This window comes from Urtica dioica, chromosome 7, assembly GCF_054948205.1.
Source record: "Urtica dioica subsp. dioica isolate 48M chromosome 7, U.dioica_male_clone48M_v1_H2, whole genome shotgun sequence".
Lineage (NCBI taxonomy): Eukaryota > Viridiplantae > Streptophyta > Magnoliopsida > Rosales > Urticaceae > Urtica > Urtica dioica.
Genome location: NC_142762.1, coordinates 14,650,269 through 14,794,447, shown reverse-complemented (window position 1 = coordinate 14,794,447; position 144,179 = coordinate 14,650,269). Strand labels below are relative to the sequence as shown.

The 144,179-nt window shown below is 47.2% G+C and overlaps 1 protein-coding gene across 2 annotated transcripts; it reads left to right on the top strand.

The window, feature by feature from the left end:
- Positions 1-44,331: 44,331 nt before the first annotated feature.
- LOC149390273 (uncharacterized) lies at positions 44,332-46,710 on the top strand. Of its 2 annotated transcripts, XM_089621428.1 has the most exons (2): positions 44,332-45,709; positions 45,749-46,710. In XM_089621428.1, the coding sequence occupies exons 1-2, from the start codon at positions 44,518-44,520 to the stop codon at positions 46,708-46,710; spliced, it is 2,154 nt and encodes a 717-aa protein (XP_089477554.1). In that variant the 5' UTR covers positions 44,332-44,517. The 2 variants fall into 2 exon arrangements, with proteins under 2 accessions (XP_089477554.1, XP_089477553.1); XM_089621427.1 differs by having other exon boundaries at positions 44,332-46,710.
- Positions 46,711-144,179: the final 97,469 nt, after the last annotated feature.

Sequence of the window (144,179 nt, the reverse complement as noted above, 5' to 3'; positions counted from 1 at the left end):
GGTGCGAAAAAGAATCAAGTCTAACGGAACGTTTTAAGATGTTGTTTAAAGCTTTTATTTGTGTTTTATTAGCAGGGTAATAACATAGAATAAAAGAAATAACAACAAGCATAAAACGATTCAAGTAAAAATAAGAAACTAGCAAGATATCAAAACTAGTCACAAAATTTTACTCGAAATTTCTCAAACCTTTAAAACACGTTTTTCAATATAAAAAATTAAAAACTTTTAGAACTGATTCTAATGTGTTTTAAAACCATCCCAAACTCATAGAAAATCAACATGCTTTTTAATTTAAAGACAAGAGCATTAAATTAAAAAAAATCTAAGATTACAATTCTAACTTGTCACAAAATTAGTAAACTTTTGAAAACGATTTTCAAGCTCATAATTTTAAAAACATGTACATGCTAATCTTTGACCATAGCTCTGATACCATTTGTTGGAATCGATCTAGGGTTTAAGAAAATAATTAACGCTTCGGTAAGCGGCGGAATTTTAAAAATTTTCTTTTACAAGTAAAAACGGTTTTTTACTAACCTAGACAAAAGAGCAAGTACACGTAATTAAAAACTATTATGAGCTAAGAAGTTTACTAACCTTTCTTGAAGCTTGATCTTTGAGAAGCTCTTAGAAAGTTGCAACGCTCGTCTCCCCTCGCAGCACGTCCCTCTTTCTTTCCTCGGCACCTCGAGCAACCACGAAAGTTTCTATCACTAAATCACTCGAGAGAAAAGGAATTAGTGAGTGGGCACTTTTAAACACTACGACTTAAGAACGAGTCTTGAAGTCGCAGAGCTAAACTCTAGGTCAAATGAGGACCTAGGTGCCAAAACAAAATCGGATCCACTGAATATTATCTATGTTTACCCTTGATGAATGTCATCAGCTAGTCGGGGTTTACTAAATTACCATTTTACCCTTCTAGCTGTTATTTCCTCAACTCCTTTGTCGCTTGTGAATAAGTTAGAAACAATGTATTGACGAGGAGCTAACAAGTCACATTGTTTCATCCAAAAGAGTCAGGACTCAATTTGGACACTGGCCAGTTCATTTATTCACACTCCAAGGAACAAAGCATGAGGTGACATACATTGCATTTCAGCAATCTTGTACATGAATTCCATATCTATGAGAACTTCACAAAGTTACTCATGACAGACTCGCAACTTAGTACTTCACCAATAGGCCTTGTTCGGAATCACATAGTGAGTCCGAACTTTGACTTTCTCAAATGAGAATACTAAGGTGTGAAATGGCATGTCTCATTTCAGGATTAAGGTAAGCATGATGGAATTCATACATAGTGACTTCGAGACATAAGAGGTTAAATGGTTTGTTCTTATAATGTCTCTAGAAGTGCACTGGTCAATTCAGTACCTTCGGAAGATACCTAGAAGAACTATAGAGTCCCCAACTCTCAATGCCTCATAACCAGACATCATAGATTCTTCTAACAATCATACTGAGGTCAATAGTCCTTTGACCCTAAGATTGCGAATATATCGTTTTAAGCAAACTACGAAGAGTTTGTTCATGCAAATCTACATTTGTCTCTTCGTAAGTTGTTAAGTTTGTTTATGGACTAAAAGACTATGGTTTTATCATAAAGCTTCAGACAAGGAAGATTGAATGAACGTTTCAACTTTTTATTAATGAATAAGCAATTACAAGCAAGAGTCTTCGTAAGACTATATTACATCAAATGTACAAAAATAGACACTACTACTCTTCTTGTGGGCACCATTGAAAACACATGTAGGCATCTTACGTGCGCCATATAGGCATCTTAAGTGCGCCATTTAGGCGTCTTAGTTGCGCCATGTAGACGTCTTAGGTGCGTCGCGAGGGACGGCTTAGTTGCGCCATGTAGGTGTCTTAGGTACGTCATGATAGATGACTAGGTTGCGCCATGTAGGCGTCTTACGTGAGCGATCTAGGCGTCTTAGTTGCGCCATGCAGGCATCTTAAGTGCACCGTGTAGGCGACATCGTTACGCCATATAGGCGTCTTACGTGCGCCATGTAGGCGTCTTACTTGCGCCATGAAGACTTACTTAGGTGCGTCGAGAGGGACAGCTTATTTGCGCCATGTTGGCATCTTAAGTGTGCCATGTAGGCGTCTTAAGTATGCCATGTAGGCGACTTAGGTGTGTCCCGAGGGACGACTTGGTTACGCCATGTAGGCGTCTTATGTGTGGCATGTAGGCGTCTTAGTTGGGCCATGCAGGCATCTTAAGTGCGCCGTGTAGGTGACTTGGTTGCGCCATGTAGGCGTCTTAGGTGTGTCCCGAGGGACGACTTGGGTGCGCCATGTAGGCGTCTTACGTGTGCCATGTAGGCGTCTTAGTTGCGCCATGCATGCATCTTAATTGCGCCGTGTAGGCGACTTTGGTTGCGCCATGTAGGCTTCTTACGTGCGCCATATAGGTATCTTACGTGCGCCATTTAGGCGTCTTAGTTGCGCCATGTCGACGTCTTAAGTGCGTCGCGAGGGACGGCTTAGTTGCGCCATGTACGCGTCTTAAGTGCGCCATGTAGGCATCTTAAGTGCGCCATGTAGGCGTCTTAGGTACATCCCGATAGACGACTTGGTTGCGCCATGTAGGCGTCTTACGTGCGCCATGTACGCGTCTTAGTTGCGCCATGCAGGCATCTTAAGTGGGCCATGTAGGCGACTTGGTTGCACCATATAAGCGTCTTATTTGCGCCACGTAGGCGTCTTACGTGTGCCATGTAGGTGTCTTAAGTGCACCATATAGACGTCTTAGGTGTGTCCCGAGGGACGACTTGGTTGCGCCATGTAGGCGTCTTACGTGCGCCATGTAGGCGTCTTAGTTGCGCCATGCAGGCATCTTAAGTGCGCCGTGTAGGCGACTTGGTTGCGCCATGTAGGCTTCTTACGTGCGCCATGTAGGCGTCTTAGTTGTGCCATCCAGGCGTCTGAAGTGCGCCGTGTAGGTGACTTGGTTGCGCCATGTAGGTGTCTTAGTTGCACCATGTAGGCGTCTTCAGGTGCGCCATGTAGGCGTCTTAGGTGTATCCCGAGGGACGACTTGGTTGCGCCATGTAGGTGTCTTAGTTGTGCCATGTAGGCGTCTTAAGTGCGCCATGTAGGCGTCTTAGGTGTATCCCAAGGAACGACTTGGTTGCGCCATGTAGGCGTCTTAAGTGTGCCATGTAGGCGTCTTAATTGCGCCATGTAGGCGTCTTAGGTGTGTCCCGAGGGACGACTTGGTTGCGCCATGTAGGCGTCTTACTTGGGCCATGCAGGCGTCTTAGTTGCGCCATGCATGCGTCTTAAGTGCAACGTCTAGGCGACTTGGTTGCGCCATGTAGGCGTCTTACGTGCGCCATGTAGGCATCTTAGTTGCCCCATGCAGGCGTCGTAAGTGCGCCGTGTAGGCGACTTGGTTGCGCCATTTAGGCGTCTTATGTGCGCCATGTAGGCGTCTTACGTGCGCCATGTAGGCGTCTAAGTTGCGCCACGCAGGCATCTTAAGTGCGCCGTGTAGATGTCTTAGGTGCGTCGAGAGGGATGGCTTATTTGCGCCATGTAGGCGTGTTAAGTGTGCCATGTAGGCGCCTTAAGTGCGCCATGTAGGCGTCTTAGGTGTGTCCCGAGGGACGACTTGGTTGCGCCATGTAGGCGTCTTACGTGCGCCATATAGCCGTCTTAGTTACGCCATGCAGGCATCTTAAGTGCGCCGAGTAGGCGACTTGGTTGCGCCATGTGGCGTCTTACGTGTGCCATGTAGGTGTCTTACTTGCGCCATCGAGGCGTCTTAAGTGCGCCGTGTAGTCGACTTGGTTGCGCCATGTAGGCGTCTTAGTTGCGCCATGTAGGCGTCTTAAGTGTGCGATGTAGGTGTCTTTTTTGCGCCATGTAGGCGTCTTAGGTGCGTCGAGAGGGACGGCTTATTTGCGCCATGTAGGCGTCTTAAGTGTGCCATGTAGGCGTCTTAAGTGAACCATGTAGGCGTCTTAGTTGCGCCATGTAGGCGTCTTACGTGCGCTATGTAGGCGTCTTAGTTGCGTCATCCAGGCGTCTCAAGTGCGCCGTGTAGGCGACTTGGGTGCGCCATGTAGGCGTCTTAGTTACGCCATGCAGGCTTTTTAAGTGAGACATGTAGGTGTCTTAGTTGCGCCATGTAGGCGTGTTAGTTGCGCCATGTAGGCGTCTTAAGTGCGCCGTATAGGCGACTTGGTTGCGCCATGTAGGCGTCTTACGTGCGCCATGTAGGCGTCTTACGTGCGCCATGTAGGCGTCTAAGTTGCGCCATGCAGGCATCTTAAGTGCCCCGTGTAGACGTCGTAGGTGCGTCGAGAGGGACGTCTTATTTGCGCCATGTAGACGTGTTAAGTGTGCCATGTAGGCGTCTTAAGTGCGCCATGTAGGCGTCTTAGGTGTGTCCCGAGGGACGACTTGGTTGCGCCATGTAGGCGTCTTACGTGTGCCATGTAGGCGTCTTAGTTGCGCCATGCATGCGTCTTAAGTGCGCCGTCTAGGCGATTTGGTTGCGCCATGTAGGCGTCTTACGTGCGCCATGTAGGAGTCTTAGTTGCGCCATGCAGGCGTCTTAAGTAAGCCGTGTAGGCGACTTGGTTGCGCCATGTAGGCGTTTAGTTGCGCCATGTAGGCATCTTAAGTGCGATATGTAGGTGTCTTTTTTGCGCCATGTAGGCGTCTTAAGTGCGCCATGTAGGCGTGTTACTTGCCCAGTGTAGGCGTCTTAAGTGCACCATATAGGTGTCTTAGCTTGCGCAACGTAGGCGTCTTAAGTGCACCATGTAGGCGTCTTTCGTGCGCCATGTAGGCGTCTTAGTTGCGCCATGCAAGCATCTTAAGTGCGCCGTGTAGGCGACTTAGTTGCGCCATGTAGGCGTCTTACGTGCGCCATTTAGGCGTCTTAGTTGCTTCATCCAGGCGTCTCAAGTGCGCCGTGTAGGCGACTTGGGTGCGATATGTAGGCGTCTTAATTACGCCATGCAGGCTTCTTAAGTGAGACATGTAGGTGTCTTAGTTGCGCCATGTAGGCGTCTTAGTTGCGCCATGTAGGTGTCTTAAGTGCGCCGTATAGGTTACTTGGTTGCGCCATGTACGCGTCTTACGTGCGCCATGTAGGCATCTTAGGTGCGCCATCTAGGCGTCTTAGTTCCACCGTGTAGGCATCTTAAGTGCGCCATGTAGGCGTCTTAGTTGCGCCAAGTGCGCCATGTAGGCGTCTTAGGTTCCTCCAGATGGACGACTTGGTTGCGCCATGTAGGCATCTTACGTGAGCCATGTAGGCGTCTTAGTTGCGCCATGTAGACGTTTTAGGACAGTCGCGAGATACGGCTTAGTTGCGCCATGTAGGCATCATAAGTGCACCATGTAGGCGTGTTAGGTGCGTCCCAAGGGACGACTTGGTTGCGCAAAGTAGGTGTCTTACGTGCGCCATGTAGGCGTCTTAGTTACCCCATGCATGCGTCTTAAGTTCGCCGTGTAGGCGAGTTATTTGCGCCATGTAGGCGTCTTAGTTGCGCCATGTAGACGTTGTTGTCAATGGTGCCCACAAGAAGAGTTGTAGTCTTTATTTTGTACATTTGATGTAATAAAGTCTCATGAAGACTCTTGCTTGTAATTGCCTATCTATTCATTAATAAAGTTGAAACGTTCATTCATTCTTTCTTTGTTTGAAGCTTTATGATAAAACCTTAGTCTTTTAGTCCATAAACAAACTTAACAACTTACGAAGAGACAAATGTAGATTTGCATGAACAAACTCTTCGTAGTTTGCTTAAAACGATATATTCGCAATCTTAGGGTCAAAGGACTATTGACCTCAGTATGATTGTTGGAAGAATCTATGATGTCTGGTTATGAGGCATTGAGAGTTGGGGACTCTATATTTCTTCTAGGTATCTTCCGAAGGTACTGAATTGACCAGTGCACTTCTAGAGACAATATAAGAACAAACCATTTAACCTCTTATGTCTCGAAGTCACTATGTATGAATTGCATCATGCTTACCTTAATCCTGAAATGAGACATGCCATTTCACACCTTAGTATTCTCATTTGAGAAAGTCGAAGTTCGGACTCACTATGTGATTCCGAACAAGGCCTATTGGTGAAGTACTAAGTTGTGAGTCTGTCATGAGTAACTTTGTGAAGTTCTCATAGATATGGAATTCATGTACAAGATTGCTGAAATGCAATGTATGTCACCTCATGCTTTGTTCCTTGGAGTGTGAATAAATGAACTGGCCAGTGTCCAAATTGAGTCCTGACTCTTTCGGATGAAACAATGTGACTTGTTAGCTCCTCGTCAATACATTGTTTCTAACTTATTCACAAGCGACAAAGGAGTTGAGGAAATAACAGCTAGAAGGGTAAAATGGTAATTTAGTAAATCCCGACTAGCTGATGACATTCATGAAGGGTAAACATAGATAATATTCAGTGGATCCGCTCATCATAATTAGGTCGAATTCTTGAGTAGAAAACAAATTCATTTGAACCGAGAGATTTTCAGTGTCAGCTCTTTAGTGGAGTCAGTTGGCATTAAGCTAAACTTGGAAAAGGTTTGTGAACTTTTGAGTCCAAGTGTTTAGCTCAAGCTTTGTTCATTTGGGTCCATGAGGTCACTGCACGAATCACATCGATAGGAATAGTTAAACTGGAAGCTAAGTCAAAACAAGAACGAAAATAGTCAAAAGGGTATTTTTGTCTTTTGAGACATAGGATGAAATGAATGTCAATAAATTTTTTTGACAAGTTCATTTGATGACTTAATGTCACTCGGCCATGACTTGATCATTGGGCCTTGTGAATTAATTTCATTTCATAAGAATTTTATTGAAAATTCTAAATGGGCCTTTTCTTATGTTGTCATGAACTAGTGAAGAAAATTCTAGAAGCCTTTTCTAGAAGATTATGGGCGCCTACCCTATAGAGAAATAGGAGAGTTTATTTTGCGCATAAATGTATTTAGATACTTGCCAAAAGAAAAAGAGGAAACAAATTTCCCACACATGCATGGGGAATTTCGGCCAAGTGAGAAAAGGGCAAGCCAAGGAACAAAAAAGGAAACAAAATCCAAGCCTCTAGGAGGCAGCCTTGGGCGCCCAAGATGGAATGGGAAATAAAGGATTTTTGCTCATGAATATGTGATATTCTATAGAAGAGGAAACTACCTTATTGAAGGTAAAACCTCTCCTATAAATAGGAGCCCAATTCCTCATATTTCATTCATCCAAGTTTAAGAGATTTGATAGACTCTCTCTCTAGAACTTGTCGCCGAAAATCCTCTCTCTCTCTCTCTAGTTTATTTTCGATTTTTTCTTGTCTTGGCACCTAGGTCCTCACTCGACCTAGTGTTTAGCTCTGCGACTTCAAGACTTGTTCTTAAGTCGTAGTGTTTAAAAGTGCCCACTCACTGATTCCTTCTTTTCGAGTGATTTAGTGATAGAAACTTTCGTGGTTGCTCGAGGTGCCGAGGAAAGAAAGAGAGACGTGCTGCGAGGGGAGACGAGCGTTGCAAACTTTCCAAAAGCTTCTTCAAGGTTCAAGCTTCAATTCATGCGTCTTAATTGCGCCATGCATGCGTCTTAATTGCGCCGTCTCGTCGACTTGGTTGCGCCATGTCGGCGTCTTAGGTGCGCCATGTAGGCATCTTAGTTGCGCCATGCAGGCGTCTTAAGTAAGCCGTGTAGGCGACTTGGTTGCGCCATGTAGGCGTCTTAGTTGCGCCATGTAGGCATCTTAAGTGCGCCATGTAGGTGTCTTTTTTGTGCCATGTAGGCGTCTTAAGTGCACCATGTAGGCGTGTTACTTGCGCCGTGTAGGCGTCTTAATTGCACAATGTAGGCGTCTTAGCTTGCGCCATGTAAGCGTCTTAAGTGCACCATGTATACGTCTTAGGTGCGCCCCGATGGACGACTTGGTTACGCCATGTAGGCATCTTACGTGCGCCATGTAGGCGTCTTAGTTGCGCCATGTAGACGTCTTAGGTACGTCGCGAGGGACGGTTTAGTTGCGCCATGTAGGCGTCTTAAGTAGGCGTGTTACTTGCGTAGTATAGACGTCTTAGCTTGTGCCATGTAGGCATCCTAAGTGCGCCATGTAGGCGTCTTAGGTGCATCCCAATGGACGACTTGGTTGTGCCACGTAGGCGTCTTACGTGCGCCATGTAGGCGTCTTAGTTTCGCCATGCAGGCATCTTAAGTGCGTCGTGTAAGCGACTTGGTTGCGCCATGTAGGCATCTTACGTGCGCCATGTAGGCAACCTACGTGCGCCATATAGGCGTCTTAGTTTCGCCATGTAGACGTCTTAGGTGAGTCGAGAGGGACGGCTTATTTGCACCATGTAGGCATCTTAAGTGTGCCATATAGGCGTCTTAAGTGCGCCATGTAGGCGTCTTAGGTGTGTCCCGAGGGACGACTTGGTTGAGCCATGTAGGAGTCTTACGTGCGCCATGTAGGCGTCTTAGTTGCGCCATGTAGTCGTCTTACGTTTGCCATGTAGGCGTCTTAGTTGCGCCATCCAGTCGTCTTACGTGCGCCATGTAGACGTCTTAGGTGCGTCGAGAGGGACGGCCTATTTGCGCCATGTCGGCGTCTTAAGTGTGCCATGTAGGCATCTTAGGTGTGTCCCGAGGGACGACTTGGTTGCGCCATGTAGGCGTCTTAGTTTCGCCATGCATGCGTCTTAAGTGCGCCATCTAGTCGACTTGGTTGCACGATGTAGGCGTCTTACGTGCGCCATGTAGGCGTCTTAGTTGCGCCATGCAGGCGAATTAAGTAAGCCGTGTAGGCGACTTGGGTGCGCCATGTAGGCGTCTTAGTTGCGCCATGTAGGCATCTTAAGTGCGCCATGTAGGTGTTTTTTTTGCGCCATGTAGGCGTCTTAAGTGCGCCATGTAGGCGTGTTACTTGCGCAGTGTAGGCGTCTTTAGTGCACCATGTAAGCGTCTTAGCTTGCACCATGTAGCCGTCTTAAGTGCGCCATGTATGCGTCTTAGGTACGTCCCGATGGACGACTTGGTTGCGCCATGTAGGCATTTTACGTCTGCCATGTCGGCGTCTTAGTTGCGCCATGTAGACGTCTTAGGTACGTCGCGAGGGACAGCTTAGTCCGCCATGTATGCGTCTGAAGTGCGCCACGTAGGCGTCTTAAGTGCACCATGTAGGCGTGTTTTGTGCGTCCTGAGGGACGACTAGGTTGTGCCATGTAGGCGTCTTACATGCGCCATGTAGGCGTCTTAGTTGCGCCATGCAGGCATCTTAAGTGCGCCGTGTACACGACTTGGTTGTGCCGTGTACGCCTCTTACGTGCGCCATGTAGGCATCTTTGTTGCACCATGCAGGCATCTTAAGTGTGCCGTGTAGACGTCTTTTGTGCGTTGAGAAGGACGGCTTATTTGCGCCATGTAGGCGTCTTACGTGTATCCAGAGGGACGACTTGGTTGTGCCTTCTAGGCGTCTTACGTGCGTCATGTAGGCATCTTAGTTTCGCCATGCAGGCATCTTAAGTGCGTCGTGTAGGCGACTTGGTTGCGCCATGTAGGCGTCTTACGTGCGCCATGTAGGCGTCTTAGTTGCGCCATGCACGTATCTTAAGTAAGCCGTGTAGGCGACTTGGTTGCGCCATGTAGGCGTCTTAGTTGCGCCATGTAGGCATCTTAAGTGCGCCATGTAGGTGTCTTTTTTGCGCCATGTAGGCGTCTTAAGTGCGCAATGTAGGCGTGTTACTTACGCAGTGTAGGCGTCTTAAGTGCACGATGTAGGCGTCTTAGCTTGCGCCATGTAGACGTCTTAAGTGCGCCATGTATGCCTCTTAGGTGCGTCCCGATGGACGACATGGTTGCGCCATGTAGGCATTTTACGTGCGCCATGTATGCGTCTTAGTTGCGCCATGTAGACGTCTTAGGTACGTCGCGAGGAACGGCTTAGTTGCGCCATGTAGGCGTCTGAAGTGTGCCACGTAGGCATCTTAAGTGCACCATGTAGGCGTGTTTTGTGCGTCCCCAGGGACGACTAGGTTGCGCGATGTAGGCGTCTTACGTGCGCCATGTAGGCGTCTTAGTTGCGCCATGCAGGCATCTTAAGTGCGCCGTGGACACGACTTGGTTGCACCATGTAGGCGTCTTACGTGCGCAATGTAGGCGTCTTATTTGCGCCATACAAACATCTTAAGTGCGCCGTGTAGAGGTCTTAGCTGTGTCGAGAGGGACGGCTTATTTGCGCCATGTAGGTGTCTTTAGTGTGCCATGTAGGCGTCTTAGGTGTGTCCCGAGGGACGAGTTGGTTGCGCCATGTAGGGGTCTTACGTGCGCCATGTACGAGTCTTAGTTGCGCCATGCAGGCATCTTAAGTGCGCCGTGTAGGCGACTTGGTTGCGCCATGTCGGCGTCTTACGTGCGCCATGTAGGCGTCTTACGTGCGCCATGTAAGAGTCTTAGTTGCGCCATGCAGGCATCTTAAGTGCGCCGTGTAGACGTCTTAGGTGCGTCGAGAGGGACGGCTGATTTGCGCCATGTAGGCGTCTTAAGTGTGCCATGTAGGCGTCTTAGGTGTGTCCAGAGGGACGACTTGGTTGCGCCTTGTATGCGTCTTACGTGCGCCATGTAGGCGTCTTAGTTTCGCCATGCAGACATCTTAAGTGCGTTGTATAGGCGACTTGGTTGCGCCATGTAGGCATCTTACGTGCGCCATGTAGGCATCTTACATGCGCCATATAGGCCTCTTAGTTGCGCCATGTAGACGTCTTAGGTGCGTCGAGAGGGACGGCTTATTTGCGCCATGTAGGCGTCTTACGTGTGCCATGTAGGCATCTTAAGTATGCCATGTAGGCGTCTTAGGTGTGTCCTGAGGGACGACTTGGTTGTGCCATGTAGGCGTCGTACGTGCGCCATGTAGGCGTCTTAGTTGCGCCATGCATGCGTCTTAAGTGCGCTGTCTAGTCGACTTGGTTGCGCCATGTAGGCGTCTTACGTGCGCCATGTAGGCGTCTTAGTTGCGCCATGCAGGTATCTTAAGTAAGCCATGTAGGCGACTTGGTTGCGCCATGTAGGCGTCTTAAGTGCGCCATGTATGCGTCTTAGGTGCGTCCCGATGGACGACATGGTTGCGCCATGTATGCATTTTACGTGCGCCATGTAGGCGTCTTAGTTGCGCCATGTAGACGTCTTAGCTACGTCGCGAGGGACGGCTTAGTTACGCCATGTAGACGTCTGAAGTGCGCCATGTAGGCATCTTAAGTGCACCATGTAGGCGTGTTTTGTGCGTCCCGAGGGACGACTAGGTTGCGCCATGTAGGCGTCTTACGTGCGCCATGTAGGCGTCTTAGTTGCGCCATGCAGGTATCTTAAGTGTGCCGTGTACGCGACTTGGTTGCGCCATGTAGGCGTCTTACGTGCGCCATGTAGGCGTCTTATTTTCGCCATGCCGGCATCTTAAGTGCGCCGTGTAGACGTCTTAGCTGCGTCGAGAGGAACGGCTTATTTGCGCCATGTATGCGTCTTAAGTGTGCCATGTAGGCGTCTTAAGTGCGCCATGTAGGCGTCTTAGGTGTGTCACGAGGGATGACTTGCTTGCGCCATGTAGGCGTCTTACGTGCGCCATGTAGGCGTCTTAGTTTCTCCATGCAGGCATCTTAATTGCGCCGTGTAGGCGACTTGGTTGCGCCAAGTACGCGTCTTACGTGCACCATGTAGACGTCTTAGTTGCGCCATCCAGGCGTCTTACGTGCGCAATGTAGACGTCTTAGGTGCGTCGAGAGGGAAGGCTTATTTGCGCCATGTAGACGTCTTAAGTGTGCCATGTAGGCGTCTTAAGTGCGCCATGTAGGTGTCTTAGGTGTGTCCCGAGGGACGACTTGGTTGCGCCATGTAGGCGTCTTACGTGCGCCATGTAGGCGTCTTAGTTGCGCCATGCATGCCTCTTAAGTGCACCGTCTAGTCGACTTGGTTGCGCCATGTAGGCGTCTTACGTGCGCCATGTAGGCGTCTTAGTTGCGCCATGCAGGTATCTTAAGTAACGCCGTGTAGGCGACTTGGTTGCGCCATGTAGGCGTCTTAGTTGCGCCATGTAGGCATCTTAAGTGCGCCATGTAGGTGTCTTTTTTGTGCCATGTAGGCGTCTTAAGTGCTGCATGTAGGCGTGTTACTTACGCATTGTAGGCGTCTTAAGTGCACCATGTAGGCGTCTTAGCTTGCGCCATGTAGACGTCTTAAGTGCGCCATGTATGCGTCTTAGGTGCGTCCCGATGGACGACATGGTTGCGCCATGTAGACGTCTTAGGTACGTCACGAGGGACGGCTTAGTTGCGTCATGTAGACGTCTTAGGTACGTCGCGAGGGACGGTTTAGTTGCGCCATGTAGGCGTCTTAGTTGCGCCATGCAGGTATCTTAAGTAACGCCGTGTAGGCGACTTGGTTGCGCCATGTAGGCGTCTTAGTTGCGCCATGTAGGCATCTTAAGTGCGCCATGTAGGTGTCTTTTTTGTGCCATGTAGGCGTCTTAAGTGCTCCATGTAGGCGTGTTACTTACGCATTGTAGGCGTCTTAAGTGCACCATGTAGGAGTCTTAGCTTGCGCCATGTAGACGTCTTAAGTGCGCCATGTATGCGTCTTAGGTGCGTCCCGATGGACGACATGGTTGCGCCATGTAGACGTCTTAGGTACGTCACGAGGGACGGCTTAGTTGCGCCATGTAGGCGTCTGAAGTGCGCCACGTAGGCATCTTAAGTGCACCATGTAGGCGTGTTTTGTGCGTCCCGAGGGACGACTAGGTTGCGCCATGTAGGCGTCTTACATGCGCCATGTAGGCGTCTTAGTTGCGCCATGCAGGCATCTTAAGTGCGCCGTGTACGCGACTTGGTTGCGCCATGTAGGCGTCTTAGTTGCGCCATGTAGACGTCTTAGGTACGTCGCGAGGGACGGCTTAGTTGCGCCATGTAGGCGTCTGAAGTGCGCCACATAGGCATCTTAAGTGCACCATGTAGGCGTGTTTTGTGCGTCCCGAAGGACGACTGGGTTGCGCCATGTAGGCGTCTTACGTGCGCCATGTAGGCGTCTTAGTTGCGCCATGCAGGCATCTTAAGTGCGCCGTGTACGCGACTTGGTTGCGCCATGTAGGCGTCTTACGTGCGCCATGTAGGCGTCTTATTTGCGCCATGCAGGCATCTTAAGTGCACCGTGTAGACGTCTTAGCTGCGTCGAGAGGGACGGCTTATTTGCCCCATGTAGGCGTCTTAAGTGTGCCATGTAGGCGTCTTACGTGTGTCCAGAGGGACGACTTGGTTGCGCCTTGTAGGCGTCTTACGTGCGCCATGTAGGCGTCTTAGTTTCGCCATGCAGGCATCTTAAGTGCGTCGTGTAGGCGACTTGGATGCGCCATGTAGGCGTCTTACGTGCGCCATGTAGGTGTCTTAGTTGCGCCATGCAGGTATCTTAAGTAAGCCATGTAGGCGACTTGGTTGCGCCATGTAGGCGTCTTAGTTGCGCCATGTAGGCATCTTAAGTGCGCCATGTAGGTGTCTTTTTTGCGCCATGTAGACGTCTTAAGTGCACCATGTAAGCGTCTTAGCTTGCACCATGTAGGCGTCTTAAGTGCGCCATGTATGCGTCTTAGGTACGTACCGATGGACGACTTGGTTGCGCCATGTAGGCATTTTACGTCCGCCATGTAGGTGTCTTAGTTTCGCCATGTAGACGTCTTAGGTACGTCGCGAGGGACAGCTTAGTTCCGCCATGTATGCGTCTGAAGTGCGCCACGTAGGCGTCTTAAGTGCATCATGTAGGCGTGTTTTGTGCGTCCCGAGGGACGACTAGGTTGCGCCATGTAGACGTCTTACGTGCGCCATGTAGGCGTCTTAGTTGCGCCATGCAGGCATCTTAAGTGCGCCATGTACACGACTTGGTTGTGCCATGTAGGCCTCTTACGTGCGCCATGTAGGCATCTTAGTTGCACCATGCAGGCATCTTAAGTGCGCCGTGTAGACGTCTTTGGTGCGTCGAGAAGGACGGCTTATTTGCGCCATGTAGGCGTCTTAAGTGTGCCATGTAGGCGTCTTACGTGTGTCCAGAGGGACGACTTGGTTGCGCCTTGTAGGCATCTTACGTGCGCCATGTAGGCGTCTTAGTTTCGCCATGCAGGCATCTTAAGTGCGTCGTGTAGGCGACTTGGTTGCGCCATGTAGGCGTCTTACGTGCGCCATGTAGGCGTCTTAGTTGCGCCGTGCAGGTATCTTAAGTAAGCCGTGTAGGCGACTTGGTTGCTCCATGTAGGCGTCTTAGTTGCGCCATGTAGGCATCTTAAGTGCGCCATGTAGGTGTCTTTTTTGCGCCATGTAGGCGTCTTAAGTGCGCCATGTAGGCGTGTTACTTACGCAGTGTAGGCGTCTAAAGTGCACCATGTAGGCGTCTTAGCTTGCGCCATGTAGACGTCTTAAGTGCGCCATGTATGCGTATTAGGTGCGTCCCGATGGACGACATGGTTGCGCCATGTAGGCATTTTACGTGCGCCATGTAGGCGTCTTAGTTGCGCCACGTAGACGTCTTAGGTACGTCGCGAGGAACGACTTAGTCGCGCCATGTAGGCGTCTGAAGTGTGTCACGTAGGCATCTTAAGTGCACCATGTAGGCGTGTTTTGTGCGTCCCCATGAATGACTAGGTTGCGCCATGTAGGCGACTTACGTGCGCCATTTAGGCGTCTTAGTTGCGCCATGCAGGCATCTTAAGTGCGTCGTGGACGTGACTTGGTTGCGCCATGTAGGCGTCTTACGTGCGCCATGTAGGCGTCTTATTTGCGCCATACAAATATCTTAAGTGCGCCGTGTAGAGGTCTTAGCTGCGTCGAGAGGGACGGCTTATTTGCGCCATGTAGGCGTCTTAAGTGTGCCATGTAGGCGTCTTAAGTGCGCCATGTAGGCGTCTTAGGTGTGTCCCGAGGGACGACTTGGTTGCGCCATGTAGGGGTCTTACGTGCGCCATGTACGAGTCTTTGTTGCGCCATGCAGGCATCTTAAGTGCGCCGTGTAGGCGACTTGGTTGCGCCATGTCGGCGTCTTACGTGCGCCATGTAGGCGTCTTACGTGCGCCATGCACGCATCTTAAGTGCACCATGTAGACATCTTAGGTGCGTCGAGAGGGACGGCTTATTTGCGCCATGTAGGCGTCTTAAGTGTGCCATGTAGGCGTCTCAGGTGTGTCCAGAGGGACGACTTGGTTGCGCCATGTATGCGTATTACGTGCGCCATGTAGGCGTCTTACGTGCGCCATGTAGGCATCTTACGTGCGCCATATAGGCCTCTTAGTTGCGCCATGTAGACGTGTTAGGTGCGTCGAGAGGGACGGCTTATTTGCGCCATGTAGGCGTCTTAAGTGTGCCATGTAGTCATCTTAAGTACGCCATGTAGGCGTCTTAGGTGTGTCCCGAGGGACGACTTGGTTGTGCCATGTAGGCGTCTTACGTGTGCCATGTAGGCGTCTTAGTTGCGCCATCCATGCGTCTTAAGTGCGCCGTCTAGTCGACTTGGTTGCGCCATGTAGGCGTCTTACGTGCGCCATGTAGGCGTCTTAGTTGCGCCATGCAGGTATCTTAAGTAAGCCGTGTAGGCGTCTTAAGTGCACCATGTATGCGTCTTAGCTTGCGCCATGTAGACGTCTTAAGTGCGCCATGTATGCGTCTTAGGTGCGTCCCGATGGACGACATGGTTGCGCCATGTAGGCATTTTACGTGCGCCATGGAGGCGTCTTAGTTGCGCCATGTAGACGTCTTAGGTACGTGGCGAGGGACGGCTTAGTTGCGCCATGTAGACGTCTGAAGTGCGCCATGTAGGCATCTTAAGTGCACCATGTAGGCGTGTTTTGTGCGTCCCGAGGGACGACTAGGTTGCGCCATGTAGACGTCTTACGTGCGCCATGTTGGCGTCTTAGTTGCGCCATGCAGGCATCTTAAGTGCGCCGTGTACGCGACTTGGTTGCGCCATGTAGGCGTCTTACGTGCGCCATGTAGGTGTCTTATTTGCGCCATGCAGGCATCTTAAGTGCGCCGTGTAGACGTCTTAGCTGCGTCGAGAGCGACGGCTTATTTGCGCCATGTAGGCGTCTTAAGTGTGCCATGTAGGCGTCTTAAGTGCGCCATGTAGGCGTCTTAGGTGTGTCTCGAGGGACGACTTGCTTGCGCCATGTAGGCGTCTTACGTGCGCCATGTAGGCGACTTAGTTTCGCTATGCAGGCATCTTAATTGCGCCGTGTAGGCGACTTGGTTGCGCCATGTACGCGTCTTACGTGCGCCATGTAGGCGTCTTAGTTGCGCCATCCAGGCGTCTTACGTGCGCCATGTAGACGTCTTAGGTGCGTCGAGAGTGAAGGCTTATTTGCGCCATGTAGACGTCTTAAGTCTGCCATGTAGGCGTCTTAAGTGCGCCATGTAGGTGTCTTAGGTGTGTCTCGAGGGACGACTTGGTTGCGCCATGTAGGCGTCTTACGTGCGCCAAGTAGGCGTCTTAGTTGCGCCATGCATGCGTCTTAAATGCACCGTCTAGTCGACTTGGTTGCGCCATGTAGGCGTCTTACGCGCGCTATGTAGGCGTCTTAGTTGCGCCATGCAGGTATCTTAAGTAAGCCGTGTAGGCGACTTGGTTGCGCCATGTAGGCGTCTTAGTTGCGCCATGTAGGCATCTTAAGTGCGCCATGTAGGTGTCTTTTTTGCGTCATGTAGGCGTCTTAAGTGCTCCATGTAGGCGTGTTACTTACGCAGTGTAGGCGTCTTAAGTGCACCATGTAGGCATCTTAGCTTGCGCCATGTAGACGTCTTAAGTGCGCCATGTATGCGTCTTAGGTGCGTCCCGATGGACGACATGGTTGCGCCATGTAGGCATTTTACGTGCGCCATGTAGGCGTCTTAGTTGCGCCATGTAGACGTCTTAGGTACGTCGCGAGGGACGGCTTAGTTGCGCCATGTAGGCGTCTGAAGTGCGCCACGTAGGCATCTTAAGTGCACCATGTAGGCCTGTTTTGTTCGTCTTGAGGGACGACTAGGGTGCGCCATGTAGGCGTCTTACGTGCGCCATATAGGCGTCTTAGTTGCGCCATGCTGGCATCTTAAGTGCGCCGTGTACGCGACTTGGTTGCGCCATGTAGGCGTCTTACGTGCGCCATGTAGACGTCTTATTTGCGCCATGCAGGCATCTTAAGTGCGCCGTGTAGACGTCTTAGCTGCGTCGAGAGGGTCAGTTTATTTGCGCCTTGTAGGCGTCTTACGTGCGCCATGTAGGCGTCTTAATTTCGCCATGCGGGCATCTTAAGTGCGTCGTGTAGGCGACTTGGTTGCGCCATGTAGGCGTCTTACGTGCGCCATGTAGGTGTCTTAGTTGCGCCATGCAGGTATCTTAAGTAAGGCATGTAGGCGACTTGGTTGCGCCATGTAGGCGTATTAGTTGCGCCATGTAGGCATCTTAAGTGCGCCATGTAGGTGTCTTTTTTGCGCCATGTAGGCGTCTTAAGTGCGCCATGTAGGCGTGTTACTTACGCAGTGTAGGCATCTTAAGTGCACCATGTAGGCGTCTTAGCTTGCGCCATGTAGACGTCTTAAGTACGCCATGTATGCGTCTTAGGTGCGACCCGATGGACGACATGGTTGCACCATGTAGGCACTTTACGTGCGCCATGTAGGCGTCTTAGTTGTGCCATGTAGACGTCTTAGGTACGTCGTGAGGAACGGCTTAGTTGCGCCATGTAGGCGTCTGAAGTCTACCACGTAGGCATCTTAAGTGCACCATGTAGGCGTGTTTTGTGCGTCCCCAGGGACGACTAGGTTGCGCCATGTAGGCGTCTTACGTGCGCCATGTAGGCGTCTTAGTTGCGCCATGCAGGCATCTTAAGTGCGCCGTGTACGCGACTTGGTTGCGCCATGTAGGCGTCTTACGTGCGCCATGTAGGCGTCTTATTTGCGCCATACAAACATCTTAAGTGCGCCGTGTAGACGTCTTAGCTGCGTCGAGAGGGACGGCTTATTTGCGCCATGTAGGCGTCTTAAGTGTGCCATGTAGGCGTCTTAGGTGTGTCCCGAGGGACGACTTGCTTGCGCCATGTAGGCATCTTACGTGCGCCATGTAGGCGTCTTAGTTTCGCCATGCAGGCATCTTAATTGCGCCGTGTAGGCGACTTGGTTGCGCCATGTACTCGTCTTACGTGCGCCATGTAGGCGTCTTAGTTGCGCCTTCCAGGCGTCTTACGTGCGCCATGTAGACGTCTTAGTTGCGTCGAGAGGGAAGGCTTATTTGCGCCATGTAGACGACTTAATTGTGCCATGTAGGCGTCTTAAGTGCGCCATGTAGGTGTCTTAGGTGTGTCCCGAGGGACGACTTGGTTGCTGTTGTCAATGGTGCCCACAAGAAGAGTTGTAATCTTTATTTTGTACATTTGATGTAATAAAGTCTCATGAAGACTCTTGCTTGTAATTGGCTATTCATTCATTAATAAAGTTGAAACGTTCATTCATTCTTTCCTCGTTTGAAGCTTTATGATAAAACCTTAGTCTTTTAGTCCATAAACAAACTTAACAACTTACGAAGAGACAAATGTAGATTTGCCTGAACAAACTCCTCGTAGTTTGCTTAAAACGATATATTCGCAATCTAAGGGTCAAAGGACTATTGACCTCAGTATGATTGTTAGAAGAATCTATGATGTCTGGTTATGAGGCATTGAGAGTTGGAGACTCTATAGTTCTTCTAGGTATCTTCCGAAGGTACTGAATTGACCAGTGCACTTCTAGAGACAAGATAAGAACAAACCATTTAACCTCTTATGTCTCGAAGTCACTATGTATGAATTGCATCATGCTTACCTTAATCCTGAAATGAGACATGCCATTTCACACCTTAGTATTCTCATTTGAGAAAGTCAAAGTTCGGACTCACTATGTGATTCCGAACAAGGCCTATTGGTGAAGTACTAAGTTATGAGTCTGTCATGAGTAACTTTGTGAAGTTCTCATAGATATGGAATTCATGTACAAGATTGCTGAAATGCAATGTATGTCACCTCATGCTTTGTTCCTTGGAGTGTGAATAAATGAACTGGCCACTGTCCAAATTGAGTCCTGACTCTTTTGGATGAAACAATGTGACTTGTTAGCTCCTCGTCAATACATTGTTTCTAACTTATTCACAAGCGACAAAGGAGTTGAGGAAATAACAGCTAGAAGGGTAAAATGGTAATTTAATAAATCCCGACTAGCTGATGACATTCATGAAGGGTAAACATAGATAATATTCAGTTGATCCGCTCATCATAATTAGGTCGAATTCTTGAGTAGAAAATAAATTCATTTGAACCGAGAGATTTTCAGTGTCAGCTCTTTAGTGGAGTCAGTTGGCATTAAACTAAACTTGGAAAAGGTTTGTGAACTTTTGAGTCCAAGTGTTTAGCTCAAGCTTTGTTCATTTGGGTCCATGAGGTCACTGTCACGAATCACATCGATATGAATTGTTAAACTTGAAGCTAAGTCAAAACAAGAACGAAAATTGTCGAAAGGGTAGTTTTGTCTTTTGACACAAAGGATGAAATGAATGTCAATAAATTTTTGACAAGGTCATTTTATGACATGTTTCACTCGGCCATGACTTGATCATTGGGCCTTGTGAATTAATTTCATTTCATAAGAATTTTATTGAAAATTCTTATTGGGCTTTTTTCATGTTGTCATGAACAAATGGAAACGCTTCTAGAAGCCCCATTCTAGAAGGACATAGGCGCCCAACATACCCGACCAAGAGAGAATATTTTGTGCATAAATGTATCAAGATACTTGCCAAAAGAAAAAGAGGAAACAAATTTGCATGAGGATGCTTTAGGGTAATCGGCCAAGAGAGAGACAAGGCAAGGCAAGGAACAAAAATGGAAACAAATCCAAGCCTTCTAGAAGGCATCCTTGGCCGAGCATCTCAAGTGGGAAAAGAGGTAATTGGCTCATGAATATGTGATATTCTATAGAAGAGGAAACTACCTTATAGAAGGTGAGACCTCTCCTATAAATAGGAGCCCTTTTTCCTCACAATTAATTAATCCAAAGTTTTAGAGATTGAGAGCTTCTCTCTCTAGACTTGGCCGCCCCTTCCTCTCTCTCTCTCTAGTTTATATTTTCGATTTTTCTTGTCTTGGCACCTAGGTCCTCACTCGACCTAGTCTTTAGCTCTGCGACTTTGAGACTCGTTCTTAAGTCGTAGTGTTTAAAAGTGCCCACTCACTGATTCCTTCTTTTCGAGTGATTTAGTGATAGAAACTTTCGTGGTTGCTCGAGGTGCCGAGGAAAGAAAGAGAGACGTGCTGCGAGGGGAGACGAGCATTGCAAACTTTCCACAAGCTTCTTCAAAGTTCAAGCTTCAAGAAAGGTTAGTAAACTTCTAGCTCATATTGGTTTTTAATTACATGTACTTGCACTTGTCTAGGTTAGTAAAAACTGTTTTACTTGTAAAAGAAAATTTTTAAAATTCCGCCGCTTCCCGAAGCGTTAATTATTTTCTCAAACCCTAGATCGATTCCAACAAATGGTATCAGAGCTATGGTCAAAGATTAGCATGTACATGTTTTTAAAATTATGAGCTTGAAAATCGTTTTCGAAAGTTTACTAATTTTGTGACAAGTTAGAATAGTAATCTTAGATTTTTTTTAATTTAACGCTCTTGTCTTTAAATTAAAAAGCATGTTGATTTTCTATGAGTTTGGGATGGTTTTAAAACACATTAGAATCAGTTCTAAAAGTTTTTAATTATTTATATTGAAAAACGTGTTTTAAAGGTTTGAGAAATTTCGGTAAATTTTGTGACTAGTTACTTTGTCTTTCTAGTTTATTTTATTTACCGTATTCGTTTTATGTTTGTTGTTTTTTCTTTTATTCTATGTTATTACCCTGCTAATAAAACACAAATAAAAGCTTTAAACAACATCTTAAAACGTTCCGTTACACTCGATTCTTTTTCGCACTTAAAAAGGACCAAGCTTTAATTTATTTCTTTTTCTTCGAGTTGGAGTAAACCCGCATTAAAAGTGGCATAACTCTCTGCTCAGAAATCTAAATTTAATGACTATTGAATCAAATTAAAGCTCTGTCTGTCCTCTGTCCAATGCCACCGGTTTCGGCTCAAAAGGACATCGGAACCGCCAGATATGGCGATTTTACTCCGAGGTGCGCGGCTGACTGAAACTCCAGTTTTTTAGAAATCCGGATTTTCAAACCCCACTACCATGAGTTATAGAACTCTAATGAGAAAATTTTCTTGAGCAAAAATGTTTTTCATATGATTATAAACATGATGTGTAAGATTAAAATGTTTTGATTTTTGAAAGTTTAATTGAAATTGAATTTTTACAAAACTAGTTTGAATTTTGAAAAACCGTTTTCACTTTCAAACTTGAACATATTTTGTCATCCAAATCAAATAAATTTTCAAAATGTTTTCAAAACTATATCTATATCACATATGTTCAAAATCTATATGCTCTTGAAAATTTGAGTGGGAGGTCTCCTTGTAGACAAGCCGAAAAATAAAAAGATGTGTAATCTCAAACTTTCAAGTGTTCGAGTGAGTTGAAGTTCACACTTCCCTCACGCACTTTCCCGAAATAGAAAATAGGAAAAGATCGAGTATGTACCTTGTGCCTTTATGCACTAATACTGCTCTGAACATGTCGATCTAGGATTCTCTTCTAGTTGTCCGCTCTGTCGCTCTCTAAATAGGAAATTTGTTTCCGAACTTATAAGAGTCGATGAACCATCTCCAAAAACTAAGTGGGAGGGTTATATTCGTTGTTTGTAACCCGCGATCCCCAACACTAGTGAAAGATGCAATAACGTGGGACTAAGAGCCGCTCTTGCGACCCTCACTTAAATGTGAGTACTCCAAGGCGTTATTGCTTCGATCATTGCTCAATGAGCTACGTCCGAGAGTGATGCAATGATGACAAGGCCTCCCCTTGGGGGATTGTTTTTCAAAGCTGATCTTTTGGACTAAGTGGTTGATTGCACACTTAGGCTCAATCCCTAGTATCCTCCCTTGAGGCTCGGCGAAAGGATGTGAGTGATCAAACCAATTTAAAAGGTGGCTAGTCAAAATAGATGTATTGACATCTTGGCTTAGCATTAATGATGTGTCATTTACTTATAAATGGAGATTTTTTGCGGCCTTCTCTTGAGGGAGTAAATTATCGTTTGGTTTATAACACCTTTGGATTTTACAAAAGTCTTAATAAAACTTAAATCCTAAACCAAAGACTAATCATAAACTTGTTTCAACTTTTATAGGCAATATGTCTCTCAACCCTCTCTCTACAATTCTTTCCTCGAATAAACTCGAAGGCGACAATTACGTCGACTGGAAACGTAACCTCGACATAGTCCTTACTGTCGACAAGCACAAATGGGTTCTCACCACCCCCTGTCCTCAAACGAATGAAGATTCGACGCAAGAGGAGAAAGACGCCCTGGCGGCCTGGCTTCGATCCGATGAGATTGCGAGATGCTATATTTTGGCATCGATGAACAATGTGTTGCAACAACAACATCGTGATTATGAAACTGCCACCGATATGCTCTACAATCTCCATGAGATGTTTGGAGGGTAAGGACGTCAAGCTAGGCAACAAGCGGTCCGACAATTCATGAACTGTCGTATGAAGGCTGGAACTCCCGTTAGAGATCATATGATGCTGATCATTAGCTATCTAAACGAAATGAAGATTCTTGGATCTGAGATTGATGGGGAGACTAAAATAGATATGATCTTGGAAACTCTCCCCAAAACCTTTGATACCTTCAAGTTGAATTATTCCATGAACAAGCTGGAGTACACTGCTACTGAGCTCATGAAGGAACTTCAAACCGCTGAGGCACTCACTAAGAAAAAGAGGGCTCAAGGAGAAGTACATGCTACTGCCTCCACCTCTGGATCTAAGAAGAGACCTCGCAACGCCGAGAAGAAGAACCAACCTAAGGTTCACACGAAGAAGAAGGCGCCAAAGGCTCCGAAGGTGGACAAGTGCCACCACTGCAACGAGCCTGGTCACTGGCGTAGGAACTGTCCTGCCTACCTCAAAACCAAAGCAAAAGGTATTGTACTTGTTACTGAATCCTGTTTAGTAGCTGATAATGTATCATCGTGGATTATTGACTCCGCTGCTACTAACCATATTTGCTGCTCCTTGACTGGTTTTAGGAAAAGCAAAAGCTTAGAGGATGGCGACTTCTGCTTCAAGTGGGGTGATGAGAGCGTGGTGTCTGCGAAGGCTGTGGGATCCGTGACGCTATCTTTTGAAGATCGAACTTTAAATTTGAATAATGTTTATTATGTTCCTTCCTTTGGGAAAAACCTAGTATATGTTGCTCAACTTTTCGAGCAAGATTATTATTTAAAGTTCATAAAGAATGGAATTCGTATTTCTTTTTCTAATTCTTTCGTCACTGATGCATGTATGAAGAATGGTCTTTTTTACATCTATCCCACTCAACCTTCTCTTTTAGACACCGAAATAGATAACGATCTAATTAGGGAGCCAAAGAGGATCAAACTTTCTGAATCCTCCGATCTAACAAAATCAACATACCTCTGGCACTTAAGACTTGGTCATATCAGTCTAGATAGGATTAAGAGACTTGTGAGGGATGGTCCACTCCAAGCCTCTGCAATAGGTTCACTACCTACTTGTGAATCCTGTATAGAAGGAAAAATGACTAAGCGACCTTTCTCCGATAAGGGTCGAAGAGCCACTGAGTTGCTGGAACTAATACATTCTGATGTATGTGGTCCGCTCAACCAACAGGCACGTGGAGGATACGAATACTTCGTTACCTTCACTGATGATTACTCAAGATATGGGTTTGTCTATTTGCTCAAACACAAATCCGAGACCTTTAACGTATTTAAGGTCTTTAGGGCTTTAGTGGAAAAGGAAATTGGCAAAGTGATCAAAACCCTTCGATCCGATCGAGGTGGTGAGTATATGTCTGGAGAGTTCGATGACTTTCTTAAAGAAGAAGGTATCGCTTCTCAGCTTACCGCACCTGGCACACCTCAACAAAACGGAGTGTCAGAGAGAAGGAACCGAACTCTAATGGAGATGTTTAGATCAATGATGAGTTACTCATCACTCCCTCCTTCCTTTTGGGGATATGCCCTCGAAACAGCCGCCTACATTCTGAACCAAGTTCCGTCCAAAACGGTTCCTGGTACTCCTTATGAACGATGGACTGGCCGTAAAGTGAATCTTGGCCGCATCCGAATTTGGGGTTGCCCTGCACACGTGCTGAGGCAAAAGACTAGCAAGTTGGCTAGTAGGTCAGAATTGTGCCTGTTTGTAGGATATCCGAAGGAAACCAAAGGTTTTACTTTCTATAGTCCCGAGGACGATAAGACTTTCGTTAGCACGAATGCTCGTTTCCTCGAAGAGGACTTTATGAAAGATGCAAAACCTAGAAGCAAAATTGTTCTTGAAGAAAAGTTGGGTGAGGAAGCTTCTACCTCATCTGTAAGAACTGTTCTTACCCCAACTGAAACACAACCTAACTCATCAGAATCTCGTCAAGTAGTACTTAGACGTAGTGGGAGGGCTACTCAAAAGCCTGACAGGTACATGTGTTATGGAGACTCTCTTGTAGCCGTCTCCGGCATGGATGACCCTGTTTCCTATAGCCAAGCGATGGCTTGTTCTTAATCAAACCTTTGGCTTGACGCCATGAAAGTTGAAATGCACTCGATGTATGTCAACAAAGTCTGGAAACTTGTAGACCTTCCTGAAGGGATTAAACCCGTAGGATGTAAGTGGATATACAAGAAGAAAAGGGGTCCTGATGGGAACGTCGAGACGTTCAAAGCACGACTTGTGGCGAAGGGTTATACCCAACAAGAAGGGATTGACTATGAAGAAACCTTCTCGCCAGTCGCGATGCTTAAATCTATCCGCATACTCCTATCCATAGCTGCAGCTCTCGACTATGAGATCTGGCAAATAGATGTCAAGACAGCCTTTCTGAATGGCAATCTTGACGAGCGCATTTACATGGCTCAACCAGACGGTTTCGTGGATAGAGGTCAAGAGACCAAGGTTTGTGAGTTGCTTAAATCTATTTATGGACTAAAGCAAGCATCTAGGTCATGGAATATTAGATTCGATGAAACTGTAAAGAGCTTCGGCTTTGAACAGTCAATAGATGAGCCTTGTGTTTACAAGTTAATACACGAAGGCAAAGTTGTGTTTCTGGTACTATATGTCGATGATATACTACTCATTGGTAATGACGTGGGTAAGTTATCTGAGGTTAAGGTCTGGCTGGCAAAGCAATTCGATATGAAGGATCTAGGAGAAGCCGCATACATTCTGGGAATCCAAATCTTTCGAGATAGGAAAAACCGGACCCTGTCGCTCTCTCAAGCATCTTATATTGATAAGGTGATGGATCGCTTCTCGATGCAAGACTGCAAGAGGGGTCAAACACCCTTTAGGCATGGAGTTTCACTCTCTAAGGACCAGTCTCCCAAGACTGGACAAGAGATTGAAGACATGAGGAAGATTCCTTACGCCTCTGCCGTAGGAAGCCTCATGTATGCTATGCTTTGCACTAGACCTAACATCTGTTTCGCCGTTGGCGTAGTTAGTCGTTTCCAATCCAACCCTGGACCCGAGCACTGGATTGCTGTTAAGCATGTTCTTAAGTATCTTCGAAGAACTAGGAACTTGATGCTTATATACTCAGGTACTGACCTGACTATGACGGGATATACCGACTCCGATTTTCAAGCGGATAAGGATTCCAGGAAATCCACTTCGGGATCTGTGTTCATCCTTAATGGTGGAGCTGTTGTGTGGAGAAGTATTAAGCAGTCTTGCATTGCTGACTCCACAATGGAAGCAGAATATGTGGCTGCTTGTGAAGCATCCAAAGAGGCTGTATGGCTTAGAAAGTTCCTTAAGTATTTGGAAGTTGTTCCAAACGTCGACGAGCCCATGACCATTTATTGTGATAATAATGGGGCTGTCGCTAACTCAAAGGAACCTAGAAGCCATAAGCGCTCTAAGCATATTGAGAGGAAATACCATTTGATTCGAGAGATCGTGCAGCGCAGAGACGTGGAAGTGAAGAAGATCTCAACGGTGGACAACCTAGCAGATCCATTCACCAAGGCCCTAGCGAACAAGGTCTTCGACCAACATCGTAAGGGATTAGGCATGAAGGACTACACACATCTTCTTTGAGTCAAGTGGGAGTTTGTTGTCAATGGTGCCCACAAGAAGAGTTGTAATCTTTATTTTGTACATTTGATGTAATAAAGTCTCATGAAGACTCTTGCTTGTAATTGCCTATTCATTCATTAATAAAGTTGAAACGTTCATTCATTCTTTCCTTGTTTGAAGCTTTATGATAAAACCTTAGTCTTTTAGTCCATAAGCAAACTTAACAACTTACGAAGAGACAAATGTAGATTTGCATGAACAAACTCTTCGTAGTTTGCTTAAAACGATATATTCGCAATCTAAGGGTCAAAGGACTATTGACCTCAGTATGATTGTTAGAAGAATCTATGATGTCTGGTTATGAGGCATTGAGAGTTGGAGACTCTATAGTTCTTCTAGGTATCTTCCGAAGGTACTGAATTGACCAGTGCACTTCTAGAGACAAGATAAGAACAAACCATTTAACCTCTTATGTCTCGAAGTCACTATGTATGAATTGCATCATGCTTACCTTAATCCTTAAATGAGACATGCCATTTCACACCTTAGTATTCTCATTTGAGAAAGTCAAAGTTCGGACTCACTATGTGATTCGGAACAAGGCCTATTGGTGAAATACTAAGTTGTGAGTCTGTCATGAGTAACTTTGTGAAGTTCTCATAGATATGGAATTCATGTACAAGATTGCTGAAATGCAATGTATGTCACCTCATGCTTTGTTCCTTGGAGTGTGAATAAATGAACTGGCCAGTGTCCAAATTGAGTCCTGACTCTTTTGGATGAAACAATGTGACTTGTTAGATCCTCGCCAATACATTGTTTCTAACTTATTCACAAGCGACAAAGGAGTTGAGGAAATAACAGCTAGAAGGGTAAAATGGTAATTTAATAAATCCCGACTAGCTGATGACGTTCATGAAGGGTAAACATAGATAATATTCAGTGGATCCGCTCATCATAATTAGGTCGAATTCTTGAGTAGAAAATAAATTCATTTGAACCGAGAGATTTTCAGTGTCAGCTCTTTAGTGGAGTCAGTTGGCATTAAACTAAACTTGGAAAAGGTTTGTGAACTTTTGAGTCCAAGTGTTTAGCTCAAGCTTTGTTCATTTGGGTCCATGAGGTCACTGTCACGAATCACATCGATAGGAATTGTTAAACTGGAAGCTAAGTCAAAACAAGAACGAAAATTGTCGAAAGGGTATTTTTGTCTTTTGAGACAACGGATGAAATGAATGTCAATAAATTTTTGACAAGGTCATTTTATGACATGTTTCACTCGGCCATGACTTGATCATTGGGCCTTGTGAATTAATTTCATTTCATAAGAATTTTATTGAAAATTCTTATTGGGCTTTTTTCATGTTGTCATGAACAAATGGAAAAGCTTCTAGAAGCCCATTCTAGAAGGACATAGGCGCCCAACATACCCAACCAAGAGAGAATATTTTGTGCATAAATGTATCAAGATACTTGCCAAAAGAAAAAGAGGAAACAAATTTGCATGAGGATGCTTTAGGGTAATCGGCCAAGAGAGAGACAAGGCGAGGCAAGGAACAAAAATGGAAACAAATCAAAGCCTTCTAGAAGGCATCCTTGGCCGAGCATCTCAAGTGGGAAAAGAGGTAATTGGCTCATGAATATGTGATATTCTATAGAAGAGGAAACTACCTTATAGAAGGTGAGACCTCTCCTATAAATAGGAGCCCTTTTTCCTCACAATTAATTAATCCAAAGTTTTAGAGATTGAGAGCTTCTCTCTCTAGACTTGGCCGCCCCTTCCTCTCTCTCTCTTGTTTATATTTTCGATTTTTCTTGTCTTGGCACCTAGGTCCTCACTCGACCTAGTCTTTAGCTCTGCGACTTTGAGACTCGTTCTTAAGTCGTAGTGTTTAAAAGTGCCCACTCACTGATTCCTTCTTTTCGAGTGATTTAGTGATAGAAACTTTCGTGGTTGCTCGGGGTGCCGAGGAAAGAAAGTGAGACGTGCTGCGAGGGGAGACGAGCGTTGCAAACTTTCCACAAGCTTCTTCAAAGTTCAAGCTTCAAGAAAGGTTAGTAAACTTCTAGCTCATATTGGTTTTTAATTACATGTACTTTCACTTGTCTAGGTTAGTAAAAACAGTTTTACTTGTAAAAGACAATTTTTAAAATTCCCCCGCTTACCGAAGCGTTAATTGTTTTCTCAAACCCTAGATCGATTCCAACAGTTGCGCAATGTAGGCGTCTTACGTGCGCCATGTAGGCGTCTTAGTTGCGCCATGCATGCGTCTTAACTGCGCCGTCTAGTCGACTTGGTTACGCCATGTAGGCGTCTTACGTGCGCCATGTAGGCGTCTTAGTTGCGCCATGCAGGTAGCTTAAGTAAGCCGTGTAGGCGACTTGGTTGCGCCATGTAGGCATCTTAAGTGCGCCATGTAGGTGTCTTTTTTGCGTCATGTAGGCGTCTTAAGTGCGCCATGTAGGCGTGTTACTTACGCAGTGTAGGCGTCTTAAGTGCACCATGTAGGCGTCTTAGCTTGCGCCATGTAGACGTCTTAAGTGCGCCATGTATGCGTCTTAGATGCGTCCCGATCGACGACATGGTTGCGCCATGTAGGCATTTTACGTGCGCCATGTAGGCGTCTTAGTTGCGCCATGTAGACGTCATAGGTACGTCGCGAGGAACGGCTTAGTTGCGCCATGTAGGCGTCTGAAGTGTGCCACGTAGGCATCTTAAGTGCACCATGTAGGCGTGTTTTGTGCGTCCCCAGGGACGACTAGGTTGCGCCATGTAGGCGTCTTACGTGCGCCATGTAGGCGTCTTAGTTGCGCCATGCAGGCATCTTAAGTGCGCCGTGTACACGATTTGGTTGCGCCATGTAGGCGTCTTACGTGCGCCATGTAGGCGTCTTATTTGCGCCATACAAACATCTTAAGTGCGCCGTGTAGACGTCTTAGCTGCGTCGAGAGGGACGGCTTATTTGCGCCATGTAGGCGTCTTAAGTGTGCCATGTAGGCGTCTTAAGTGCGCCATGTAGGCGTCTTAAGTGCGCCATGTAGGCGTCTTAGGTGTGTCCCGAGGGACGACTTGCTTGCGCCATGTAGGCGTCTTACGTGCGCCATGTAGGCGTCTTAGTTTCGCCATGCAGGCATCTTAATTGCGCCATGTAGGCGACTTGGTTGTGCCATGTACGCATCTTACGTGCGCCATGTACGCGTCTTAGTTGCGCCATCCAGGCGTCTTACGTGCGCCATGTAGACGTCTTAGGTGCGTCGAGAGGGAAGGCTTATTTGCGGCATGTAGACGTCTTAAGTGTGCCATGTAGGCGTCTTAAGTGCGCCATGTAGGTGTCTTAGGTGTGTCCCGATGGACGACTTGGTTGCGCCATGTAGGCGTCTTACGTGCGCCATGTAGGCGTCTTAGTTGCGCCATGTAGGCGTCTTACGTTCGCCATGTAGGCGTCTTAGTTGCGCCATGCAGGTATCTTAAGTAAGCCGTGTAGGCATCTTAAGTGCACCATGTAGGCGTCTTAGCTTGCGCCATGTAGACGTCTTAAGTGCGCCATGTATGCGTCTTAGGTGCGTCCCGATGGACGACATGGTTGCGCCATGTAGGCATTTTACTTGCACCATGTAGGTGTCTTAGTTGCGCCATGTAGACGTCTTAGGTACGTCGCGAGGGACGGCTTAGTTGCGCCATGTAGACGTCTAAAGTGCGCCATGTAGGCGTCTTAAGTGCACCATGTAGGCGTGCTTTGTGTGTCCCGAGGGACGACTAGGTTGCGCCATGTAGGCGTCTTACGTGCGCCATGTAGGCGTCTTAGTTGCGCCATGCAGGCATCTTAAGTGCGCCGTGTACGTGACTTGGTTGCGCCATGTAGACGTCTAAAGTGCGCCATGTAGGCGTCTTAAGTGCACCATGTAGGCGTGTTTTGTGTGTCCCGAGGGACGACTAGGTTGCGCCATGTAGGCGTCTTACGTGCGCCATGTAGGCGTCTTAGTTGCGCCATGCAGGCATCTTAAGTGCGCCGTGTACGTGACTTGGTTGCGCCATGTAGGCGTCTTACGTGCGCCATGTAGGCGTCTTATTTGCACCATGCATGCATCTTAAGTGCGCCGTGTAGACGTCTTAGCTGCGTCGAGAGGGACGGCTTATTTGCGCCATGTAGGCGTCTTAAGTGTGCCATGTAGGCGTCTTAAGTGCGCCATGTAGGCGTCTTAGGTGTGTCCCGAGGGATGACTTGCTTGCGCCATGTAGGCGTCTTACGTCCGCCATGTAGGCGTCTTAGTTTCGCCATGCAGGCATCTTAATTGCGCCGTGTAGGCGACTTGGTTGCGCCATGTACGCGTCTTACGTGTGCCATGTAGGCGTCTTAATTGTGCCATCCAAGCGTTTTACGTGCGCCATGTAGATGTCTTAGGTGCGTCGAGAGGGAAGGCTTATTTGCGCCATGTAGACGTCTTAAGTGTGCCATGTAGGCGTCTTAAGTGCGCCATGTAGGTGTCTTAGGTGTGTCCCGATGGACGACTTGGTTGCGCCATGTAGGCGTCTTACGTGCGCCATGTAGGCGTCTTAGTTGCGCCATGCATGCGTCTTAAATGCGCCGTCTAGTCGACTTGGTTGCGCCATGTAGGCGTCTTACGTGCGCCATGTAGGCGTCTTAGTTGCGTCATGCAGGTATCTTAAGTAAGCCGTGTAGGCGACTTCGTTGCGCCATCTAGGCGTCTTAGTTGCGCCATGTAGGCATCTTAAGTGCACCATGTAGGTGTCTTTTTTGCGTCATGTAGGCGTCTTAAGTTCTCCATGTAGGCGTGTTACTTACGCAGTGTAGGCGTCTTAAGTGCACCATGTAGGCGTCTTAGCTTGCGCCATGTAGACGTCTTAAGTGCGCCATGCATGCGTCTTAGGTGCGTCCCGATGGACGACATGGTTGCGCCATCTAGACGTCTTAGGTACGTCGCGAGGGACGGCTTAGTTGCGCCATGTAGGCGTCTGAAGTGCGCCACATAGGCATGTTAAGTGCACCAAGTAGGCGTGTTTTGTGCGTCCCGAGGGACGACTAGGTTGCACCATGTAGGCGTCTTACGTGCGCCATGTAGGCGTCTTAGTTGCGCCATGCAGGCATCTTAAGTGCGCCGTGTACGCGACTTGGTTGCGCCATGTAGGCGTCTTACGTGCGCCATGTAGGCGTCTTACGTGCGCCATGCAGGCATCTTAAGTGCGCCATGTAGGTGTCTTAGGTGTGTCCCGAGGGACGACTTGGTTGCGCCATGTAGGCGTCTTACGTGCGCCATGTAGGCGTCTTAGTTGTGCCATGCATGCATCTTAAATGCGCCGTCTAGTCGACTTGGTTGCGCCATGTAGGCGTCTTACGTGCGCCATGTAGGCGTCTTAGTTGCGTCATGCAGGTATCTTATGTAAGCCGTGTAGGCGACTTGGTTGCGCCATGTAGGCGTCTTAGTTGCGCCATGTAGGCATCTTAAGTGCGCCATGTAGGTGTCTTTTTTGCGTCATGTAGGCGTCTTAAGTGCTCCATGTAGGCGTGTTACTTACGCAGTGTAGGCGTCTTAAGTGCACCATGTAGGCGTCTTAGCCTGCGCCATGTAGATGTCTTAAGTGCGCCATGTATTCGTCTTAGGTGCGTCCCGATGGACGACATGGTTGCGCCATGTAGGCATTTTACGTGCGCCATGTAGGCGTCTTAGTTGCGCCATGTAGACGTCTTAGGTACGTCGCGAGGGACGGCTTAGTTGCGCCATGTAGACGTCTGAAGTGCGCCATGTAGGCATCTTTAGTGCACCATGTAGGCATGTTTTGTGCGTCCCGAGGGACGGCTAGGTTGCGCCATGTAGGCGTCTTACGTGCGCCATGTAGGCGTCTTAGTTGCGCCATGCAGGCATCTTAAGTGCGCCGTGTACGCGACTTGGTTGCTTCATGTAGGCGTCTTACGTGCGCCATGTAGGCGTCTTATTTGCAACATGCAGGCATCTTAAGTGCGCCGTGTAGACGTCTTAGCTGCGTCGAGAGGGACAGCTTATTTGCGCCATTTAGGCGTCTTAAGTGTGCCATGTAGGCGTCTTAGGTGTGTCCCGAGGGACGACTTGCTTGCACCATGTAGGCGTCTTACGTGCGCCATGTAGGCGTCTTAGTTTCGCCATGCAGGCATCTTAAGTGCGTCGTGTAGGAGACTTGGTTGCGCCATGTAGGCGTCTTAGTTGCGCCATGCAGGTATCTTAAGTAAGCCATGTAGGCGACTTGGTTGCGCCATGTAGGCGTCTTAGTTGCGCCATGTAGGCATCTTAAGTGCGCCATGTAGGTGTCTTTTTTGCGCCATGTAGGCGTCTTAAGTGCGCCATGTAGGCGTGTTACTTACGCAGTGTAGGCGTCTTAAGTGCACCATGTAGGCATCTTAGCTTGCGCCATGTAGACGTCTTAAGTGCGCCATGTATGCGTCTTAGGTGCGTCCCGATGGACGACATGGTTGCGCCATGTAGGCATTTTACGTGCGCCATGTAGGGGTCTTAGTTGCGCCATGTAGACGTCTTAGGTACGTCGCGAGGAACGGCTTAGTTGCACCATGTAGGCGTCTGAAGTGTGCCACGTAGGCGTCTTAAGTGCACCATGTAGGCGTGTTTTGTGCATCCCCAGGGACGACTAGGTTGCGCCATGTAGGCGTCTTAAGTGCGCCATGTAGGCGTCTTAGTTGCGCCATGCAGGCATCTTAAGTGCGCCGTGTACGCGACATGGTTGCGCCATGTAGGCGTCTTACGTGCGCCATGTACGCGTCTTATTTGCGCCATACAAACATCTTAAGTGCGCCGTGTAGACGTCTTAGCTGCGTCGAGAGGGACGGCTTATTTGCGCCATGTAGGCGTCTTAAGTGTGCCATGTAGGCGTCTTAAGTGCGCAATGTAGGCGTCTTAAGTGCGCCATGTAGGCGTCTTAGGTGTGTCCCGAGGGACGACTTGCTTGCGCCATGTAGGCGTCTTACGTGCGCCATGTAGGCGTCTTAGTTTCGCCATGCAGGCATCTTAATTTCGCCGTGTAGGCGACTTGGTTGCGCCATGTACGCGTCTTACGTGCGCCATGTAGGCGTCTTAGTTGCGCCATCCAGGCGTCTTACGTGCGCCATGTAGACGTCTTAGGTGCGTCGAGAGGGAAGGCTTATTTGCGCCATGTAGACATCTTAAGTGTGCCATGTAGGCGTCTTACGTGCGCCATGTAGGCGTCTTAGTTGCGCCATGCATGCGTCTTAAGTGCGCCGTCTAGTCGACTTGGTTGCGCCATGTAGGCGTCTTACGTGCGCCATGTAGGCGTCTTAGTTGCGCCATGCAGGTATCTTAAGTAAGCCGTGTGGGCGTCTTAAGTGCACCATGTAGGCGTCTTAGCTTGCGCCATGTAGACGTCTTAAGTGCGCCATGTATGCGTCTTAGGTGCGTCCCGATGGAGGACATGGTTGCGCCATGTAGGCATTTTACGTGCGCCATGTAGGCGTCTTAGTTACGCCATGTAGACGTCTTAGGTACGTCGCGAGGGACGGCTTAGTTGCGCCATGTAGACGTCTGAAGTGCGCCATGTAGGCATCTTAAGTGCACCATGTAGGCATGTTTTGTGCGTCCCGAGGAACGACTAGGTTGCGCCATGTAGGCGTCTTACGTGCGCCATGTAGGCGTCTTAGTTGCGCCATGCAGGCATCTTAAGTGCGCCGTGTACGCGACTTGGTTGCTCCATGTAGGCGTCTTACGTACGCCATGTAGGCGTCTTATTTGCACCATGCAGGCATCTTAAGTGCGCCGTGTAGACGTCTTAGCTGCGTCGAGAGGGACGGCTTATTTGCGCCATGTAGGCGTCTTAAGTGTGCCATGTAGGCGTCTTAAGTGCGCCATGTAGGCGTCTTAGGTGTGTCCCGAGGGACGACTTGCTTGCCCCATGTAGGCGTCTTACGTGCGCCATGTAGGCGTCTTAGTTTCGCCATGCAGGCATCTTAAGTGCGTCGTGTAGGAGACTTGGTTGCGCCATGTAGGCGTCTTAGTTGCGCCATGCAGGTATCTTAAGTAAGCCATGTAGGCGACTTGGTTGCAACATCTAGGCGTCTTAGTTGCGCCATGTAGGCATCTTAAGTGCGCCATGTAGGTGTCTTTTTTGCGCCATGTAGGCGTCTTAAGTGCGCCATGTAGGCGTGTTACTTACGCAGTGTAGGCGTCTTAAGTGCACCATGTAGGCGTCTTAGCTTGCGCCATGTAGACGTCTTAAGTGCGCCATGTATGCATCTTAGGTGCGTCCCGATGGACGACATGGTTGCGCCATGTAGGCATTTTACGTGCGCCATGTAGGGGTCTTAGTTGCGCCATGTAGACGTCTTAGGTACGTCGCGAGGAACGGCTTAGTTGCGCCATGTAGGCGTCTGAAGTGTGCCACGTAGGCATCTTAAGTGCACCATGTAGGCGTGTTTTGTGCATTCCCAGGGACGACTAGGTTGCGCCATGTAGGCGTTTTACGTGCGCCATGTAGGCGTCTTAGTTGCGCCATGCAGGCATCTTAAGTGCGCCGTGTACGCGACTTGGTTGCGCCATGTAGGCGTCTTACGTGCGCCATGTACGCGTCTTATTTGCGCCATACAAACATCTTAAGCGCGCCGTGTAGACGTGTTAGCTGCGTCGAGAGGGACGGCTTATTTGCGCCATGTAGGCGTCTTAAGTGTGCCATGTAGGCGTCTTAAGTGTGCCATGTAGGCATCTTAGGTGTGTCCCGAGGGACGACTTGCTTGCGCAATGTAGGCGTCTTACGCGCGCCATGTAGGCGTCTTAGTTTCGCCATGCAGGCATCTTAATTTCGCCGTGTAGGCGATTTGGTTGCGCCATGTACGCGTCTTACGTGCGCCATGTAGGCGTCTTAGTTGCGCCATCCAGGCGTCTTACGTGCGCCATGTAGACGTCTTAGGTGCGTCGAGAGGGAAGGCTTATTTGCGCCATGTAGACATCTTAAGTGTGCCATGTAGGCGTCTTACGTGCGCCATGTAGGCGTCTTAGTTGCGCCATGCATGCGTCTTAAGTGCGCCGTCTAGTCGACTTGGTTGCGCCATGTAGGCGTCTTACGTGCGCCATGTAGGCGTCTTAGTTGCGCCATGCAGGTATCTTAAGTAAGCCGTGTGGGCGTCTTAAGTGCACCATGTAGGCGTCTTAGCTTGCGCCATGTAGACGTCTTAAGTGCGTCATGTATGCATCTTAGGTGCGTCCCGATGGAGGACATGGTTGCGCCATGTACGCATTTTACGTGCGCCATGTAGGCGTCTTAGTTGCGCCATGTAGACGTCTTAGGTACGTCGCGAGGGACGGCTTAGTTGCGCCATGTAGACGTCTGAAGTGCGCCATGTAGGCATCTTAAGTGCACCATGTAGGCATGTTTTGTGCGTCCCGAGGGACGACTAGGTTGCGCCATGTAGGCGTCTTACGTGCGCCATGTAGGCGTCTTAGTTGCGCCATGCAGGCATCTTAAGTGCGCCGTGTACGCGACTTGGTTGCTCCATGTAGGCGTCTTACGTGCGCCATGTAGGCGTCTTATTTGCACCATGCAGGCATCTTATTTGCGCCATGCAGGCATCTTAAGTGCGCCGTGTAGACGTCTTAGCTGCGTCGAGAGGGACGGCTTTTTTGCGCCATGTAGGCGTCTTAAGTGTGGCATGTAGGCGTCTTAAGTGCGCCATGTAGGTGTCTTAGGTGTTTCCCGAGGGACGACTTGGTTGCGCCATGTAGGGGTCTTACGTGCGCCATGTACGAGTCTTAGTTGCGCCATGCAGGCATCTTAAGTGCGCCGTGTAGGCGACTTGGTTGCGCCATGTAGGCGTCTTACGTGCGCCATGTAGGCGTCTTAGTTTCGGCATGCAGGCATCTTAATTGCGTCGTGTAGGCGACATGGTTGCGCCATGTTGGCATCTTACGTGCGCCATGTAGGCGTCTTACGTGCGCCATGTAGGCGTCTTAGTTCTGCCATGTAGACGTCTTAGGTGCGTCGAAAGGGACGGCTTATTTGTGCCACGAAGGCGTCTTAAGTGTGCCATGTAGGCGTCTTAAGTGCGCCATGTAGGCGTCTTAGGTGTGTCCCGAGGGACGACTTGCTTGCCCCATGTAGGCGTCTTACGTGCGCCATGTAGGCGTCTTAGTTTCGCCATGCAGGCATCTTAAGTGCGTCGTGTAGGAGACTTGGTTGCGCCATGTAGGCGTCTTAGTTGCGCCATGCAGGTATCTTAAGTAAGCCATGTAGGCGACTTGGTTGCAACATCTAGGCGTCTTAGTTGCGCCATGTAGGCATCTTAAGTGCGCCATGTAGGTGTCTTTTTTGCGCCATGTAGGCGTCTTAAGTGCGCCATGTAGGCGTGTTACTTACGCAGTGTAGGCGTCTTAAGTGCACCATGTAGGCGTCTTAGCTTGCGCCATGTAGACGTCTTAAGTGCGCCATGTATGCATCTTAGGTGCGTCCCGATGGGCGACATGGTTGCGCCATGTAGGCATTTTACGTGCGCCATGTAGGGGTCTTAGTTGCGCCATGTAGACGTCTTAGGTACGTCGCGAGGAACGGCTTAGTTGCGCCATGTAGGTGTCTGAAGTGTGCCACGTAGGCATCTTAAGTGCACCATGTAGGCGTGTTTTGTGCATTCCCAGGGACGACTAGGTTGCGCCATGTAGGCGTTTTACGTGCGCCATGTAGGCGTCTTAGTTGCGCCATGCAGGCATCTTAAGTGCGCCGTGTACGCGACTTGGTTGCGCCATGTAGGCGTCTTACGTGCGCCATGTACGCGTCTTATTTGCGCCATACAAACATCTTAAGCGCGCCGTGTAGACGTGTTAGCTGCGTCGAGAGGGACGGCTTATTTGCGCCATGTAGGCGTCTTAAGTGTGCCATGTAGGCGTCTTAAGTGTGCCATGTAGGCATCTTAGGTGTGTCCCGAGGGACGACTTGCTTGCGCAATGTAGGCGTCTTACGCGCGCCATGTAGGCGTCTTAGTTTCGCCATGCAGGCATCTTAATTTCGCCGTGTAGGCGATTTGGTTGCGCCATGTACGCGTCTTACGTGCGCCATGTAGGCGTCTTAGTTGCGCCATCCAGGCGTCTTACGTGCGCCATGTAGACGTCTTAGGTGCGTCGAGAGGGAAGGCTTATTTGCGCCATGTAGACATCTTAAGTGTGCCATGTAGGCGTCTTACGTGCGCCATGTAGGCGTCTTAGTTGCGCCATGCATGCGTCTTAAGTGCGCCGTCTAGTCGACTTGGTTGCGCCATGTAGGCGTCTTACGTGCGCCATGTAGGCGTCTTAGTTGCGCCATGCAGGTATCTTAAGTAAGCCGTGTGGGCGTCTTAAGTGCACCATGTAGGCGTCTTAGCTTGCGCCATGTAGACGTCTTAAGTGCGTCATGTATGCATCTTAGGTGCGTCCCGATGGAGGACATGGTTGCGCCATGTACGCATTTTACGTGCGCCATGTAGGCGTCTTAGTTGCGCCATGTAGACGTCTTAGGTACGTCGCGAGGGACGGCTTAGTTGCGCCATGTAGACGTCTGAAGTGCGCCATGTAGGCATCTTAAGTGCACCATGTAGGCATGTTTTGTGCGTCCCGAGGGACGACTAGGTTGCGCCATGTAGGCGTCTTACGTGCGCCATGTAGGCGTCTTAGTTGCGCCATGCAGGCATCTTAAGTGCGCCGTGTACGCGACTTGGTTGCTCCATGTAGGCGTCTTACGTGCGCCATGTAGGCGTCTTATTTGCACCATGCAGGCATCTTATTTGCGCCATGCAGGCATCTTAAGTGCGCCGTGTAGACGTCTTAGCTGCGTCGAGAGGGACGGCTTTTTTGCGCCATGTAGGCGTCTTAAGTGTGGCATGTAGGCGTCTTAAGTGCGCCATGTAGGTGTCTTAGGTGTTTCCCGAGGGACGACTTGGTTGCGCCATGTAGGGGTCTTACGTGCGCCATGTACGAGTCTTAGTTGCGCCATGCAGGCATCTTAAGTGCGCCGTGTAGGCGACTTGGTTGCGCCATGTAGGCGTCTTACGTGCGCCATGTAGGCGTCTTAGTTTCGGCATGCAGGCATCTTAATTGCGTCGTGTAGGCGACATGGTTGCGCCATGTTGGCGTCTTACGTGCGCCATGTAGGCGTCTTACGTGCGCCATGTAGGCGTCTTAGTTCTGCCATGTAGACGTCTTAGGTGCGTCGAAAGGGACGGCTTATTTGTGCCACGAAGGCGTCTTAAGTGTGCCATGTAGGCGTCTTAAGTGCGCCATGTAGGTGTCTTAGGTGTGTCCCGAGGGACGACTTGGTTGCGCCATGTAGGCGTCTTACGTGCGCCATGTAGGCGTCTTAGTTGCGCCATGCAGGCATCTTAAGTGCGCCGTGTAGGAGACTTGGTTGCGCTATGTAGGCGTCTTACGTGCGCCATGTAGGCGTCTTAGTTTCGCCATGCAGGCATCTTAAGTTCGTCGTGTAGGCGACTTGGTTGCGCCATGTAGGCGTCTTACGTGCGCCATGTAGGCATCTTACGTGCGCCATATAGGCGTCTTAGTTGCGCCATGTAGACGTCTTAGGTGCGTCGAGAGGAACGGCTTATTTGCGCCATGTAGGCGTCTTAAGTGTGCCATGTAGGCATCTTAAGTACGCCATGTAGGCGTCTTAGGTGTGTCCCGAAGGACGACTTGGTTGCGCCATGTAGGCGTCTTACGTGCGCCATGTAGGCGTCTTAGTTGCGACATGCATGCGTCTTAAGTGCGCCGTCTGGTCGACTTGGTTGCGCCATGTAGGCGTCTTACGTGCGCCATGTAGGCGTCTTAGTTGCGCAATGCAGGTATCTTAAGTAAGCCGTGTAGGCGTCTTAAGTGCACCATGTAGGCGTCTTAGGTTGCGCCATGTAGACGTCTTAAGTGCGCCATGTATGCGTCTTAGGTGCGTCCCGATGGACGACATGGTTGCGCCATGTAGGCATTTTACGGGCGCCATGTAGGCGTCTTAGTTGCGCCATGTAGACGTCTTAGGTTCGTCGCGAGGGACGGCTTAGTTGCGCCATGTAGACGTCTGAAGTGCGCCATGTAGGCATATTAAGTGCACCATGTAGGCATTTTTTGTGCGTCCCGAGGGACGACTAGGTTGCTCCATGTAGGCGTCTAACGTGCGCCATGTAGGCGTCTTAGTTGCGCGATGCAGGCATCTTAAGTGCGCCGTGTACGCGACTTGGTTGCGCCATGTAGGCGTCTTACGTGCGCCATGTAGGAGTCTTATTTGCGCCATGCAGGCATCTTAAGTGCGCCGTGTAAACGTCTTAGCTGCGTCGAGAGGGACGGCTTATTTACGCCATGTAGGCGTTTTAAGTGTGCCATGTAGGCGTCTTAAGTGCGCCATGTAGGCGTCTTAGGTGTGTCCCGAGGGTTGACTACGTTGCGCCATGTAGGCGTCTTACGTGCGCCATGTAGGCGTCTTAGTATCGCCATGCAGGCATCTTAATTGTGCCGTGTAGGCGACTTGGTTGCGCCATGTAGGCGTCTTAGTTGCGCCATGTAGGCATCTTAAGTGCGCCATGTAGGTGTCGTTTTTGCGCCATGTAGGCGTCTTAAGTGCGCCATGTAGACGTGTTACTTACGCAGTGTAGGCGTCTTAAGTGCACCATGTAGGCGTCTTAGCTTGCGCCATGTAGACGTCTTAAGTGCGCCATGTATGCGTCTTACGTGCGTCCCGATGGACGACATAGTTGCGCCATGTAGGCATTTTATGTGCGCCATGTAGGCGTCTTAGTTGCGCCATGTAGACGACTTAGGTACGTCGCGAGGGACGGCTTAGTTGCGCCATGTAGACGTCTGAAGTGCGCCATGTAGGCATATCAAGTGCACCATGTAGGCATTTTTTGTGCGTCCCGAGGGACGACTAGGTTGCTCCATGTAGGCGTCTAACGTGCGCCATGTAGGCGTCGTAGTTGCGCCATGCAGGCATCTTAAGTGCGCCGTGTACGCGACTTCGTTGCGCCATGTAGGCGTCTTACGTGCGCCATGTAGGAGTCTTATTTGCGCCATGCAGGCATCTTAAGTGCGCCATGTAGACGTCTTAGCTGCGTCGAGAGGGACGGCTTATTTATTCCATGTAGGCGTCTTAAGTGTGCCATGTAGGCGGCTTAAGTGCGCCATGTAGGCGTCTTAGGTGTGTCCCGAGGGTTGACTATGTTGCACCATGTAGGCGTCTTACGTGCGCCATGTAGGCGTCTTAGTTCTGCCATGTAGACGTCTTAGGTGCGTCGAAAGGGACGGCTTATTTGTGCCACGAAGGCGTCTTAAGTGTGCCATGTAGGCGTCTTAAGTGCGCCATGTAGGTGTCTTAGGTGTGTCCCGAGGGACGACTTGGTTGCGCCATGTAGGCGTCTTACGTGCGCCATGTAGGCGTCTTAGTTGCGCCATGCAGGCATCTTAAGTGCGCCGTGTAGGAGACTTGGTTGCGCTATGTAGGCGTCTTACGTGCGCCATGTAGGCGTCTTAGTTTCGCCATGCAGGCATCTTAAGTGCGTCGTGTAGGCGACTTGGTTGCGCCATGTAGGCGTCTTACGTGCGCCATGTAGGCATCTTACGTGCGCCATATAGGCGTCTTAGTTGCGCCATGTAGACGTCTTAGGTGCGTCGAGAGGAACGGCTTATTTGCGCCATGTAGGCGTCTTAAGTGTGCCATGTAGGCATCTTAAGTACGCCATGTAGGCGTCTTAGGTGTGTCCCGAAGGACGACTTGGTTGCGCCATGTAGGCGTCTTACGTGCGCCATGTAGGCGTCTTAGTTGCGACATGCATGCGTCTTAAGTGCGCCGTCTGGTCGACTTGGTTGCGCCATGTAGGCGTCTTACGTGCGCCATGTAGGCTTCTTAGTTGCGCAATGCAGGTATCTTAAGTAAGCCGTGTAGGCGTCTTAAGTGCACCATGTAGGCGTCTTAGGTTGCGCCATGTAGACGTCTTAAGTGCGCCATGTATGCGTCTTATGTGCATCCCGATGGACGACATGGTTGCGCCATGTAGGCATTTTACGGGCGCCATGTAGGCGTCTTAGTTGCGCCATGTAGACGTCTTAGGTTCGTCGCGAGGGACGGCTTAGTTGTGCCATGTAGACGTCTGAAGTGCGCCATGTAGGCATATTAAGTGCACCATGTAGGCATTTTTTGTGCGTCCCGAGGGACGACTAGGTTGCTCCATGTAGGCGTCTAACGTGCGCCATGTAGGCGTCTTAGTTGCGCGATGCAGGCATCTTAAGTGCGCCGTGTACGCGACTTGGTTGCGCCATGTAGGCGTCTTACGTGCGCCATGTAGGAGTCTTATTTGCGCCATGCAGGCATCTTAAGTGCGCCGTGTAAACGTCTTAGCTGCGTCGAGAGGGACGGCTTATTTACGCCATGTAGGCGTTTTAAGTGTGCCATGTAGGCGTCTTAAGTGCGCCATGTAGGCGTCTTAGGTGTGTCCCGAGGGTTGACTACGTTGCGCCATGTAGGCGTCTTACGTGCGCCATGTAGGCGTCTTAGTATCGCCATGCAGGCATCTTAATTGTGCCGTGTAGGCGACTTGGTTGCGCCATGTAGGCGTCTTAGTTGCGCCATGTAGGCATCTTAAGTGCGCCATGTAGGTGTCGTTTTTGCGCCATGTAGGCGTCTTAAGTGCGCCATGTAGACGTGTTACTTCCGCAGTGTAGGCGTCTTAAGTGCACCATGTAGGCGTCTTAGCTTGCGCCATGTAGACGTCTTAAGTGCGCCATGTATGCGTCATACGTGCGTCCCGATGGACGACATAGTTGCGCCATGTAGGCATTTTATGTGCGCCATGTAGGCGTCTTAGTTGCGCCATGTAGACGACTTAGGTACGTCGCGAGGGACGGCTTAGTTGCGCCATGTAGACGTCTGAAGTGCGCCATGTAGGCATATCAAGTGCACCATGTAGGCATTTTTTGTGCGTCCCGAGGGACGACTAGGTTGCTCCATGTAGGCGTCTAACGTGCGCCATGTAGGCGTCGTAGTTGCGCCATGCAGGCATCTTAAGTGCGCCGTGTACGCGACTTCGTTGCGCCATGTAGGCGTCTTACGTGCGCCATGTAGGAGTCTTATTTGCGCCATGCAGGCATCTTAAGTGCGCCATGTAGACGTCTTAGCTGCGTCGAGAGGGACGGCTTATTTATTCCATGTAGGCGTCTTAAGTGTGCCATGTAGGCGGCTTAAGTGCGCCATGTAGGCGTCTTAGGTGTGTCCCGAGGGTTGACTATGTTGCACCATGTAGGCGTCTTACGTGCGCCATGTAGGCGTCTTAGTTTCGCCATGCAGGCATCTTAATTGTGCCGTGTAGGCGACTTGGTTGCGCCATGTACGCGTCTTACGTGCGCCATGTAGGTGTCTTAGTTACGCCATGCAGGTATCATAAGTAAGCCATGTAGGCGACTTGGTTGCGCCATGTAGGCGTCTTAGTTGCGCCATGTAGGCATCTTAAGTGCGCCATGTAGGTGTCTTTTTTGCGCCATGTAGGCGTCTTAAGTGCGCCATGTAGGCGTGTTACTTACGCAGTGTAGGCGTCTTAAGTGCACCATGTAGGCGTCTTAGCTTGCGCCATGTAGACGTCTTAAGTGCGCCATGTATGCGTCTTAGGTGCGTCCCGATGGACGACATGGTTGCGCCATGTAGGCATTTTACGTGCGCCATGTAGGCGTCTTAGTTGCGCCATGTAGACGTCTTAGGTACGTCGCGAGGAACAGCTTAGTTGCGCCATGTAGGCGTCTGAAGTGTGCCACCACTACTACAAAATACCTATTAGAAGTCGCTATATTTGCGTCGGGTACATGTTTGAGCGACGCATAACATAATTTTTTGGGGCTCGATTGACGTGGAAATGATTAAAATTAAGCCATTTTAATTTGATTGGGCCACGTGGCCCGGCGTCGCTCAATAAATAAGCGACGTGGGGCGTCGCTCGTTTTTTGAGCAAGCCAGGCCACGTGGCAGGGGCGTCGCTCGCTTTTTGAGCGACACCCCTGCCACGTGGCCTGGTGTCGCTCAAAAAACGAGCGACGCCCCCCTTTTAAAAAAAAAATATGCAATAGTACATTTCGCACACAGTTATTTCTCACTTCTTCTTCCTCATTCGACATTTTCTCTCCAAAACCCCAAATACCTCCATTGAAACCCACCTCCACCACCATTACACATCTCCACCGACCACCTCCACCACCATTACACATTTCTAGCACTCTACTCCGGCCGGCGTCGTGATTTTGGTGAACGTTTTCGGTCGTGACGCACGGGTAAGAGGTTAGTTTTAGGGTTTTTTTAGGTTTTTTTTGTTTATCTTTTTTTTTCATGATATTAAGATTCTTAGGTTATTTTTTATTGATTTCGGTGTGAAAGATGTGCATTTGTTGTTATTTACCGCCGTCCCCGCGCCCATAGTCGCCGCCGGTCCCTCCGCCCCTCTTTCGTCCGGTCGCCGTCGTCGGGTCGAGCTTAGGTAGAGTTTTTTTTTTTTTTTAATAAACATTTTATTAAATTTGTTTTACATATTTTCAGCCTCTCATTAGTTTGTGGACGCCTTTATTCCGGTTTTCACTCGCCGTCGCCGCCGCCTCCCGTATTAGCATCCAAGTAAGTTTTTTATTTTATTTTATAAAATGTCAATTTTTTTTTGTACATATTATATTGGGCGTCGCTTGAAAATTGTGTGTCACTAGATAATATAAAATGATTATTTTTTGTGATTTTGATATATGTATCGATATGTTATGTTTACTAGTAGTTTATAGAGTTTAGACGTCGTTTTTTCTTTGTTGGACATGAATTGTGTGTGAATTGTGTGCGAATTTTGTTGTTTTGTAATGATTAAATAAGTTATGTTTCCTAGTAGGTTAGACTTTAGATGTCGCTTTTTTTTTTGCACGTGAATTGTGTGTGATTTTGTTGTGTTGAGATGATCATATATGTTATGTAGTTTAGATGTCTTTTTTTTAATTGGGTTTAATTTTTGTGTATAGCTTTATTATGGATAAGTTATGGATGTCGGCTCGTAGAGATTCAAACCAATATGTGGATGGTGTGAGAAAGTTCTTGGACCATTGTCTTAGTGTATGTGAAAACATAGAGAGAATTCCATGTCCGTGTGTCAAATGTGGGAATTTAAGCTTTGGTAACATTACTACCCTAAAAGAACATTTGATATGTAAGGGTATCGATCAAAGCTATAAGATATGGATACACCATGGGGAAAATTATGTGGCAGAACATAATGTTGTCGTTCAAGATAATTCTGATGAAGAAGACGTTGATGCCCCTTACATTGCTGAGATGGTTAATGATTTGCAAGATGAACTTCAAGACAATCCCGACGAGCTTTATTCTCTTTTAAGTGACGCCGAAACTCCTCTATATCCTGGTTGTGTCAAGTTCACCAAACTTTCAACCTTAATAAGGTTATTCAACTTAAAAGCCAAATACGGATCGAGCGATGTTATGTTCTCAGAACTTCTTGGCTTGCTAAGAGATATATTGCCAGGAAATAATCAGATACCCTCGTCTGTATATGTGGCCAAAAAAACTCTAGCGGCTATTGGTTTGGGATATAAGAAAATTCATGCATGTCCAAATGATTGCATCCTTTACCGTAATGAGTATGAAACTCTTGAGCAGTGTCCCATGTGTGAAGCTTCTAGGTGGAAGCAGCAAAAGGATACAGAAAAGCAATCTAAAATCCCTGTAAAACTATTGTGGCACCTACCAATCATTCCGCGTTTTCGTCGATTATTACGAAATCCTAAGCACGCTCAAAGTTTGACTTGGCATGCTAACCAAAGGATCGATGATGGAAAGCTTCGACACCCCGCAGATTCACCTGCCTGGAAACATGTTGACTCAAAGTGGCCGACGTTCGGCAAAGAGTCTAGAAATCTTCGTCTCGCTCTCTCATCCGATGGTATTAATCCACATAGTCTACAAAGCAGTAGATACAGCTGTTGGCCCGTGGTTCTTGTGACGTATAATCTCCCGCCTTGGTTGTGCATGAAACGCAAATTCATGATGTTATCTCTACTTATCTCTGGTCCCAAACAACCAGGTAATGAAATTGATGTGTATTTGGCTCCATTGATAGACGAACTGAAGTTGTTGTGGGAAAATGGTGTCCAAGCTTTTGATGGACATCTTAAAGAGGAATTCACACTTCGGGCTGTTCTGTTATGGACCATAAATGATTTCCCGGCTTATGGAAATTTATCTGGTTATTCTGTCAAAGGCTTTAAGGGATGTCCGATTTGTGCAGACGATACTGAAGGTGAATACCTGAAATATGGGCAAAAAGTTGTGTATATGAATCATAGACGCTTTTTACCATTAAATCATCGTTTTCGCAGATGTCAAGCGGCGTTTAATGGAAAAAAAGAGTTTCGTACAGTTAAAAAGCCATTGTCAGGAGTTGAAACCTTTAATATGTTGTCGAAGATGAAACTTAGGCCTCTGGGAAAAATTGTGAAAAAGCCGAAGAGTGATACGTCTGTAAAGAGGAAAAGAGGGGAGAAAGTAGTCTACGACGAAGGAAGTTGGAAGAAGAAATCGATATTCTTCGAGTTAGAGTATTGGAAGCATTTACTTGTGCGTCATAATCTTGATGTCATGCATATTGAAAAGAATGTGTGCGATAGTGTCATTTCTACACTGCTTAACATTCCGGGAAAAACAAAATATGGTATATCGTCACGGCGAGACTTGGTTCATATGGGAATTAGAACTGAATTAGCTCCGAAGGAGAATGGAAATCGTACATATCTACCACCATGTTCTTTTACTCTAACGAGAGAGGAGAAAAAGAAGTTTTGTCAAACATTGTTTGATATTAAGGTGCCCGAGGGATATGCAGCTAACATCCGAAGTTATGTTTCTTTGGAGGAGTTGAAAGTCTTTGGACTCAAGTCTCATGATTATCATGTTTTGATGCAACATCTTTTGCCCGTGGCCATTGAGTCGATGCTCCCAGACGGATTGAGAGATGCTGTTATACGACTCTGTGCATTTTTTAACATTCTTTGTTCCAAGGTTGTTGATACATCGATACTTGACGAGCTTCAATCTGACATTGTGACCACGTTGTGTAAATTGGAGCAATATTTTCCGCCATCATTCTTTGACGTAATGATTCATCTTACAGTGCATTTGGTGAGAGAACTGCAATTGTGCGGACCTGTGTATCTTCGATGGATGTATCCTTTTGAGAGATTCATGCAAGTGTTAAAAGGATATGTAAGAAATCGAAATCGGACTGAAGGATGTATCGTTGAAGGGTACTTGGCTGAAGAATCTGTGGAATGTTGTTCTGAATACTTGCACGATTTGGAAGCTGTTGGACTTCGCACTGATGTTGTTCGAGATAGTGTTACAAGTAAAGGCTTAAACAATGGGGTTGTTTGTTCGGTTTCCTATACACAGCTTTTGCAAGCGCATCATATGATCTTAGAGAACTCTGATTTAGTTCAGCCATTTATCGAGTAAGTTATCATACTTTATATTTTCCTATATTTTTAGTCTTCTATATATATATATATTAACTTCTTATCTTAAAATGCAGAGAACACATGAATTTATTGCAACATACGTCGACAAATAAAACTCCGAAATGGATACAAAACGAGCACGTGCGCAGATTTTCAAAATGGTTAGAAGAGAGAGTTTTGACAAAGAACGATGCTATTTGTACACTTCGTTGTTTATCAAAAATACCGAGTACAGAAGTTATCAAGCATTCAGGTTACATCATTAATGGTGTACGGTTCAGCACAGAGGAACGTGATCGTAAGAGAGTCACGCAGAATAGCGGAGTGAGTTTGGTTGCGAAGACTATGCAGATATCGAGTGCAAAAGACACAATTCCCATATATTAAGACATGATATACTACGGAATTATCAAAGAGATATGGGAAATCGATTACGTGTCCTTTCGTCAGCCGGTTTTTTTGTGTGATTGGGTTGAGAGTAATAATGGTGTTAAAGTGAACAAGAATGGATTTACAGTGGTAGATCTAAATAGAATCGGTCATCGTAAAGAACCGTTCGTGATGGCGACACACGTATAACAAGTGTTCTATGTTCATAGTCAGAGCAAGTCAAGATGGTCATACGTATTCGCTACGCAGAGTAAAGATTACGCAAATGAACTTCAGGATGAAGGGCATGATGATGATATTTTAGCTAAAACGTTAACTCCTATCAACGGTCTATGTTCTGATATCCTGGTTGACAACGAGGAGTTATTGTATTTACGTGAGAATGGAGAGGGCATTTATGTAGATTAAAAATATGATGAAGTAAGTTAATTTGTTTAAGAGAATCGTGAACAGTATGATGTTATTATAGAATTATTATCGATTAATAATTATTTGATTGTTTGTGCAGGTTTAAAATGTCTGACAATGAAGCTTCCGGATCCGATGATGCTATGCCTAATGAGAGAGCAAAAAGAGGTCCAACAAAACTCCCGGCAATAGTACATGCGAGGAGTCAAGGAACTAGACTCGAAGTTGACGTGGATGAGTATGGAGCGCCTATCGGTGATAAGGCAAGAAGCTTTACAACCTTTTTGGGTGTTCAAGCTAGAAGAGTGTCCATTCTTTACGATGATTGGCGCGAAGTTCCTCTCCACCTTAAGAACATAATGTGGACCGATATTCATGTAAGTTTTTCTTTTAGTATAAAACTATTTGTATGATGTTTACATAATTGTTTAGTATCTAACACTCATTTTTCAGACAACCTTTGAAATCGAGGATATTTACCGACATGAGGCAATGAAAAAAATTGGAAAAATGTGGCGTAATTTCAAGAATAGGTTGACACGCGAGATCTACGATAACGTTCAAGAAGACATTAATCCGGAAAGTTTTGCAGAGTCTCACGAAGATGAGTACGGTATTCCAAAATATGATTGGATCAAATATGTGAAGAAGCGGCTAAGTTCGGAATTTGCGGTAAGTTATTATGTAACCATTTTTCTTAAATACAATCTAGTTCTAAAAATTTACATTTTGACTTAGGAACTTCGAAAAGTGCAACAAGTGAGAAAGAAGACAGACAGTACTCCACATCGACTAGGGCAAACATCATACGCGGAGTTACGAGAGAAAATGGTATCTTATTTCTCATTAAAAGTATATGTATCGTCCCATTTTTTTATATATTTACTATAATTCATGTTCTTAACATAGAGGAAGAAGCATCTAGAGGGAACTATACCGGATCGTGCCTTGGTTTGGATAGAGTCACACAGAAATGACAAAGGAGAGCTTGTAGATGATGCACTAGCCGTTCAAAAAGAAATTGTGAGTAAACTGTGAACTTTGTTCGAATGATTTATTGAAATGATAATATGTAGGCGTGTTTTGTGCGTCCCTAGGGACGACTAGGTTGCGCCATGTAGGCAACTTACGTGCGCGATGTAGGCGTCTTAGTTGCGCCACGCAGGAATCTTAAGTGCGCCGTGTACGCGACTTGGTTGCGCCATGTAGGCGTCTTACGTGCGCCATGTAGACGTCTTATTTGCGCCATACAAACATCTTAAGTGTGCCGTGTAGACGTCTTAGCTGCGTCGAGAGGGACGGCTTATTTGCGCCATGTAGGCGTCTTAAGTGTGCCATGTAGGCATCTTAAGTGCGCCATATAGGTGTCTTAGGTGTGTCCCGAGGGACGACTTGGTTGCGCCATGTAGGGGTCTTACGTGCGCCATGTAGGCGTCTTATTTCCGCCATACAAACATCTTAAGTGTGCCGTGTAGACGTCTTAGCTGCGTCGAGAGGGACGGCTTATTTGCACCATGTAGGCGTCTTAAGTGCACCGTGTAGGCGACTTGGTTGCGCCATGTAGGCGTCTTACATGCGCCATGTAGGCGTCTTACGTGCGCCATGTACGAGTCTTAGTTGCGCCATGCAGGCATCTTAAGTGCGCCGTGTAGGCGACTTGGTTGCGCCATGTAGGCGTCTTACGTGCGCAATGTAGGCGTCTTACGTGCGCCATGTACGAGTCTTAGTTGCGCCATGCAGGCATCTTAAGTGCGCCGTGTAGGCGACTTGGTTGTGCCATGTAGGCCTCTTACGTGCGCCATGTAGGCGTCTTAGTTGCACCATGCAGGCATGTTAAGTGCGCCGTGTAGACGTCTTAGGTGCGTTGAGAGGGACGGCTTATTGGCGCCATATAGGCGTCTTAAGTGTGCCATGTAGGCGTCTTAGGTGTGTCCAGAGGGACGACTTGGTTGCGCCATGTATGCGTCTTATGTACGCCATGTAGGCGTCTTAGTTTCGCCATACAGGCATCTTAAGTGCGTCGTGTAGGAGACTTGGTTGCGCCATGTAGGCGTCTTACGTGCGCCATGTAGGCATCTTACGTGCGCCATGTAGGCGTCTTAGTTGCGCCATGTAGACGTCTTAGGTGCGTCGAGAGGGACGGCTTATTTGCGCCATGTAGGCGACTTAAGGGTGCCATGTAGGCATCTTAAGTACGGCATGTAGGCGTCTTAGGTGTGTCCCGAAGGACGACTTGGTTGCGCCATGTAGGCGTCTTACGTGCGCCATGTAGGCGTCTTAGTTGCGCCATGCATGCGTCTTAAGTGCGCCGTCTAGTCGACTTGGTTGCACCATGTAGGCGTCTTACGTGCGCCATGTAGGCGTCTTAGTTGCGCCATGCAGGTATTTTAAGTAAGCTGTGTAGGCGTCTTAAGTGCACCATGTAGGCGTCTTAGCTTGCGCCGTGTAGACGTCTTAAGTGTGCCATGTATGCGTCTTAGGTGCGTCCCGATGGACGACATGGTTGCGCCATGTAGGCATTTTACGGGCGCCATGTAGGCGTCTTAGTTGCGCCATGTAGACGTCTTAGGTACGTCGCGAGGGACGGCTTAGTTGCGCCATGTAGACGTCTGAAGTGCGCCACTTAGGCATCTTAAGTGCACCATGTAGGCGTGTTTTGTGCGTCCCGAGGGACGACTAGGTTGCGCCATGTAGGCGTCTTACGTGCGCCATGTAGGCGTCTTAGTTGCGCCATGCAGGCATCTTAAGTACGCCGTGTACGCGACTTGGTTGCGCCATGTAGGCGTCTTACGTGCGCCATGTAGGCATCTTATTTGCACCATGTAGGCGTCTTAAGTAAGCCGTGTAGGCGACTTGGTTTCGCCATGTAGGCGTCTTAGTTGCGCCATGTAGGCATCTTAGTTGCGCCATGTAGGCATCTTATGTGCGCCATGTAGGCGTCTTAGTTGCGCCATGTAGGCGTCTTACGTGCGCCATGTAGGCGTCTTAGTTGCGCCATGCAGGCATCTTAAGTACGCCGTGTACGCGACTTGGTTGCGCCATGTAGGCGTCTTACGTGCGCCATGTAGGCATCTTATTTGCACCATGCAGGCATCTTAAGTGCGCCGTGTAGACGTCTTAGCTGCGTCGAGAGGGACGGCTTATTTGCGCCATGTAGGCGTCTTAAGTGTGCCATGTAGGCGTCTTAAGTGCGCCATGTAGGCGTCTTAGGTGTCTCCCGAGGGACGACTATGTTGCGCCATGTAGGCATCTTACGTGCGCCATGTAAGCGTCTTAGTTTCGCCATGCAGGCATCTTAATTGCGCCGTGTAGGCGACTAGGTTGCGCCATGTACGCGTTTTACGTGCGCCGTGTAGGCGTCTTAGTTGCGCCATCCAGGCGTCTTACGTGCGCCATGTAGACGTCTTAGGTGCATCGAGAGGGAAGGCTTATTTGCGCCATGTAGACGTCTTAAGTGTGCCATGTAGGCGTCTTAAGTGTGCCATGTAGGTGTCTTAGGTGTGTCCCGAGGGACGACTAGGTTGCGCCATGTAGGCGTCTTACGTGCGCCATGTAGGCGTCTTAGTTGCGCCATGCAGGCATCTTAAGTGCGCCGTGTAGCGACTTGGTTGCGCCATGTAGGCGTCTTACGTGCGCCATGTAGGCGCCTTATTTGCGCCATGCAGGCATCTTAAGTGCGCCGTGTAGACGTCTTAGCTGCGTCGAGAGGTACGGCTTTTTTGCGCCATGTAGGCCTCTTAAGTGTGCCATGAAGGCGTCTTAAGTGCGCCATGTAGGTGTCTTAGGTGTTTCCCGAGGGACGACTTGGTTGCGCCATGTAGGGGTCTTACTTGCGCCATGTACGAGTCTTAGTTGCGCCATGCAGGCATCTTAAGTGCGCCGTGTAGGCGACTTGGTTGCGCCATGTAGGCGTCTTACGTGCGCCATGTAGGCGTCTTGGTTTCGCCATGCAGGCATCTTAATTGCGTCGTGTAGGCGACTTGGTTGCGCCATGTAGGTGTCTTACGTGCGCCATGTAGGCATCTTACATGCGCCATATAGGCGTCTTAGTTGCGCCATGTAGACGTCTTAGGTGCGTCGAAAGGGACGGCTTATTTGTGCCATGTAGGCGTCTTAAGTGTGCCATGTAGGCATCTTAAGTGCGCCATGTAGGCGTCTTAGGTGTGTCCCGAGGGACGACTTAGTTGCGCCATGTAGGCGTCTTACGTGCGCCATGTAGGCGTCTTAGTTGCGCCATGCAGGCATCTTAAGTGCGCCGTGTAAGCGACTTGGTTGCGCCATGTAGGCGTCTTACGTGCGCCATGTAGGCGTCTTAGTTTCGCCATGCAGGCATCTTAAGTGCGTCGTGTAGGCGACTTGGTTGCGCCATGTAGGCGTCTTACGTGCGCCATGTAGGCATCTTACGTGCGCCATATAGGCGTCTTTGTTGCGCCATGTAGACGTCTTAGGTGCGTCGAGAGGGACGGCTTATTTGCGCCATGTAGGCGTCTTAAGTGTGCCATGTAGGCATCTTAAGTACGCCATGTAGGCGTCTTAGGTGTGTCCCGAAGGACGACTTGGTTGCGCCATGTAGGCGTCTTACGTGCGCCATGTAGGCGTCTTAGTTGCACCATGCATGCGTCTTAAGTGTGCCGTCTAGTCGACTTGGTTGCACCATGTAGGCGTCTTACGTGCGCCATGTAGGCGTCTTAGTTGCGCCATGCAGGCATCTTAAGTAAGCCGTGTAGGCGTCTTAAGTGCGCCGTGTAGGCGTCTTAAGTGCACCATGTAGGCGTCTTAGGTTGCGCCATGTAGACGTCTTAAGTGCGCCATGTATGCGTCTTAGGTGCGTCCCGATGGACGACATGGTTGCGCCATGTAGGCATTTTACGGGCGCCATGTTGGCGTCTTAGTTGCGCCATGTAGACGACTTAGGTACGTCGCGAGGGACGGCTTAGTTGTGCCATGTAGACGTCTGAAGTGCGCCATGTAGGCATCTTAAGTGCACCATGTAGGCATGTTTTGTGCGTCCCGAGGGACGACTAGGTTGCGCCATGTAGGCGTCTAACGTGCGCCATGTAGGCGTCTTAGTTGCGCCATGCAGGCATCTTAAGTGCGCCGTGTACGCGACTTGGTTGCGCCATGTAGGCGTCTTACGTGCGCCATGTAGGAGTCTTATTTGCGCCATGCATGCATCTTAAGTGCGCCGTGTAGACGTCTTATCTGCGTCGAGAGGGACGGCTTATTTACGCCATGTAGGCGTCTTAAGTGCGCCATGTAGGCGTCTTAGGTGTGTCCCGAGGGTTGACTATGTTCCGCCATGTAGGCGTCTTAGTTTCGCCATGCAGGCATCTTAATTGTGTCGTGTAGGCGACTTGGTTGCGCCATGTACGCGTCTTACGTGCGCCGTGTAGCCGTCTTAGTTGCGCCATCCAGGTGTCTTACGTGCACCATGTAGACGTCTTAGGTGCATCGAGAGGGAAGGCTTATTTGCGCCATGTAGGCGTCTTAAGTGCGCCATGTAGGCGTCTTACGTGCGCCATGTAGGCGTCTTAGTTGCGCCATGCATGCATCTTAAGTGCGCCGTGTACGCGAATTGGTTGCGCCATGTAGGCGTCTTACGTGCGCCATGTAGGCGTCTTATTTGCGCCATGCAGGCATCTTAAGTGCGCCATGTACACGTCTTAGGTGCGTCGAGAGGGACGGCTTCTTTGCGCCATGTAGGCGTCTTAAGTGTGCCATGTAGGCGTCTTAAGTGCGCCATGTAGGCGTCTTAGGTGTTTCCCGAGGGATGACTTGGTTGCACCATGTAGGCGTCTTACGTGCGCCATGTAGGCGTCTTAGTTGCGCCATGCATGCGTCTTAAGTGCGCCGTCTAGTCGACTTGGTTGCGCCATGTAGGCGTCTTATGTGCGCCATGTAGGCGTCTTAGTTGCGCCATGCAGGTATCTTAAGTAAGCCGTGTAGGCGACTTGGTTGCGCCATGTAGGGGTCTTAGTTGCGCCATGTAGGCATCTTAAGTGCGCCATGTAGGTGTCTTTTTTGCGTCATGCAGGCATCTTAAGTGCGCTGTGTACGCGAATTGGTTGCGCCATGTAGGCGTCTTACGTGCGCCATGTAGGCGTCTTATATGCGCCATGCAGGCATCTTAAGTGCGCCATGTAGACGTCTTAGGTGCGTCGAGAGGGACGGCTTTTTTGCGCCATGTAGGCGTCTTAAGTGTGCCATGTAGGCGTCTTAAGTGCGCCATGTAGGCGTCTTAGGTGTGTCCCGAGGGATGACTTGGTTGCGCCATGTAGGCGTCTTACGTGCGCCATGTAGGCGTCTTAGTTGCGCCATGCATGCGTCTTAAGTGCACCGTCTAGTCGACTTGGTTGCGCCATGTAGGCGTCTTACATGTGTTGTCAATGGTGCCCACAAGAAGAGTTGTAGTCTTTATTTTGAACATTTGATGTAATAAAGTCTCATGAAGACTCTTGCTTGTAATTGCCTATTCATTCATTAATAAAGTTGAAACGTTCATTCAATCTTCCTTGTCTGAAGCTTTATGATAAAACCATAGTCTTTTAGTCCATAAACAAACTTAACAACTTACGAAGAGACAAATGTAGATTTGCATGAACAAACTCTTCGTAGTTTGCTTAAAACGATATATTCGCAATCTTAGGGTCAAAGGACTATTGACCTCAGTATGATTGTTAGAAGAATCTATGATGTCTGGTTATGAGGCATTGAGAGTTAGGAACTCTATAGTTCTTCTAGGTATCTTCCGAAGGTACTGAATTGACCAGTGCACTTCTAGAGACAAGATAAGAACAAACCATTTAACCTCTTATGTCTCGAAGTCACTATGTATGAATTGCATCATGCTTACCTTAATCCTGAAATGAGACATGCCATTTCACACCTTAGTATTCTCATTTGAGAAAGTCAAAGTTCGGACTCACTATGTGATTCCGAACAAGGCCTATTGGTGAAGTACTAAGTTGTGAGTCTGTCATGAGTAACTTTGTGAAGTTCTCATAGATATGGAATTCATGTACAAGATTGCTGAAATGCAATGTATGTCACCTCATGCTTTGTTCCTTGGAGTGTGAATAAATGAACTGGCCAGTGTCCAAATTGAGTCCTGACTCTTTTGGATGAAACAATGTGACTTGTTAGCTCCTCGTCAATACATTGTTTCTAACTTATTCACAAGCGACAAAGGAGTTGAGGAAATAACAGCTAGAAGGGTAAAATGGTAATTTAGTAAATCCCGACTAGCTGATGACATTCATGAAGGGTAAACATAGATAATATTCAGTGGATCCGCTCATCATAATTAGGTCGAATTCTTGAGTAGAAAATAAATTCATTTGAACCGAGAGATTTTCAGTGTCAGCTCTTTAGTGGAGTCAGTTGGCATTAAGCTAAACTTGGAAAAGGTTTGTGAACTTTTGAGTCCAAGTGTTTAGCTAAAGCTTTGTTCATTTGGGTCCATGAGGTCACTGTCACGAATCACATCGATAGGAATAGTTAAACTGGAAGCTAATCCAAAACAAGAACGAAAATAGTTAAAAGGGTATTTTTGTCTTTTGAGACAAAGGATGAAATGAATGTCAATAAATTTTTTGACAAGGTCATTTTGTGACATGTTTCACTCGGCCATGACTTGATCATTGGACCTTGTGAATTAATTTCATTTCATAAGAATTTTATTTGAAAATTCTAAATGGGCCTTTTCTTATGTTGTCATGAACAAGTGAAGAAAATTCTAGAAGTCTTTTCTAGAAATGTTGGGCGCCCATAATACCCAAGAAAGAGAGAATATTTTGTGCATAAATGTATCAAGATACTTGCCAAAAGAAAAAGAGGAAACAAATTTGCATGAGGATGCTTAAGGGAATTCGGCCAAGTGAGTCAAAGGCAAGGCAAGGAACAAAAAAGGAAACAAATCCAAGCCTTCTAGAAGGCTGCCTTGGCCGAGTGACTCATGAGGAAATAAGGCAATATTTTCTCATGAATATGTGATATTCTATAGAAGAGGAAACTACCTTATTGAAGGTGAGACCTCTCCTATAAATAGGAGCCTCATTTCCTCACAATTCATTCATCCAAGTTTAAGAGATTTGAGAGACTCTCTCTCTAGAACTTGTGGCCGAAAATCCTCTCTCTCTCTCTCTAGTTTATTTTCGATTATTTCTTGTCTTGGCACCTAGGTCCTCACTCGACCTAGTGTTTAGCTCTGCGACTTCGAGACTCGTTCTCAAGTCGTAGTGTTTAAAAGTGCCCACTCACTGATTCCTTCTTTTCGAGTGATTTAGTGATAGAAACTTTCGTGGTTGCTCGAGGTGCCGAGGAAAGAAAGAGAGACGTGCTGCGAGGGGAGACGAGCGTTGCAACTTTCCAAAAGCTTCTACAAGGTTCAAGCTTCAAGAAAGGTTAGTAACTTTAATAGCTCATATTTGTTTTTATTTACATGCATATGCTCTTGTCTAGGTTAGTAAAAACTAGTTTTACTTAAAAAGAAAATTTTTAAAATTCCGCCGCTTAACGAAGCGTTAAACTTTTTCTTAAACCCTAGATCGATTCCAACAAATGGTATCAGAGCCAGGTTAAAGGAATGCATGTGCATGTTTTTAAAATTATGAGCTTGAAAATCGTTTTCGAAAGTTTACTAATTTTGTGACAAGTTAGAATTGTAATCTTAGATTTTTTTTTTTTTTTTAATTTATTGCTCTTGTCTCTAAATTAAAAACCATGTTGATTTTCTATGAGTTTGGGATGATGTTAAAACACATTAGAATCAGTTCTAAAAGTTTTTAAGTTTTTATATTAAAAAACGTGTTTTAAAGGTTTGAGAATTTTCGAGTAAATTTTGTGACTAGTTTTATTTTCTTGCTAGTTTCGTTTATTTACTTGAATCGTTTTATGCATGTTGTTATTTCTTTTATTCTATGTTATTACCCTGCTAATAAAACACAAATAAAAGCTTTAAACAACTTCTTAAAACGTTCCGTTACACTCGATTCTTTTTCGCACCTAAAAGGACAAAGCTTTAATTTATTTCTTTTTCTTCGAGCTGGAATGTAAACCCGCATTAAAAGCGGCATAACTCTCTGCTCAGAAATCGAAATTTAATGATTCTTGAATCAAATTAAAGCTCTGTCTATCCTCTGTCCAATGCCACCGGTTTCGGTTCAAAAGGACATCGGAGCCGCCAGTTATGGCGATTTTACTCCGAGGTGCGCGGCTGTCTGAAACTCCAGTTTTTTAGAAATCCGGATTTTCAAACCCCACTACCATGAGTTATAGAACTCTAATGAGAAAAATTTCTTGAGCAAAAATGTTTTTCATATGATTATAAACATGATGTGTAAAGATTAAAAGTTTTGATTTTTGAAAGATTAATTGAAATTGAATTTTTACAAAACTAGTTTGAATTTTGAAAAACCGTTTTCACTTTCAAACTTGAAAATATTTTGTCATCCAAATCAAATAAGTTTTCAAAATGTTTTCAAAACTATATCTATATCACATATGTTCAAAATCTATATGCTCTTGAAATTTTGAGTGGGAGGTCTCTTTGTAGACAAAGCCGAAAAATAAAAAGATGTGTAATCTCAAACTTTCAAGTGTTCGAGTGAGTTAAAGTTCACACTTCCCTCACGCACTTTCCCGAAATAGAAAATAGGAAAAGATCGAGTATGTCCCTTGTGCCTTTATGCACTAATACTGCTCTGAACATGTCGATCTAGGATTCTCTTCTAGTTGTCCGCTCTGTCGCTCTCTAACTAGGAAATTTGTTTCCGAACTTATAAGAGTCGATGAACCAACTCCAAAAACTAAGTGGGAGGGTTATATTCGTTGTTTGTAACCCGCGATCCCCAACACTAGTGAAAGATGCAATAACGTGGGACTAAGAGCCGCTCTTGCGACCCTCACTTAAATGTGAGTACTCCAAGGCGTTATTGCTTCGATCATTGCTCAATGAGCTACATCCGAGAGTGATGCAATGATGGCAAGGCCTCCCCTTGGGGGATTGTTTTTCAAAGCTGATCTTTTGGACTAAGTGGTTGGTTGCACACTTAGGCTCAATCCCTAGTATCCTTCCTTAAGGCTCTGCGAAAGGATATGAGTGATCAAACCAATTTACAAGGTGGCTAGTCAAAATAGATGTATTGACATCTTGGCTTAGCATTAATGATGTGTCATTTACTTATAAATGGAGATTTTTTGCGGCCTTCTCTTGAGGGAGTAAATTATCGTTTAGTTTATAACACCTTTGGATTTTACAAAAGTCTTAATAAAACTTAAATCCTAAACCAAAGACTAATCATAAACTTGTTTCAACTTTTATAGGCAATATGTCTCTCAAACATCTCTCAATCTTTCTTTCCTCGATCAAACTCGAAAACGAAAACTACGTTAATTGGAAACATAACCTCGACATAATACCTACCGTTAACAAGCACAAATGGGTACTCACCACCCCATGTCCTCCTCTGACGAATGATGATTCAACTCAAGAGGACAATGACGCCTTAGCAGCCTGGCTTCGATCCGATGAGATTGTGAGGTGCTATATCTTGGCATCTATGAACAATATGCTGAAAGAGCAACATCGTGACTTCGAGACTGCCGCTGACATGCTCTACAATCTCCTTGAGATGTTTGGAGGGCAAAGGCATCAAACAAGGCTACAAGCAGTCCGACAGTTTATGAACTGTCATATGCAGGCTAGGACTCCTGTTGGAGACTTCATGATACTGATCATTAGTTTTCTGAATAAAATGGAAATCCTGGGATCTGAGATTGATGGGAAGAATATCATAGATATGATCTTAGAAACTCTCCCCGCATCTCTTGATACCTCCAAGATGAACTACTTCATAAACAAGCTAGAATACACTGTTACCAAGCTTATGAAGGAACTTCACACTGCTGTAGGTCTCACTAAGACAAAGAGGAATCAAGGAGAGGCACATGCTACCGAGCAAAAAACCTCCGCCTCTGGAACTAAGAACAGACCTTACAAAGCCGATAAAAAGAACTGTCCTGCCTATCTCAAAGCAAAGGAACATAGTATTGTACTAGTTACCGAAGCATGCTTAGTAGCTGATAATGTATCAACGTGGATTCTTGACTCCGCTGCTACTAACCATATTTGTTGTTCCTTGAATGGTTTCAAGAAAACCAAAAGCTTAGAGGAAGGCGAGTTCTGTTTCAAATGGGGTGATGGGAGCCTGGTGTCCGCGAAGGCTGTGGGATCCGTGACGCTGTCTTTTAAAGACCGCACTTTAAACTTGAATAATGTTTATTTTGTTCCTACCTTTGGGAAGAACTTAATATCCGTTGCTCGTCTTCGTGAGCAAGATTATTGTTTAAAGTTCATTAAGAATGGAATTCGTATTTCGTTTCCTGATAATTCTTTTGTCACTGATGCATGTATGAAGAATGCTCTTTTCTACATCTATCCCACTAAACCTTCTCTTTTAGACACCGAAATAGATAACGATCTAATTAGGGAGCCAAAGAGGATCAAACTTTCTGAATCCTCCGATCTAACAAAATCAACATACCTCTGGCACTTAAGACTTGGTCATATCAGTCTAGATAGGATTAAGAGACTTGTGAGGGATGGTCCACTCAAAGCCTCTGCAATAGGTTCACTACCTACTTGTGAATCCTGTATAGAAGGAAAAACGACTAAGCGACCTTTCTCCGATAAGGGTCGAAGAGCCACTGAGTTGCTGGAACTAATACATTCTGATGTATGTGGTCCGCTCAACCAACAGGCACGTGGAGGATACGAATACTTCATTACCTTCACCGATGATTACTCACGATATGGGTTTGTCTATTTGCTCAAACACAAATCCGAGACCTTTAACGTATTTAAGGTCTTTAGGGCTTTAGTGGAAAAGCAAACTGGCAAAGTGATCAAAACCCTTCGATCTGATCGAGGTGGTGAGTATATGTCTGGAGAGTTCGATGACTTTCTTAAAGAAGAAGGTATCGCTTCTCAGCTTACCGCACCTGGCACACCTCAACAAAACGGAGTGTCAGAGAGAAGAAACCGAACTCTTATGGAGATGGTTAGATCGATGATGAGTTACTCATCACTCCCGCTTTCCTTTTGGGGATATGCCCTCGAAACAGCCGCTTACATTCTGAACCAAGTTCCGTCTAAAACGGTTCTTGGTACTCCTTATGAAAGATGGACTGGCCGTAAAGTAAGTTTGGGTCACATCCGAATTTGGGGTTGCCCTGCACATGTGCTGAGGCAAAAGACTAGCAAGTTGGCTAGTAGGTCAGAATTGTGCCTGTTTGTAGGTTATCCGAAGGAAACCAAAGGTTTTACTTTCTATAGTCCCGAGGACGATAAGACTTTCGTTAGCACGAATGCTCGTTTCCTTGAGGAGGACTTTATGAAGGATGCGAAACCTAGAAGCAAAATTGTGCTTGAAGAAAAGTTGGGTGAGGAAGCTTCTACCTCATCTGTAAGAACTGTTCTTACCCCAACTGAAACACAACCTAACTCATCAGAATCTCGTCAAGTAGTACTTCGACGTAGTGGGAGGGCTACTCAAAAGCCTGACAGGTACATGTCTTATGGAGACTCTCTTGCGGCCGTCTCTGACATGGATGATCCTGTTTCCTATAGCCAAGCAATGGCTTGTTCTGAATCAAACCTTTGGCTTGACGCCATGAAAGTTGAGATGCACTCGATGTATGTCAACAAAGTCTGGAAACTTGTAGACCTTCCTGAAGGGATTAAACCCGTAGGGTGTAAGTGGATATACAAGAAGAAAAGGGGTCCTGATGGGAACGTTGAGACGTTCAAAGCACGACTTGTGGCGAAGGGTTATACCCAACAAGAAGGGATTGACTATGAAGAAACCTTCTCGCCAGTCGCGATGCTTAAATCCATCCGCATACTCCTATCCATAGTTGCAGCTCTCGACTATGAGATCTGGCAAATGGATGTCAAGACAGCTTTTCTGAATGGCAATCTTGACGAGCGCATTTACATGGCTCAACCAGACGGTTTCGTGGATAAAGGTCAAGAGACCAAGGTTTGTGAGTTGCTTAAATCCATTTATGGACTAAAGCAAGCATCTAGGTCATGGAACATTAGATTCCATGAAACTGTAAAGAGCTTCGGCTTTGAACAGTCAATAGATGAGCCTTGTGTTTACAAGTTAATACACGAAGGCAAAGTTGTGTTTCTGGTACTATATGTCGATGATATACTACTCATTGGTAATGACGTGGGTAAGTTATCTGAGGTTAAGGTCAGGCTAGCAAAGCAATTCGATATGAAGGATCTAGGAGAAGCCGCGTACATTCTGGGAATCCAAATCTTTCGAGATAGGAAAAACCGGACCCTGTCGCTCTCTCAAGCATCTTATATTGATAAGGTGATGGATCGCTTCTCGATGCAAGACTGCAAGAGGGGTCAAACACCCTTTAGGCATGGAGTTTCACTCTCTAAGGACCAGTCTCCCAAGACTGCACAAGAGATTGAAGACATGAGGAAAATTCCTTACGCCTCTGCCGTAGGAAGCCTCATGTATGCTATGCTTTGCACCCGACCTGATATATGTTTCGCCGTTGGCGTAGTTAGTCGTTTCCAATCCAACCCTGGACCCGAGCACTGGATTGCTGTTAAGCATGTTCTTAAGTATCTTCGAAGAACTAGGAACTTGATGCTTACATACTCAGGTACTGACCTGACTATGACGGGATATACCGACTCCGATTTTCAAGCGGATAAGGATTCCAGGAAATCCACTTCGGGATCTGTGTTCATCCTTAATGGTGGAGCTGTTGTGTGGAGAAGTATTAAGCAATCTTGCATTGCTGACTCCACAATGGAAGCAGAATATGTGGCTGCTTGTGAAGCATCCAAAGAGGCTGTATGGCTTAGAAAGTTCCTTAAGTATTTGGAAATTGTTCCAAACGTCGACGAGCCCATGACCCTTTATTGTGATAATAGTGGGGCTGTCGCTAACTCAAAGGAACCTAGAAGCCATAAGCGCTCTAAGCATATTGAGAGGAAATACCATTTGATTCGAGAGATCGTGCAGCGCGGAGACGTGGAAGTGAAGAAGATCTCAACGGTGGACAACCTCGCAGATCCATTCACCAAGGCCCTAGCGAACAAGGTCTTCGACCAACATCGTGAGGGATTAGGCATGAAGGACTACACACACCTTCTTCGAGTCAAGTGGGAGTTTGTTGTCAATGGTGCCCACAAGAAGAGTTGTAGTCTTTATTTTGAACATTTGATGTAATAAAGTCTCATGAAGACTCTTGCTTGTAATTGCCTATTCATTCATTAATAAAGTTGAAACGTTCATTCAATCTTCCTTGTCTGAAGCTTTATGATAAAACCATAGTCTTTTAGTCCATAAACAAACTTAACAACTTACGAAGAGACAAATGTAGATTTGCATGAACAAACTCTTCGTAGTTTGCTTAAAACGATATATTCGCAATCTTAGGGTCAAAGGACTATTGACCTCAGTATGATTGTTAGAAGAATCTATGATGTCTGGTTATGAGGCATTGAGAGTTAGGAACTCTATAGTTCTTCTAGGTATCTTCCGAAGGTACTGAATTGACCAGTGCACTTCTAGAGACAAGATAAGAACAAACCATTTAACCTCTTATGTCTCGAAGTCACTATGTATGAATTGCATCATGCTTACCTTAATCCTGAAATGAGACATGCCATTTCACACCTTAGTATTCTCATTTGAGAAAGTCAAAGTTCGGACTCACTATGTGATTCCGAACAAGGCCTATTGGTGAAGTACTAAGTTGTGAGTCTGTCATGAGTAACTTTGTGAAGTTCTCATAGATATGGAATTCATGTACAAGATTGCTGAAATGCAATGTATGTCACCTCATGCTTTGTTCCTTGGAATGTGAATAAATGAACTGGCCAGTGTCCAAATTGAATCCTGACTCTTTTGGATGAAACAATGTGACTTGTTAGCTCCTCGTCAATACATTGTTTCTAACTTATTCACAAGCGACAAAGGAGTTGAGGAAATAACAGCTAGAAGGGTAAAATGGTAATTTAGTAAATCCCGACTAGCTGATGACATTCATGAAGGGTAAACATAGATAATATTCAGTGGATCCGCTCATCATAATTAGGTCGAATTCTTGAGTAGAAAATAAATTCATTTGAACCGAGAGATTTTCAGTGTCAGCTCTTTAGTGGAGTCAGTTGGCATTAAGCTAAACTTGGAAAAGGTTTGTGAACTTTTGAGTCCAAGTGTTTAGCTAAAGCTTTGTTCATTTGGGTCCATGAGGTCACTGTCACGAATCACATCGATAGGAATAGTTAAACTGGAAGCTAATCCAAAACAAGAACGAAAATAGTTAAAAGGGTATTTTTGTCTTTTGAGACAAAGGATGAAATGAATGTCAATAAATTTTTTGACAAGGTCATTTTGTGACATGTTTCACTCGGCCATGACTTGATCATTGGACCTTGTGAATTAATTTCATTTCATAAGAATTTTATTTGAAAATTCTAAATGGGCCTTTTCTTATGTTGTCATGAACAAGTGAAGAAAATTCTAGAAGTCTTTTCTAGAAATGTTGGGCGCCCATAATACCCAAGAAAGAGAGAATATTTTGTGCATAAATGTATCAAGATACTTGCCAAAAGAAAAAGAGGAAACAAATTTGCATGAGGATGCTTAAGGGAATTCGGCCAAGTGAGTCAAAGGCAAGGCAAGGAACAAAAAAGGAAACAAATCCAAGCCTTCTAGAAGGCTGCCTTGGCCGAGTGACTCATGAGGAAATAAGGCAATATTTTCTCATGAATATGTGATATTCTATAGAAGAGGAAACTACCTTATTGAAGGTGAGACCTCTCCTATAAATAGGAGCCTCATTTCCTCACAATTCATTCATCCAAGTTTAAGAGATTTGAGAGACTCTCTCTCTAGAACTTGTGGCCGAAAATCCTCTCTCTCTCTCTCTAGTTTATTTTCGATTATTTCTTGTCTTGGCACCTAGGTCCTCACTCGACCTAGTGTTTAGCTCTGCGACTTCGAGACTCGTTCTCAAGTCGTAGTGTTTAAAAGTGCCCACTCACTGATTCCTTCTTTTCGAGTGATTTAGTGATAGAAACTTTCGTGGTTGCTCGAGGTGCCGAGGAAAGAAAGAGAGACGTGCTGCGAGGGGAGACGAGCGTTGCAACTTTCCAAAAGCTTCTACAAGGTTCAAGCTTCAAGAAAGGTTAGTAACTTTAATAGCTCATATTTGTTTTTATTTACATGCACATGCTCTTGTCTAGGTTAGTAAAAACTAGTTTTACTTAAAAAGAAAATTTTTAAAATTCCGCCGCTTAACGAAGCGTTAAACTTTTTCTTAAACCCTAGATCGATTCCAACAACATGCGCCATGTAGGGGTCTTAGTTGCGCCATGTAGGCATCTTAAGTGCGCCATGTAGGTGTGTTTTTTGCGTCATGCAGGCATCTTAAGTGCGCCGTGTACGCGAATTGGTTGCGCCATGTAGGCGTCTCACATGCGCCATGTAGGCGTCTTATTTGCGCCATGCAGGCATCTTAAGTGCGCCATGTAGACGTCTTAGGTGCGTCGAGAGCGACGGCTTTTTTGCGCCATGTAGGCGTCTTAAGTGTGCCATGTAGGCGTCTTAAGTGCGCCATGTAGGCGTCTTAGGTGTGTCCCGAGGGACGACTTGGTTGCGCCATGTAGGCGTCTTACGTGCGCCATGTAGGCGTCTTAGTTGCGCCATGCATGCGTCTTAAGTGCGCCGTCTAGTCGACTTGGTTGCGCCATGTAGGCGTTTTACGTGCGCCATGTAGGCGTCTTAGTTGCGCCATGCAGGTATCTTAAGTAAGCCGTGTAGGCGACTTGGTTGCGCCATGTAGGCGTCTTAGTTGCGCTATGTAGGCATCTTAAGTGCGCCATGTAGGTGTTTTTTTTGCGCCATGTAGGCTATTGGAAACGATCTAGGGTTTATGAAAAAGTTTAACGCTTCGCAAAGCGGCGGAATTTTAAAAAATTTATTTTCAAGTAAACACAGTTTTTTACTAACCTAGACAAAGAGCAAGTACATGTAATTAAAAACTATATATGATCATAGAAGTTTACTAACCTTTCTTGAAACTTGAACTTTGAGAAGCTTTTGGAAAGTTGCAAAGCTTGTCTCCTCGCAGCACTTCTCTCTTTCTTTCCTCGGCACCTCGAGCAACCACGATAGTTTCTATCACTAAATCACTCGAAAATAAAAGGAATCAGTGAGTGGGCACTTTTAAACACTACGACTTAAGAACGAGTCTTGAAGTCGCAGAGCTAAACACTAGGTCAAATGAGGACCTAGGTGCCAAAACAAAGAAATCGAAAATGAAGAGAGAGAGAGAGAGGATCGGCCAAGGTTCTTGAGAGAGAGTCTCTCAAATCTCTAAAACTTGGAATGAATAAAATGAAGGGAATGAGGGTCCTATTTATAGGAGAGGGGTTGGCCTTGGAAAGAAGTAGTTTCCTCGTATTTTCTAAGCCTTTATGAGCAATCTTTTATTACCCATTCCTATCAACATAGGCGCCCACCTCATTCAATCCACAAGGGATTAGTTTCCTCTTTTGTTTCCCTTCTTGGTTGCCTTGGCCGATTCTCCTTGTTTCCTCATAGAGGAAATTTGTTTCCTCTTTTTCTTTTGGCAAGTATCTTGATACATTTATGCACAAAATATTCTCTCTACCTATGGGTATGTTGGGCGCCCAAACTCATTCTAGAAGGAGCTTCTAGAAGCTTCTTCATTTGTTCATGACAACATAAGAAAAGCCCATTAAGAATTTTCAATAAAATTCTTATGAAATGAAATTAATCCACAAGGCCCAATAAGACTAGTATTGGCCGAGTGATGCATGTCATCAAATGACCTTGTCAAAAAATTTATTGACATTCATTTCATCCTTTGTCTCAAAAGACAAAAATACCCTTTTGACTATTTTCGTTCTTGTTTTGACTTAGCTTCCAGTTTAACTATTCCTATTCGATGTGATTCGTGACAGTGACCTCATGGATCCAAATGAACAAAGCTTGAGCTAAATACTTGGACTCAAAAGTTCACAAACCTTTTCCAAGTTTAGCTTAATGTCAACTGACTCCACTAAAGAGTTGACACTGAAAATCTCTCGGTTCAAATGAATTTATTTTCTACTCAAGAATTCAACCTAATTATGATGAGCGGATCCACTGAATATTATCTATGTTTACCCTTCATGAATGTCATCAACTAGTCGGGATTTACTAAATTACCATTTTACCCTTCTAGCTGTTATTTCCTCAACTCCTTTGTCGCTTGTGAATAAGTTAGAAACAATGTATTGACGAGGAGCTAACAAGTCACATTGTTTCATCCAAAAGAGTCAGGACTCAATTTGGACACTGGCCAGTTCATTTATTCACACTCCAAGGAACAAAGCATGAGGTGACATACATTGCATTTCAGCAATCTTGTACATGAATTCCATATCTATGAGAACTTCACAAAGTTACTCATGACAATCTCACAACTTAGTACTTTACCAATAGGCCCTAATCGGAATCACATAGTGAGTCCGAACTCTGACTTTCTCAAATGAGAATACTATGGTGTGAAATGACATGTCTCATTTCAGGATTAAGGTAAGCGTGATGCAATTCATACATAGTGACTTCGAGACATAAGAGGTTAAATGGTTTGTTCTTATCTTGTCTCTAGAAGTGCACTGGTCAATTCAGTACCTTCGGAAGATACCTAGAAGAACTATACAGTCTCCAACTCTCAATGCCTCATAACCAGACATCATAGATTCTTCTAACAATCGTACTGAGTTCAATAGTCCTTTGACCCTAAGATTGCGAATATATCGTTTTAAGCAAACTACGAAGAGTTTGTTCATGCAAATCTACATTTGTCTCTTCGTAAGTTGTTAAGTTTGTTAAGTTCTACTTGAATCGTTTTATGCATGTTGTTATTTCTTTAATGCCTTGTTATTACCTTGCTAATAAAACACAAATAAAAGCTTTAACAACCTTCATAAAACGTTCCGTTACACTCGATTCTTTTTCGCACCTAAAAAGGACCGAGCTTTAATTATTTTGTTTTCTTCGAGCTGGAGTAAACCCGCATTAAAAGTGGCATAACTCTCTGCTAAGAAATCGAAATTTAATGATTCTTGAATCAAATTAAAGCTCTGTCTGTCCTCTGTCCAATTTGGCGATTTTACTCCGAGGTGCGCGGCTGTGCTGAAACTCCAGTTTTTTAGAAATCCGGATTTTCAAACCCCACTACCATGAGTTATAGAACTCTAATGAGAAAATTTTCTTGAGCAAAAATGTTTTTCATATGATTATAAACATGATGTGTATGATTAAAATGTTTTGATTTTTGAAAGTTTAATTGAAATTGAGTTTTTACAAAACTAGTTTGAATTTTGAAAAACCGTTTTCACTTTCAAACTTGAAAATATTTTGTCATCCAAATCAAATAAGTTTTCAAAATTTTTTCAAAACTATATCTATATCACATATGTTCAAAATCTATGTGCTCTTGAAAAATTTGAGTGGGAGGTCTCCTTGTAGACAAAGCCGAAAAATAAAAAGATGTGTAATCTCAAACTTTCAAGTGTTCGAGTGAGTTGAAGTTCACACTTCCCTCACGCACTTTGTTGTCGCTGTTTTTCGGACAACTATTTAGAAGTCAAAGACGGTCAAAACCAAGTCGTCTTGACTCGAGCGTGTCGGGCTTGGTATCCCAAGTCGTCCCTTAGCTGTGGGTGAAGCTCACCTCGTCTCGATACCTGAAAAGCAAACAAGAGATTGAGAACTACAAAGGGGAAACAGGGGGGGTGCCCCTGTTTACCTCTCCGACGCTCAACATTAGTGGGATTGAGGTGGAGTATAGAGGTTTTAGGGGTGTTTAGAGGCCGAGACTTGAGAGAAACGAGCGAGGTACGAGTTCGACAGCGTTTCAATACTCAAGAATGGATTACCTTTGGGAGAGGGCAGACCTCTCTATTTATAGGCGGCCAAGGGGTGTTTGGGGGGCCCCTTGGCCGAGTGAGAACCTTTGGGTCGGCCATTGGCCGGCTGAAGGGTTGGGCCGGCCAATGGCCGAGTGAGCATGTTGTGTCGGCGATTGGCCGACTGAAGCTTTGCCTCGGCCAATGGCCGAGTGAACTGGGCCGGCCATTGGCCGGCTGAAGCTTTGACTCGGCCAATGGCCGAGTGAGACCCTTGGGTCGGCCATCGGCCGACTGAAGCTTTGCCTCGGCCAATGGCCGAGTGAACTGGGCCGGGCATTGGCCGGCTGAAGCTTTGCCTCGGCCAATGGCCGAGTGAGACCCTTGGGTCGGCCATTGGCCGACTGAAGCTTTGCCTCGGCCAATGGCCGAGTGAACTGGGCCGGCCATTGGCCGGCTGAAGCTTTGACTCGGCCAATGGCCGAGTGAGACCTTGGGTCGGCCATTGGCCGACTGAAGCTTTGCCTCGGCCAATGGCCAAGTGATCTGGGCCGGCCATTGGCCGGCTGAAGCTTTGACTCGGCCAATGGCCAAGTGAGACCCTTGGGTCGGCCATTGGCCGGCTGACCCTTGGGCCGGCCATGGGCCGGCTGAGCATGGCCGGCCATTGGCCGGCTGGACCTTGGGCCGGCCATTGGTTTGGGCCGGCCAATGGCTGAGGCAAGGTTCCGCCGTCAAAGGCCTCGCGCCGGTCGCGCGGGTCGAAGTGATGTCTTTTTCCTCGTCGGTCCGAGACGGGCCGACAACATTAGCCCCCCGAGTTTCCGGTTGAGCGTAGGTCGAGTGGAAACTCAAAATCTACGCTTTTATGCGGATGCGGGATGAATGCTCTCGGGTTTGCATCACGGGGAACGGCCTTTGCGCGTCGCAAGGGACGGCCTTTGTGCGTCACGAGGGACGGCTTTTATGCGCCACGAGGGGCGGCCTTTGTGCGTCACGAGGGACGGCTTTCGTGCGTCATCAGGGACTGCTTTTGTGCGTCACGAGGGACGACTCTTGTGCGTCGCGAGGGACGGCTTTTGTGCGTCACGAGGGACGGCTTTGGTGCGTCACGAGGGATGGCTTTTGTGCGTCACGAGGGACGGCTCTTGTGCGTCACGAGGGACGGCTTTTGTTGCGCGTGGCTTATTTTATCGACTTACCGACGAAGGCATAATCGACTTGCACGTGTTTGTTGTGCGCGGCTTATTTTCTCGACCTACCAGTGACGGCGTGATCGATTAGCACGACTTGGGCCTCGGGGGGCCTCGGTGTCACGTTTGCGTGATCGGGTTTTTCGCGGACGCTAGCCAGACCAGATACACCCTGGCGGACGCAAGCCTTGAACCCATTTGTAACTCGTTGCCCATCGGCTCACGAGCTGGGCTGCGAGCGTGATGCCACATTTGTGTGGCCAGGTTTCCCGTGGACACTGGCTAGACCAGATACGCCTAGCGGACGCAAACCTTGAACCCATTTGTAACTCGTTGCCTATCGGCCCACGAGCTGGGCGGCGAGCGCGATGCCACATTTGTGTGGCGAGGTTTCCCGTGGACGCTGGCTAGACCAGATACGCCCAGCGGACGCAAACCTTGAACCCATTTGTAACTCGTTGCCTAGCGGCCCACGAGCTGGGCGGCGAGCACGATGCCACATTTGTGTGGCGAGGTTTCCCGTGGACGCTGGCTAGACCAGATACGCCCAGCGGACGCAAACCTTGAACCCATTTGTAACTCGTTGCCTATCGGCCCACGAGCTGAGCGGCGAGCGCGATGCCACATTTGTGTGGCGAGGTTTCCCGTGGACGCTTGCTAGACCAGATATGCCCAGCAGACGCAAACCTTGATCCCATTTGTAACTCGTTGCCTATCGGCCCACGAGCTGGGCGGCGAGGGCGATGCCACATTTGTGTGGCGAGGTTTCCCGTGGACGCTGGCTAGACCAGATACGCCCAGCGGACGCAAACCTTGAACCCATTTGTAACTCGTTGCCTATCGGCCCACGAGCTGGGCGGCGAGCGCGATGCCACATTTGTGTGGCGAGGTTTCCCGTGGACGCTGGCGAGACCAGATACGCCCAGCGGACGCAGACCTTGAACCCATTTGTAACTCGTTGCCTATCGGCCCACGAGCTGGGCGGCGAGCGCGATGCCACATCTGTGTGGCGAGGTTTCCCGTGGACGCTGGCTAGACCAGATACGCCCAGCGGACGCAGACCTTGAACCCATTTGTAACTCGTTGCCTATCGGCCCACAAGCTGGGCGGCGAGTGCGATGCCACATTTGTGTGGCGAGGTTTCCCGTGGACGCTGGCTAGACCAGATACGCCCAGCGGACGCAGACCTTGAACCCATTTGTAACTCGTTGCCTACCGGCTCACGAGCTGGGCGGCGAGCGCGATGCCACATTTATGTGGCGAGGTTTCCCGTGGACGCTGGCTAGACCAGATACGCCCAGCGGACGCAAGCCTTAAACCCATTTGTAACTCGTTGCCTATCGGCTCACGAGCTGGGCGGCGAGCGCGATGCCACATTTGTGTGGCGAGGTTTCCCGTGGACGCTGGCTAGACCAGATACGCCCAGCGGACGCAAGCCTTGAACCCATTTGTAACTCGTTGCCTATCGGCTCACGAGCTGGGCGGCGAGCGTGGACTAGAGACTGAACTCGTGTTGTCATGTAGAGCCTGCACGAGGAGTAGTTAGTTGACTTGTGGACTTGGGACTCAACTCGAGGGCTTTTGTAGAGCCTGCACGAAGAGTTTTGTGAAGAGTCGGCGCGAGGAGTATCGGTCGACTCGCGGACTCGAAGCTCGACTCGAGGAATGAACTCATCCCGAGGAGACATGTAAAGAGTCGGCACGAGGAGTATTAGTCGACTCGTGGACTCGAACTCGACTCGAGGACTCACGTAGAGCCTGCACGAGGAGTTTTGTGGAGAGTCGGCGCGAGGAGTATCGGTCGACTCGCGGACTCGAAGCTCGACTCGAGGAATGAACTCATCCCTAGGAGACATGAGAAGAGTCGGCACGAGGAGTATTAGTCGACTCGTGGACTCGAACTCGACTCGAGGACTCACGTAGAGCCTGCACGAGGAGTTTCGTGAAGAGTCGTCGCGAGGAGTATCGGTCGACTTGCGGACTAGGAGCTTGACTCGAGGAATGAATTCATCTCGAGAAGACATGTGAAGAGTCGGCACGAGGAGTATTAGTCGACTCGTGGACTCGAACTCGACTCGAGGACTCATGTAGAGCCTGCACGATGAGTTTCGTGAAGAATCGGCACGAGGAGTATCGGTCGACTCGTGGATTCGAACCCGACTCGAGGAATGGACGCATCTCGAGGAGACATGTGGAGTCGCCACGAGGAGTAGCTCGTCGACTTGTGGATTCGAACTCGACTCGAGGAATGAACGCATCTCGAGGAGATGTTGGAATCGATCTAGGGTTTAAGAAAAAGTTTAACGCTTCGTTAAGCGGCGGAATTTTAAAAATTTTCTTTTTAAGTAAAACTAGTTTTTACTAACCTAGACAAGAGCATATGCATGTAAATAAAAACTAATATGAGCTATAAAAGTTACTAACCTTTTTGACGCTTGAACGTTGATGAGCCTTTGGAAGGTTGGCAACGTTCGTCTCCCCTCGCAGCACGTCTCTCTTTTCTTTCCTCGGGAACTCGAGCAACCACGATAGTTTCTATCACTAAATCACTCGAAAAGAAGGAATTAGTGAGTGGGCACTTTTAAACACTACGACTTGAGAACGAGTCTCGAAGTTGCAGAGCTAAAGACTAGGTCGAGTGAGGACCTAGGTGCCAAGACAAGAGAAAACCGAAAATAAACTAGAGAGAGAGAGAAGAGGACTTCGGCCAAGTTCTAGAGAGAGAGTCTCTCAAATCTCTTAAACTTGGATGAATGAATTGTGAGGAAATGGGGCTCCTATTTATAGGAGAGGTCTCACCTTCAATAAGGTAGTTTCCTCTTCTATAGAATATCACATATTCATGAGCAAAATAACCCTTATTTCCCATTCCTCTTAGGCGCCCAAGGAGCCTTCTAGAAGGCTAGGATTTGTTTCCTTTTTTGTTCCTTGGCTTGCCTATTAGCCTCTTGGCCGAAATTCCCATTGCATGTGTGGGAAATTTGTTTCCTCTTTTTCTTTTGGCAAGTATCTAAATACATTTATGCACAAAATATTCTCTCTTGGTTGGGTATGTTGGGCGCCCAAGGCCTTCTAGAAAAGGCTTCTAGAAGCTTTTCAATTTGTTCATGACAACATGAAAAAGGCCCAATAAGAATTTTCAATAAAATTCTTATGAAATGAAATTAATTCACAAGGCCCAATGATCAAGTCATGGCCGAGTGAAACATGTCATAAAATGACCTTGTCAAAAAATTTATTGACATTCATTTCATCCTTTGTCTCAAAAGACAAAAATACCCTTTTAACTATTTTCGTTCTTGTTTTGGCTTAGCTTCCAGTTTAACTATTCCTATCGATGTGATTCGTGACAGTGACCTCATGGACCTAAATGAACAAAGCTTTAGCTAAACACTTGGACTCAAAAGTTCACAAACCTTTTCCAAGTTTAGCTTAATGCCAGCTGACTCCACTAAAGAGCTGACACTGAAAATCTCTCGGTTCAAATGAATTTGTTTTCTACTCAAGAATTCGACCTAATTATAATGAGCGGATCCACTGAATATTATCTATGCTACCCTTCATGAATGTCATCAGCTAGTCGGGATTTACTAAATTACCATTTTACCCTTCTAGCTGTTATTTCCTCAACTCCTTTGTCGCTAGTGAATAAGTTAGAAACAATGTATTGACGAGGAGCTAACAAGTCACATTGTTTCATCCAAAAGAGTCAAGACTCAATTTGGACACTGGCCAGTTCATTTATTCACACTCCAAGGAACAAAGCATGAGGTGACATACATTGCATTTCAGCAATCTTGTACATGAATTCCATATCTATGAGAACTTCACAAAGTTACTCATGACAGACTCACAACTTAGTACCTCACCAATAGGCCTTGTTCGGAATCACATAGTGAGTCCGAACTTTGACTTTCTCAAATGAGAATACTAAGGTGTGAAATGGCATGTCTCATTTCAGGATTAAGGTAAGCATGATGCAATTCATACATAGTGACTTCGAGACATAAGAGGTTAAATGGTTTGTTCTTATCTTGTCTCTAGAAGTGCACTGGTCAATTCAGTACCTTCGGAAGATACCTAGAAGAACTATAGAGTTCCTAACTCTCAATGCCTCATAACCAGACATCATAGATTCTTCTAACAATCATACTGAGGTCAATAGTCCTTTGACCCTTAGATTGCGAATATATCGTTTTAAGCAAACTACGAAGAGTTTGTTCATGCAAATCTACATTTGTCTCTTCGTAAGTTGTTAAGTTTGTTTATGGACTAAAAGACTATGGTTTTATCATAAAGCTTCAGACAAGGAAGATTGAATGAACGTTTCAACTTTATTATTAATGAATAAGCAATTTCAAGCAAGAGTCTTCGTAAGACTATATGACATCAAATGTACATAAATAGACACTACTACTCTTCTTGTGGGCACCATTGACAACAAACTCCCACTTGACTCAAAGAAGACGTGAGTAGTCCTACATGCCTAATCCCTCTCGAAGTTGGTCGAAGACCATGTTCGCTAGGGCCTTGGTGAATGGATCTTCCAGAGATCTACTTCACCTCCACGTCTCCGCGTTGCGCGATCTCTCGAATCAAATGGTATTTCCTCTCAATATGTTTAGAGTGCTTATGGCTTCTAGGTTCCTTTGAGTTAGCGACAGCCCCACTATTATCATAATAAAGGGTCATGGGCTCGTCGACGTTTGGAACAACTTCCAAATACTTAAGGAACTTTCTAAGCCATACAGCCTCTTTGGATGCTTCACAAGCAGCCACATATTCTGCTTCCATTGTGGAGTCAGCAATGCAAGATTGCTTAATACTTCTCCACACAACAGCTCCACCATTAAGGATGAACACAGATCCCGAAGTGGATTTCCTGGAATCCCTATCCGCTTGAAAATCGGAGTCGGTATATCCCGTCATAGTCAGGTCAGTACCTGAGTATGTAAGCATCAAGTTCCTAGTTCTTCGAAGATACTTAAGAACATGCTTAACAGCAATCCAGTGCTCGGGTCCAGGGTTGGATTGGAAACGACTAACTACGCCAACGGCGAAACATATATCAGGTCGGGTGCAAAGCATAGCATACATGAGGCTTCCTACGGCAGAGGCGTAAGGAATTTTCCTCATGTCTTCAATCTCTTGTGCAGTCTTGGGAGACTGGTCCTTAGAGAGTGAAACTCCATGCCTAAAGGGTGTTTGACCCCTCTTGCAGTCTTGCATCGAGAAGCGATCCATCACCTTATCAATATAAGATGCTTGAGAGAGCGACAGGGTCCGGTTTTTCCTATCTCGAAAGATTTGGATTCCCAGAATGTACGCGGCTTCTCCTAGATCCTTCATATCGAATTGCTTTGCTAGCCAGACCTTAACCTCAGATAACTTACCCACGTCATTACCAATGAGTAGTATATCATCGACATATAGTACCAGAAACACAACTTTGCCTTCGTGTATTAACTTGTAAACACAAGGCTCATCTATTGACTGTTCAAAGCCGAAGCTCTTTACAGTTTCATCGAATCTAATATTCCATGACCTAGATGCTTGCTTTTGTCCATAAATGGATTTAAGCAACTCACAAACCTTGGTCTCTTGACCTTTATCCACGAAACCGTCTGGTTGAGCCATGTAAATGCGCTCGTCAAGATTGCCATTCAGAAAAGCTGTCTTGACATCCATTTGCCAGATCTCATAGTCGAGAGCTGCAGCTATGGATAGGAGTATGCGAATGGATTTAAGCATCGCGACTGGCGAGAAGGTTTCTTCATAGTCAATCCCTTCTTGTTGGGTATAACCCTTTGCCACAAGTCGTGCTTTGAACGTCTCAACGTTCCCATCAGGACCCCTTTTCTTCTTGTATATCCACTTACACCCTACGGGTTTAATCCCTTCAGGAAGGTCTACAAGTTTCCAGACTTTGTTGACATACATCGAGTGCATCTCAACTTTCATGGCGTCAAGCCAAAGGTTTGATTCAGAACAAGCCATTGCTTGGCTATAGGAAACAGGATCATCCATGTCAGAGACGGCTACAAGAGAGTCTCCATAAGACATGTACCTGTCAGGCTTTTGAGTAGCCCTCCCACTACGTCGAAGTACTACTTGACGAGATTCTGATGAGTTAGGTTGTGTTTCAGTTGGGGTAAGAACAGTTCTTACAGATGAGGTAGAAGCTTCCTCACCCAACTTTTCTTCAAGCACAATTTTGCTTCTAGGTTTCGCATCCTTCATAAAGTCCTCCTCAAGGAAACGAGCATTCGTGCTAACGAAAGTCTTATCGTCCTCGGGACTATAGAAAGTAAAACCTTTGGTTTCCTTCGGATATCCTACAAACAGGCACAATTCTGACCTACTAGCCAACTTGCTAGTCTTTTGCCTCAGCACGTGTGCAGGGCAACCCCAAATTCGGATGCGGCCAAGATTCACTTTACGGCCAGTCCATCGTTCATAAGGAGTACCAGGAACCGTTTTGGACGGAACTTGGTTCAGAATGTAGGCGGCTGTTTCGAGGGCATATCCCCAAAAGGAAAGCGGGAGTGATGAGTAACTCATCATTGATCTAACCATCTCCATAAGAGTTCGGTTTCTTCTCTCTGACACTCCGTTTTGTTGAGGTGTGCCAGGCGCGGTAAGCTGAGAAGCGATACCTTCTTCTTTAAGAAAGTCATCGAACTCTCCAGACATATACTCACCACCTCGATCAGATCGAAGGGTTTTGATCACTTTGCCAGTTTGCTTTTCCACTAAAGCCCTAAAGACCTTAAATACGTTAAAGGTCTCGGATTTGTGTTTAAGCAAATAGACAAACCCATATCTTGAGTAATCATCAGTGAAGGTAACGAAGTATTCGTATCCTCCACGTGCCTGTTGGTTGAGCGGACCACATACATCATAATGTATTAGTTCCAGCAACTCAGTGGCTCTTCGACCCTTATCGGAGAAAGGTCGCTTAGTCATTTTTCCTTCTATGCAGGATTCACAAGTAGGTAGTGAACCTATTGCAGAGGCTTGGAGTGGACCATCCCTCACAAGTCTCTTAATCCTATCTAGACTGATATGACCAAGTCTTAAGTGCCAGAGGTATGTTGATTTTGTTAGATCGGAGGATTCAGAAAGTTTGATCCTCTTTGGCTCCCTAATTAGATCGTTATCTATTTCGGTGTCTAATAGAGAAGGTTGAGTGGGATAGATGTAAAAAAGACCATTCTTCATACATGCATCAGTGACGAAAGAATTAGAAAAAGAAATACGAATTCCATTCTTTATAAACTTTAAATAATAATCTTGCTCGAAAAGTTGAGCAACAGATACTAGGTTTTTCCCAAAGGAAGGAACATAATAAACATTATTCAAATTTAAAGTTCGATCTTCAAAAGATAGCGTCACGGATCCCACAGCCTTCGCAGACACCACGCTCTCATCACCCCACTTGAAGCAGAAGTCGCCATCCTCTAAGCTTTTGCTTTTCCTAAAACCAGTCAAGGAGCAGCAAATGTGGTTAGTAGCAGCGGAGTCAATAATCCACGATGATACATTATCAGCTACTAAACAGGCTTCAGTAACAAGTACAATACCTTTAGCTTTGGTTTTGAGGTAGGCGGGACAGTTCCTACGCCAGTGACCAGGCTCGTTGCAGTGGTGGCACTTGTCTTTAGACTTGTCCACCTTCGGAGCCTTTGGCGCCTTCTTCTTCGTTTGAACCTTAGGTTGGTTCTTCTTCTCGGCGTTGCGAGGTCTCTTCTTAGATCCAGAGGTGGAGGCAGTAGCATGTACTTCTCCTTGAGCCCTCTTTTTCTTAGTGAGTGCCTCAGCGGTTTGAAGTTCCTTCATGAGCTCGGTAACAGTGTACTCCAGCTTGTTCATGGAATAGTTCAACTTGAAGGTATCAAAGGTTTCGGGGAGAGTTTCCAAGATCATATCTATTTTGGTCTCCCCATCAATCTCAGATCCAAGAATCTCCATCTCGTTGAGATAGCTAATGATCAGCATCATATGATCTCTAACGGGAGTTCCAGCCTTCATACGACAGTTCATGAATTGTCGGACCGCTTGTTGCCTAGCTTGACGTCCTTGCCCTCCAAACATCTCATGGAGATTGTAGAGCATATCGGTGGCAGTTTCGAAATCACGATGTTGTTGTTGCAACACATTGTTCATCGATGCCAAAATATAGCATCTCGCAATCTCATCGGATCGAAGCCAGGCCGCCAGGACGTCTTTCTCCTCTTGCGTTGAATCATCATTCGTTTGAGGACAGGGGGTGATGAGAACCCATTTGTGCTTGTCGACAGTAAGGACTATGTCGAGGTTACGTTTCCAGTCGACGTAATTGTCGCCTTCGAGTTTATTCGAGGAAAGAATTGTTGAGAGAGGGTTGAGAGACATATTGCCTATAACAGTTGAAACAAGTTTATGATTAGTCTTTGGTTTAGGATTTAAGTTTCATTAAGACTTTTGTAAAACCCAAAGGTGTTATAAACCAAACGATAATTTACTCCCTCAAGAGAAGGCCGCAAAAAATCTCCTTTTATAAGTAAATGACACATCATTAATGCTAAGCCAAGATGTCAGTACATCATTTTGATTAGCCACCTTGTAAATTGGTTTGATCACTCATATCCTTTCGCAGAGCCTTAAGGAAGGATACTAGGGATTGAGCCTAAGTGTGCAACCAACCACTTAGTCCAAAAGATCAGCTTTGAAAAACAATCCCCCAAGGGGAGGCCTTGCCATCATTGCATCACTCTCGGACGTAGCTCATTGAGCAATGATCGAAGCAATAACGCCTTGGAGTACTCACATTTAAGTGAGGGTCGCAAGAGCGGCTCTTAGTCCCACGTTATTGCATCTTTCACTAGTGTTGGGGATCGCGGGTTACAAACAACGAGTATAACCCTCCCACTTAGTTTTTGGAGTTGGTTCATCGACTCTTTTAAGTTCGGAAACAAATTTCCTAGTTAGAGAGCGACAGAGCGGACAACTAGAAGAGAATCCTAGATCGACATGTTCAGAGCAGTATTAGTGCATAAAGGCACAAGGGACATACTCGATCTTTTCCTATTTTCTATTTCGGGAAAGTGCGTGAGGGAAGTGTGAACTTCAACTCACTCGAACACTTGAAAGTTTGAGATTACACATCTTTTTATTTTTCGGCTTTGTCTACAAAGAGACCTCCCACTCAAAATTTCAAGAGCATATAGATTTTGAACATATGTGATATAGATATAGTTTTGAAAACATTTTGAAAACTTATTTGATTTGGATGACAAAATATTTTCAAGTTTGAAAGTGAAAACGGTTTTTCAAAATTCAAACTAGTTTTGTAAAAATTCAATTTCAATTAATCTTTCAAAAATCAAAACTTTTAATCTTTACACATCATGTTTATAATCATATGAAAAACATTTTTGCTCAAGAAAGTTTTCTCATTAGAGTTCTATAACTCATGGTAGTGGGGTTTGAAAATCCGGATTTCTAAAAAACTGGAGTTTCAGACAGCCGCGCACCTCGGAGTAAAATCGCCATAACTGGCGGCTCCGATGTCCTTTTGAGCCGAAACCGGTGGCATTGGACAGAGGACAGACAGAGCTTTAATTTGATTCAAGAATCATTAAATTTCGATTTCTGAGCAGAGAGTTATGCCACTTTTAATGCGGGTTTACATTCCAGCTCGTAGAAAAAGAAATAAATTAAAACTTTGTCCTTTTAGATGCGAAAAAGAATCGAGTGTAACGGAACGTTTTTATGAAGTTGTTTAAAGCTTTTATTTGTGTTTTATTAGCAGGGTAATAACATAAAAAATAAAAGAAATAACAACATGCATAAAACGATTCAAGTAAATAAACGAAACTAGCAAGAAAACAAAACTAGTCACAAAATTTACTCGAAAAATCTCAAACCTTTAAAACACGTTTTTCAAAATAAAAAATTAAAAACTTTTAGAACTGATTCTAATGTGTTTTAACATCATCCCAAACTTATAGAAAATCAACATGGTTTTTAATTTAAAGGCATGAGCAATAAATTAAAAAAAAATCTAAGATTACAATTCTAACTTGTCACAAAATTAGTAAACTTTCGAAAACGATTTTCAAGCTCATAATTTTAAAACATGCACATGCATTCCTTTGACCATAGCTCTGATACCATTTGTTGGAATCGATCTAGGGTTTAAGAAAAAGTTTAACGCTTCGTTAAGCGGCGGAATTTTAAAAATTTTCTTTTTAAGTAAAACTAGTTTTTACTAACCTAGACAAGAGCATATGCATGTAAATAAAAACTAATATGAGCTATAAAAGTTACTAACCTTTTTGACGCTTGAACGTTGATGAGCCTTTGGAAGGTTGGCAACGTTCGTCTCCCCTCGCAGCACGTCTCTCTTTTCTTTCCTCGGGAACTCGAGCAACCACGATAGTTTCTATCACTAAATCACTCGAAAAGAAGGAATTAGTGAGTGGGCACTTTTAAACACTACGACTTGAGAACGAGTCTCGAAGTTGCAGAGCTAAAGACTAGGTCGAGTGAGGACCTAGGTGCCAAGACAAGAGAAAACCGAAAATAAACTAGAGAGAGAGAGAAGAGGACTTCGGCCAAGTTCTAGAGAGAGAGTCTCTCAAATCTCTTAAACTTGGATGAATGAATTGTGAGGAAATGGGGCTCCTATTTATAGGAGAGGTCTCACCTTCAATAAGGTAGTTTCCTCTTCTATAGAATATCACATATTCATGAGCAAAATAACCCTTATTTCCCATTCCTCTTAGGCGCCCAAGGAGCCTTCTAGAAGGCTAGGATTTGTTTCCTTTTTTGTTCCTTGGCTTGCCTATTAGCCTCTTGGCCGAAATTCCCATTGCATGTGTGGGAAATTTGTTTCCTCTTTTTCTTTTGGCAAGTATCTAAATACATTTATGCACAAAATATTCTCTCTTGGTTGGGTATGTTGGGCGCCCAAGGCCTTCTAGAAAAGGCTTCTAGAAGCTTTTCAATTTGTTCATGACAACATGAAAAAGGCCCAATAAGAATTTTCAATAAAATTCTTATGAAATGAAATTAATTCACAAGGCCCAATGATCAAGTCATGGCCGAGTGAAACATGTCATAAAATGACCTTGTCAAAAAATTTATTGACATTCATTTCATCCTTTGTCTCAAAAGACAAAAATACCCTTTTAACTATTTTCGTTCTTGTTTTGGCTTAGCTTCCAGTTTAACTATTCCTATCGATGTGATTCGTGACAGTGACCTCATGGACCCAAATGAACAAAGCTTTAGCTAAACACTTGGACTCAAAAGTTCACAAACCTTTTCCAAGTTTAGCTTAATGCCAGCTGACTCCACTAAAGAGCTGACACTGAAAATCTCTCGGTTCAAATGAATTTGTTTTCTACTCAAGAATTCGACCTAATTATAATGAGCGGATCCACTGAATATTATCTATGCTACCCTTCATGAATGTCATCAGCTAGTCGGGATTTACTAAATTACCATTTTACCCTTCTAGCTGTTATTTCCTCAACTCCTTTGTCGCTAGTGAATAAGTTAGAAACAATGTATTGACGAGGAGCTAACAAGTCACATTGTTTCATCCAAAAGAGTCAAGACTCAATTTGGACACTGGCCAGTTCATTTATTCACACTCCAAGGAACAAAGCATGAGGTGACATACATTGCATTTCAGCAATCTTGTACATGAATTCCATATCTATGAGAACTTCACAAAGTTACTCATGACAGACTCACAACTTAGTACCTCACCAATAGGCCTTGTTCGGAATCACATAGTGAGTCCGAACTTTGACTTTCTCAAATGAGAATACTAAGGTGTGAAATGGCATGTCTCATTTCAGGATTAAGGTAAGCATGATGCAATTCATACATAGTGACTTCGAGACATAAGAGGTTAAATGGTTTGTTCTTATCTTGTCTCTAGAAGTGCACTGGTCAATTCAGTACCTTCGGAAGATACCTAGAAGAACTATAGAGTTCCTAACTCTCAATGCCTCATAACCAGACATCATAGATTCTTCTAACAATCATACTGAGGTCAATAGTCCTTTGACCCTTAGATTGCGAATATATCGTTTTAAGCAAACTACGAAGAGTTTGTTCATGCAAATCTACATTTGTCTCTTCGTAAGTTGTTAAGTTTGTTTATGGACTAAAAGACTATGGTTTTATCATAAAGCTTCAGACAAGGAAGATTGAATGAACGTTTCAACTTTATTATTAATGAATAAGCAATTTCAAGCAAGAGTCTTCGTAAGACTATATGACATCAAATGTACATAAATAGACACTACTACTCTTCTTGTGGGCACCATTGACAACAGGAGACATGTGGAGTTGCCACGAGGAGTAGCTTGTCGACTCGTGGATTCGAACTCGACTCGAGGAATGAACGCATCTCGAGGAGACATGTGGAGTTGCCACGAGGAGTAGCTTGTCGACTCGTGGATTCGAACTCGACTCGAGGGCTTATGTAGCCTGCACGAGGAGTTTCGTGAAGAGTCGGCGCGAGGAGTATCGGTCGACTCGGAGCTCGACTCGAGGAATGAGCTCGTCTGGAGGAGATATGTGAAGAGTCGGCACGAGGAGTATCAGTCGACTCATGGACTCGGGACTCGACTCGAGAACTCATGTAGAGCCTGCACGAGGAGTTATGTGAAGAATCGGCACGAGGAGTATCGGTCGACTCGTGGATTCGAAACTCGACTCGAGGAATGAACTCATCTCGAGGAGTTCTTGAGAAGTCTTTCTTTGGGACCTCCGGGCTAACCATCGGCCCCTTGAGACTTTATTATTATTAATTTTTTTTTTGTGTTGTTGTTGAGTTGTTTTTTATTGAGCATTGATCGTTGTTTTTTATTGACCCTTGGAAGCGTGCGCGTGCGTCCCCTTTCGTGAACAGCGTGGTCGAGGCCGGTCTCGTGGTTGACGTCGTCGATGTCGTTGGAGTCGAGGAGGTCGGCGATGAGCGCGCCGGTGACGCCGGGGCGGTCTAGGAGCTCGGCGAGCCTTCGAGCCGTGTCCTCTCGGACTGCGGCCTAGGGGTCATTCGTCGGGTCTCGGGGCCGGCTCTCATTATCATGAGGTTGCCCTTCGAGACCGTGCGTAGAGCTTTGGAGGGCGTGCTTCGAGCTAGTCGCTCGGGCACCCACAAAGGTGGCAGGCACATGACTCATCTCTCGAGAGTCGTAGGTGTAGTGATAGAGGAATGGAAGGGAGAGCGTCGAGGTCCCCTCCTTCTAGCGCCAAAATGTTGTCGTTGTTTTTCGGACAACTATTTAGGAGTCAAAGACGGTCAGACCCAAGGCCGGACCAAGTGGTCTCGTCTTGACTCGAGCGTGTCGGGCTTGGTATCCCAAGTCGTACCTTAGCTGTGGGTGACGCTCACCTCGTCTCGATACCTGAAAAGCAAACAAGAGATTGTGAACTACAAAGGGGAAACAGGGGGGGTGCCCCTGTTTACCTCGCCGACGCTCAACATTAGTGGGATTGAGGTGGAGTATAGAGGTTTTAGGGGTGTTTAGAGGCCGAGACTTGAGAGAAACGAGCGAGGTACGAGTTCGACAGCGTTTCAGTACTCAAGAATGGATTACCTTTGGGAGAGGGCAGACCTCTCTATTTATAGGCGGCCAAGGGGTGTTTGGGGGGCCCCTTGGCCGAGTGAGCACCTTTGGGTCGGCCATTAGCCGGCTGAAGGGTTGGGCCGGCCAATGGCCGAGTGAGCATGTTGGGTCGGCCATTGGCCGACTGAAGCTTTGCCTCGGCCAATGGCCGAGTGAACTGGGCCGGCCATTGGCCGGCTGAAGCTTTGACTCGGCCAATGGCCGAGTGAGACCCTTGGGTAGGCCATCGGCCGACTGAAGCTTTGCCTCGGCCAATGGCCGAGTGAACTGGGCCGGCCATTGGCCGGCTGAAGTTTTGCCTCGGCCAATGGCCGAGTGAGACCCTTGGGTCGGCCATTGGCCGACTGAAGCTTTGCCTCGGCCAATGGCCGAGTGAACTGGGCCGGCCATTGGCCGGCTGAAGCTTTGACTCGGCCAATGGCCGAGTGAGACCCTTGGGTCGGCCATTGGCCGACTGAAGCTTTGCCTCAGCCAATGGCCAAGTGATCTGGGCCGGCCACTGGCCGGCTGAAGCTTTGACTCGGCCAATGGCCGAGTGAGACCCTTGGGTCGGCCATTGGCCGGCTGACCCTTGGGCCGGCCATGGGCCGGCTGAGCGTGGCCGGCCAATGGCTGAGGCAAGGTTCCGCCGTCAAAGGCCTCGCGCAGGTCGCGCGGGTCGAAGTGATGTCTTTTTCCTCGTCGGTCCGAGACGGGCCGATAACACACTTTCCCGAAATAGAAAATAGGAAAAGATCGAGTATGTACCTTGTGCCTTTATGCACTAATACTGCTCTGAACATGTCGATCTAGGATTCTCTTCTAGTTGTCCGCTCTGTCGCTCTCTAACTAGGAAATCTGTTTCCGAACTTATAAGAGTCGATGAACCAACTCCAAAAACTAAGTGGGAGGGTTATACTTGTTGTTTGTAACCCACGATCCCCAACACTAATGAAAGGTGCAATTGTCGCCAGACTAAGAGTCACCCTCGTGGCCCTCTCTTAAATGAGAGTACTCAAGGGCGCTTTGCACTAATCATTGCTCAATGAGCTAAATCCGAAAGTGAGACGATGATGACAAGGCCTCCCCTTGGGGGATTGTTTTTCAAAGTTGACCTTTTGGACTAAGTGGTTGGTTGCACACTTAGGCTCAATCCCTAGTAATCCTCCCTCGAGGCCCTGCGAAAGGATGTGAGTGATCAAACCAATTTACAAGGTGGCTAGTCAAAATTTGGTGTATTGACATCTTGGCTTAGCATTAATGATGTGTCATTTACTTATAAATGGAGATTTTTTGCGGCCTTCTCTTGAGGGAGTAAATTATCGTTTGGTTTATAACACCTTTGGATTTTATAAAAGTCTTAAACAAACTTAAATCCTAAACCAAAGACTAATCATAAACTTGTTTCAACTTTTATAGGCAATATGTCTCCCAACTCTCTCTCTTTCATTCTTTCCTCGAACAAACTCGAAAACGAAAACTATGTAGATTCGAAACATAACCTCGACATAATCCTTACCAAGCACAAATGGGTACTCACCACCCCGTGTCCTCCTCTGACGAATGATGATTCGACTCAAGAGGACAATGACGCCTTAGCGGCCTGGCTTCGATCCGATGAGATTGTGAGGTGCTATATCTTGGCATCTATGAAAAATATGCTGAAAGAGCAACATCGCGACATCGAGACTGCCGCCGAAATGCTCTACAATCTCCTTGAGATATTTGGAGGGCAAAGGCGTCAAGCAAGGCTAAAAGCAGTCCGACAGTTTATGAACTGTCATATGAAGGCTAGGACTCCTGTTAGAGACTTTATGATACTGATCATTAGTTTTCTTAATAAAATGGAAATCCTAGGATCTGAGACTGATGGGAAGAATGTCATAGATATGATCTTAGAAACTCTCCCCGCATCTCTTGACACCTCCAAGATGAACTACTTCATAAACAAGCTAGAGTAGACTGTTACCAAGCTTATGAAGGAACTTCACACTGCTGTAGGTCTCACTAAGAGAAAGAGGAATCAAGGAGAGGCACATGCTACTGAGCAAAAAGCCTCCGCCTCTAGAACTAAGAAGAGACCTCACAAGGCCGATAAAAAGAACTGTCCTGCAAATCTCAAAGCAAAGGAACATAGTATTATACTAGTTACCAAAGCATGCTTAGTAGCTGATAATGTATCAACGTGGATTCTTGACTCCGCTGCTACTAACCATATTTGTTGTTCCTTAAATGGTTTCAAGAAAACCAAAACATTAGAGAAAGGCGAGTTCTGTTTCAAATGGGGTGATGGGAGCCTGGTGTCTGCAAAGGCTGTGGGATCCGTGCCGCTGTATTTTGAAGACCGCACTCTAAACTTGAATAATGTGTATTTTGTTCCTACCTTTGGGAAGAACTTAATATCCGTTGCTCGTCTTCGTGAGCAAGATTATTGTTTAAAGTTCATTAAGAATGGAATACGTATTTCGTTTCCTGATAATTGTTTTGTCACGGATGCATGTATGAAGAATGCTCTTTTCTACATCTATCCCACTCAACCTTCTCTTTTAGACACCGAAATAGATAATGATCTAATTAGGGAGCCAAAGAGGATCAAACTTTCTGAATCCTCCGATCTAACAAAATCAACACACCTATGGTACTTAAGAATTGGTCATATCAGTCTAGAAAGGATTAAGAGACTTGTGAGGGACGGTCCACTCCAAGCCTCTGCAATAGGTTCACTACCTACTTGTGAATCCTGCATAGAAGGAAAAATGACTAAGCGACCTTTCTCCGATAAGGGTCGAAGAGCCACTGAGTTGCTGGAACTAATACATTCTGATGTATGTGGTCCGATCAGCCATCAGGCACGTGGAGGATACGAATACTTCGTTACCTTCACCGATGATTACTCGCGATATGGTTTTGTCTATTTGCTCAAACACAAATCCGAGACCTTTAACGTATTTAAGGTCTTTAGGGCTTTAGTGGAAAAGCAACCTGGCAAAGTGATCAAAACCCTTTGATCTGATCGAGGTGGTGAGTATATGTCTGGAGAGTTTGATGACTTTCTTAAAGAACAAGGTATCGCTTCTCAGCTTACCGCACCTGGCACACCTCAACAAAACGGAGTGTAGGAGAGAAGGAACCGAACTCTAATGGAGATGGTTAGATCAATGATGAGTTACTCATCACTCCCTCCTTCCTTTTGGGGATATGCCCTCGAAACAGCCACTTACATTCTGAACCAAGTTCCGTCTAAAACGGTTCCTGGTACTCCTTATGAAAGATGGACTGGCCGTAAAGTAAGTTTGGGCCACATCAAAATTTGGGGTTGCCCTGCACACGTGCTGAGGCAAAAGACTAGCAAGTTGGCTAGTAGGTCAGAATTGTGCCTGTTTGTGGGATATCCAAAGGAAACCAAAGGTTTTACTTTCTATAGTCCCAAGGACGATAAGACTTTCGTTAGCACGAATGCTCGTTTCCTTGAGGAGGACTTTATGAAGCATGCGAAACCTAGAAGCAAAATTGTGCTTGAAGAAAAGTTGGGTGATGAAGCTTCTACCTCATCTGTAAGAACTGTTCTTACCCCAACTGAAACACAACCTTGTTGGAATTGATCTAGGGTTTAAGAAAAAGATTAAACGCTTCGGGAAGCGGCGGAATTTTCAAAAATTTCTTTTCAAGTAAAGACAGTTTTTACTAACCTAGACAAAGAAGCAAGTACATGTAATTAAAAACCAATATGAGCTAAGAGTTTACTAACCTTTCTTGAAGCTTGAACTTTGAAGAAGCTTTTGGAAAGTTTGCAACGCTCGTCTCCCCTCGCAGCACGTCTCTCTTTCTTTCCTCGGCACCTCGAGCAACCACGAAAGTTTCTATCACTAAATCACTCGAAATAAAGGAATTAGTGAGTGGGCACTTTTAAACACTACGACTTAAGAACGAGTCTTGAAGTCGCAGAGCTAAACACTAGGTCGAGTGAGGACCTAGGTGCCAAAACAAGAAAAATCGAAAATAAACTAGAGAGAGAGAGAGGAGTTCGGCCACCACAAGGTCTAGAGAGAGAAGCTCTCAATCTCTAACTTATGTGGAATGAGAAAAATGAGAAGAATGAGGCTCCTATTTATACGAGAGGTCTTACCTTCAATAAGGTAGTTTCCTCTTCTATAGAATATCACATATTCATGAGCCAATTTCCTCTTTTCCTCTACGATGCACTCGGCCAAGGTGGGCTTCATTAAGCCTTGGATTTGTTTCCTTTTTTTGTTCCTTGCCTTGCATCTTACTTGTGTTGGGCGCCTACCTCTTATTTCCCTTAGAGGAAATTAGTTTCCTCTTTTTCTTTTGGCAAGTATCTTCATACATTTATGCACAAAATATTCTCTCTTGTTTCTAGGGTATTTGGGCGCCTATAACTTATCTAGAAAGGCCTTCTAGAAGCTTTTCCACTTGTTCATGACAACATGAAAAAGCCCCATTAAGAATTTTCAATAAAATTCTTATGAAATGAAATTAATTCACGAGGCCCAATAATCAAGTTATGGCCGAGTGACATTAAGTCATCAAATCAACTTGTCAAAAAATTTATTGACATTCATTTCATCATATGTCTCAAAAGACAAAATTACCCTTTTGACCATTTTCGTTCTTGTTTTGACTTAGCTTCCAGTTTAACTATTCCTATCGATGTGATTCGTGACAGTGACCTCATGGACCCAAATGAACAAAGCTTGAGCTAAACACTTGGACTCAAAAGTTCACAAACCTTTTCCAAGTTCAGCTTAATGCCATCAGGTCTAGTGCAAAGCATAGCACACATAAGGCTTCCTACGGCAGAGGCGTAAGGAATTTTCCTCATGTCTTCAATCTCTTGTGTAGTCTTGGGATACTGGTCCTTAGAGAGTGAAACTCCATGCCTAAAGGGTGTTTGACCCCTCTTGCAGTCTTGCATCGAGAAGCGATCCATCACCTTATCAATATAAGCTGCTTGAGAGAGCGACAGGGTCCGGTTTTTCCTATCTCGAAAGATTTGGATTCCCAGAATGTATGCGGCTTCTCCTAGATCCTTCATATCGAATTGCTTTGCCAGCCAGACCTTAACCTCAGATAACTTACCCACGTCATTACCAATGAGTAGTATATTATCGACATATAGTTCCAGAAACACAACTTTGCCTTCGTGTATTAACTTGTAAACACAAGGCTCGTCTATTGACTGTTCAAAGCCGAAGCTCTTTACAGTTTCATCGAATCTAATATTCCATGACCTAGATGCTTGCTTTAGTCCATAAATGGATTTAAGCAACTCACAAACCTTGGTCTCTTGACCTTTATCCACGAAACCGTCTGGTTGAGCCATGTAAATGCGCTCGTCAAGATTGCCATTCAGAAAGGCTGTCTTCACATCCATTTGCCAGATCTCATAGTCGAGAGCTGCAGCTATGGATAGGAGTATGTGGATGGATTTAAGCATCGCGACTGGCGAGAAGGTTTCTTCATAGTCAATCCCTTCTTGTTGGGTATAACCCTTTGCCACAAGTCGTGCTTTGAACGTCTCGACGTTCCCATCAGGACCCATTTTCTTCTTGTATATCCACTTACACCCTACGGGTTTAATCCCTTCAGGAAGGTCTACAAGTTTCCAGACTTTGTTGACATACATCGAGTGCATTTCAACTTTCATGGCGTCAAGCCAAAGGTTTGATTCAGAACAAGCCATCGCTTGGCTATAGGAAACAGGGTCATCCATGTCGGAGACGGCTACAAGAGAGTCTCCATAAGACATGTACCTGTCAGGCTTTTGAGTAGCCCTCCCACTACGTCTAAGTACTACTTGACGAGATTCTGATGAGTTAGGTTGTGTTTCAGTTGGGGTAAGAACAGTTCTTACAGATGAGGTAGAAGCTTCCTCACCCAACTTTTCTTCAAGCACAATTTTGCTCCTAGGTTTCGCATCCTTCATAAAGTCCTCCTCAAGGAAACGAGCATTCGTGCTAACGAAAGTCTTATCGTCCTCGGGACTATAGAAAGTAAAACCTTTGGTTTCCTTCGGATATCCTACAAACAGGCACAATTCTGACCTACTAGCCAACTTGCTAGTCTTTTGCCTCAGCACGTGTGCAGGGCAACCCCAAATTCGGATGCGGCCAAGATTCACTTTACGGCCAGTCCATCGTTCATAAGGAGTACCAGGAACCGTTTTGGATGGAACTTGGTTCAGAATGTAGGCGGCTGTTTCGAGGGCATATCCCCAAAAGGAAAGCGGGAGTGATGAGTAACTCATCATTGATCTAACCATCTCCATAAGAGTTCGGTTTCTTCTCTCTGACACTCCGTTTTGTTGAGGTGTGCCAGGTGCGGTAAGCTGAGAAGCGATACCTTCTTCTTTAAGAAAGTCATCGAACTCTCCAGACATATACTCACCACCTCGATCAGATCGAAGGGTTTTGATCACTTTGCCAGTTTGCTTTTCCACTAAAGCCCTAAAGACCTTAAATACGTTAAAGGTCTCGGATTTGTGTTTAAGCAAATAGACAAACCCATATCTTGAGTAATCATCAGTGAAGGTAACGAAGTATTCGTATCCTCCACGTGCCTGTTGGTTGAGCGGACCACATACATCAGAATGTATTAGTTCCAGCAACTCAGTGGCTCTTCGACCCTTATCGGAGAAAGGTCGCTTAGTCATTTTTCCTTCTCTGCAGGATTCACAAGTAGGTAGTGAACCTATTGCAGAGGCTTGGAGTGGACCATCCCTCACAAGTCTCTTAATCCTATCTAGACTGATATGATCAAGTCTTAAGTGCCAGAGGTATGTTGATTTTGTTAGATCGGAGGATTCAGAAAGTTTGATCCTCTTTGGCTCCCCAATTAGATCGTTATCTATTTCGGTGTCTAAAAGAGAAGGTTGAGTGGGATAGATGTAAAAAAGAGCATTCTTCATACATGCATCAGTGACAAAAGAATTATCAGGAAACGAAATACGAATTCCATTCTTAATGAACTTTAAACAATAATCTTGCTCACGAAGACGAGCAACGGATATTAAGTTCTTCCCAAAGGTAGGAACAAAATAAACATTATTCAAGTTTAAAGTGCGGTCTTCAAAAGACAACGTCACGGATCCCACAGCCTTTGCAGACACCAGGCTCCCATCACCCCATTTGAAACAGAACTCGCCTTCCTCTAAGCTTTTGGTTTTCTTGAAACCATTCAAGGAACAACAAATATGGTTAGTAGCAGCGGAGTCAATAATCCACGATGATACATTATCAGCTACTAAGCATGCTTCGGTAACTAGTACAATACTATGTTCCTTGGCTTTGAGATAGGCGGGACAGTCCTTTTATCGGCCTTGTAAGGTCTCTTCACAGTTCCAGAGGCGGAGGCTTTTTGCTCAGTAGCATGTGCCTCTCCTTGATTCCTCTTTCTCTTAGTGAAACCTATAGCAGTGTGAAGTTCCTCCATAAGCTTGGTAACAGTGTACTCTAGCTTGTTAATGGAGTAGTTCATCTTGAAGGTATCAAGAGATGCGGGGAGAGTTTCTAAGATCATATCTATGACATTCTTCCCATCATTCTCAGATCCTAGGATTTCCATCTTATTTAGAAAACTAATGATCAGTATCATAAAGTCTCTAACAGGAGTCCTAGCCTTCATATGACAGTTCATAAACTGTCGGACTGCTTGTTGCCTTGCTTGACGGCTTTGCCCTCCAAACATCTCAAGGAGATTGTAGAGCACGTCAGCGGCAGTCTCGATGTCACGATGTTGCTCTTTCAGCACATTGTTCATAGATGCCAAGATATAGCACCTCACAATTTCATCGGATCGAAGCCAGGCCGCTAAGGCGTCATTGTCCTCTTGAGTTGAATCATCATTCGTCAGAGGGGGACACGGGGTGGTGAGTACCCATTTGTGCTTGTTAACGGTAGGTATTATGTCGAGGTTACGTTTCGAATCTACGTAGTTTTCGTTTTCGAGTTTGATCGAGGAAAGAAAGATAGAGAGATGGTTGAGAGACATATTGCCTATATAAGTTGAAACAAGTTTATGATTAGTCTTTGGTTTAGGATTTAAGTTTTATTAAGACTTTTGTAAAATCCAAAGGTGTTATAAACCAAACGATAATTTACTCCCTCAAGAGAAGGCCGCAAAAAATCTCCATTTATAAGTAAATGACACATCATTAATGCTAAGCCAAGATGTCAATACATCTATTTTGACTAGCCACCTTGTAAATTGGTTTGATCACTCACATCCTTTCGCAGAGCCTCAAGGGAGGATACTAGGGATTGAGCCTAAGCGTGCATCCAACCACTTAGTCCAAAAGATCAGCTTTGAAAAACAATCCCCCAAGGGGAGGCCTTGCCATCATTGCATCACTCTCGGACGTAGCTCATTGAGCAATGATCGAAGCAATAACGCCTTGGAGTACTCACATTTAAGTGAGGGTCGCAAGAGCGGCTCTTAGTCCCACGTTATTGCATCTTTCACTAGTGTTGGGGATCGCGGGTTACAAACAACGAATATAACCCTCCCACTTAGTTTTTGGAGTTGGTTCATCGACTCTTATAAGTTCGGAAACAAATTTCCTAGTTAGAGAGCGACAGAGCGGACAACTAGAAGAGAATCCTAGATCGATTTGTTCAGAGCAGTATTAGTGCATAAAGGCACAAGGGACATATTCGATCTTTTCCTATTTTCTATTTCGGGAAAGTGCGTGAGGGAAGTGTGAACTTCAACTCACTCGAACACTTGAAAGTTTGAGATTACACATCTTTTTATTTTTCGGCTTGTCTACAAGGAGACCTCCCACTCAAATTTTCAAGAGCATATAGATTTTGAACATATGTGATATAGATATAGTTTTGAAAACATTTTGAAAACTTATTTGATTTGGATGACAAAATATTTTCAAGTTTGAAAGTGAAAACGGTTTTTCAAAATTCAAACTAGTTTTGTAAAAATTCAATTTCAATTAAACTTTCAAAAATCAAAACATTTTAATCTTACACATCATGTTTATAATCATATGAAAAACATTTTTGCTCAAGAAAGTTTTCTCATTAGAGTTCTATAACTCATGGTAGTGGGGTTTGAAAATCCGGATTTCTAAAAAAACTGGAGTTTCAGACAGCTGCGCACCTCGGAGTAAAATCGCCATATCTGGCGGCTCCGATGTACTTTTGAGCCGAAAACGGTGGCATTGGACAGATGACAGACAGAGCTTTAATTTGTTCAAGAATCATTAAATTTCGATTTCTGAGCAGAGAGTTATGCCACTTTTAATGCGGGTTTACCCCAGCTCGAAGAAAAAGAAATAAATTAAAACTTGGTCCTACTTAGGTGCGAAAAAGAATCAAGTGTAACGGAACGTTTTAAGATGTTGTTTAAAGCTTTTATTTGTGTTTTATTAGCAAGGTAATAACAAGGCATAAAAGAAATAACAACAAGCATAAAACGATTCAAGTAAATAAACGAAACTAGCAAGACAATATAACTAGTCACAAAATTTTACTCGAAATATCTCAAACCTTTAAAACACGTTTTTCAATATAAAAAATTAAAAACTTTTAGAACTGATTCTAATGTGTTTTAAAAACATCCCAAACTCATAGAAAATCAACATGCTTTTTAATTTAAAGATATGAGCAATAAATTAAAAAAAATCTAAGATTACAATTCTAACTTGTCACAAAATTAGTAAACTTTCGAAAACGATTTTCAAGCTCATAATTTAAAAACATGCACATGCATTCCTTTGACCATAGCTCTGATACCATTTGTTGGAATCGATCTAGGGTTTAAGAAAAAGTTTAACGCTTCGTTAAGCGGCGGAATTTTAAAAATTTTCTTTTTAAGTAAAACTAGTTTTTACTAACCTAGACAAGAGCATGTACATGTAAATAAAAACTAATATGAGCTATAAAAGTTACTAACCTTTCTTGAAGCTTGAACCTTGTAGAAGCTTTTGGAAAGTTGCAACGCTCGTCTCCCCTCGCAGCACGTCTCTCTTTCTTTCCTCGGCAACTCGAGCAACCACGAAAGTTTCTATCACTAAATCACTCGAAAAGAAGGAATCAGTGAGTGGGCACTTTTAAACACTACGACTTGAGAACGAGTCTCGAAGTCGCAGAGCTAAACACTAGGTCGAGTGAGGACCTAGGTGCCAAGACAAGAAATAATCGAAAATAAACTAGAGAGAGAGAGAGAGGATTTTCGGCCAAAGTTCTAGAGAGAGAGTCTCTCAAATCTCTTAAACTTGGATGAATTGAAATGAGAAGAATGAGGCTCCTATTTATAGGAGAGGTCTCACCTTCAATAAGGTAGTTTCCTCTTCTATAAAATGAGCCAATTTCCTCTTTCTTTTCCTTGAGGAGCTCGGCCAAAATAGACTTCATTAAGTCTTGGAATAGTTTCCTATTTTGTTCCATGCCTTGCCTTGTCTCTCTCTTGGCCGAATTTCATATAGCATCCTCATGCAAATTTGTTTCCTCTTTTTCTTTTGGCAAGTATCTTGATACATTTATGCACAAAATATTCTCTCTTGGTTGGGTATGTGGGGCGCCTATGTCCTTCTAGAATGGGCTTCTAGAAGCTTTTCCATTTGTTCATGACAACATGAAAAAGGCCCAATAAGAATTTTCAATAAAATTCTTATGAAATGAAATTAATTCACAAGGCCCAATGATCAAGTCATGGCCGAGTGAAACATGTCATAAAATGACCTTGTCAAAAATTTATTGACATTCATTTCATCGTTTGTCTCAAAAGACAAAAATACCCTTTTCACTATTTTCGTTCTTGTTTTGACTTAGCTTCCAGTTTAACTATTCCTATCGATGTGATTCGTGACAGTGACCTCATGGACCCAAATGAACAAAGCTTTAGCTAAACACTTGGACTCAAAAGTTCACAAACCTTTTCCAAGTTTAGCTTAATGCCAACTGACTCCACTAAAGAGCTGACACTGAAAATCTCTCGGTTCAAATGAATTTATTTTCTACTCAAGAATTCGACCTAATTATGATGAGCGGATCCACTGAATATTATCTATGTTTACCCTTCATGAATGTCATCAGCTAGTCGGGATTTACTAAATTACCATTTTACCCTTCTAGCTGTTATTTCCTCAACTCCTTTGTCGCTTGTGAATAAGTTAGAAACAATGTATTGACGAGGAGCTAACAAGTCACATTGTTTCATCCAAAAGAGTCAGGACTCAATTTGGACACTGGCCAGTTCATTTATTCACACTCCAAGGAACAAAGCATGAGGTGACATGCATTGCATTTCAGCAATCTTGTACATGAATTCCATATCTATGAGAACTTCACAAAGTTACTCATGACAGACTCACAACTTAGTACTTCACCAATAGGCCTTGTTCGGAATCACATAGTGAGTCCGAACTTTGACTTTCTCAAATGAGAATACTAAGGTGTGAAATGGCATGTCTCATTTCAGGATTAAGGTAAGCATGATGCAATTCATACATAGTGACTTCGATACATAAGAGGTTAAATGGTTTGTTCTTATATTGTCTCTAGAAGTGCACTGGTCAATTCAGTATCTTCGGAAGATACCTAGAAGAACTATAGAGTCCCCAACTCTCAATGCCTCATAACCAGACATCATAGATTCTTCTAACAGACTAAAAGACTAAGGTTTTATCATAAAGCTTCAGACAAGGAAGATTGAATGAACGTTTCAACTTTTTATTAATGAATAAGCAATTACAAGCAAGAGTCTTCGTAAGACTATATGACATCAAATGTACATAAATAGACACTACTACTCTTCTTGTGGGCACCATTGACAACAGACGGGATATACCGACTCCGATTTTCAAGCGGATAAGGATTCCAGGAAATCCACTTCGGGATCTGTGTTCATCCTTAATGGTGGAGCTGTTGTATGGAGGAGTATTAAGCAATCTTGCATTCCTGACTCCACAATGGAAGCAGAATATGTGGCTGCTTGTGAAGCATCCAAAGAGACTGTATGGCTTAGAAAATTCCTTAAGTATTTGGAAGTTGTTCCAAACGTCGACGAGCCCATGACCCTTTATTGTGATAATAGTGGGGCTGTCGCTAACTCAAAGGAACCTAGAAGCCATAAGCGCTCTAAGCATATTGAGAGGAAATACCATTTGATTAGAGAGATCGCGCAACGCGGAGACGTGGAGGTGAAGTAGATCTTAGGCAGATCTATTCACCAAGGCCCTAGCGAACATGGTCTTCGACAACCTTCGAAAGGGATTAGGCATGTAGGACTACTCACATCTTCTTTGAGTCAAGTGGGAGTTTGTTGTCAATGGTGCCCACAAGAAGAGTAGTAGTGTCTAGTTGTGTACATTTGATGTAATATAGTCTCATGAAGACTCTTGCTTGTAATTGCTTATTCATTAATAAAAAGTTGAAACGTTCATTCAATCTTCCTTGTCTGAAGCTTTATGATAAAACCTTAGTCTTTTAGTCCATAAACAAACTTAACAACTTACGAAGAGACAAATGTAGATTTGCATGAACAAACTCTTCGTAGTTTGCTTAAAACGATATATTCGCAATCTTAGGGTCAAAGGACTATTGACCTCAGTACGATTGTTAGAAGAATCTATGATGTTTGGTTATGAGGCATTGAGAGTTGGAGACTCTATAGTTCTTCTAGGTATCTTCCGAAGGTACTGAATTGACCAGTGCACTTCTAGAGACAAGATAAGAACAAACCATTTAACCTCTTATGTCTCGAAGTCACTATGTATGAATTGCATCATGCTTACCTTAATCCTGAAATGAGACATGTCATTTCACACCTTAGTATTCTCATTTGAGAAAGTCAAAGTTCGGACTCACTATGTGATTCCGAACAGGGCCTATTGGTGAAGTACTAAGTTGTGAGATTGTCATGAGTAACTTTGTGAAGTTCTCATAGATATGGAATTCATGTACAAGATTGCTGAAATGCAATGTATGTCACCTCATGCTTTGTTCCTTGGAGTGTGAATAAATGAACTGGCCAGTGTCCAAATTGAGTCCTGACTCTTTTGGATGAAATAATGTGACTTGTTAGCTCCTCGTCAATACATTGTTTCTAACTTATTCACGAGCGACAAAGGAGTTGAGGAAATAACAGCTAGAAGGGTAAAATGGTAATTTAGTAAATCCTGACTAGTTGACGACATTCATGAAGGGTAAACATAGATAACATTCAGTGGATCCGCTCATCATAATTAGGTTGAATTCTTGAGTAGAAAATAAATTCATTTGAACCGAGATATTTTCAGTGTCAACTCTTTAGTGGAGTCAGTTGGCATTAAGCTAAACTTGGAAAAGGTTTGTGAACTTTTGAGTACAAGTGTTTAGCTCAAGCTTTGTTCATTTGGGTCCATGAGGTCACTGTCACGAATCACATCGATTAGGAATAGTTAAACTGGAAGCTAAGTCAAAACAAGAATGAAAATTGTCAAAAGGGTATTTTTGTCTTTTGAGACATAGGATGAAATGAATGTCAATAAATTTTTTGACAAGTTCATTTGATGACTTAATGTCACTCGGCCATAATAAGATTAATTGGGCCTGGTGGATTAATTTCATTTCATAAGAATTTTATTGAAAATTCTTATTGGGCCTTTCTCATGTTGTTATGAACAAATGAAGAAGCTTCTAGAAGCTCCTTCTAGATGTGAAATGGGCGCCCAAATACCCAAGAGAAAGAGAAATTATTTTGTGCATAAATGTATCAAGATACTTGCCAAAAGAAAAAGAGGAAACAAATTTCCTCTATGAGGAAACAAGGAGAATCGGCCAAGGCAACCAAGAAGGGAAACAAAAGAGGAAACTAATCCCTTGTGGATTGAATGAGGTGGGCGCCTATGTTGATTGGAATGGGTAATAAAAGATTGCTCATAAAGGCTTGGAAAATAAGAGGAAACTACTTGTTTCCAAGGCCAACCCCTCTCCTATAAATAGGACCCTCATTCCCTTCACTATTCATTCATCCAAGTTTAAAAGATTTGAGAGACTCTCTCTCTAGAACTTTGGCCTCCCCTTCCTCTCTCTCTCTAGTTTATTTTCGATTTTTTGTTTTGGCACCTAGGTCCTCATTCGACCTAGTGTTTAGCTCTGCGACTTCAAGACTCGTTCTTAAGTCGTAGTGTTTAAAAGTGCCCACTCACTAATTCCTTTTCTCTCGAGTGATTTAGTGATAGAAACTTTCGTGGTTGCTCGAGGTGCCGAGGAAAGAAAGAGAGACGTGCTGCGAGGGGAGACGAGCGTTGCAACTTTCGAAGAGCTTCTCAAAGATCAAGCTTCAAGAAAGGTTAGTAAACTTCTTAGCTCATAATAGTTTTTAATTACGTGTACTTGCTCTTTTGTCTAGGTTAGTAAAAACTGGTTTTACTTGTACAAGAAAATTTTTAAAATTCCGCCGCTTACCGAAGCGTTAATTATTTTCTTAAACCCTAGATCGATTCCAACAAATGGTATCAGAGCTATGGTCAAAGATTAGCATGTACATGTATTTAAAAATATGAGCTTGAAAATCGTTTTCGAAAGTTTACTAATTTTGTGACAAGTTAGAATTGTTATCTTAGATTTTTTTAAATTTATTGCTCATGCCTTTAAATTAAAAATCACGTTGATTTTCTATGAGTTTGGGATGTTTTTAAAACACATTAGAATCAGTTCTAAAAGTTTTTAATTTTTTATATTGAAAAACGTGTTTTAAAGGTTTGAGAAATTTCCATTAAAATTTTATGACTAGTTATATTGTCTTGCTAGTTTCTTTTATTTACTTGAATCATTTTATGCATGTTGTTATTTCTTTTATGCCTTGTTATTACCTTGCTAATAAAACACAAATAAAAGCTTTAACAACCTTCATAAAACGTTCCGTTACACTCGATTCTTTTTCGCACCTAAAAAGGACCGAGTCTTGAAGTCGCAGAGCTAAACAGTAGGTCAAATGAGGACCTAGGTGCCAACAAAGAAATCGAAAATGAAGAGAGAGAGAGAGAGAGAGAGAGGATCAGCCAAGGTTCTAGAGAGAGAGTATCTCAAATCTCTTACTTATGTGGAATGAATAAAATGAAGGGAATGAGGGTCCTATTTATAGGAGAGGGATTGGCCTTGGAAAGAAGTAGTTTCCTCTTATTTTCCAAGCCTTTATGAGCAATCTTTTATTATCCATTCCTATCAACATAGGCGCCCACCTCATTCAATCCACAAGGGATTAGTTTCCTCTTTTGTTTCCCTTCTTGGTTGCCTTGGCCGATTCTCCTTGTTTCCTCATAGAGGAAATTTGTTTCCTCTTTTTCTTTTGGCAAGTATCTTGATACATTTATGCACAAAATATTCTCTCTACCTATGGGTATGTTGGGCGCCCAAACTCATTCTAGAAGGAGCTTCTAGAAGCTACTTCATTTGTTCATGACAACATGAGAAAAGCCCATTAAGAATTTTCAATAAAATTCTTATGAAATGAAATTAATCCACAAGGCCCAATAAGACTAGTATTGTCCGAGTGATGCATGTCATCAAATGACCTTGTCAAAAAATTTATTGACATTCATTTCATCCTTTGTCTCAAAAGACAAAAATATCCTTTTGACTATTTTCCTTCTTGTTTTGACTTAGCTTCCAGTTTAACTATTCCTATTCGATGTGATTCGTGACAATGACCTCATGGATCCAAATCAACAAAGCTTGAGCTAAATACTTGGACTCAAAAGTTCACAAACCTTTTCCAAGTTTAGCTTAATGTCAACTGACTCCACTAAAGAGGTTACACTGAAAATCTCTCGGTTCAAATGAATTTATTTTCTACTCAAGAATTCAACCTAATTATGATGAGCGGATCCACTGAATATTATCTATGTTTACCCTTCATGAATGTCATCAGCTAGTCGGGATTTACTAAATTACCATTTTACCCTTCTAGCTGTTATTTCCTCAACTCCTTTGTCGCTTGTGAATAAGTTAGAAACAATGTATTGACGAGGAGCTAACAAGTCACATTGTTTCATCCAAAAGAGTCAAGACTCAATTTGGACACTGGCCAGTTCATTTATTCACACTCCAAGGAACAAAGCATGAGGTGACATACATTGCATTTCAGCAATCTTGTACATGAATTCCATATCTATGAGAACTTCACAAACTTACTCATGACATTCTCACAACTTAGTACTTCACCAATAGGCCCTGTTCGGAATCACATAGTGAGTCCGAACTCTGACTTTCTCAAATGAGAATACGTATGCTGTGAAATGGCATGTCTCATTTCAGGATTAAGGTAAGCATGATGCAATTCATACATAGTGACTTCGAGACATAAGAGGTTAAATGGTTTGTTCTTATCTTGTCTCTAGAAGTGCACTGGTCAATTCAGTACCTTCGGAAGATACCTAGAAGAACTATAGAGTCTCGAACTCTCAATGCCTCATAACCAGACATCATAGATTCTTCTAACAATCATACTGAGGTCAATAGTCCTTTGACCCTTAGATTGCGAATATATCGTTTTAAGCAAACTACGACGAGTTTGTTCATGCAAATCTACATTTGTCTCTTCGTAAGTTGTTTAGTTTGTTTATGGACTAAAGACTAATGTTTTATCATAAAGCTTCAAACAAGGAAGATTGAATGAACGTTTCAACTTTTATTAATGAATAAGCAATTACAAGCAAGAGTCTTCATGAGACTGTATTACATCAAATGCATAATATAAAGATTACAACTCTTCTTGTTGGCACCATTGACAACATAGGCGTCTTAAGTGCGCCATGTAGGCGTGTTACTTACGCAGTGTAGACGTCTTAAGTGCACCATGTAGGCGTCTTAGCTTGCGCCATTTAGACGTCTTAAGTGCGCCATGTATGCATCTTTGGTGCGTCCCGATGGACGATTTGGTTGCACCATGTAGGCATTTTACGTGCACCATGTAGGCGTCTTAGTTGCGCCATGTAGACGTCTAAGGTACGTCGCGAGGGACGGCTTAGTTGCACCATGTAGGCGTCTGAAGTGCCCCACGTAGGCGTCTTAAGTGCACCATGTAGGCATGTTTTGTGTGACCCGAGGGACGACTAGGTTGGGCCATGTAGGCATCTTACGTGCGCCATGTAGGCGTCTTAGTTGCGCCATGCAGGCATCTTAACTACGCCGCGTACGCGACTTGGTTGCGCCATGTAGGCGTCTTACGTGCGCCATGTTGGCATCTTAGTTGCGCCATGCAGGCATCTTAAGTGCGCCGTGTAGACGTCTTAGCTGCGTCGAGAGGGACAGCTTATTTGCGCCATGTAGGCGTCTTAAGTGTACCATGTAGGCGTCTTAAGTGCGCCACGTAGGCGTCTTAGGTGTGTCCCGAGGGACGACTTGGTTGCGCCATGTAGGGGTCTTACGTGCGCCATGTAGGCGTCTTAGTTGCGCCATGTAGGCATCTTAAGTGTGTCGTGTAGGCGACTTGGTTGCGCCATGTAGGCGTTTTACGTGCGCCATGTAGGCGTCTTAGTTGCGCCATCCAGGCGTCTTAAGTGCGCCGTGTAGGCGACTTGGTTGCGCCATGTAGGCGTCTTAGTTGCGCCATGTAGGCATCTTAAGTCCGCCATGTAGGTGTCTTTTTTGCGCCATGTAGGCGTCTTAGGTGCATCGCGAGGGACGGCTTATTTGCGCCATGTAGGCGTCTTAAGTGTGCCATGTAGGCGTCTTAAGTGCGCCATGTAGGCATCTTAGGTGTGTCCAGACGGACGTCTTGGTTGCACCATGTAGGCGTCTTACGTGCGCCACGTAGGCGTCGTAGTTGCGCCATGCATGCGTCTTAAGTGCGTCGTCTAGTCGACTTGGTTGCGCCATGTACGCGTCTTACGTGCGCCATGTAGGCATCTTAGTTGCACCAGGCAGGCGTCTTAAGTAAGCCGTGTAGGCGACTTGGTTACGCCATGTAGGCGTCTTAGTTGCGCCATGTAGGCATCTTAAGTGCGCCATGTAGGTGTGTTTTTTGCGCCATGTAGGCGTCTTAAGTGCGCTAGTGTAGGCGTCTTAAGTGCGCCATGTATGCGTCTTAGGTGCATCCCGATGGACGACTTGGTTACGCCATGTAGGCATCTTACGTGCGCCATGTAGGCATCTTAGTTGCGCCATGTAGACGTCTTAGGTACGTCGCGAAGGACGGCTTAGTTGCGCCATGTAGGCGTCATAAGTAGGCGTGTTACTTGCGCAGTATAGGCGTCTTAAGTGCACCATGTAGGCGTCTTAGCTTGCGCCATGTAGGCGTCTTAAGTGCGCCATGTATGCGTCTTAGGTGCGTCCCGATGGACGACTTGGTTGCGCCATGTAGGCATCTTACGTGCGCCATGTAGGCATCTTAGTTGTGCCATGTAGACGTCTTAGGTACGTCGCGAGGGATGGCTTAGTTGCGCCATGTAGGCGTCTGAAGTGCGCCACGTAGGCGTCTTAACTGCACCATGTAGGCGTGTTAGGTGCGTCCCGAGGGACGACTAGATTGCGCCATGTAGGCGTCTTACGTGCGCCATATAGGCGTCTTGGTTGCACCATGCAGGCATCTTAAGTGAGCCGTGTAGGCGACTTAGTTGCGCCATGTAGGCGTCTTACGTGCGCCATGTAGGCGTCTTAGTTGCGCCATCCAGGGGTCTCAAGTGCGCCGTGTAGGCGACTTGGGTGCGCCATGTAGGCGTCTTAGTTGCGCCATGTAGGCATCTTAAGTGAGACATGTAGGTGTCTTAATTGCGCCATGTAGGTGTCTTAGTTGCACCATGTAGGCGTCTTAAGTGCGCCGTGTAGGCGACTTGGTTGCGCCATGTAAGCGTCTTACGTGCGCCGTGTAGGCATCTTAGTTGGGCCATGTAGGTGTCTTAGTTGCGCCATGTAGGCGTCTTAAGTGCGCCATGTAGGCGTCTTAGTTGCGCCAAGTGCGCCATGGAGGCGTCTTAGCTTGCGCCATGTAGGCGTCTTAGATGCCTCCCGATGGACGACTTGGTTGCGCCATTTAGGCATCTTACGTGCGCCATGTAGGCGTCTTAGTTGCACAATGTAGATGTCTTAGGCGCGTCGCGAGGGACGGCTTAGTTACGCCATGTAGGCATCTTAAGTGCGCCACGTAGGCGTCTTAAGTGCACCATGTAGGCGTGTTAGGTGCGTCTCGAGGGACGACTTGGTTGCGCAAAGTAGGCGTCTTACTTGCGCCATGTAGGCGTCTTAGTTGCGCTATGCATGCATCTTAAGTGCGTCGTGTAGGCGACTTGGTTGCGCAAAGTAGGCGTCTTACGTGCGCCATGTAGGAGTCTTAGTTGCGCCATGCATGCGTCTTAAGTGCGTCGTGTAGGCGACTTGGTTGCGCCATGTAGGCGTCTTACGTGCGCCATATAGGCATCTTACGTGCGCCATGCAGGCATCTTAGTTGCGCCATGTAGACGTCTTAGGTGCGTCGCGAGGGACGGCTTAGTTGCACCATGTAGGCATCTTAAGTGCGCCATGTAGGCATCTTAAGTGCGCCATGTAGGCGTCTTAGGTGCGTCCCGATAGACGACTTGGTTGCGCCATGTACGCATCTTACGTGCGACATGTAGGCATCTTAGTTGCGCCATCCAGGCGTCTTAAGTGCGCCGTGTAGGCGACTTGGTTGGGCCATGTAGGCGTCTTAGTTGCGCCATGTAGGGATCTTCAGTGCGCCATGTAGGTGTCTATTTTGTGCCATGTAGGCGTCTTATGTGCGTCGAGAGGGACGGCTTATTTGCGCCATGTAGGCGTCTTAACTGTGCCATGTAGGCATCTTAAGTGCGCCATGTAGGCATCTTAGCTGTGTTCTGAGGGACGACTTGGTTGCGCCATGTAGGCGTCTTACGTGCGCCATGTAGGCATCTTAGTTGCGCCATGCATGCGTCTTAAGTACGCCGTCTAGGCGACTTGGTTGCGCCATGTAGGCGTCTTACGTGCGCCATGTAGGCATCTTAGTTGCACCATGTAGGCGTCTTAAGTAAGCCGTGTAGGCGACTTGGTTGCGCCATGTAGGCGTCTTAGTTGCGCCATGTAGGCATCTTAGTTGCGCCATGTAGGCATCTTATATGCGCCATGTAGGTGTCGTTTTTGCGCCATGTAGGCATCTTAAGTGCGCCATGTAGGCGTGTTACTTTCGCAGTGTAGGCGTTTTAAGTGCACCATGTAGTCGTCTTAGCTTGCGCCATGTAGGCGTCTTAAGTGCGCCATGTATCCGTCTTAGGTGCGTCCCAATGGACGACTTGGTTGCGCCATGTAGGCATCTTACGTGCGCCATGTAGGCGTCTTAGTTACGCCATGTAGACGTCTTAGGTACGTCGTGAGGGAAATCTTAGTTGCGCCATGTAGGCGTCTGAAGTGCGTTACGTAGGCGACTTAAGTGCACCATGTAGGCGTGTTAGGTGCGTCCCGAGGGATGACTAGGTTGCGCCATGTGTCTTACGTGCGCCATGTAGGCGTCTTAGTTGCGCCATGTAGGCATCTTAACTGCGCCGTGTACGCGACTTGGTTGCGCTATGTAGGCGTCTTACGTGCGCCATGTAGGCGTCTTAGTTACGCCATGCAGGCATCTTAAGTGCGCCGTGTAGACGTCTTAGCTGCGTCGAGAAGGACGGCTTATTTGCGCCATGTAGGTGTCTTAAGTGTGCCATGTAGGCGTCTTAAGTGCGCCATGTAGGCGTCTTAGGTGTGTCCCGAGGGACGACTTGGTTGCGCCATGTAGGGGCCTTACGTGCGCCATGTAGGCGTCTTAGTTGCGCCATGTAGGCATCTTAAGTGCGCCGTGTAGGCAACTTGGTTGCGCCATGTAGGCGTCTTACGTGCGCCATGTAGGCGTCTTAGTTGCGCCATCTAGGCGTCTTAAGTGCACCATGTAGGCGTCTTAAGTGCGCCATGTATGCGTCTTAGGTGCGTCCCGATGGACGACTTGGTTGCACCATGTAGGCATCTTACATGCGCCATGTAGGCGTCTTAGTTGCGCCATGTAGACGTCTTAGGTACGTCGCGAGGGATGGCTTAGTTGCGCCATGTAGGCGTCTGAAGTGCGCCACGTAAGCGTCTTAAGTGCACCATGTAGGCGTGTTAAGTGCGTCCCGATAACGACTAGATTGCGCCCTGTAGGCGTCTAACGTGCGCCATGTAGGCGTCTTAGTTGCGCCATGCAGGCATCTTAAGTGCGCCGTGTAGGCGACTTGGTTGCGCCATGTAGGCGTCTTAAGTGCGCCATGTAGGCGTCTTAGTTGCGCCATCCAGGCTTCTCAAGTGCGTCGTGTAGGCGACTTGGGTGCGCCATGTAGGCGTCTTAGTTGCGCCATGTAGGCATCTTAAGTGAGACATCTAGGTGTCTTAGTTGCGCCATGTAGGCGTCTTAGTTGCGCCATGTAGGCGTCTTTAGTGCGTTGTGTAGGCGACTTGGTTGCGCCATGTAAGCGTCTTACGTGCGCCATGTACGCATCTTAGTTGCGCCATGTAGGTGTCTTAGTTGCGCCATGTAGGCGTCTTAAGTGCCCCATGTAGGCGTCTTAGTTGCGCCAAGTGTGCCATGTAGGCGTCTTAGCTTGCACCATGTAGGCGTCTTAGGTGCCTCCCGATGGACGACTTGGTTGCGCAAAGTAGGCGTCTTACGTGCGTCATGTAGGCGTCTTAGTTGCGCCATGCATGCGTCTTAAGTGCGTCGTGTAGGCGACTTGGTTGCGCAAAGTAGGCGTCTTACGTGCGCCATGTAGACGTCTTAGTTGCGCCATGCATGCGTCTTAAGTGCGTCGTGTAGGCGACTTGGTTGCGCCATGTAGGCGTTTTACGTGCGCCATATAGGCATCTTACGTGCGCCATGTAGGCGTCTTAGTTGCGCCATGTAGACGTCTTAGGTGCGTCGCGAGGGACGGCTTACTTGCACCATGTAGGCATCTTAAGTGCGCCATGTAGGCATCTTAAGTGCGCCATGTAGGCGTCTTAGGTGCGTCCCGATAGACGACTTGGTTGCGCCATGTACGCGTCTTACGTGCGCCATGTAAGCATCTTAGTTGCGCCATCCAGGTGTCTTAAGTGCGCCGTGTAGGCGACTTGGTTGGGCCATGTAGGCGTCTTAGTTGCGCCATGTAGGGATCTTCAGTGCGCCATGTAGGTGTCTATTTTGTGCCATGTAGGCGTCTTATGTGCGTCGCGAGGGACGGCTTATTTGCGCCATGTAGGCGTCTTAACTGTGCCATGTAGGCATCTTAAGTGCGCCATGTAGGCATCTTAGCTGTGTTCCGAGGGACGACTTGGTTGCGCCATGTAGGCGTCTTACGTGTGCCATGTAGGCATCTTAGTTGCACCATGTAGGCGTCTTAAGTAAGCCTCGTAGGCGACTTGGTTGCGCCATGTAGGCGTCTTAGTTGCGCCATGTAGGCATCTTAGTTGCGCCATGTAGGCATCTTATGTGCGCCATGTAGGTGTCGTTTTTACGCCATGTAGGCATCTTAAGTGCGCCATGTAGGCGTGTTACTTTCGCAGTGTAGGCGTTTTAAGTGCACCATGTAGTCGTCTTACCTTGCGCCATGTAGGCGTCTTAAGTGCGCCATGTATCCGTCTTAGGTGCGTCCCAATGGACGACTTAGTTGCGCCATGTAGGCATCTTACGTGCGCCATGTAGGCGTCTTAGTTACGCCATGTAAACGTCTTAGGTACGTCGTGAGGGAAATCTTAGTTGCGCCATGTAGGCGTCTGAAGTGCGTTACGTAGGCGACTTAAGTGCACCATGTAGGCGTGTTAGGTGCGTCCCGAGGGATGACTAGGTTGCGCCATGTGTCTTACGTGCGCCATGTAGGCGTCTTAGTTGCGCCATGTAGGCATCTTAACTGCGCCGTGTACGCGACTTGGTTGCGCTATGTAGGCGTCTTACGTGCGCCATGTAGGCGTCTTAGTTACGCCATGCAGGCATCTTAAGTGCGCCGTGTAGACGTCTTAGCTGCGTCGAGAGGGACGACTTATTTGCACCATGTAGGCGTCTTAAGTGTGCCATGTAGGCGTCTTAAGTGCGCCATGTAGGCGTCTTAGGTGTGTCCCGAGGGACGACTTGGTTGCGCCATGTAGGGGCCTTACGTGCGCCATGTAGGCGTCTTAGTTGCGCCATGTAGGCATCTTAAGTGCGCCGTGTAGGCGACTTGGTTGCGCCATGTAGGCGTCTTACGTGCGCCATGTAGGCGTCTTAGTTGCGCCATCTAGGCGTCTTAAGTGCACCATGTAGGCGTCTTAAGTGCGCCATGTATGCGTCTTAGGTGCGTCCCGATGGACGACTTGGTTGCGCCATGTAGGCATCTTACGTGCGCCATGTAGGCGTCTTAGTTGCGCCATGTAGACGTCTTAGGTACGTCGCGAGCGATGGCTTAGTTGCGCCATGTAGGCGTCTGAAGTGCGCCACGTAAGCGTCTTAAGTGCACCATGTAGGCGTGTTAGGTGCATCCCGAGGGACGACTAGATTGCGCCATGTAAGCGTCTAACGTGCGCCATGTAGGCGTCTTAGTTGCGCCATGCAGGCATCTTAAGTGCGCCGTGTAGGCGACTTGGTTGCGCCATGTAGGCGTCTTACGTGCGCCATGTAGGCGTCTTAGTTGCGCCATCCAGGCGTCTCAAGTGCGTCGTGTAGGCGACTTGGGTGCGCCATGTAGGCGTCTTAGTTGCGCCATGTAGGCATCTTAAGTGAGACATGTAGGTGTCTTAGTTGCGCCATGTAGGCGTCTTAGTTGCGCCATGTAGGCGTCTTTAGTGCGTTGTGTAGGCGACTTAGTTGCGCCATGTAAGCGTCTTACGTGCGCCATGTACGCATCTTAGTTGCGCCATGTAGGTGTCTTAGTTGCGCCATGTAGGCGTCTTAAGTGCGCCATGTAGGCGTCTTAGTTGCGCCAAGTGTGCCATGTAGGCGTCTTAGCTTGCGCCATGTAGGCGTCTTAGGTGCCTCCCGATGGACGACTTGGTTGCGCAAAGTAGGCGTCTTACGTGCGTCATGTAGGCGTCTTAGTTGCGCCATGCATGCGTCTTAAGTGCGTCGTGTAGGCGACTTGGTTGCGCAAAGTAGGCGTCTTACGTGCGCCATGTAGGCATCTTAAGTGCGCCATGTAGGCATCTTAAGTGCGCCATGTAGGTGTCTTTTTTGCGCCATGTAGGCGTCTTAGGTTCGTCGCGAGGGACGGCTTATTTGCGCCATGTAGGCGTCTTAAGTGTGCCATGTAGGCATCTTAAGTGCGCCATGTAGGCATCTTAGGTGTGTCCAGACGGACGTCTTGGTTGCACCATGCATGCGTCTTAAGTGCGTCGTCTAGTCGACTTGGTTGCGCCATGTACGCGTCTTACGTGCGCCATGTTGGCATCTTAGTTGCACCATGCAGGCGTCTTAAGTAAGCCGTGTAGGCGACTTGGTTACGCCATGTAGGCGTCTTAGTTGCGCCATGTAGGCATCTTAAGTGCGCCATGTAGGTGTCTTTTTTGCGCCATGTAGGCGTCTTAAGTGCGCTAGTGTAGGCGTCTTAAGTGCGCAATGTATGCGTCTTAGGTGCATCCCGATGGACGACTTGGTTACGCCACGTAGGCATCTTACGTGCGCCATGTAGGCATCTTAGTTGCGCCATGTAGACGTCTTAGGTACGTCGCGAAGGACGGCGTAGTTGCGCCATGTAGGCGTCTTAAGTAGGCGTGTTACTTGCGTAGTATAGGCGTCTTAAGTGCACCATGTAGGCGTCTTAGCTTGCGCCATGTAGGCGTCTTAAGTGCGCCATGTATGCGTCTTAGGTGCGTCCCGATGGACGACTTGGTTGCGCCATGTAGGCATCTTACGTGCGCCATGTAGGCGTCTTAGTTGCGCCATGTAGACGTCTTAGGTACGTCGCGAGGGATGGCTTAGTTGCGCCATGTAGGCGTCTGAAGTGCGCCACGTAGGCGTCTTAAGTGCACCATGTAGGCGTGTTAGGTGCGTCCCGAGGGTTGACTAGATTGCGCCATGTAGGCGTCTTACGTGCGCCATGTAGGCGTCTTGGTTGCACCATGCAGGCATCTTAAGTGCGCCGTGTAGGCGACTTGGTTGCGCCATGTAGGCGTCTTACGTGCGCCATGTAGGCGTCTTAGTTGCGCCATCCAGGGGTCTCAAGTGCGCCGTGTAGGCGACTTGGGTGCGCCATGTAGGCGTCTTAGTTGTGCCATGTAGGCATCTTAAGTGAGACATGTAGGTGTCTTAATTGCGCCATGTAGGTGTCTTAGTTGCGCCATGTAGGCATCTTAAGTGAGACATGTAGGTGTCTTAATTGCGCCATGTAGGTGTCTTAGTTGCACCATGTAGGCGTCTTAAGTGCGCCGTGTAGGCGACTTGGTTGCGCCATGTAAGCGTCTTACGTGCGCCGTGTAGGCATCTTAGTTGGGCCATGTAGGTGTCTTAGTTGCGCCATGTAGGCGTCTTAAGTGCGCCATGTAGGCGTCTTAGTTGCGCCAAGTGCGCCATGGAGGCGTCTTAGCTTGCGCCATGTAGGCGTCTTAGGTGCCTCCCGATGGACGACTTGGTTGCGCCATGTAGGCATCTTACGTGCGCCATGTAGGCGTCTTAGTTGCACAATGTAGATGTCTTAGGCGCGTCGCGAGGGACGGCTTAGTTACGCCATGTAGGCATCTTAAGTGCGCCACGTAGGCGTCTTAAGTTCACCATGTAGGCGTGTTAGGTGCATCTCGAGGGACGACTTGGTTGCGCAAAGTAGGCGTCTTACTTGCGCCATGTAGGCGTCTTAGTTGCGCCATGCATGCGTCTTAAGTGCGTCGTGTAGGCGACTTGGTTGCGCAAAGTAGGCGTCTTACGTGCGCCATGTAGGCGTCTTAGTTGCGCCATGCATGCGTCTTAAGTGCGTCGTGTAGGCGACTTGGTTGCGCCATGTAGGCGTCTTACGTGCGCCATATAGGCATCTTACGTGCACCATGTAGGCATCTTAGTTGCGCCATGTAGACGTCTTAGGTGCGTCGCGAGGGACGGCTTAGTTGCACCATGTAGGCATCTTAAGTGCGCCATGTAGGCATCTTAAGTGCGCCATGTAGGCGTCTTAGGTGCGTCCCGATAGACGACTTGGTTGCGCCATGTACGCATCTTACGTGCGACATGTAGGCATCTTAGTTGCGCCATCCAGGCGTCTTAAGTGCGCCGTGTAGGCGACTTGGTTGGGCCATGTAGGCGTCTTAGTTGCGCCATGTACGGATCTTCAGTGCGCCATGTAGGTGTCTTTTTTGTGCCATGTAGGCGTCTTATGTGCGTCGAGAGGGACGGCTTATTTGCGCCATGTAGGCGTCTTAACTGTGCCATGTAGGCATCTTAAGTGCGCCATGTAGGCATCTTAGGTGTGTTCCGAGGGACGACTTGGTTGCGCCATGTAGGCGTCTTACGTGCGCCATGTAGGCGTCTTAGTTGCGCCATGCATGCGTCTTAAGTACGCCGTCTAGGCGACTTGGTTGCGCCATGTAGGCGTCTTACGTGCGCCATGTAGGCATCTTAGTTGCACCATGTAGGCGTCTTAAGTAAGCCGTGTAGGCGACTTGGTTGCGCCATGTAGGCGTCTTAGTTGCGCCATGTAGGCATCTTAGTTGCGCCATGTAGGCATCTTATGTGCGCCATGTAGGTGTCCTTTTTGCGCCATGTAGGCATCTTAAGTGCGCCATGTAGGCGTGTTACTTTCGCAGTGTAGGCGTTTTAAGTGCACCATGTAGTCGTCTTAGCTTGCGCCATGTAGGCGTCTTAAGTGCGCCATGTATCCGTCTTAGGTGCGTCCCAATGGACGACTGGGTTGCGCCATGTAGGCATCTTACGTGCGCCATGTAGGCGTCTTAGTTACGCCATGTAGACGTCTTAGGTACGTCGTGAGGGAAATCTTAGTTGCGCCATGTAGGCGTCTGAAGTGCGTTACGTAGGCGACTTAAGTGCACCATGTAGGCGTGTTAGGTGCGTCCCGAGGGATGACTAGGTTGCGCCATGTGTCTTACGTGCGCCATGTAGGCGTCTTAGTTGCGCCATGTAGGCATCTTAACTGCGCCGTGTACGCGACTTGGTTGCGCTATGTAGGCGTCTTACGTGCGCCATGTAGGCGTCTTAGTTACGCCATGCAGGCATCTTAAGTGCGCCGTGTAGACGTCTTAGCTGCGTCGAGAAGGACGGCTTATTTGCGCCATGTAGGCGTCTTAAGTGTGCCATGTAGGCGTCTTAAGTGCGCCATGTAGGCGTCATAGGTGTGTCCCGAGGGACGACTTGGTTGCGCCATGTAGGGGCCTTACGTGCGCCATGTAGGCGTCTTAGTTGCGCCATGTAGGCATCTTAAGTGCGCCATGTAGGCGACTTGGTTGCGCCATGTAGGCGTCTTACGTGCGCCATGTAGGCGTCTTAGTTGCGCCATCTAGGCGTCTTAAGTGCACCATGTAGGCGTCTTAAGTGCGCCATGTATGCGTCTTAGGTGCGTCTCGATGGACGACTTGGTTGCGCCATGTAGGCATCTTACGTGCGCCATGTAGGCGTCTTAGTTGCGCCATGTAGACGTCTTAGGTACGTCGCGAGGGATGGCTTAGTTGCGCCATGTAGGCGTCTGAAGTGCGCCACGTAAGCGTCTTAAGTGCACCATGTAGGCGTGTTAGGTGCGTCCCGAGGGACAACTAGATTGCGCCATGTAGGCGTCTTACGTGCGCCATGTAGGCGTCTTAGTTGCGCCATCTAGGCGTCTTAAGTGCACCATGTAGGCGTCTTAAGTGCGCCATGTATGCGTCTTAGGTGCGTCCCGATGGACGACTTGGTTGCGCCATGTAGGCATCTTACGTGCGCCATGTAGGCGTCTTAGTTGCGCCATGTAGACGTCTTACGTACGTCGCGAGGGATGGCTTAGTTGCGCCATGTAGGCGTCTGAAGTGCGCCACGTAAGCGTCTTAAGTGCACCATGTAGGCGTGTTAGGTGCGTCCCGAGGGATGACTAGGTTGCGCCATGTGTCTTACGTGCGCCATGTAGGCGTCTTAGTTGCGCCATGTAGGCATCTTAACTGCGCCGTGTACGCGACTTGGTTGCGCTATGTAGGTGTCTTTTTTGTGCCATGTAGGCGTCTTATGTGCGTCGAGAGGGACGGCTTATTTGCGCCATGTAGGCGTCTTAACTGTGCCATGTAGGCATCTTAAGTGCGCCATGTAGGCATCTTAGGTGTGTTCCGAGGGACGACTTGGTTGCGCCATGTAGGCGTCTTACGTGCGCCATGTAGGCGTCTTAGTTGCGCCATGCATGCGTCTTAAGTACGCCGTCTAGGCGACTTGGTTGCGCCATGTAGGCGTCTTACGTGCGCCATGTAGGCATCTTAGTTGCACCATGTAGGCGTCTTAAGTAAGCCGTGTAGGCGACTTGGTTGCGCCATGTAGGCGTCTTAGTTGCGCCATGTAGGCATCTTAGTTGCGCCATGTAGGCATCTTATGTGCGCCATGTAGGTGTCCTTTTTGCGCCATGTAGGCATCTTAAGTGCGCCATGTAGGCGTGTTACTTTCGCAGTGTAGGCGTTTTAAGTGCACCATGTAGTCGTCTTAGCTTGCGCCATGTAGGCGTCTTAAGTGCGCCATGTATCCGTCTTAGGTGCGTCCCAATGGACGACTGGGTTGCGCCATGTAGGCATCTTACGTGCGCCATGTAGGCGTCTTAGTTACGCCATGTAGACGTCTTAGGTACGTCGTGAGGGAAATCTTAGTTGCGCCATGTAGGCGTCTGAAGTGCGTTACGTAGGCGACTTAAGTGCACCATGTAGGCGTGTTAGGTGCGTCCCGAGGGATGACTAGGTTGCGCCATGTGTCTTACGTGCGCCATGTAGGCGTCTTAGTTGCGCCATGTAGGCATCTTAACTGCGCCGTGTACGCGACTTGGTTGCGCTATGTAGGCGTCTTACGTGCGCCATGTAGGCGTCTTAGTTACGCCATGCAGGCATCTTAAGTGCGCCGTGTAGACGTCTTAGCTGCGTCGAGAAGGACGGCTTATTTGCGCCATGTAGGCGTCTTAAGTGTGCCATGTAGGCGTCTTAAGTGCGCCATGTAGGCGTCATAGGTGTGTCCCGAGGGACGACTTGGTTGCGCCATGTAGGGGCCTTACGTGCGCCATGTAGGCGTCTTAGTTGCGCCATGTAGGCATCTTAAGTGCGCCATGTAGGCGACTTGGTTGCGCCATGTAGGCGTCTTACGTGCGCCATGTAGGCGTCTTAGTTGCGCCATCTAGGCGTCTTAAGTGCACCATGTAGGCGTCTTAAGTGCGCCATGTATGCGTCTTAGGTGCGTCCCGATGGACGACTTGGTTGCGCCATGTAGGCATCTTACGTGCGCCATGTAGGCGTCTTAGTTGCGCCATGTAGACGTCTTAGGTACGTCGCGAGGGATGGCTTAGTTGCGCCATGTAGGCGTCTGAAGTGCGCCACGTAAGCGTCTTAAGTGCACCATGTAGGCGTGTTAGGTGCGTCCCGAGGGACAACTAGATTGCGCCATGTAGGCGTCTAACGTGCGCCATGAAGGCGTCTTAAGTGCGCCATGTAGGCGACTTAAGTGTGCCATGTAGGCGTCTTAAGTGCGCCATGTAGGCGTCTTAAGTGCGCCATGTAGGCATCTTAAGTGCGCCATGTAGGCGTCTTAGGTGCGTCCCGATAGACGACTTGGTTGCGCTATGTACGCGTCTTACGTGCGCCATGTAAGCATCTTAGTTGCGCCATCCAGGTGTCTTAAGTGCGCCGTGTAGGCGACTTGGTTGGGCCATGTAGGCGTCTTAGTTGCGCCATGTAGGGATCTTCAGTGCGCCATGTAGGTGTCTTTTTTGTGCCATGTAGGCGTCTTAGGTGCGTCGATAGGGACGGCTTATTTGCACCATGTAGGAGTCTTAACTGTGCCATGTAGGCGTCTTAAGTGCGCCATGTAGGCATCTTAGGTGTGTTCCGAGGGACGACTTGGTTGCGCCATGTAGGCGTCTTACGTGCGCCATGTAGGCGTCTTACGTGCGCCATGTAGGCGTCTTAGTTGCGCCATGCATGCGTCTTAAGTACGCCGTCTAGGCGACTTGGTTGCGCCATGTAGGCGTCTTACGTGCGCCATGTAGGCATCTTAGTTGCACCATGTAGGCGTCTTAAGTAAGCCGTGTAGGCGACTTGGTTGCGCCATGTAGGCGTCTTAGTTGCGCCATGTAGGCATCTTAGTTGCGCCATGTAGGCATCTTATGTGCGCCATGTAGGTGTCGTTTTTGCGCCATGTAGGCATCTTAAGTGCGCCATGTAGGCGTGTTACTTTCGCAGTGTAGGCGTTTTAAGTGCGCCATGTAGGCATCTTAAGTGCACCATGTAGTCGTCTTACCTTGCGCCATGTAGGCGTCTTAAGTTCGCCATGTATCCGTCTTAGGTGCGTCCCAATGGACGACTTAGTTGCGCCATGTAGGCATCTTACGTGCGCCATGTAGGCGTCTTAGTTACGCCATGTAGACGTCTTAGGTACGTCGTGAGGGAAATCTTAGTTGCGCCATGTAGGCGTCTGAAGTGCGTTACGTAGGCGACTTAAGTGCACCATGTAGGCGTGTTAGGTGCGTCCCGAGGGATGACTAGGTTGCGCCATGTGTCTTACGTGCGCCATGTAGGCGTCTTAGTTGCGCCATGTAGGCATCTTAACTGCGCCGTGTACGCGACTTGGTTGCGCTATGTAGGCGTCTTACGTGCGCCATGTAGGCGTCTTAGTTACGCCATGCAGGCATCTTAAGTGCGCCGTGTAGACGTCTTAGCTGCGTCGAGAGGGACGGCTTATTTGTGCCATGTAGGCGTCTTAAATGTGCCATGTAGGCGTCTTAGTTGCGCCATGTAGGCTTCTTTAGTGCGCTGTGTAGACGACTTGGTTGCGCCATGTAAGCGTCTTACGTGCGCCATGTACGCATCTTAGTTGCGCCATGTAGGTGTCTTAGTTGCGCCATGTAGGCGTCTTAAGTGCGCCATGTAGGCGTCTTAGTTGCGCCAAGTGTGCCATGTAGGCGTCTTAGCTTGCGCCATGTAGGCGTCTTAGGTGCCTCCCGATGGACGACTTGGTTGCGCAAAGTAGGCGTCTTACGTGCGTCATGTAGGCGTCTTAGTTGCGCCATGCATGCGTCTTAAGTGCGTCGTGTAGGCGACTTGGTTGCGCAAAGTAGGCGTCTTACGTGCGCCATGTAGACGTCTTAGTTGCGCCATGCATGCGTCTTAAGTGCGTCGTGTAGGCGACTTGGTTGCGCCATGTAGGCGTCTTACGTGCGCCATATAGGCATCTTACGTGCGCCATATAGGCGTCTTAGTTGCGCCATGTAGACGTCTTAGGTGCGTCGCGAGGGACGGCTTAGTTGCACCATGTAGGCATCTTAAGTGCGCCATGTAGGCATATTAAGTGCGCCATGTATGCGTCTTAGGTGCGTCCCGATAGACGACTTGGTTGCGCCATGTACGCGTCTTACATGCGCCATGTAAGCATCTTAGTTGCGCCATCCAGGCGTCTTAAGTGCGCCGTGTAGGCGACTTGGTTGGGCCATGTCTTAGTTGCGCCATGTAGGTGTCTTTTTTGTGCCATGTAGACGTCTTAGGTGCGTCGATAGGGACGGCTTATTTGCACCATGTAGGAGTCTTAACTGTGCCATGTAGGCGTCTTAAGTGCGCCATGTAGGCATCTTAGGTGTGTTCCGAGGGACGACTTGGTTGCGCCATGTAGGCGTCTTACGTGCGCCATGTAGGCGTCTTAGTTGCGCCATGCATGCGTCTTAAGTACGCCGTCTAGGCGACTTGGTTGCGCCATGTAGGCGTCTTACGTGCGCCATGTAGGCATCTTAGTTGCACCATGTAGGCGTCTTAAGTAAGCCGTGTAGGCGACTTGGTTGCGCCATGTAGGCGTCTTAGTTGCGCCATGTAGGCATCTTATGTGCGCCATGTAGGTGTCTTTTTTGCGCCATGTAGGCGTCTGAAGTGCGCCATGTAGGCGTGTTACTTTCGCAGTGTAGGCGTCTTAAGTGCACCATGTAGGCGTCTTAGCTTGCCCCATGTAGGCGTCTTAAGTGCGCCATGTATGCGTCTTAGGTGCGTCCCAATGGACGACTTGGTTGCGCCATGTAGGCATCTTACGTGCGCCATGTAGGCGTCTTAGTTGCGCCATGTAGACGTCTTAGGTACGTCGTGAGGGAAATCTTAGTTGCGCCATGTAGGCGTCTGAAGTGCGTTACGTAGGCGACTTAAGTCCACCGTGTAGGCGTGTTAAGTGTGTCCCGAGGGATGACTAGGTTGCGCCATGTAGCCGTTTTACGTGCGCCATGTAGGCGTCTTAGTTGCGCCATGCAGGCATCTTAAGTGCGCCGTGTAGGCGACTTGGTTGCGCCATGTAGGCGTCTGACGTGCGTCATGTAGGCGTCTTAGTTGCGCCATGCAGGCATCTTAAGTGCGCCGTGTAGACGTCTTAGGTGCGTTGAGAAGGACGGCTTATTTGTGCCATGTAGGCGTCTTAAATGTGCCATGTTTGCGTCTTAAGTGCGCCATGTAGGCGTCTTAGGTGTGTCCCGAGGGACGACTCGGTTGCGACATGTAAGGGTCTTACGTGCGCCATGTAAGCGTCTTAGTTGCGCCATGCAGGCATCTTAAGTGCGCCGTGTAGGCGACAGGGTTGCGCCATGTAGGCGTCTTACGTGCAGCATGTAGGCGTCTTAGTTGCGTCATCCAGGCGTCTTAAGTGCGCCGTGTAGGCGACTTGGCTGCGCCATGTAGGCGTCTTAGTTGCGCCATGTAGGCATCTTAAGTGTGCCATGTAGGTGTCTTTTTTGCGCCAAGTAGGTGTCTTAGGTGCGTCGAGAGGGACGGCTAATTTGCGCCATGTAGGCGTCTTAAGTGTGCCATGTAGGCGTCTTAAGTGCGCCATGTAGGCGTCTTAGGTGTGTCCTGAGGGACGACTTGGTTGCGCCATGTAGGCGTCTTACGTGCGTCATATAGGCGTCTTAGTTGCGCCATGCATGCGTCTTAAGTGCGCAGTCTAGGCGACTTGGTTGCGCCATGTAGGCGTCTTACGTGCGCCATGTAGGCGTCTTAGTTGCGCCATGCAGGAGCCTTAAGTAAGCCGTGTAGGCGACTTGGTTGCACCATGTAGGCGTCTTAGTTGCGCCATGTAGGCATCTTAAGTGCGCCATGTAGGTGTCTTTTTTGCGCCATGTAGGCGTCTTAAATGCGCCATGTAGGCGTGTTACTTGCGCAGTGTAGTCGTCTTAAGTGTACCATGTAGGCGTCTTCGCTTGCGCCATGTAGGCGTCTTAAGTTCGCCATGTATGCGTCTTAGGTGCGTCCCGATGGACGACTTGGTTGCGCCATGTAGGCATCTTATGTGCGCCATGTAGGCGTCTTAGTTGCGCAATGTAGACGTCTTAGGTACGTCGCGAGGGACAGCTTAGTTGCGCCATGTAGGCGTCTGAAGTACGCCACGTAGGCGTCTTAAGTGCACCATGTAGGCGTGTTAGGTGTATTCCGAGGGATGACTAGGTTACGCCATGTAGGCGTCTTACGTTGCGCCATGTAGGCATCTTACGTGCGCCATCTTAAGTGCGCCGTGTAGGCGACTTGGTTGCGCCATGTAGGCGTCTTATGTGCGCCATGTAGGCGTCTTAGTTGCGCCATCCAGGCGTCTCAAGTGCGCCGTGTAGGCGACTTGGGTGCGCCATGTAGGCGTCTTAGTTTCGCCATGTAGGCATCTTAAGTGAGACATGTAGGTGTCTTAGTTGCGCCATGTAGGCGTCTTAGTTGCGCCATGTAGGCGTCTTAAGTGCGCCGTGTAGGCGACTTGGTTGCGACATGTAAGTGTCTTACGTGCGCCATGTAGGCATCTTAGTTGCGCCATGTAGGCGTCTTAGCTTGCGCCATGTAGGCGTCTTAGGTGCCTCCTGATGGACGACTTGGTTGCGCCATGTAGGCATCTTACGTGCGTCATGTAGGCGTCTTAGTTGCGCCATGTAGATGTCTTAGGCGCGTCGCGAGGGACGGCTTAGTTGCGCCATGTAGGCATCTTAAGTGCGCCACGTAGGCGTCTTAAGTGCACCATGTAGGCGTGTTAGGTGTTGTCGCACGAAAATGAACAACTATTTAATACCTCAGGCGGTTCGATCCAAGGCCGGACCAAGTGATCGCACCCGGGCCAAGAATGTGAACTCGAAAGTCTTCCCGCGGTGCGCGGTCTGCCTAGCGCGGCGCGCGGCCTGCTGGCGAGGCGCGCGGCTTGCTGTGTGACCGGCCGGCGCGGAGTGCTGCACGCGTGACGCATGGCTCGTCTCGTCGGACTCTGGTGGGCCTTTAGGGGTCTTTGGATATCATGCTTTCTATGTGAAATGTGAAGGTCTCTACTTGACGAGAGTGACTCGACTTGAGGAGCAACTCGAGGCTCGACTCGAGGAGGACGACTCGAGGCTCGACTCGAGGAGGATGACTCGAGGCTCGACTTGAGGAGCGACTTGAGGCTCGACTCGAGAAGAATTACTCAACTCAAGGAGCGAGGCTCGACTTGAGGAGCTGAGAGTATGGCACGAGGGCTTGCCGGTTGACTCGTGATGGAAGGCTCACCATTCTTCAGGACCTCCGGCCTGACCATTGGCCCTTTGAGCGGCGCGTCTTTCCGGCGTTCCGGGTTTTCCGAAAATGACCGACAACATTAGCCCCCCAAGTTCAACGCTCGGGAGGCTCCGGGGCGGTGAACTTTTAGTTGTTTCTGCCAGGTGTTTGAGGAAAATTTATTTCCCAGGGGCTTCGCCGTCGCGAAGCCTTTGTGGTTACAAAGTATGTTCTCACAATTGCAAGTATGCTTTCTTGCTTTTCCGTCTCTCTCAACACTATCGTGTAATCAACACGTGGAGGAGGGTCCAAGCGGATACGAGGCGTAGCTCAACGTGGGCGAGGTGGACGCGATTGCATCCATTGCTCTAGCCCAGGAGCAACGGGGACATGCGCAGGCAGGTAGGGCTTTTTCATTCGTGCAGAGGTGTGCCGGCGTGTCGCGGCTTGTTGATCTTTTGGTGAGATTACGCCCAAGTCTTTCTTCAATCACGTTTTGTTTGACGATACATTCGACCCGGAGTCCATGGGACTCGACGGTGACCAACAGGGCGACGATTGTGTAATCGTGACCTATTAGGGGAAGATCATGGCTTCTGTCTCAGCCGGCTTGGAAGGCGACTGCACTTTTGCATTTCGCAAAGGCGTGCTCATTCCGAGGTCTCAGAGACGGAGGTTGATGCTGTGGGCTGATGCTTCGAGAAGACGGAGTGGCAACTGGCGGAAGGCTCTGCCGCACCGGAGGGCTTCGACCGCTCGGGGATCAGTACTCAAAGTTCGATCACGCACCGAGCATAAGTCGGTCTCACGGGGCATCCGCCATTCCAGCTTTGGTGACGCTTCCCCGTCTGCATTCTGAAGATTGGCCCTTGTTCACCAGGTGTGAGTGCGAGTCTCTGTTAAAGATGCGGAGGGACGTCGTAACGAGTAATGATGTAGACTTCTCTTGTCATGGCGTTTTCTACGCTCAGAGGGCATGTTTTCCTCTGTTTGTCTTTTTGCTTTATTTTGCAATTGTCTTACTTCGGCTAGCCTGTTCTTCAAATCGTTACAGGTGGTTGCTCGAGGAGCGGGACTTGACTCGAGGAGAATGGCTCGACTCGAGGAGCAAGGCTCGACTCAAGGAGAGTGACTCGACTCGAGGAGCAAGGCTCGATACGAGGAGAATGACTCGACTCGAGGAGCAAGGCTCGACTCGAGGAAAATGACTCGGCTCGAGGAGGAGACTCGACTCGGGGAGCGAAGCTCAACTCGAGGAGAATGACTCAACTCGGGGAGCGAAGCTCGACTCGAGGAGAATGACTCACCTCGGGGAGCGAAGCTCGACTCGAGGAAAATGACTAGACTCGAGGAGGAGACTCGACTCGAGGAGAATGACTCGACTCGGGGAGCGAAGCTCAACTCGAGGAGAATGACTCAACTCGAGGAGCGAAGCTCGACTCGTGGAGCGAAGCTTGACTCGAGGAGAATGACTCGACTCGGGGAGCGAAGCTCGACTCGAGGAAAATGACTCGACTCGAGGAGCGAGGCTCGACTCGAGGAAAATGACTCGACTCGAGGAGCGAGGCTCGACTCGAGGAGGATGACTCAACTTGGGGAGCGAAGCTCGACTCGAGGAGGATGACTCGACTCGAGGAGCAAGACTTGACTCGAGGAGAATGACTCGACTCGAGGAGCAAGGCTTGACTCGAGGAGGATGGCTCGACTCGGGGAGCGAAGCTCGACTCGAGTAGAATGACTCGACTCGGGGAGCGAGGCGCGACTCGAGGAGAGTGACTCGACTCGGGGAGCGAAGCTCGACTTGAGGAGGATGAATCGACTCGGGGAGCGAATCTCGACTCGAGGAGATTCTACACGACCTCATTCGTTGCCTGGGACTCTTCAAGGAGGTGCTTGCTCGTGCGAAGTCTCAGCTAGCTCCGGCCAAGCGAGGTTCTTGCTTAGAGGCGTAGTTCGCGAGTCTTTGCGAGCAGCTTCCATTAGCCCGCATGGTGAGTGTGATCAGGCGAGTGTGATCGCGCTCAGCTGACGGTGGCGAAGATGGCAGGACTTGCGCCTTGTATAGCGGTTCAGGTGCGTTGTTATCAATCATCACATGCAACACCTTGTGGTGACTTAGAGCGCGTCGTGAGAGACGGTTATGTGCGTCGTTTAGGCGTCTTAGGCATGTCGCGAGGGATGGCCTAGATGTGCCATGTAGGCTTCTTAGGTGTGCCGTATAGGCGTTTTAGATGTGCCATGTAGGCATCTTATGTGCGCCATGTAGACGTCTTAGGTGCGTCGCGAGGGACGGCTTGGTTTCGCCATGTAGGCGTCTTACGTGCACCACGTAGGCGTCGCGAGGGACGGCTTTGGTGCGCCATGTAGGCGTCTTGGTGCGCCACGTAGGGGTCTTAGGTGCGTCACGAGGGACGGCTTTGGTGCGCCATGTAGGCGTCTTGGTGCGCCATCCAGGCGTCTCAAGTGCGCCGTGTAGGCGACTTGGGTGCGCCATGTAGGCGTCTTAGTTTCGCCATGTAGGCATCTTAAGTGAGACATGTAGGTGTCTTAGTTGCGCCATGTAGGCGTCTTAGTTGCGCCATGTAGGCGTCTTAAGTGCGCCGTGTAGGCGACTTGGTTGCGACATGTAAGTGTCTTACGTGCGCCATGTAGGCATCTTAGTTGCGCCATGTAGGCGTCTTAGCTTGCGCCATGTAGGCGTCTTAGGTGCCTCCTGATGGACGACTTGGTTGCGCCATGTAGGCATCTTACGTGCGTCATGTAGGCGTCTTAGTTGCGCCATGTAGATGTCTTAGGCGCGTCGCGAGGGACGGCTTAGTTGCGCCATGTAGGCATCTTAAGTGCGCCACGTAGGCGTCTTAAGTGCACCATGTAGGCGTGTTAGGTGTTGTCGCACGAAAATGAACAACTATTTAATACCTCAGGCGGTTCGATCCAAGGCCGGACCAAGTGATCGCACCCGGGCCAAGAATGTGAACTCGAAAGTCTCGAGCTAGGTTTTCTCCGATCAACCCACCTCTCAGAGGAAAGAAGGGGTGAGGAGGGGGAGTGACCGTGCCTTGTGTGTCGGCTGCCTACGTACCCGTGTGTGGGATCAAGTCAGAACGTAGTTTAGGCGTATGTAACGCAGGGTGAGGCGCAGAGCCTTGGTGGAGAAGCGTACTCGACGAAGGAGACGAGGCGCGGAGGAGTCCTCGGCGGCGTCTCAGAACTCCGGAGATCGCGTGCGCGTCTGGCGTGTTAGACGCGCAGGGGGACTCTAGTCGAGAACCCTAGGGGCGTGCTTGAGAACCGGGGGGCGTTCGGTCTGAGGGAGCAATGTCCGGGAAGTCCCCGTGAGTGCTTCGGAACCTCTGAGAACGAGAAATCGAGGAGAATCCGCTTCAGGCCAAGGATGGCATCTAGAGAAGCAGAGAGAAGTCTCAAGTTCCTTGAGAATGAATGGGATGGACTTCCCCTCAATGAGAGGGGTATTTATAGGTGTTTGATGGCCTTAGAAGGTCCCAGGGGCTTCGCCGTCGCGAAGCCTTTGTGGTTACAAAGTATGTTCTCACAATTGCAAGTATGCTTTCTTGCTTTTCCGTCTCTCTCAACACTATCGTGTAATCAACACGTGGAGGAGGGTCCAAGCGGATACGAGGCGTAGCTCAACGTGGGCGAGGTGGACGCGATTGCATCCATTGCTCTAGCCCAGGAGCAACGGGGACATGCGCAGGCAGGTAGGGCTTTTTCATTCGTGCAGAGGTGTGCCGGCGTGTCGCGGCTTGTTGATCTTTTGGTGAGATTACGCCCAAGTCTTTCTTCAATCACGTTTTGTTTGACGATACATTCGACCCGGAGTCCATGGGACTCGACGGTGACCAACAGGGCGACGATTGCGTAATCGTGACCTATTAGGGGAAGATCATGGCTTCTGTCTCAGCCGGCTTGGAAGGCGACTGCACTTTTGCATTTCGCAAAGGCGTGCTCATTCCGAGGTCTCAGAGACGGAGGTTGATGCTGTGGGCTGATGCTTCGAGAAGACGGAGTGGCAACTTGCGGAAGGCTCTGCCGCACCGGAGGGCTTCGACCGCTCGGGGATCAGTACTCAAAGTTCGATCACGCACCGAGCATAAGTCGGTCTCACGGGGCATCCGCCATTCCAGCTTTGGTGACGCTTCCCCGTCTGCATTCGGAAGATTGGCCCTTGTTCCCCAGGTGTGAGTGCGAGTCTCTGTTAAAGATGCGGAGGGACGTCGTTGTTGGAATCGATCTAGGGTTTAAGAAAAAGTTTAACGCTTCGTTAAGCGGCGGAATTTTAAAAATTTTCTTTTTACGTAAAACTAGTTTTTACTAACCTAGACAAGAGCATGTACATGTAAATAAAAACTTATATGAGCTAATAAAGTTACTAACCTTTCTTGAAGCTTGAACTTTGAAGAAGCTTTTGGAAAGTTTGCAACGCTCGTCTCCCCTCGCAGCACGTCTCTCTTTCTTTCCTCGGCACCTCGAGCAACCACGAAAGTTTCTATCACTAAATCACTCGAAATAAAGGAATCAGTGAGTGGGCACTTTTAAACACTACGACTTGAGAACAAGTCTCGAAGTCGCAGAGCTAAAGACTAGGTCGAGTGAGGACCTAGGTGCCAAGACAAGAGAAATCCGAAAATAAACTAGAGAGAGAGAGAAGAGGACTTCGGCCAAGTTCTAGAGAGAGAGTCTCTCAAATCTCTTAAACTTGGATGAATGAATTGTGAGGAAATGAGGCTCCTATTTATAGGAGAGGTCTCACCTTCAATAAGGTAGTTTCCTCTTCTATAGAATATCACATATTCATGAGAAAATATTGCCTTATTTCCTCTTCCTCTTAGGCGCCCAAGGCAGCCTTCTAGAAGGCTAGGATTTGTTTCCTTTTTTGTTCCTTGGCTTGCCTAATATCTCTTGGCCGAAATTCCCCATGCTTGTGTGGGAAATTTGTTTCCTCTTTTTCTTTTGGCAAGTATCTAAATACATTTATGCACAAAATAAACTCTCTATTTCTTGGGTATGTTGGGCGCATATAATCTTCTAGAAAAGGCTTCTAGAATTTTCTTCACTTGTTCATGACAACACGAGAAAAGGCCCATTTAGAATTTTCAATAAAATTCTTATGAAATGAAATTAATTCACAAGGCCCAATGATCAAGTCATGGCCGAGTGAAACATGTCATAAAATGACCTTGTCAAAAAATTTATTGACATTCATTTCATCCTTTGTCTCAAAAGACAAAAATACCCTTTTGACTATTTTCGTTCTTGTTTTGGCTTAGCTTCCAGTTTAACTATTCCTATCGATGTGATTCGTGACAGTGACCTCATGGACCCAAATGAACAAAGCTTTAGCTAAACACTTGGACTCAAAAGTTCACAAACCTTTTCCAAGTTTAGCTTAATGCCAACTGACTCCACTAAAGAGCTGACACTGAAAATCTCTCGGTTCAAATGAATTTATTTTCTACTCAAGAATTCACCTAATTGTAATGAGCGGATCCACTGAATATTATCTATGCTACCCTTCATGAATGTCATCAGCTAGTCGGGATTTACTAAATTACCATTTTACCCTTCTAGCTGTTATTTCCTCAACTCCTTTGTCGCTTGTGAATAAGTTAGAAACAATGTATATGACGAGGAGCTAACAAGTCACATTGTTTCATCCAAAAGAGTCAGGACTCAATTTGGACACTGGCCAGTTCATTTATTCACACTCCAAGGAACAAAGCATGAGGTGACATACATTGCATTTCAGCAATCTTGTACACGAATTCCGTATCTATGAGAACTTCACAAAGTTACTCATGACAGACTCACAACTTAGTACTTCACCAATAGGCCCTGTTCGGAATCACATAGTGAGTCCGAACTCTGACTTTCTCAAATGAGAATACTAAGGTGTGAAATGGCATGTCTCATTTCAGGATTAAGGTAGGCACGATGCAATTCATACATAGTGACTTCGAGACATAAGAGGTTAAATGGTTTGTTCTTATCTTGTCTCTAGAAGTGCACTGGTCAATTCAGTACCTTCGGAAGATACCTAGAAGAACTATAGAGTCTCCAACTCTCAATGCCTCATAACCAGACATCATAGATTCTTCTAACAATCATACTGAGGTCAATAGTCCTTTGACCCTAAGATTGCGAATATATCGTTTTAAGCAAACTACGAAGAGTTTGTTCATGCAAATCTACATTTGTCTCTTCGTAAGTTGTTAAGTTTGTTTATGGACTAAAAGACTATGGTTTTATCATAAAGCTTCAGACAAGGAAGATTGAATGAACGTTTCAACTTTATTAATGAATGAATAGGCAATTACAAGCAAGAGTCTTCATGAGACTTTATTACATCAAATGTTCAAAATAAAGACTACAACTCTTCTTGTGGGCACCATTGACAACAAACTCCCACTTGACTCAAAGAAGGTGTGTGTAGTCCTTCATGCCTAATCCCTCACGATGTTGGTCGAAGACCTTGTTCGCTAGGGCCTTGGTGAATGGATCTGCGAGGTTGTCCACCGTTGAGATCTTATTCACTTCCACGTCTCCGCGCTGCACGATCTCTCGAATCAAATGGTATTTCCTCTCAATATGCTTAGAGCGCTTATGGCTTCTAGGTTCCTTTGAGTTAGCGACAGCCCCACTATTATCACAATAAAGGGTCATGGGCTCGTCGACGTTTGGAACAACTTCCAAATACTTAAGGAACTTTCTAAGCCATACAGCCTCTTTGGATGCTTCACAAGCAGCCACATATTCTGCTTCCATTGTGGAGTCAGCAATGCAAGATTGCTTAATACTTCTCCACACAACAGCTCCACCATTAAGGATGAACACAGATCCCGAAGTGGATTTCCTGGAATCCTTATCCGCTTGAAAATCGGAGTCGGTATATCCCGTCATAGTCAGGTCAGTACCTGAGTATGTAAGCATCAAGTTCCTAGTTCTTCGAAGATACTTAAGAACATGCTTAACAGCAATCCAGTGCTCGGGTCCAGGGTTGGATTGGAAACGACTAACTACGCCAACGGCGAAACATATATCAGGTCGGGTGCAAAGCATAGCATACATGAGGCTTCCTACGGCAGAGGCGTAAGGAATTTTCCTCATGTCTTCAATCTCTTGTGCAGTCTTGGGAGACTGGTCCTTAGAGAGTGAAACTCCATGCCTAAAGGGTGTTTGACCCCTCTTGCAGTCTTGCATCGAGAAGCGATCCATCACCTTATCAATATAAGATGCTTGAGAGAGTGACAGGGTCCGGTTTTTCCTATCTCGAAAGATTTGGATTCCCAGAATGTACGCGGCTTCTCCTAGATCCTTCATATCGAATTGCTTTGCTAGCCAGACCTTAACCTCAGATAACTTACCCACGTCATTACCAATGAGTAGTATATCATCGACATATAGTACCAGAAACACAACTTTGCCTTCGTGTATTAACTTGTAAACACAAGGCTCATCTATTGACTGTTCAAAGCCGAAGCTCTTTACAGTTTCATCGAATCTAATATTCCATGACCTAGATGCTTGCTTTAGTCCATAAATGGATTTAAGCAACTCACAAACCTTGGTCTCTTGACCTTTATCCACGAAACCGTCTGGTTGAGCCATGTAAATGCGCTCGTCAAGATTGCCATTCAGAAAGGCTGTCTTGACATCCATTTGCCAGATCTCATAGTCGAGAGCTGCAGCTATGGATAGGAGTATGCGGATGGATTTAAGCATCGCGACTGGCGAGAAGGTTTCTTCATAGTCAATCCCTTCTTGTTGGGTATAACCCTTCGCCACAAGTCGTGCTTTGAACGTCTCAACGTTCCCATCAGGACCCCTTTTCTTCTTGTATATCCACTTACACCCTACGGGTTTAATCCCTTCAGGAAGGTCTACAAGTTTCCAGACTTTGTTGACATACATCGAGTGCATCTCAACTTTCATGGCGTCAAGCCAAAGGTTTGATTCAGAACAAGCCATTGCTTGGCTATAGGAAACAGGATCATCCATGTCGGAGACGGCTACAAGAGAGTCTCCATAAGACATGTACCTGTCAGGCTTTTGAGTAGCCCTCCCACTACGTCGAAGTACTACTTGACGAGATTCTGATGAGTTAGGTTGTGTTTCAGTTGGGGTAAGAACAGTTCTTACAGATGAGGTAGAAGCTTCCTCACCCAACTTTTCTTCAAGCACAATTTTGCTTCTAGGTTTCGCATCTTTCATAAAGTCCTCCTCGAGGAGACGAGCATTCGTGCTAACGAACGTCTTATCGTCCTCGGGACTATAGAAAGTGAAACCTTTGGTTTCCTTCGGATATCCTACAAACAGGCACAATTCTGACCTACTAGCCAACTTGCTAGTCTTTTGCCTCAGCACGTGTGCAGGGCAACCCCAAATTCGGATGCGGCCCAAACTAACTTTACGGCCAGTCCATCTTTCATAAGGAGTACCAGGAACCGTTTTGGACGGAACTTGGTTCAGAATGTAGGCGGCTGTTTCGAGGGCATATCCCCAAAAGGAAGGAGGGAGCGATGAGTAACTCATCATTGATCTAACCATCTCCATAAGAGTTCGGTTTCTTCTCTCTGACACTCCGTTTTGTTGAGGTGTGCCAGGTGCGGTAAGCTGAGAAGCGATACCTTCTTCTTTAAGAAAGTCATCGAACTCTCCAGACATATACTCACCACCTCGATCGGATCGAAGGGTTTTGATCACTTTGCCAGTTTGCTTTTCCACTAAAGCCCTAAAGACCTTAAATACGTTAAAGGTCTCGGATTTGTGTTTGAGCAAATAGACAAACCCATATCTTGAGTAATCATCAGTGAAGGTAACGAAGTATTCGTATCCTCCACGTGCCTGTTGGTTGAGTGGACCACATACATCAGAATGTATTAGTTCCAGCAACTCAGTGGCTCTTCGACCCTTATCGGAGAAAGGTCGCTTAGTCATTTTTCCTTCTATGCAGGATTCACAAGTAGGTAGTGAACCTATTGCAGAGGCTTGGAGTGGACCATCCCTCACAAGTCTCTTAATCCTGTCTAGACTGATATGACCAAGTCTCAAGTGCCATAAGTATGTTGATTTTGTTAGATCGGAGGATTCAGAAAGTTTGATCCTCTTTGGCTCCCTAATTAGATCGTTATCTATTTCGGTGTCTAAAAGAGAAGGTTGAGTGGGATAGATGTAGAAAAGAGCATTCTTCATACATGCATCAGTGACAAAAGAATTATCAGGAAATGAAATACGAATTCCATTCTTAATAAACTTTAAACAATAATCTTGCTCAAGAAGACGAGCAACGGATATTAAGTTCTTCCCAAAGGTAGGAACAAAATAAACATTATTCAAGTTTAAAGTGCGGTCTTCAAAAGACAGCGTCACGGATCCCACAGCCTTCGCAGACACCAGGCTCCCATCACCCCATTTAAAACAGAACTCGCCTTCCTCTAAGCTTTTGGTTTTCTTGAAACCATTCAAGGAACAACAAATATGGTTAGTAGCAGCGGAGTCAAGAATCCACGTTGATACATTATCAGCTACTAAGCATGCTTCGGTAACTAGTACAATACTATGTTCCTTTGCTTTGAGATAGGCAGGACAGTTCCTTTTATCGGCTTTGTGAGGTCTCTTCTTAGTTCCAGAGGCGGAGGCTTTTTGCTCAGTAGCATATGCCTCTCCTTGATTCCTCTTTTTCTTAGTGAGACCTACAGCAGTGTGAAGTTCCTTCATAAGCTTGGTAACAGTGTACTCTAGCTTGTTTATGAAGTAGTTCATCTTGGAGGTATCAAGAGATGCGGGGAGAGTTTCTAAGATCATATCTATGATATTCTTCCCATCAATCTCAGATCCTAGGATTTCCATTTCATTTAGGTAACTAATGATCAACATCATATGGTCCCTAACAGGAGTCCTAGCCTTCATGTGACAGTTCATAAACTGTCGGACTGCTTGTTGCCTTGTTTGACGCCTTTGCCCTCCAAACATCTCAAGGAGATTGTAGAGCATGTCGGTGGCAGTCTCGATGTCACGATGTTGCTCTTTCAGCATATTGTTCATAGATGCCATCATATAGCACCTCACAATCTCATCGGATCGAAGCCAGGCCGCTAAGGCGTCATTGTCCTCTTGAGTTGAATCATCATTCGTCAGAGGAGGACACGGGGTGGTGAGTACCCATTTGTGCTTGTTAACGGTAGGTATTATGTCGAGGTTACGTTTCTATGTAGTTTTCGTTTTCGAGTTTGTTCGAGGAAAAGATGATAGAGAGATGTTTGCGAGACATATTGCCTATAGAAGTTGAAACAAGTTTATGATTTAGTCTTTGGTTTAGGATTTAAGTTTTATTAAGACTTTTGTAAAACCCAAAGGTGTTATAAACCAAACGATAATTTACTCCCTCAAGAGAAGGCCGCAAAAAATCTCCATTTATAAGTAAATGACACATCATTAATGCTAAGCCAAGATGTCAGTACATCATTTTGACTAGCCACCTTGTAAATTGGTTTGATCACTCACATCCTTTCGCAGAGCCTTAAGGAAGGATACTAGGGATTGAGCCTAAGTGTGCAACCAACCACTTAGTCCAAAAGATCAGCTTTGAAAAACAATCCCCCAAGGGGAGGCCTTGCCATCATTGCATCACTCTCGGACGTAGCTCATTGAGCAATGATCGAAGCAATAACGCCTTGGAGTACTCACATTTAAGTGAGGGTCGCAAGAGCGGCTCTTAGTCCCACGTTATTGCATCTTTCATTAGTGTTGGGGATCGTGGGTTACAAACAACGAATATAACCCTCCCACTTAGTTTTTGGAGTTGGTTCATCGACTCTTTTAAGTTCGGAAACAGATTTCCTAGTTAGAGAGCGACAGAGCGGACAACTAGAAGAGAATCCTAGATCGACATGTTCAGAGCAGTATTAGTGCATAAAGGCACAAGGTACATACTCGATCTTTTCCTATTTTCTATTTCGGGAAAGTGCGTGAGGGAAGTGTGAACTTCAACTCACTCGAACACTTGAAAGTTTGAGATTACACATCTTTTTATTTTTCGGCTTTGTCTACAAAGAGACCTCCCACTCAAATTTTCAAGAGCATATAGATTTTGAACATATGTGATATAGATATAGTTTTGAAAACATTTTGAAAACTTATTTGATTTGGATGACAAAATATTTTCAAGTTTGAAAGTGAAAACGGTTTTTCAAAATTCAAACTAGTTTTGTAAAAATTCAATTTCAATTAATCTTTCAAAAAACAAAACTTTTAATCTTTACACATCATGTTTATAATCATATGAAAAACATTTTTGCTCAAGAAAGTTTTCTCATTAGAGTTCTATAACTCATGGTAGTGGGGTTTGAAAATCCGGATTTCTAAAAAAACTGGAGTTTCAGACAGCCGCGCACCTCGGAGTAAAATCGCCATAACTGGCGGCTCCGATGTCCTTTTGAGCCGAAACCGGTGGCATTGGACAGAGGACAGACAGAGCTTTAATTTGATTCAAGAATCATTAAATTTCGATTTCTGAGCAGAGAGTTATGCAACTTTTAATGCGGGTTTACATTCCAGCTCGAAGAAAAAGAAATAAATTAAAACTTTGTCCTTTTAGATGCGAAAAAGAATCGAGTGTAACGGAACGTTTTATGAAGTTGTTTAAAGCTTTTATTTGTGTTTTATTAGCAGGGTAATAACATAAAAAATAAAAGAAATAACAACATGCATAAAACGATTCAAGTAAATAAACGAAACTAGCAAGAAAACAAAACTAGTCACAAAAATTTACTCGAAAATTCTCAAACCTTTAAAACACGTTTTTCAATATAAAAAATTAAAAACTTTTAGAACTGATTCTAATGTGTTTTAACATCATCCCAAACTTATAGAAAATCAACATGGTTTTTAATTTAAAGGCATGAGCAATAAATTAAAAAAAATCTAAGATTACAATTCTAACTTGTCACAAAATTAGTAAACTTTCGAAAACGATTTTCAAGCTCATAATTTTAAAACATGCACATGCATTCCTTTGACCATAGCTCTGATACCATTTGTTGGAATCGATCTAGGGTTTAAGAAAAAGTTTAACGCTTCGTTAAGCGGCGGAATTTTAAAAATTTTCTTTTTAAGTAAAACTAGTTTTTACTAACCTAGACAAGAGCATGTACATGTAAATAAAAACTTATATGAGCTAATAAAGTTACTAACCTTTCTTGAAGCTTGAACTTTGAAGAAGCTTTTGGAAAGTTTGCAACGCTCGTCTCCCCTCGCAGCACGTCTCTCTTTCTTTCCTCGGCACCTCGAGCAACCACGAAAGTTTCTATCACTAAATCACTCGAAATAAAGGAATCAGTGAGTGGGCACTTTTAAACACTACGACTTGAGAACAAGTCTCGAAGTCGCAGAGCTAAAGACTAGGTCGAGTGAGGACCTAGGTGCCAAGACAAGAGAAATCCGAAAATAAACTAGAGAGAGAGAGAAGAGGACTTCGGCCAAGTTCTAGAGAGAGAGTCTCTCAAATCTCTTAAACTTGGATGAATGAATTGTGAGGAAATGAGGCTCCTATTTATAGGAGAGGTCTCACCTTCAATAAGGTAGTTTCCTCTTCTATATAATATCACATATTCATGAGAAAATATTGCCTTATTTCCTCTTCCTCTTAGGCGCCCAAGGCAGCCTTCTAGAAGGCTAGGATTTGTTTCCTTTTTTGTTCCTTGGCTTGCCTAATATCTCTTGGCCGAAATTCCCCATGCTTGTGTGGGAAATTTGTTTCCTCTTTTTCTTTTGGCAAGTATCTAAATACATTTATGCACAAAATAAACTCTCTATTTCTTGGGTATGTTGGGCGCATATAATCTTCTAGAAAAGGCTTCTAGAATTTTCTTCACTTGTTCATGACAACACGAGAAAAGGCCCATTTAGAATTTTCAATAAAATTCTTATGAAATGAAATTAATTCACAAGGCCCAATGATCAAGTCATGGCCGAGTGAAACATGTCATAAAATGACCTTGTCAAAAAATTTATTGACATTCATTTCATCCTTTGTCTCAAAAGACAAAAATACCCTTTTGACTATTTTCGTTCTTGTTTTGGCTTAGCTTCCAGTTTAACTATTCCTATCGATGTGATTCGTGACAGTGACCTCATGGACCCAAATGAACAAAGCTTTAGCTAAACACTTGGACTCAAAAGTTCACAAACCTTTTCCAAGTTTAGCTTAATGCCAACTGACTCCACTAAAGAGCTGACACTGAAAATCTCTCGGTTCAAATGAATTTATTTTCTACTCAAGAATTCACCTAATTGTAATGAGCGGATCCACTGAATATTATCTATGCTACCCTTCATGAATGTCATCAGCTAGTCGGGATTTACTAAATTACCATTTTACCCTTCTAGCTGTTATTTCCTCAACTCCTTTGTCGCTTGTGAATAAGTTAGAAACAATGTATATGACGAGGAGCTAACAAGTCACATTGTTTCATCCAAAAGAGTCAGGACTCAATTTGGACACTGGCCAGTTCATTTATTCACACTCCAAGGAACAAAGCATGAGGTGACATACATTGCATTTCAGCAATCTTGTACACGAATTCCGTATCTATGAGAACTTCACAAAGTTACTCATGACAGACTCACAACTTAGTACTTCACCAATAGGCCCTGTTCGGAATCACATAGTGAGTCCGAACTCTGACTTTCTCAAATGAGAATACTAAGGTGTGAAATGGCATGTCTCATTTCAGGATTAAGGTAGGCACGATGCAATTCATACATAGTGACTTCGAGACATAAGAGGTTAAATGGTTTGTTCTTATCTTGTCTCTAGAAGTGCACTGGTCAATTCAGTACCTTCGGAAGATACCTAGAAGAACTATAGAGTCTCCAACTCTCAATGCCTCATAACCAGACATCATAGATTCTTCTAACAATCATACTGAGGTCAATAGTCCTTTGACCCTAAGATTGCGAATATATCGTTTTAAGCAAACTACGAAGAGTTTGTTCATGCAAATCTACATTTGTCTCTTCGTAAGTTGTTAAGTTTGTTTATGGACTAAAAGACTATGGTTTTATCATAAAGCTTCAGACAAGGAAGATTGAATGAACGTTTCAACTTTATTAATGAATGAATAGGCAATTACAAGCAAGAGTCTTCATGAGACTTTATTACATCAAATGTTCAAAATAAAGACTACAACTCTTCTTGTGGGCACCATTGACAACAGTCGTAACGAGTAATGATGTAGACTTCTCTTGTCATGGCGTTTTCTACGCTCAGAGGGCATGTTTTCCTCTGTTTGTCTTTTTGCTTTATTTTGCAATTGTCTTACTTCGGCTAGCCTGTTCTTCAAATCGTTACAGGTGGTTGCTCGAGGAGCGGGACTTGACTCGAGGAGAATGGCTCGACTCGAGGAGCAAGGCTCGACTCAAGGAGAGTGACTCGACTCGAGGAGCAAGGCTCGATACGAGGAGAATGACTCGACTCGAGGAGCAAGGCTCGACTCGAGGAAAATGACTCGGCTCGAGGAGGAGACTCGACTCGGGGAGCGAAGCTCAACTCGAGGAGAATGACTCAACTCGGGGAGCGAAGCTCGACTCGAGGAGAATGACTCACCTCGGGGAGCGAAGCTCGACTCGAGGAAAATGACTAGACTCGAGGAGGAGACTCGACTCGAGGAGAATGACTCGACTCGGGGAGCGAAGCTCAACTCGAGGAGAATGACTCAACTCGAGGAGCGAAGCTCGACTCGTGGAGCGAAGCTTGACTCGAGGAGAATGACTCGACTCGGGGAGCGAAGCTCGACTCGAGGAAAATGACTCGACTCGAGGAGCGAGGCTCGACTCGAGGAAAATGACTCGACTCGAGGAGCGAGGCTCGACTCGAGGAGGATGACTCAACTTGGGGAGCGAAGCTCGACTCGAGGAGGATGACTCGACTCGAGGAGCAAGACTTGACTCGAGGAGAATGACTCGACTCGAGGAGCAAGGCTTGACTCGAGGAGGATGGCTCGACTCGGGGAGCGAAGCTCGACTCGAGTAGAATGACTCGACTCGGGGAGCGAGGCGCGACTCGAGGAGAGTGACTCGACTCGGGGAGCGAAGCTCGACTTGAGGAGGATGAATCGACTCGGGGAGCGAATCTCGACTCGAGGAGATTCTACACGACCTCATTCGTTGCCTGGGACTCTTCAAGGAGGTGCTTGCTCGTGCGAAGTCTCAGCTAGCTCCGGCCAAGCGAGGTTCTTGCTTAGAGGCGTAGTTCGCGAGTCTTTGCGAGCAGCTTCCATTAGCCCGCATGGTGAGTGTGATCAGGCGAGTGTGATCGCGCTCAGCTGACGGTGGCGAAGATGGCAGGACTTGCGCCTTGTATAGCGGTTCAGGTGCGTTGTTATCAATCATCACATGCAACACCTTGTGGTGACTTAGAGCGCGTCGTGAGAGACGGTTATGTGCGTCGTTTAGGCGTCTTAGGCATGTCGTGAGGGATGGCCTAGATGTGCCATGTAGGCTTCTTAGGTGTGCCGTATAGGCGTTTTAGATGTGCCATGTAGGCATCTTATGTGCGCCATGTAGACGTCTTAGGTGCGTCGCGAGGGACGGCTTGGTTTCGCCATGTAGGCGTCTTACGTGCACCACGTAGGCGTCGCGAGGGACGGCTTTGGTGCGCCATGTAGGCGTCTTGGTGCGCCACGTAGGGGTCTTAGGTGCGTCAAAAGGGACGGCTTTGGTGCACCATGTAGGCGTCTTGGTGCGCCACGTAGGCGTCTCAAGAGCGTCACGAGGGACGACGTGGTAGCGCCATGTAGGCGTCTTACGTGTGCCATGTAGGCGTCTTAGGTGCGCCATGTAGGCCTCTTACGTGCGCCATGTAGGCGTCTTTGGTGCGTCGCGAGGGACGACTTTAGCCTGCATCTCGGGGATGTCTTATGGCACGCCGCGGAGGCGTCTTAGCCTGCATCTCTGGGATGTCTTATGGCGCGCCGCGGAGGCGTCTTAGCCTACATCTCTGGGATGTCTTACGGCGCACCGTGGAGGCGTCTTAAGCCTGCATCTCTGGGATGTCTTATGGCACGCCGCGGAGGCGTCTTCAGCCTGCGTCTCTGGGACGTCTTATGGCGCGCCGCAGAGGCGTCTTTGGCCTGCGTCTCTTGGACGTCTTATGGCGCGCCGCGGAGGCGTATTCAGCCTGCATCTCATGGATGTCTTACGGTGAGCCGCGGAGGCGTCTTAGCCTGCATCTCTGGGATGTCTTATGGCACGCCGCGGAGGCGTCTTTAGTGAACGCCCACTCCCGTTTATGTCCGGGTGTTATGCTTTGGTGGAGCGTACTTTCTTTGGGTGGAGCGTACTTTCTTGAGGATTTTGAGTGTACTTACCATCGCCTATGTCACTAGCCCCCCGTGTTTTTGGGTTTACAATCATATTTTGAAGACCGAAAAACTTTGAAAAAGTGGATTTTGAAAGAAAAACCTCGAACTTTATTAATATTGCAAAAATTTGAAATCCTAAAACATTGGCTCGTAGGCCTTATTGAATGTTGGAAAACAAAGAAATAAAATGGGGGGAGTGCTGGCCAATGGTAGTACTTTCTCAGGTGTTCCGCATTCCACAGGCGACGGATCGGTGTCTTGTCCGTGTAGTATGTCCCGTCATGTATGACTTGGCAGACTTCGTGGGGTCCCTCCCTGTTTGGGATGAGGACGTCGGCACCTTGCACTTGGGTGTCATGCAGATGTCTTCGTGGATTTCGCGGAGGACCTTGGTCGACTCGACGCTATCTCTAAGCTGGGAGATCGTGTTAACCGTCTTGCTAGCGGTTTTTCCATCGATTCCTTGGATGTAGCATATTCTGGCTTGGGATTGATCTCCAGCCATGATGCCGATTCCATCCTTGGTAGGGAACTTCACCAGTAGGTGGTATGTAGAAGTAATAGCCCTTAGTCGGTTCAGCGTGGGTCGCCCAATGATGACATTATATGGCGACTCCTGATTGACCACTAGGAATGGGACCGTGTGAACAACTTTAATGCCTCCGGGAGTTCCGAAGGTGACCGGCAAATCGATGATGCCTTCGGTCATGACTCTCTCCCCAGTGAACCCGAATAGAGGCGTCTGGGTCGGAGTTGGGCGTAGCCCCCCGAGCTTCATGCGCTCTAGTATGGCCTTGAAGACTATGTCGGCAGCGTTGCCGTTGTCGATGAGAACTCTTTTCACCAAGTTATTGGCCACTTGGGGTTTGAGCACAATCGCGTCATTGTGCGGATGCACAACTCGCTTGGCCTCTTTGTTGGTGAAGTACATCGTCTCGTGAGGCACGGACAGAGGTTATTCATACGTGAAGTTAACGTGCATAGCAGCGTCTTCCTGAGTTACTGCCCTAAGGAATTTCTTGTGCGTGGCTTATTTTCTCGACCTACCAATGAAGGCGTGATCGATTTGCACGGCTTTATTGTGCGCGGCTTATTTTCTCGACCTACCAATGTAGGCGTGATCGATTAGCACGGCTTTATTGTGCGTGGCTTATTTTCTCGACCTACCAATGAAGGCGTGATCGATTTGCACGGCTTTATTATGCGCGGCTTATTTTCTCGACCTACCAATGAAGGCGTGATCGATTAGCACGGCTTTATTGTGCGCGGCTTGGGCCTCGGGGGGTCTTGGTGTCACATTGGTGTGAACTGGTTTTCCGTGGATGCTGACTAGACCAGTTACGTCCGGCGGGCGCATGCCTTTGAAACCCATCTGTGACTCACTGCCCATTGGCGCACGAGCTGGGCGGCGTGTGTGGTGCCACATTTGTGTGACAAGGTTTTTCGTGGACGCTGGCTAGACCAGTTACGTCTGGCGGGCACAGGCCTTTGAAACCCATTGATGACTCGTTGCCCATTGGCGCACGAGCTGGGTGGCGAGCGTGACCATACCATCTTATGAGCATGGCACCCTTGGGCGCTCATGTCACGTGATGGGCGGGGTTAGGTGTAGACTTGATCCCCCGGCGAGTGTGGCAACTTAGTGCACTGGTCGCGTGTTCGGGTTGAGTCTCTTGGGTCGAGTCTTTTGCCTTCGTGAGCGTGGTGCCACGGCATGCGGGTCACATTTGGGGACTCAATTGGCACATTCTTACTCTCACGAGAGCATCGTAGAGTGAATTTTGGTGCGCCGTTGGGGGCGACTTAAGCACGTCGTTAGGAACGCTTTTTGTCGCTTGTGGGAGAGCATTTAGATTTATCATTGAGTCTTGTGAGTCTACCGTTGACTGGTGACTCAGGAAGTTGTGGATTTTTGACACGAGGATCTTCAAGTCGGTTCATGTGTTTTAAGACTCGACTTGAGGAATAGACTCGACTCGAGGAGTTATACGTAAGAACGACTCGAGGGCTAGTCATGTGTATGGTTGGCACGAAGATTTATCTGTAGATTCGTGGATTGGGTATTCGACTCGAGGAGTGAACTCAACTCGAGGAGTTATGTAGAGTCGGCACGAGGAGTAGTTAGTCGACTCGGTACTCGACTCGAGGAGTGAACTCAACTCGAGGAGTCATGTAGAGTCGGCACGAGGAGTAGTTAGTCGACTCGTGGACTTGGGACTCGACTCGAGGAGTTATGTGCATAGAGTCAACACGAGGAGCCATCAGTCAACTCGTGGACTCGATACTCGACTCGAGGAGTGAACTCAGCTCGAGGAGTCATGTAGAGTCGGCACGAGGAATAGTTAGTCGACTCGTGGACTTGGTACTCGACTCGAGGAGTGAACTCAACTCGAGGAGTTATGTGTACAGAGTCAACACGAGGAGCCATCAGTCGACTCGTGGACTCAGACTTCAACTCGAGGAATGAACTCAACTCGAGGAGTCATGTGGAGTCGGCACGAGGAGTAGTTAGTCGACTCGTGGACTCGGTACTCGACTCGAGGAGTGAACTCAACTCGAGGAGTTATGTGTAGATTTTCTCTCTTTGGGACCTCCGGCCTAACTGTTGTCGCTGATTTTCGGACAACGATTTAGGAGCCCAGAGTGGTTAGACCCAAGGCCGGACCAAGTGGTCTCACTCCGGCTCGAGCGTGTCGGACTTGGTGTCCCAAGTCGTCCCTTAGCTGTGGGTGAAGCTCACCTTGTCTCGATACCTGAAAAGCAAGAAAGAGATTGTGAACTACAAAGGGGAAACAGGGGGGGTGCCCATGTTTACCTCTCCGACGCTCAACATTAGCGGGATTGAGGTGGAGTATAGAGGTTTTAGGGGTGTTGAGAGGCCAAAGATGAGCGAAACGAGCGAAGTACGAGTCCGGCAGCGTTTCGGGACTCAAAAATGGATTACCTGGGTCAAGGGAAGGACCCTTGTATTTATAGGCAGCCAAGGGGTGGTTTGAAGACCCCTTGGCCGAGTGAGCAAGGTTGGGTCGGCCATTGGCCGGCTGAAGGGTTGGGCCGGCCAATGGCCGAGTGAGCATGTTGGGTTGGCCATTGGCCGACTGAAGCTTTGCCTCGTTCAATGGCCGAGTGAACTGGGCCGGCCATTGGCCGGCTAAAGCTTTGCCTCGGCCAATGGCCGAGTGTGACCCTTGGGTCGGCCAATGGCCGACTGAAGCTTTGCCTCGGCCAATGGCCGAGTGAACTGGGCCGGCCATTGGCCGGCTGAAGCTTTGCCTCGGCCAATGGCCGAGTGTGACCCTTGGGTCGGCCATTGGCCGACTGAAACTTTGCCTCGGCCAATGGCCGAGTGGACTGGGCCGGCCATTGGCCGGCTGAAGCTTTGCCTCGGCCAATGGCCGAGTGAGACCCTTGGGTCGGCCATTGGCCGACTGAAACTTTGCCTCGGCCAATGGCCGAGTGAACTGGGCCGGCCATTGGCCTGCTGAGGCTTTGACTGAGCATATGGCAATGGCCGAGTGACACCCTTGGGCCGGCCATGGGCCGGCTGAGCATATGGCCGACCATTGGCCGGCCATTGGCCGGCTGGAACTTGGGCCGGCCATTAGTTTGGGCCGGCCAATGGCTGAGGCAAGGGTCCGCCATCAAAGGCCTCGCGCCGGTCGCGCGGGTCGAAGTGATGTCTTTTTCCTCGTCGGTCCGAGACGGGCAGACAACATTAGCCCCCCGAGTTTCCGGTCGAGCGTAGATCGAGTGGAAACTCAAAATCTACGCTTTTATACGGATGCGGGATGAACGCTCTCGGGTTTTCGGGTTGATCGTGCGCGGCTTATTTTCTCGATTTACCAAATAGGGCGTGATCGATTAGCACGGCTTTATTGTGCATGTCTTATTTTCTCGACTTGCCAACGAAGGCATAATCGATTTCCACGTCTTCATTGTGTTGTGCGCGTCTTATTTTCTCGATTTGCCAACGAAGGCATAATCGATTTGAACGTCTTCGTTGCGTTGTGCGCGTCATATTTTCTCGACTTGCCAACGAAGGCATAATCGATTAGCACGTCTTTGTTGTGTTGTGCGCGTCTTATTTTCTCGACTTGCCAACGAAGGCATAATCGATTAGCACGTCTTTGTTGTGTTGTGCGCGTCTTATTTTATCGACTTGCCAACGAAGGCATAATCGATTAGCACGTCTTTGTTGTGTTGTGCGCGTCTTATTTTATCGACTTGCCAACGAAGGCATAATCGATTAGCACGTCTTTGTTGTGTTGTGCGCGTCTTATTTTCTCGACTTGCCAACGAAGGCATAATCGATTAGCACGTCTTTGTTGTGTTGTGCGCGTCTTATTTTATCGACTTGCCAACGAAGGCATAATCGATTAGCACGTCTTTGTTGTGTTGTGCGCGTCTTATTTTATCGACTTGCCAACGAAGGCATAATCGATTAGCACGTCTTTGTTGTGTTGTGCGCGTCTTATTTTCTCGACTTGCCAACGAAGGCATAATCGATTAGCACGTCTTTGTTGTGTTGTGCGCGTCTTATTTTATCGACTTGCCAACGAAGGCATAATCGATTAGCACGTCTTTGTTGTGTTGTGCGCGTCTTATTTTCTCGACTTGCCAACGAAGGCATAATCGATTAGCACGTCTTTGTGTGGACGCAGACCTTGAACCCATTCGTAACTCGTTGCCTATCGGCCCACGAGCTGGGCGGCGAGCGCGATGCCACATTTGTGTGGCGAGGTTTTCCGTGGACGCTGGCTAGACCAGATACGCCCTGCGGACGCAGACCTTGAACCCATTTGTAACTCATTGCCTATTGGCCGACGAGCTGGGCGGCGAGCGCGATGCCACATTTGTGTGGTCAGGTTTCCCGTGGACGCTGGCTAGACCAGATACGCCCTGCGGACGCAGACCTTGAACCCATTTGTAACTCGTTGCCTATCGGCCGACGAGCTGGGCGGCGAGCGCGATGCCACATTTGTGTGGCGAGGTTTCCCGCGGACGCTGGCTAGACCAGATACGCCCTGCGGACGCAGACCTTGAACCCATTTGTAACTCGTTGCGTATCGGCCCACGAGCTGGGCGGCGAGCGCGATGCCACATTTGTGTGGCGAGGTTTCCCGTGGACGCTGGCTAGACCAGATACGCCCTGCGGACGCAGACCTTGAACCCATTTGTAACTCGTTGCCAATCGGCCCACGAGCTGGGCGGCGAGCGCGATGCCACATTTGTGTGGCGAGGTTTCCCGTGGACGCTGGCTAGACCAGATACGCCCTGCGGACGCAGACCTTGAACCCATTTGTAACTCGTTGCCTATCGGCCCACGAGCTGGGCGGCGAGCGCGATGCCACATTTGTGTGGCGAGGTTTCCCGTGGACGCTGGCTAGACCAGATACGCCCAGCGGACGCAGACCTTGAACCCATTTGTAACTCGTTGCCTTTCGGCCCACGAGCTGGGCGACGAGCGCGGACTCAAGACTCAACTCGAGGGCCCATGTAGAGCCTGCACGAGGAATAGTTAGTTGACTTGTGGACTTGGGACTCAACTCGAGGACTCATGTAAAGCCTGCAAGAGGAGTGGTTAGTTGGCTTGTGGACTCGGGACTCAACTCGAGGGCTCTCGTAGAGCCTGCACGAGGAGTTTCGTGAAGAATCGGCACGAGGACTATCGGTCGACTCGTGGGTTCGAACTCGACTCGAGGAATGAACTCACCTCGAGGAGGCATGTGGGGTCGGCATAAGGCGTAGCTTGTCGACTCGTCGACTCGAACTCGACTCGAGGAATGAACTCATCTCGAGGAGACATGTGGAGTTGCCACGAGGAGTAACTCGTCGACTCGTGGACTCGAACTCGACTCGAGGGCTTATGTAGCCTGCACGAGGAGTTTCGTGAAGAGTCGTCGCGAGGAGTATCGGTCGACTCGCGGACTCGAAGCTCGACTCGAGGAATGATTTCATCTCGAGGAGACATGTGAAGAGTCGGCACGAGGAGTTTTAGTCGACTCGTGGACTCGAACTCGACTCGAGGACTTATGTAGAGCCTGCACGAGGAGTTTCGTGAAGAGTCAGCGCGAGGAGTATCGGTCGACTCACGGACTCGGAGCTCGACTCGAGGAATGAATCCATCTCGAGGAGACATGTGAAGAGTCGGCACGAGGAGTGTCAGTCGACTCGTGGACTCGAACTCGACTCGAGGAATGAACTCGTCTCGAGGAGATGTGTGAAGAGTCTTTCTTTGGGATCTCCGGCCTAACCATCGGCCCTTCGAGACTTTGTTATATTTATGTTTTTTGTTTTTGAGTTGTTGTTGAGTTGTTTTTGATTGAGCGATGATCCCTGTTAGCCCCCCGAGTTTCTTGCGTTTGTGAGACAAAGGCCGAGAAACTCTCGCGTTAGAGGTATACAATAGTGTGCGTTACATTTTTTCATGTGTGAAATAACTCTTTATTGCAATAAGGGGGTCGTTACAGTTTGTCATGGCACTTGGCCTTCTTTGAAAAAAGGAAAATTACATTTTCGAAATAAAAGCGATCACGAAGCCGATTGGGTTCGGGCGTGAATTTAAAGGTCGAAGCTGCGACAATCATGGCTTGCTAACAGATGCGACGAATTCCTTGAGATCCCCACCTCGAATTAGGGAATCAATTCGCTTCTTAAGCTATTTGCATTCGATCGTCACGTGCCCGTGATCCTGGTGGTATTCGCAGAACCTACTTCGATTTCGCTTCGCGGGGTCCTTTGTGAGTGGAGCGGGGCTTCCTAGCTCACCGCGGCCTAAGCTCAGGATCCTGTCGGGCGTTGTGTTGAGCGGGACGAAGGTTTGGTTCGGGGCTGGAGAAGGGTGGTCGTTAGGGACTTGACCCTTCCGGCGCGTTTTCCTTCGTGACTCGGGACCAACGGCCGGTTTCACACCCATGGCTGCGCGCTTTTGGTTGGGTGCTTGATCAATGTTGGGTGGTCGCTGCCCCAAGACGATCGCGGTCTCACGTTGAGCGTCGAGTTTTTCTCTCAAGTCGAACTCGTGATCCTCTCTTTGAGAGTTGAGGCGGTCTCTCAAGTCCCCGGAGGCATCCCTATCACCCTTGTTAAGGGCGCGTCATTCAGGCGATGCCTTTGGTGGAGGCCGAGACCATCGACGTCGTCACCTTCACAAGAGTTTTGGACGTGGACGGTGAGCTTTGAGCGTCCCTTTCGGGACCTCGAGACCGAGCGTCCTCGGATATTGCGCGAGTTTTGACGCCTTGACGTGGTCGCCCGAGGGTGTCCCCTCGAGGGCGCGTGCGCGTGCTCATCAGAAAGTTGACGTCTCGGCGCGGCCGCCCGAGGGTGTCCCCTTGGAAGCGTGCGCGTGCGTCCCCTTTCGTGAACAACGTGGTCGAGGTCGGTCTCGAGGTTGACGTCGTCGACGTTGTTGGAGTCGAGGAGGTCGGTGATGAGCGTATTGGTAACGCCGGGGCGGTCTAGGAGTTCGGCGAGCCTTCGAGCCGTGTCCTCTCGGACTGCGGCCTCGGGGTCATTCGCCGGGTCTCGGGGCTGGCTCTCATTATCATGAGGTTGCCCTTCGAGACGGTGCATAGAGCTTTGGAGGTCGCGCCTCGAGCTAGTCGCTCGGGCGCCCACGGGGGTGGCGGGGCTACGACTCATCTCTCGAGAGTCGTAGAAGTGAGAAGAAGACTGGTAGAGGGAATGTGTTGCCAAGGTCGAGAGATCCCCTCCTTCTAGCGCCAAAATGTTGTCGCTGATTTTTGGACAACGATTTAGGAGCCCAGAGTGGTTAGACCCAAGGCCGGACCAAGTGGTCTCACTCTGGCTCGAGCGTGTCAGACTTGGTGTCCCAAGTCGTCCCTTAGCTGTGGGTGAAGCTCACCTTGTCTCGATACCTGAAAAGCAAGAAAGAGATTGTGAACTACAAAGGGGAAACAGGGGGGTGCCCCTGTTTACCTCTCCAACGCTCAACATTAGCGGGATTGAGGTGGAGTATAGAGGTTTTAGGGGTGATGAGAGGCCAAAGATGAGCGAAACGAGCGAAGTACGAGTCCGGCAGCGTTTCGGGACTCAAAAATGGATTACCTGGGTCAAGGGAAGGACCCTTGTATTTATAGGCAGCCAAGGGGTGGTTTGAAGACCCCTTGGCCGAGTGAGCAAGGTTGGGTCGGCCATTGGCCGGCTGAAGGGTTGGCCGGCCAATGGCCGAGTGAGCATGTTGGGTCGGCCATTGGCCGACTGAAGCTTTGCCTCGGCCAATGGCCGAGTGAACTGGGCCGGCCATTGGCCGGCTGAAGCTTTGCCTCGGCCAATGGCCGAGTGAGACCCTTGGGTCGGCCATTGGCCGACTGAAGCTTTGCCTCGGCCAATGGCCGAGTGAACTGGGCCGGCCATTGGCCGGCTGAAGCTTTGCCTCGGCCAATGGCCGAGTGTGACCCTTGGGTCGGCCATTGGCCGACTGAAACTTTGCCTCGGCCAATGGCCGAGTGAACTGGGCCGGCCATTGGCCGGCTGAAACTTTGCCTCGGCCAATGGCCGAGTGAGACCCTTGGGTCGGCCATTGGCCGACTGAAACTTTGCCTCGGCCAATGGCCGAGTGAACTGGGCCGGCCATTGGCCTGCTGAGGCTTTGACTCGGCCAATGGCCGAGTGACACCCTTGGGCCGGCCATGGGCCGGCTGAGCATATGGCCGGCCATTGGCCGGCTGGAACTTGGGCCGGCCATTGGTTTGGGCCGGCCAATGGCTGAGGCAAGGCTCCAACGTCAAAGGCCTCGCGCCGGTCGCGCCGGTCGAAGTGATGTCTTTTTCCTCGTCGGTCCGAGACGGGCCGACAACACTAACCATCGGCCCCTTGAGACTTTGTTATACTTTTATTATTATTTTTTTTTTAGTTGTTGAGTTGTTTTGATTGAGTATTGCTCCCTGTTAACCCCCCGGGTTTCCTGCGTTTGTGAAACAAAGCAGGAAACTCTCGTGTAGGGGATATACAATAATATGTCACCATGTGTAGAATAACTCTTTATTGCAATAAGGGGGTCGTTACAAGTTGCCATGGCACTTGGCCTTCTTTGAAAAAGAAAATTATATGTTTGAAATAAACTGAGTTTAGCGGCGAAAGCTGCGCCAATCGTGGCTGCAAACGGCGAGGGTTTGTTCTTTAGTAGGTGTTTCCTCCCTCTTGACGAGTCGGGCGCTCAACCGGGGTTGTCACCACCTCGAATCAGGGAATCAATTCGCTTCCTAAGTTGGTAGCATTCAGCTGTTGCGTGCCCGTGGTCATGGTGATATTCGCACTATTTGCTCTTGTCTCGCGTTGCGGGGTCCTTCTTCATCGGAGGCGGGGATCCCAGCTTCTCTCTGTGTGAGGTCAAGATTTTGTTGGATACGCGGTCAGCAACGTTGGGTGATTGGTGTCCCAAGGCAGCCTCTCTCGCGGTCTGGCGTCGGGCGTTGAGTTTCTCTCTCAAGTCGAATCCATGAGATTCCCTTCGAGAATTGAGGTGGTCTCTCAAGTCTCCATTGGCCGTCCCTATCACCGTTGGCAAGGATATGTCGTTCAAGCGGTGTCCTTGACGGGCGCCACGACCCTTGGTGTCGTCGTCCATCTGGGGGTTTTGGACGCAAATGGTGAGCTCGGAGCATCCCTTTCGGGACCTTGAGATTGAGCGTCGTCGGGTATTGTGCGATCTTCGACGCTTCGATGTGGTCTCTCGAGGGTGTCCCCTCGAGGGCGCATGTGCGCACTCACTTTCGTGAGTCGCGTGGTCGAGGTTGGTCTCGTTGGTTCTCGGCTTCGCCACGTAGTCGGGGTCTTTCTTGTCATGGTTGACATAGCCCTCGATGCGGTAGCCGAGGAGGTCGGCAATGAGTACGCCATCGATGCCTGGGCGGTCTAGGAGCTCGGCAAGCCCTGGAGCCGTGTCCTCTCGGAGCGTGGCCTCGGGGTCATTTGTCGAGTCTTGGGGCTGGCTCTCGTTGTCACGAGGTTGCCCTCCTAGACAATGTGCGAGGCTTCGGAGACCGTGTCTAGAGCTCGTCGCTCGGGTGCCCACGGGGGTGGCGGAAACTTGACTCATCTCTCGAGAGTCGTAGAAGTAGCAAGAAAGAGGAATGGAAGGGAGAGCGTCGCCAAGGTCGGGAGGCCACCTCCTTCTAGCGCCAAAATGTTGTCGCTCGTATTCGGACAACTATTTAGGAGCCCAAAGTGATTAGACCCAAGGCCAGACCAAGTGGTCTCACTCCGGCTCGAGCGTGTCGGACTTGGTATCCCAAGTCGTCCCTTAGCTGTAGATGAAGCTCACCTCATCTTGATACCTGAAAAGCAGTAGAGAGTACGTGAACTACAAAGGGGAAACAGAGGGGGTTGCCTCATTTTACCTCTCCGACACTCAACATTAGTCAGGTTGAGATAGAATGTAGAGGGTTTGAGAGTTTAGAGGCCGAGACTTGAGAGAAACAAGCGAGTTACGAGTTCGACAGTGTTTCAGTACTCAAACTCGGATTACCTGACTCGAGGGGTCGAGCCTCCTATTTATAGGCGACCTAGAGACTTTTTTGGGGGGTCCCTAGGCCGAGGGTCGGCTCTGAGTCGGCCGTCGGGCGAGGGCCGGCTCTGAGCCGGCCGTCGGGCGGGCGCCGGTTCTGAGCCAGCCGTCGGGCGGGCGCCGGCTCTGAGCCGGCCGTGCGTCGGGAGAGTCCTACGACGGCCGCTATCGCGGCCGTCGTCACTTCACCGGGCCGGGACGGACCGGTAACAGTATGTTAGCTCAAGCTTTGTTCATTTGGATCCATGAGTTCACTATCACAAGTAATTTCGAGTAGGATTAGTTAAACTAGAAGCTAAGTCAAAACAAGAACCAGACAAGTTTTACGAAAATTGTCTAAAGGGTATTTTTGTCTTTTTGGACATAGGATGAAATGAATGTCAATAAATAAGTTTTTTTGACACTGTCATATGATGAAAAGGAAT

Coding starts and splice junctions, on each gene's coding strand:
- LOC149390273 (XM_089621427.1), top strand. CDS start 44,518: ATGGTTAATGATTTGCAAGATGAACTTCAAGACAATCCCGACGAGCTT.